Genomic DNA, 122,180 nt, shown 5'->3' with positions numbered 1-122,180 from the left:
TTCATTTTTTCTGCATATTTAAGAGATCCAAAAAAGAGGAAGTCTGAGAGACACCAATTTGAGATGGACAGAGAAAGGTCCAAATTTGAGATAAAGAGCCATATCAGAATAAAAAAAACCTGATTAATGAATTGTCGGAGTTGGAGTTTAAGGTTGGCCTCTTCTTTTTTCTTCTCTCTCTCTCTCTCTCTCTCTCTCGATACAGTGGACAGAAGCACGGTGGTGTTGAAGAGATGACTTGCCATCGAGGCCTTGACCACGGTCACCTCTTAGAGATTTACGAATTTAAGCAAAGCCCCTCCTTATTTAAGTAATATTTGAAAAACCCCTGTATTTTCAAACTAATTATGAGTGCCTTGACTTGGGTATCCTCTAAAAGACCTTTTTAACTATTTCAAAATGCTTTGGTATTGTTTTGGTCTTTGAGAAACATGAAACATTGAGATAAAATAATATTTTAAACCTTACTTGAGATAACACATATTTCTTTGTTATAAAAAATTAGAGTTTGGTCGTACCATAAAAAAGGAAAGATAGTAAAGTTAGAGAGGTATTATAGAAAAAGGGGATACAAATAAAAGATGGTAAAATTATAGGGATATTATTAAAAAAAAGGGAAAGACAATACAGTTGAAGAGGGTAGAGAGAAAAGGCAATAAAGTGCATAGTCTAGATCTCATTCCATTGTAGTTGGATGTGATGTTTATCCCTCAAAAAACTATAATTGGAATGAGATCTATTGTTGTATTTTATCATATAGACTAAAGGATGCTCGTGCTGTAGAGTTCGTCCGTGTCTACGACATAGGCATCTTCTTTGGGGTTAAGGGGGTAAAAGAAAAAAAAAACGAGTTGGAGGGGTGTTATTTGAATTTTGAGATTAAACTGGTAAGAGATAAAAAATAATAAAGTGGTATGAAAAAAAATGCGAGTTTTCTTTCTCTCCAAAAGTGGAGAGAAATAAAGAGAAAATTATAAAATATTTTATAATTCCATCTCTGCCTTAGATCTCTTTTTAAGATATTTTAAAATTTTAAAGTTGTCCCAACTTCTCTCTTGTCAATCCAAACATAGTGGAGAGAAATTGAATTTCTCATTTTCTCTTTCCTTCTCTATGTTTATATTGAGAGAAGTGAGGATAAGAGAAGGGAAGAGAAACTCAATTTTTCTCCACCATGTTTAGATTGACAAGAGAAAACTTGAGACAACTTTAGAATTTTAAAATATTATAAAAGAGATTTAGAGGCAGAGTCGGAATTGTATAATAGTTTATAAGGGCATTTCTCCATTTCTCTCCTCTTCTCTCCATTTTTGGAGAGAAAGAAAATTATCATTTTTTTCTCTCATCTTCTCTTCAATTCTTTTCTCTTCTCTCTCTCACTTTTCAATTCAAATAAAAGAAATGAAGAGAAACTCATTTATTTTGTCTTCTCTTATCTCCATTTCTCTCAATCTAAATACAGCTAATGAGTTTTTCTTCCCTCCCCTTCTCTCAATCCAAACATAGCCTTACTTAATCTCAAACATGCTGATCACTATATATATATATTTATAAAAAAAAGAGTCTCCTAGTATTATTTATTCTTTTAATTAGTAGTTTCTCCCCATTATTAATCCTATAAACCAAGAATAGTTTAAATGAACACTCCCAAACTTTCAATTTAAAGAAAAAAAAAAGGGGAGGTTAGAGATGTTAATAGTACATAAAACAATATGCACATTGGTTTGACATACAAGATCATATTAATTTATATTTTAAATTATGAAATATACTTCAATAAATCTTTTAATACGGTGAAATAATCAATCTATTATGTTAATAAAAATGAATTTTTTACCAAAACATGATTACTTTGGATAAAATTCCGATTCTGAGTCACTATTCATTTTAATTCCGAAAACGTAAACATGCATGATCACAGGTTTTCAAGTGACAATCTCATTGGTGCTTTTTTCCCAAAGTGACAATTTCATTGGTTATAAAAGTGATGACCTCCTAGGTTCGTTACTTTTAAAGAGATCATCACTATATAAACTAGTAAGATTGTCACTTTATTAAAAAATAAAAAACTAACGAGATAGTCACTTTAAACCCGTGAGATCATCACTTGAAAAACCTATAAGTTGACGTTTTGAAAATTAAAATGAACAATTAGTCAGAATTGGAATTTCGTCATATTTGGCTCACATTATGGTAATTTACCCCAATAAAAATAAAATAATATTTTAAGAGAGTTTATATTAACACATCAACTTTTAATTTCAACACACCAATCCTTTCAAAATCAGATAATTGTTGGGATTTTTTCCAAAACGTGTGAAACTTATGTCTAAATTTTGATTTCGGTATACTAGTCATTTTAATTCCCAAAACATGCATTTCGAGAGCTATTAAAAGTGATAAACTCACGAGTTCGTAGGTTACAAAAGTGATGAAGGCATGTTTTGAGAACTAAAATGACCAGTGTACCAAACTTGGAATTTCGTCATATTCAATGCATGAAATGGAGATTCACATGTAACTGTTTGTATATAAATTGGTGTGCCAATATAATCTCTCTATTTTAATCATTCCTTTTTAAAATTCTCTTGCAAAAACTTAGGGGTCTTCTTTGAGGATATATTTAACAACATGATTCATAGCCATTGCAACGTCTCGATTGGGAAAGACAAACGAAGCTATTAAGAACAAAATTTGTGACTACGGACCACCATCAAAGGTATGAAATTGAAATTAAAAAAAAAAAAAGATAAACTTGTCCAACCAAGTCTAACGCACCCGAAGCTCAATCTTACCAATTTGGATGACTTTAGGTTTGGTGGTCGATCCAACTTTTAAAAAAATATTTACTAATATAATGAAAGAAGATGGAGTAAGTGTGGCTGGACACCAAAATTTGGATTTCACAAATGTCCCATCTTTACATTTAAACTTAATTCAATCAAGGTCATTTTGGTAATATAAAAAAACTAATAAAATTATAATTTAATTAATTTTTAAAATTTATAAAAAAATATCACTTTTTTAGAGAGCTGTTATTGCTACACCAAGTTTTGCTTGGTGATTTACATAGGAATTGGTGTGGCAATACCATCTCTCTTGTTCTAAGGGACCAACTAGTTGCACATCACTAGTAGTTGGTTGCACACCAACATTGAAAAATAACCTTTTTTTTTTTGTAACCTTTATTTTAGACTAATTGCACTTCATTATCAGTAACGTTAAGATTTAGGGTTATTTGTCTTCTCCATTTTTGTAAATTGTAAATATGCTTGTTATACAATCAAATATTTCATAAACTATCCAACCAATATTAATTTATGTGAGCATGGTTGAAGAAGAATTACAAAAAAAAGGAATGCAATATTTTTATTTTATTTTGAGTGCAACCATCCAAATAGAGTGCAAAGGGAATTTTTTAAGTGATAGAGTGCAATTGGTTGTGGGTGGTGTGCAACTAATAAGTCTCTTTTTTTCAATATTATCTTCACCATCACTTTGGATTAATATTTTAAATTAAAAAAAAAAAAAAAAACCCTTATAATACATATGCGTTTGAACTTGCCACCTAACCTAGTAGCTGAGTACTTGGTTAACACAGGTGACACAGGTAAACATGTTTTATAATCAAGAGCTTATATTGCCACACCAACTTTTACTAATGCCTCATCAAGATGTTTACTAATTCTGAATTGGGTTGGCGTTAGCAAAAGTTGGTGTGGGAATAGAATCTCTCTTTGTTTAACTGGCTAGAGTATTCCATGTTCTTACATTACTGCATCTACTCCAAGAGTGCGCGTTTTAAACGGGTACGCACTCCGAGCAAGTTAGTGGAGTATAAATACCTCAAACACAACTTGGCGCGCAATTTTACAAAACTTATACAACATTCTTTAACCGTTGAGAAGAAGAAAATGGAAGATGAAGGAGGAGAAAGATCGAGCATTGTGATCGGTCTGATCGAGAACAGAGCGAAGGAGGTATCGTTTTTGATCTCTACTTTTTCTTCCATTCTGATCTAATCGAAATTGAAGATTAGTGAAGTTACGCTTGCTTTGATCTCCTGTTCGTCCAGTGTTAGTAGGTTTTTATAAGATTGTAACATCTAGGGTTTGAATTTCTGTTTCTATCTGCAAGATTTCCTTGAAAGTTCTTTTAGTCAAAGCTTTGCAGATCTCTAATTAATAGTTCTGATAATAAAATTTATATATCATTTGTCAGAGTTTGCAATTAGGTTTAATTCAATTTGTGGAATCTAGTTTGGATGAAAGCAGATCTTGATGATCCGACGTGACGGATTTTCTTTAGTTTTCACATCGAAATCCTTCTAGAAACACTTAATGAGAGAAATCAAAATTCTCGTGTTGTTAGTTTAGTTTGCAATTAGTTTTCACTTGTTTTAATTTATACATTTCCATTTCGTATTTTCTGATTGATTATGCATTCGGTTGTAGTTACGATCCATCAATGCTCCGCAACATATAATTCACGTTGTTGGCATGGTGTAGACACTGTCAATGAGGAGGATGAGACATACATGGAGGGGTATAAGTTGCTTTTGATTGTGTGGGTATTTGGGACTAGATATTTTTAGATCAACTTGATTTTCTGACTTCTGGAAGTTATGTTACACATATCTTAGACGAAATCAGAGCATCTATGATGTGTGAGGACTAGGGCGATTGATTGAGCTAATTGATTATATCAATATTGTGCAATCCGTATTTTACTCACTCCTAGTTTCAGTACACACACACTTTGAAAACTTAACTGAACAATGACATGTGACTCATACCATGCTTGTTATCTAGACCTAGTTATAGGATTCATTCCGATTTCCACCATTGTCTCTCAATACCCTTCACGTTATTAGTAGGATAAGGTCAGGTGTAGTTACGTTAGCTATATGATGTTAAGGTCATGAATGATTAGGCTGGGTTTGAACATATGCTAGGAAAGTGGATAGGTTGATGCTTAGGAAGGGTCCCTTGGAAACACACCATGACTCTGATGCAAATTGCATGTTGTAATCATTCTTAGGCGTGTGTGAGAATGTGATTATCTGTCGGGATGATTATTAATTGTTTAGTTATGATTTACAACTCATTCTTTAATCAATAACTTTTTTTTTCCTTGATAAGTAGTTTTAGAGGTGTAACAAGAGGCTGTGGGCCTGAAGTCCAGCCCAGTTGGATTCAAGGACAGGCCTGGGCTTGGATTTTGGAAGCCCAGCTCAATCCAAGCCCAAGCCTGCCTGAACTTAGCTTGAGCTCAATTGGGCTGATGCCAGCCCACACCCGTCCCTAGTGGTCATTTTTTTTTTTTTTTTTGTGTAAACGTATTTGTAACCCATCCCATACACACCAAAAGATCCCAATGTCCTTACTTTGAATTTTGATTTTTTGTTAGAAATAAAATTAAGTTTTATAAAGATTTGTAGGGATTTAATAAAAGATTTTTAAAATTTTTTATTAGAAAGTCAGTGGTCACAGTCCGAAGCCCGCTACCCTTTAGGGATGGGGGTCTGCTTGGGCTTGAGGATTTAAATCAGCCCTTAGCTTGACTCAATACTATTTGGGCCTGATTTGGCCGAGTCCTCCTGTGGTTACTTCTTTCCTTCCTTTTCATTTAGAGAGTGAAAGTCTTTGTCAGTGCAAGCTCTGAAGGAACCATAATTATTGTTAAGGCCAAACACCATTGTGCAATGAATTGGCATGTTAGACGTGCCTTGGGCACTTGTCAATAGTCAAATAAGGGAAAACTTTAGTTTTCTATTTTATTCATTCCAGCTATTACTATATGCTATTTATGCATTATTAACTTATCATGTATCTGTGTTGTATATTGATATGAACAAGAATACTTCAATAGTGTCTCTAAGCATCAAATGAATTTTTGGCGTTTGCTGGCCATCCGTTTCGTCAGCATCAGTACTTTGGCACCTCATATCTGTAATTGATTTGAATACAATTTCCTATTTCTATTTTTTATTTATTTTTTATTTTTTGTATTAATGAGTATGATGGGAATTACTGATAATTATGTCACCTTCATATTAATTTTAGATAACTACCGAGTTCCATTTTTCCAAATTGATAATGTCAATCTTCTTTAAAGGTTGGAGTGGCTGCATTTGACTTGAGGTCGGCTTCGCTGCATCTTTCTCAATACATTGAAACTAGTAGTTCATATCAAAATACAAAAACTTTGCTGCATTTCTATGATCCTATAGTGATCATTGTCCCCCCAAATAAGCTAGCACCAGATGGTATGGTTGGAGTCTCTGAACTGGTGGATAGATGCTATTCATCAACCAAGAAGGTTCAATATTCTGAAATTTTCAAATATCTATACAAAAAACTTAGGTTTGCATTGTATGATACCTTAACTGAATTGTGCAGGTTATAATGGCTCGTGGTTGCTTTGATGACACCAAGGTCTTGGCACAAAGTTCCCATTCTTTACTTCTTTGTAATGATTTTGGGTGCCTCATATAGTTTTCTTTGCTACCAATGCAATTTGTGTATTTTTTTTTAATGTTTTACAGGGAACTGTGCTGGTTAAAAGTTTGGCAGCCAATGAGCCATCAGTACTTGGTTTGGATTCTTACTACAAGCAATATTATCTTTGCTTAGCTGCCGTTGCTGCTACCATCAAGTGGTACTCCAAAACTTGAACACTTAAAACTCATCGTCCTAGATTTCAACATATTTTCATTTCCTCTAACCAAAATAAAACATTAATACAATAATTACTTCTCCACAGCATAATTTTTATTATAAATTTTTATATTTTCAATAGTAAATAATTATGGATGATTTTTGAAAATTACTAAATTAGAAGTAATTGAAACATGAAATGGGGAATCAATTATAGCTTTATACAATTAGTATCAATGTACTCCAATGGGTATAATATGGTAATTTAAAAAAAAAATGTAAAATAAATGGGACTCATTTGTTGTAGATTCATATGATTGATCTTTTTAGATTGTATTTTTCTTTTATGTACTTCAAATTACATGATTATCTAAATTTTAATTGTAAATTTGACTTTAAAAATTTAGTGAAGGGTAATTGCTAAAACCTGTATATTGGGAAGAAGGAAAATCCCTGCTATACTTTGTTATCATAAAGAAGGAAAAGGTTAATGAGGGCCTCACAAACCATAAAAGCAAGTCTCACCATTTAAATTTTCCCCTGTTGATCAATTGGTAGCCACTTCTGACAGCTCTGTCCTGAACTCCAAAGCCATGCTTGCTTTATTTCGTTTCATATCTTCATTTTATTTTTGAAAGATGTCATTTTATTTCCATGACTAATTTGTATAACTAATGTTCTGCAACGCCTCTTTTGACTGCATCTGCACAGGACGGAGGCAGAGAAAGGGGTCATTGTTACAAACCATTCATTGTCGGTATGGTTTTATTTTATTTTATGCAAGTGTGCTTCTTTTTAGTTAGTAGATGCTCGGCCATAATTAGCCTTCCCCAAATATTTGGGATACGGCTTTGAGGATGAATGAAGTTGATGCTCTTAATAATTAAAATCCAATAAATTTGATTTATTACTTTTTGATTCTATCTTGTATTCCCCAATAGTAGAGTTCATTGTTTATCTTATGGCTGTACTACAAGTGTGTCAGTGACTTCATGATTCCAAGTATACACATTTTCAGGGAGGAAGTTGGTTTCCCAGATATGTGAATGGATCCTAAATATTCAACTGTCTAGTGACATTACAAAGAAGACAAAAATCACCATTTGTGCTTATTATGTAGAGGTGTTATGCTCTTAGATTCCCCCAAATCCTTGGGACAAGGCTTTGTTACAGTTGTTTGCAATATTTCTTGCCAGGTCCCCTGTTGCTAGGAGCAGCAATATCAGATTTTCTCACTCAGGTTGACCATATAAACTTGATAATAGAGTTGCTAAGCCACTTGGATTAGATATATACTATATCAATCAATGTTTAGAAAGGTGTGTAAGGCCATATACCTCGGGGTGAGGCATAAGCAAAAGCCCTCAAAGCATGTCCAAAAAGGTTTATACCCAAGGATGTGCACATCGTATTTATTATTTTATGTAATCTTTTTTTTTTTTTTTTTGCCTATCGTGGGTATCCCCGCCTTTTGGGTGAAACTAATCCCATGGTCACACGCATCGTCCCCTCGGAAAGTCCGACATGCAGCTGGTTGAGTCGAGGATCAACTAGACCCTAGAGGGTGGGCCCAAGGAATTCATTGCTTTGTGGGGTTTCGAACACTTGACCTTCCCTTCCCAAAGAGCTTATGAAGGCTCTGCTTGCCACTAGTCCAACCCTTAGGTTTTTATTTTTTATTTTTTATGTAATCTTATTACAATTCAATTATCGTTTTTTTTTCCTTTTATTAAAAAAATGGTCGGAGGGTGAAAGCCACACACCATGCTTTGAGGCTTAGTCCTAATGCCGTTCATAGTTTTGCTTTGTTTCTTAATCTTTTTTTTTTTTTTTGATAAGTGAAATTTTATTGAAAAAAAGAAAAAAAAAAAAAAGAAGAAAAGAACAAAAGGTGGCTAAGGTGGCCACCAAAGAGATACAAAAGAAGAAAAACAGGAAAGAATAGCCCACATTACAAAATACTCATGCATCACATACAAGATCTCAATAGGAAGTCTTCAAAAAAAGTCCCTCTAAATTCTTGATGTTTTGGTAGAACATATCAGGTTCCGCTGAGACTGAAATGAAATATTGACCTCGAAAAAAACATTCAATGTTTTGGGATTGTTTTGGATTTTCTTAGAATGTTTTAGAGTGTTTTAGTCAAGTTTGTCTCGATTTTTCTCTTGACCGAAACATTGCCTTGAGATGAGATTTCAGACCTACACCTTGCCCCACATCTCTGTCTTTTAAAACACTAATATGATTTAATTGCCTATATAATAGTTTTTGGCAACAATAAAAATGCCATCAAATTTTCCTGAAATCCTGTAATTATAGGTTAAAAGCGCTTATAGATGGACTATTACTTGACACTAACCTAAGGAATGCGGAATTTTTTTCCAAATAACAATTTATAATAATGAAATTGAGGGCATTCTTTTGGAGGGGCTTTATAGGGATATAGTTATATCATCATCAAACTTATGTGCTACAAGAAGAATATAAGCTTGAGAGTGGTAGATATATTTCCTTCTATCTTATCAAGGGCATTCTTTTCTTCTGCATTCTGATTATTTTCTTTTCATTCGCAACCGTCTAGGAATACTTCGTCTTTTCTTAACAATGTAGCCACTTACATAAATAGTCTCATTGAGGTTTGTTTTTTTTTTTCTCCTTTTGCCTCCAATTTACAATCATTTTTTCTTATGATTAAACTTAGTATAGTTTGCTAAAACAATATAAAGTTTGCACTTTTGAAAAAAATGTCTTGATCCTTTGCTCATAGGGTTTGGCATAGACCTCACTTTTGAGATTAATGAATTTACTATGCTGTCTAAGGTTCAACAGGAGGTTTGCAATGATGGAATTTCATAAGTCTTACTGAGGAATTGAATAAAAGTTGGAAACTTTATGTGGCTTCTTCAAAATTTGTGTTATGGGATATTTTTGTGTTTAGATGTTAAAGGTTCTCTCTCTTTTTGATTGGTGGAGGATTTTTGACCCTTATCTGATTGGTATTTCACAAACTTTCCCAGGTTACCTTTAATGGTTCATTTGATCATATGAATATTGATGCTACTAGGTACTTCCCGAATAATCAATTGAGCGCTACTCTTTCTGCATCTGTAACAAGTAATTGTTTGAGATATTTTATTACTTGCAATTGCATTCATAGAACTCTACCAAGATGCAATTGCAAGTTTCGATAGCTGTCTGAATTTTTTGATAGTGAATCTTATAGTTAATTATGCTTGACAGTGTTCAGAACTTGGAAATTGTTGAGCCATTACATTCTTCCCTTTGGGGCACAAGCAACAAAAAGAAAAGTCTATTCCACATGCTTAAGACTACAAGAACTATTGGGGGGTATGTTGATATTTTTGTTAATCTGTTATTACATGATGTTTTGTTAATGCTTTGTGTTCGTCTCAAAATGTTGTTATTATTATTATTATTATTATTATTATTATTAGTATTAGTATTATTGTAAATTCAACTATTTTTCACTTTTAGTTTTAGTTAGTAATTATTTCAATGAGAATAATATAAGAAGAGGTAATTTTTGGGAAAATGGGAAGATAGCCACTTCTTGAAGTTGCTTGAAAGTTAACTTTTGATATGGCCAACATCCTTCCAGGAACCATATCATCACCAAATGTAGTGACGTACCATGCTTCTCCTTAGCGATGGGATCATACTCCCACTTAGCAGGAAAAAAACATAACGTGATCATACTCCCATGAATAAAGAACGATTGTACAAGACATTCTGTTTATCAGAAACCAAAGACATCTTAAAGATTGTTTTCCATAAACCTACAGTATGTGCATGTTTCAACATGCCCAGGTCTCATGGTCATGTCCGGATCTAGGTCTAGGGAGTCCGCTTATAAGGGCTATTTTGTCGGGCTTGGACCACACTTAGGCCCAATATGTTTGGACTCATGTATTGATGTTTCCTTTCGTAAAGACTGTAAAGGATTAGCACCCTCCTTAAGGAATGACAAAGATCAATCAAGCCACCAAGGAGGTGTCTTGTAAAGCTATCGAGTGACCGAGCAGTTGCCTTGATTTATATCAATAGAAGTCTCCTTTCAAGCATTCCCTCATTTGTGTTGCCTTGATTTATTTCCTTTCGGTTACACTTGGGCATCCATGTCAACCCAATATTACACTCTACAACACAATACCAGTACTATATATTACATGATACTTCTAGTATACAATCCTTTGTTAATTATTGGTCAATATCTCAACTTTTGACCAAAGTTTTAAAGTTTGATTTTTGTTTATATTTTGGTCAGCATACAAATGGGAACATTTCGATAAGTGTGGCAATACTATAGGAATTGTTTTTGCATAAATATCAAATTAATTGAAAACATATGGAATGTGCTTCAGAAGTTTTATAACACTGTATTAATGTAGCATAATAACTAATGGCTGAGTTCTTTATGACAATTTCCCTGCACATACACATGTCATGTCATATCTTACAAGGGTATCCTAGTGGTTTGGAGGCTCTAGGTTACATAGATAGTCATGTTATTCACATAGAAATATTCCTGTGTTTAAGTGGATGTTTGTTGATTAAACTTCTGGTCATGCTAGGACGATTTGACACTTGGACATAATTGTTATTGACTGTATTGTAGGAATTCTGATAGCTGATGGGCTTATATCTTAACATTCTCACTCTGCATGTTGAAATTACTTAATCTTCTACTGATGTGTTTGCAATTTGTTTTACCTTAAGTTGCACATCAAAGATATTTATGAGTAACAGCTCTGTGAAACGTCACCACTAAAACCAAATTAAGACCAATAATTTTGTTGGTTTGTACAAGCTCTAAAATTGTATACAATGAACTTGTTTAGTTGATCACGCCACGAGGTTGATTAATAATTGAAAAACTTCTGCGAGAACAGTCACCATTAAGTCCCTTGGAGCCCTTAAGAGCTGTGTTGGTGTCGTACTTAGGAGGATGCCCCCCCCCCCCCCCCCCTCCCCCCCCCAGGTCCACACTGTTGGATGGTTTTTAAATTTGCATCACATGAATCATTAATACCAACCATCGGTGCAGGCTTAGAGCAGTTGTTCACCTCAGGAAGACAACATCATTTGCCAAATATTGATCATGTGGAGATGCCTTTGTATGCCTTATGAGTATTTGTAATTGTGCATGCATGAATTGCAAATTTGAATTTTTTTGTTTCGATAGATGCAAATTTGAAAAATATTGTAATAAATATCTTTACTGTGGCATTAATTTTGGGTTTTTTTTTCTAGGACTAGGCTTCTTCGGGCAAATCTTTTGCAGCCCTTGAAGGACATTGAGACTATCAATGCTCGTCTTGATTGCCTGGTTGGTATAAAATATTTATTTCTCCATCATATTTGAGTTTAGAGCTGTAGCCTTATACATGAAGATGGCCATTACTCTGTAGAGTTTATAAAGTAATTCTTCTAATATTCTTAGTTAGATTTTGGGTAAGGTTAATTTTGTTTTAATGCACATCTATAGTATTTATGCCAGGATTAATGCTTCCTTCCCTGCATGCATATGACTTTCAATGACGCACTCCAGCTCAAGGGTATCAACCTGATCCAGTATAGGGCACGAGCCTTGGGTCAATTGGAACAACTGTCTTCTCCTATTGGGATTCCAAAATTTGCCTTAAACATATCAAATAAAAAATATGGTGACTTGGCTAGGTTTAAGAATACTCCCAGTTGGCTGTGTTTTAATGAGCTTTGGCATGTCCTGGCAACTTGTCCAAATCAATAGGAAATCATTGGCGTCATCACACCTTAAAGGTGTACAACTTAATTAATAAAGAGAAACATAAGATTTTAGCTATTGCTATAAAACCTAGATTAGACGGGATGATTGAATTGTTTGGACATTGAATCAAGCTGGCAGTACACCAGGTCACATGAACCTATAAAGTGAAAAATCACCAAACAGTCGAAAACCAGCTTTAAAAATAAAAAAACTAATCTTTCCTATACAGTCACATGAATTTTCGACTAATCAAAATCCTATGATTTGAGGCCAACTTGCCCAGGTCTATGTAGTTCCATTGTGCAGTTTGATAGCAGTTATTCTAGTCAAAAACATTTAATGGAAGCAGAAAACTTCGAACTTTAAAGTGCACCAATTAAATAGGTTTATAATTTTACAAACGAAAGGCTGAAAAAAGAGAGGGAAATATAAATGCATGGCATGAGAAATGGAGACACTGGGTGGATGAGTGAAGAACAAAACAAAGAAATGGAGGTGAAGAAGAAGACAAAGATGATGTGGTGATCTCATCTTACTTGCTGGGAGAGGTGGCTTCCTGACCACCTTTTCCGGTAGATATCGAAGAGAAAAACATCACCACTATGGCCATGATCTATGATGCCGAAGCAATTGCATGAGGTAGTAACCTCATCTTACTTGCTGGGAGAGAAGTGGCTTCCTGACCCCCTTTTCCAGTAGATACCAAAGAGAAAAACATCACCACTATGGCCATGATCTATGATGCCAAAGCAATTGCATGAGTTAGTGATCTCATCTTACTTGCTGGGAGAGAGGTGGCTTCCTGACCACCTTTTCCAGTAGATACCAAAGAGAAAAACATCACCAATATGGCCATGATCTATGATGCCGAAGCAATTGCATGAAGTGGCAATGATCAATTCAACAGCTTCACCAACTTCAAGAACAAATGGGTGAAGGTCCATTGAGATGGTTTGGTCACATCACATTCAACAAAGGCCGATTACAGCCCCAATTAAAAGGGCCATGCAAATTGGAAAGAGAGGGGGGGGGGGGGGAGTTTGTGAGTGGATATGAATGCACTTGGATTAACAAAAGACATGGCTTTAGATTGAATTAATAGAGGGGCATGGTTCCTTGAGCATAGCCGAAATTTTCGGGATAAGGCTTTTATAATAATGGTGGTGTTGATCGGTGTGGCTGGAGATGTATGAAGGTCCAGACCATAGTTTGTAAATTACGTGATTAATACCTGAACAAAACAAATAGTAGGAAAAAAACCAGTCGTCCAAATCAATGATTCAGATCTATTCACGTACAGTTGAAAGAAATCGAATATATTGCGAATTATTCTGATATATTTGTTATCTATGAGAAACTTGAATTTATCACCACAGTTCGTTAATTTATTTAAATTAAAAAAATCCTTTATACCATTCATTTTCTTCCATGTCTTTCTTCCTCTTCCTCTTCCTCTGCTATCACCTCTCTTTCTTTCTCTATTGTTTGCTTGTTGTTCTGCATACGAAGAAAATTGTCAAATATAAGCAAATTGCTTCATAGAATTAAAAGTAATTTGTTTATAAACTAGATCAAGTTAGTTTATTTTGCTGCAAATGTAATAAGTAGTCTGAAGGATGAATACCTGTATTGGATAGAATGAAAGGAACTTTCAAAGTTTCGAGTATTCATTTAATTTAGCAATACCTACACATATGTCTTCACCTTTTTTATTTATTTATATATATTTAAATAATAATAATTCTAATCAATAGAATGCAATAGTGTTTACCTTATAGAAAACTTGAATGCAAGTTTGGGTTATGGTCTAACTTGAAGGTGCAGGGTGCATCAATCCATGGTTTGAAATTTCGTGCCATTTCAGAATGTTTAGGCAGAGCACTCTGGTTCAGCCAAAACCAGAACAAAACATTGATCCTGAAACATTCAATGTTTCAGGATTGTTTTGGTCGAGGCCATTTCAGCTTTTCTCCTGATTGAAACATTGCCTTGAAATAAGATTTTAAACCTTGCATCAATCTTGTCTAAAAATAGGTGATGCTATTTCAATACAGATGTAATTCTGATATTAGAAAGCATGCCTTCAATATTCTGTTTCAGGATGAGTTGGTGAGCAATGAGGAGCTATTCTTTGGACTCATACAGGTTCTTCGTAAGTTTCCAAAAGAAATTGGTAAGCAGATTTTAATGGCAAATTGTTTTAATGTTGAAGTGTCCTAAAAATTCTTCTTTTCTTATATTATTTAGAAAAGTAATATCTTTTATGCTCCCAATCCAGATAGGGTACTTTGTCACTTTTGCTTCAAGCCAAAAAAGGTTACAAACGAAGTCCTGAAAGTTGACAATGCTAAAAAGAGTCAAGTGTTGATATCAAGCATTATCCTTCTTAAAACTGCTTTGGAGGCCTTGCCTTTACTATCAAAGGTAGATGGTATGATTTGTTTCACATTAGTTTAATTTTCTTGAGACCCTAATATTTTGATAAGGAAATTTTGTACTATTTCAGGTGCTCAAGGATGCTAAAAGTTTTCTTCTCAAAAACATTTACAATTCCATCTGTGAAAATGGAAAATATACTTCCATAAGAAAAAGGTATAAGTTCACTTCAGTTTCTGCATATATGGTTTTATGTATGTATATATTATATACATATACATGTGTGTGAAAATATATTTTTTTTTGATCGGTAAAGATAATTTTATTAGAAAAGCCAAGAAAAAGGGGGGTCGAGGAGACCAACCCAAAACATAGAAAAAGAAAAAACAAAAAAGATACAATTAGTCCCCGGACAAAGAACACACCCTCTCCCACCTTACCACAAAGTCTTCAAAGAAAACCCCTTTAAACTCCTTATACAATTTGCTCCAAGAAAACATGAGTTCCAAAATAGAGATAATAAGACCATCCAAAGTAACCTCTCTCCCCTCGAAGATGCATCGATTACGCCCCTTCCAAATGCCCCAACAAATTGCAAATGGGGCCAAAAACCAGAGAATCCGCTTCGAGGATAAGAAAGCCCCTCCCCATGTCACCCAAGATTCCAAAACCGACTTAAGTGATCTGGGGAGACATCCTATTAAACCAAACAAAGTTAAAAAATGCGACCAAATGTGATGCGCCACCCGGCAATGCATGAGAAGGTGGTCCACCGTTTCCGCCTGAGACTTACACATACAACACTGATTTGGCGCAATAAATCCTCTTTTTATTAACTGATCCATTGTTGCAAGTCTCCCTAGAGTCGCCAGCCAAAGAAACGTCGATATCTTCGGAGGAATCTTACCACCCCAGACAAGAGTGTGAGGAAAAGACATCCCAAAGCTATGCGTTATGCTCTTGTAAAAAGACTTCACTGTAAAGTTGCCATCTACAGACGCCCCCCACACTCTCTGATCTTCCAGTAAGCACTCCCAATTTCTACTCTCTACCAAGGATACTAACCTCCCTACACTATCCACCTCCCAATCATTAAACGGTCTTCTAAAGCCAAAGTCCCAATTAGTTATCCCGTTGTCATTGATTTTGAAACTGGAGATAAACTGGTTATTCTTCATCGACAACGCAAATAACTCTGGAAATTGATCTTTAATGATTCCATCCCCACACCACCAATCCTCCCAAAATCTTACCTTATCCCCCCTCCCCACCTTACATTTCACTCTTTTCTTGAAAATCGGCATTATTTTGGAAATGCCTCTCCACACCCCGCAACCCAGGGCCCCTTTAACCGGACCACTCTCCCACCCATTCTCATTCGCCCCATATTTATCCACAATTACTTTTCTCCACAGACTCTCCCTTTCTACACCAAACCTCCAAAGCCATTTCCCTAGCAAAGCCGAATTCATGGAGCCAAACTTCCGGAAACCCAACCCTCCATTCTTCTTAGTCAAACATAACTTCCTCCAACTCACCCAGTGGTATTTTCTAGCCCCATCTTTTCCATGCCACAAGAAGTTCTGGCAAATTTTCTCTAATTGAATTTCCACACTCCTCGGCAAGGAAAATAGAGAGAAAGTATAAATGGGGATACTAGCCAAAACACTCCTAATAAGAGTAATCTTCCCTCCTTTTGATAGAAGCTTAGACTTCCAGGTGCTTAATTTCTTCCTCATCCTATCAACAACCGGCTCCCAAATTTCCTTACTAGAATAACCCATTCCTAATGGAAGTCCCAAATATGTGGATGGAAGTGTCCCCATTTGAACCCCCAACAAAGCTGCCGCTGCCTCCACCCCTTCACTTTCTCCCACTGCAAACAATTTACTCTTTCTCAGATTGACCGGAATGCCCGATATCACCTCAAAACACCCTATTAAACCGCTCAAGAAGCTCACCTGTCTCGGCGAGTAATCCAAAAAGATTAAAGTATCGTCCGCAAACTGAAGGTGAGAAATGACATGCCCCCCTGTCTTAGTGGAAAAACCAGTCATCTCCCCTTCCATCACCGCTTTTGACATCATTCTACCCAAGGCCTCCATCACTATCACAAACAGAAAAGGGGATAACGGATCCCCTTGACGAAGACCCCTTGAACTTCTGAAATACCCCGTTGGAGATCCGTTAACCAGAACCGAAAAGGTAGAAGTGGATATACATTTCATGACCCATCGAACCCACATCTCCCCAAAACCCATTCTCCTCAGCAAATACTTCACCAAGTTCCAGTTAACATGATCATAAGCTTTCTCTAGATCTACCTTGCAAACCAAACCTGGAATTTTGGCTTTTCTTCTCGAATCAATGCATTCATTGGCTATCAATACCCCATCCAGGATCTGCCTCCCTGCAACAAACGCCCCTTGCGCCGGACCAATTATGCTACTTAGCACTGTTTTCAGCCTAGATGCCAAAACTTTCGAAATGATCTTATACACCGAGCTAACCAGGCTAATAGGTCTAAGGTCTGTGATGTCTTCTGTACCAGATATCTTGGGAATGAGAGCAATGAAAGTGCTATTCGAGCCCAAATCCAGAAATCCATCCCTATAAAACTCTTCTATGGTTGCCATCACATCCTCTTTAACTATCTCCCAACAGGCTTTGAAGAAGCCTAAGGAAAAACCATCCGGCCCCGGAGCTTTATCACTTCCCAGACCACTAACCACTTCCCACACTTCAACTGTATCAAACGGTCTTTCAAGCCACCTTTTCTGATCCAAGGAGATGCTATCAAAGGATAGGGAATCTAATGACGGTCTAGTCACATGTTCCTCTGTGTAAAGATTCTTATAGAACTGAGTCACCCCCTCACAAACCTCTTCCTCGCCCACCTTCCACACACCATTAACTTTGAGCTTCGAAATAAAATTTACCCGACTGTTGAAATTCGCCATCCGATGGAAATAGGAAGTGTTCTTATCCCCCTCCTTCAACCAACGAACTCTCGATTTTTGTTTCCAACAAATTTCCTCCATTGAGGCTAGCCTCTGAAATTCAACCTTAAGATCCACTCGACGCAGTCCTTCTCCAGGACCTAGACACCCTCTTTCCTCTTTTTCCTCAAGATTTTTAAGCTCTACCAGCACAGCCTCTTTCCTTGTATTTACACAACCGAAAGTCTCCTTATTCCAAATTTTTAGCTTTTCCTTAATAGCCTTCAACTTTAATCTCAACACTCTCCCTGCCCTGCCTTCAAACACTAGCTCATTCCACCACCTCTGAATCAACTCCCCAAATTCAGGCTGCTCAAGCCACATATTCTCAAATCTGAAAGGCGTAGGACGATTCCGCGACACCCCTGCCACTAACGAAATAGGACTGTGATCAGACACAGGATTTGGCCATTTCTCCTGAATCAAACTCCCGTAATGCTCTTCCCAATCCAAGGATACCAGAAAGCGATCCAATCTTATAAGGATTGGAGTTTCTTGATTATTAGACCACGTAAATCTTCCCCCACAAAGCGGAAGATCAATGAGCTCGTTATGATCCACAAAATCCGAGAAACGACGCATCTTTCTCGTGCTTCTCGAAACCACATTTTTTTCAAACGGAAATCTAGTGACGTTAAAATCTCCCCCCACCACCCACGGTCTATCCCAGTGACCTCTAACGTCTTCCAGCTCCTCCCAAAATTGCCTCCGCTCACACCCTAAAGTGGGACCATACACCCCGGTCAAAATCCAAGTAAAATCTTCCCCAATCATCCTACATAACACTGACACAGTAAAAGCCCCTATAAGAGTATCCTCCACCACCACTCTCTTTTTATTCCACATTAGAATGATACCACCCGAAGCTCCCCAAGATGGTAGTTCGCACCACCCAACAAACCGAATGCCCCATATCTCCTTAATTATCCCCCCGTCTACCAAACTTAACTTTGATTCTTGCAAGACCACCACGTCTGGCTTCTGCTGATGAAGAAAAGCCTTAATAGCCGCTCTTTTTGAAGCCGCATTCAAGCCCCTTACATTCCAAGAGAAAATCCTAATCGACATTAAGACCTATCGAGCGCCTTCCGGCTCTCTTCCCACTTGTGACTATTAACGGAAATTCCTCGACAGATTTTTTAAGCTCCATGATTTCCTTTTTCAATCTCTTGTTTCTCTCCTTGCCCAGTTTTACATCACCCGACAAAAGCCTTGTGATCCTTAACCTTGCAAATTCGTGCTGAAATCTCTCCTTTGGCGTCATCACCATTGCCCCACTAAAGGAAGGACCACCCCCTGATAATGGCCACTGACCCACCACCTTATGCATACAAACTACCACTCCCTCGCTCGTCTTCAAAGCCACATTAACCAATAGCTGCGCCACATTGCCTTCATTTCTAATCGACATTCCCAACTTCAACCCTGTTTCCAACATATTGGCCAAAACCTGTTCTGTGATGTCCATCAATTTGCCCTGATAATCCGTGGCCCCCCTTTCCATCCTCACCGATGGTACTGTCGCCATAGAATCTTCAATTTGCCTCTCTTGTTGCTGCAGTATCTTCGACCCATTCTTCACCATTCCGACTCTACGCCACCCTCTCTCCTCCACTCTAGCCCCTTTACTTGCTTAGCAACTTGCTGACTGCCCATGACTATGTTCCTCTGTCTCCTCTGCCTTCTATCCAACCAACCTCTGCTTTTACTGTCTCCCTTACTCACTGCTGAACTACGATCCCATGGACTCCTTGGCCCACTCAAGTACACCCTCAAAACAACTTTACATAGATCTACCTCCCCAGATCTTCCTCCCTTGCTGTTTACTAACAACCCAACCTTCCATCCTCCGATATCACTCCATTCCCCCAGAATTTTGAACCCCGATGTATTCGGCAAGCCAAGCATACAACACTGAATTCCAAGCTCCCTATCTTTCATGCTCTCCATTTCACCCCCCACGTGGGTTGTTTGAGCCACCATCACCTGCCGTGACTCACTCACATCTACCATACCCATCTCCAGCTCACCCGGCAGAGATCCCTCGAACACTATTTCCTTCTCTTTATCTATGCTCTGCGCAAGAGTAACTGATATTGCTGTCTCCTCCACTACGGCACCCTCCACGACCTCAGATTCCTCCACTTTCCTCCCTATTCTGTCGAACTCCTCGGCTTTGTCCATTTCCCCTGTCGATCTGATTCTGTTCTTCCTTATAACCTTCTTATACCGCTGGACTATTTCGCAGGCTTTAGTGCGCTTAAGCCCTTTCACCTTAACGGGCCCAGCCAGACCAAAACCTTCTTTTCTCAGGCCCACCTCAGACCCACCCACCTTACGTAGGCCCTTACCATTTGACATTAACTTTTCAGCCCCATCCATTATGTTTTCCTGGCCCAATAAAGATTCCTCATTTAACTCGTTTCCTGGCCCAACATCTCCGAAATATGGGCTTCCCCAGCCAGCCCACCTAGACATTTTTGTTCCACTGGTTCCTCCACTAATGTTGTAGGCCCAAGCCCACCTATATCTGTTTTTAAAGCACTCCACCACCCCATTCTTTCTCAGCCAGCGCATGTATTCTACGTTTCTAGCTGCTGTAGCTAGTAATCCTATCGTACGGGCCTGCTTCTGATTCCAGCGGCGTGGCTTCGAAACATAATTACCACTGCCACGTGTACCACTCCAACGTCGAGTTTTGAAAAGCTTCGACTGCTCAGCCTTCCCACATACGCAATCTCCAGGCAGACTTGATAATCCCCGACCAGCCACACTAATGCCAGGTATTACCGGCTGATCTTCCATCTCCTCCGTCTGCAGCCCAACCTCCACCACCTGTAGTCCAGTTTCAGCCTTGGTATTGAACCTTTTTTCCACCAATTTACCCGAAACTTCCACGCACTCTCGCTCCCCTTCCCCGTCCATACTTATCACTTCAATCCCTAATCTAAATCTAAAACCATCCACCCATAGCAGAAGACCCCTCGGCATTTTCCATGGAGAATAATTCACCTTCAGTTTTGCACTATCCAACTTCGCACGACGAGCCGTGGACTCGTCCACCTCTAGAAGGCCTCCCAACTGAGCTCCTATCCTTCTGAATGCGAAACTTCCCCACAGATGGAAAGGCAAACCGCTGATGCGAACCCATGCTCCTTCTTCCTTCCAAGCTGGTTTAAGACTGTTACAATCCGCAAACCAAGGTCGCAGCTGAAAACTCGACGATCCCACTGATATCTGCCTTCTATCTTTCAGTCTTAAAAATTCCAATCTATCGCCCAACACTAAAACTTTAGTAGATGGTTCCCAATCTAATAATTTAATCGGTAACAAACGGCTTAACCCCTGTTTAATTTCTATTAGGAAAGCTTCCCAATCTGCCTCCGACGTATTCGTCCTGCAAATATAAGCCCACCTCCATTTTCCAAATCCCCTCCCCCTGTTTATACCTGTATTTCCCCCAGAACCAGAGCCTTCCTCCAACTTTGGTTTCGTACCAAACTCTGTCGTAGCTTGAGTTCTGCGAACTGCCTCCACCCACGACTTAACTGGCCCCTCCTCCACCATTGGTGCCTTCATTTTCTCATCTGGACTTAGCAACACTCTCAAGGCAAGACTAACTTCTCCCCATCCGCTGCCTCCAGCACCTTCCGGGAACATAACCCCCCGCGAACGAAAACTCTCCGAGAATCGCTGCAGTTTTAGGAACTTACCGAACTTATTTTGCCCACCTCGTAGCAAAAAAATTCTCCCATCCTTGGAAAATTTTTCTAAGAAAGTGTTCGGAGTGGTTCTCGCTCGATCTAGTCCTTTAGACACCCAGGCTGCCTCTTCTTCCTTCAACTGTAATGACGATTCAAACTTCCTACCCATCTCCTTCACTTCTACCCCTCTTCCATTTCGAATCCAGATTTCCTTAATCTCAAACCTCTTTCTCTCCACCGAAATTAATCTTCTCCGCTCCATCCTAGATACTAAAATCAATTTTCTCCGAGGTTTAAATATATTATCATGTGGAAATAGAAGATATAGAAAGCTGAATCTGGAATAATTTTCTTTTGGAGAACATCGTCCACATCTCAAAGAAATGAACATTATATGATGACAAATGTTGGAGGTTTAATAATATAAAAATCCTATTAATTTGGGGTACTTGTTAAAAAATCGGGTGTGGAGTGCAAATTCTAGAAGACCTACCAAGAACAACCAGAATGACAGAAAGAAGAAAAGGAAACAACCAGAGACCCTGTCCATCCTTACAACGGGAGAGAGAAAATTCATCATTGAAAATAAGAGGAAGAACATTTTGATAACAATGAGCCAGTGCCCTAAACATCCATATGTACAGAACTCAGGAGATTCAGGAGCATATATATGTTATATGTAAGGTATAAATGTCCTTCCAACTTGTAATCCATAAAAGTAGATATATCCTTTAAAGTGCTAATCCTAAGATATCAGCTAAGACAAAATATTTAGTAAGTTGAACCAGAAACACAACCTAAGCGGTGATCCCACATCCAATGGAACTATCATTACACGCTGAAGTAAAACAAATAAGATGTAAACTACTAACCCTATGACCTATCCCCATTTCTGTTATATGTTGTTGCAAAAATAAGCATACAAAAATAATTTGGATGATAAATAGTAGGTTCATTAAGGTTTTATTAAGGCTTTTAGGGGTTTGTTCTTTGATGATTTTTTATTTAGGTGGGATTCTGTTTGTTCTAAGTGTTGTCGGTTTCAGTTGTATCTTTCTGAGGACTTCTTATCCTCCTTTTAATAAAACTTTCACTTAAAAATAATAATAATAATAAAATAGTAGGTTCATGGATAACTTTGGTAGACTATAAATGCTAAACAGAGATAATCTATCTGAGGGTCCGAGGAATAATAATTAATTGATATAATACACCATGCATAGCTGAAGGTGAATGTTCAATTAGACCTGAATAACTTGGCGGAGTTTGAAGTACTTGATTTATTTCTTGAAAAAGCTACGCTTTTCTTTAGAATTGGAGATGTAATTGATGAAGATGTACTACATGCGCGGGTTCCTTTTATTGCTCGCACTCAGCAATGTTTTGCTGTCAAGGCTGGAATAGATGGACTTCTGGATGTTGCACGGAGATCCTTCTGTGATACTAGTGAAGGTGTTACATACCTACTAGTCACCTAGCTCTATTTATTTTGGATATATGATTATGTTTATGGAATGCTAACCGTCATTTGGTTGACAGCTATACATAACCTTGCAAACAAATACCGTGAAGAATTCCAGCTTCCAAATTTGAAAATTCCATTCAACACTAGGCAAGGATTTTACTTTAGCATTCCACACAAAGACATCACTGGAAAGCTTCCTAGCAAATTCATTCAGGTTTTGAAAGATTTCTGTTCTATTACTATCTACATACACATCCTCTGGTATTTCTGGCTAACATTTGCTTGCAAGATGAAATTTAGGTCGTGAAACATGGGAACAACATACATTGCTCAACTCTTGAACTTGCTTCTGTGAGTATTGTGATCTTTTAATTTTTTTTTTGTTTTAATTTCATGTTACTGTTGGATTTTATGGCTCTCTTTGAGCAATTTTCTTAGCTTTCAAGATATGAGGTCCTAGTATCCATGCCTACTAAATTGTTGTAGTTTGAGTACTTCTCCAGCTCAAATTGAAATTTATTTGTATTCCACATGCCAATTTTCTATTACCAGTTACTTTGCTGCTTACTTTCCACTTCTCTAGTTAAAATATTAGAATTGCTTAACCATGCTCATTTTTCTCACATTATGAACAACTCGATTATCTGAGATGCATCTCAGATGATTGGAAGCATTTATTGGTCTTCAGATTATTCTGAAGCATATGTGCATGCTACTATTTGTTATTCTGTCCACTTCATATAATATTGTTATCAAATTTATGAACAGATATGTATAACTTGTATGCCATACCAAATCTTACAACAAAAAACTTGGTAATATTAAAATTTTATTGTATTTTGTCATGGCATAAAAACTAAAATTTGTACATGGTACAGAACATAATGATGGGACATTCATCTCCGTATCTTTGTCCTGAGGGAAATCAAGAGTTATACTCTCGTTTCTTAGATACATAGTTTCTAGCTTTCTATTTTTGTAAGTTTAGATTTGTACTTGATTACCTGTATCATAAAATCTGTTACTTCTATGCATTTGATCTAGGGATTTCTTTTTGATCCATTGCTTAAAATTTTACAGTTGAATGTTAGGAATAAGTCTGCAGCTTCAGAATGTTATATACGAACGGAACTTTGCTTGGAAGGTTGTGCTTAACTCATAAGGCATCTTCATCTTTTATTGCTTCATACATGCATTGTTGCTTATTTTTAAATAATAGTGCATTATAATATTTTGATCTTGACTAACAACAACAAACTCACCATTTAGAAAGTGGTAATTGCGGGGTGGAAACCTAATGACTCCAATATATAAATAGAAGGATTTTGAAAGCATGGTTGAGCTAGTGATCCTAAAATTTAACTTCGCCTAATCTTTGGACTTGTGTCGGTATATCTTTCTTATATTTCTCAAGAGATCCTTCATCCCCATTGCTTCAATGCTGAGCCTCGCAAATTTTGATAATGACATTTCACACACTCTATTAACCTTCTGACGTTAACTAGGCATATCTCAGCTCCTGTCAGCATACTAGAATCATATTGTTTCAGTTTCACAAGGACTACTTAATATTTGTATTGTTCATTATTTGAGTGGTATTTTAGAAGTTTGTGTTTAGTTATTCTCATATAAATGTAAATACAGCTTTCTGCCTTTTGCAGTAATTCTATTATTTCTGTTGATATTACTGAACTTATGTTTTTCTTGTTCTTTTATTGGCTTCTATGCCTTGTTTTAGAATGAAGGAATTGGCCAGACATATTGGAAATTGCGTGGGTCCTAAATATAGGAATCCTGCTCAGTCCAATTTTTAATCAATGGTTTCCAATAGAATGTACTATATGTAATGTTGAGAGATCTAGTTGAGTGATCAATTTCCAACATACCTTTTGTTTCCACTTCTTGTTTATGTTTTTCAGCTCTAATCGATGCCATACGGGAGGATGTCTCTGTGCTTACGCTGCTTGCAGAGGTTTTATGTCTCTTAGACATGATTGTAAATTCATTTGCTCATACAATATCTACTAGGCCTGTTGATCGATACACTAGACCAGAATTCACAGGTAAATGTTTGGTGTCTAGCATGTTTGTTCAGAATTTTGGAAGTGCAGAGAAAATGTTTGATTTTATTATGATGTTTCTGGATAGATAATGGCCCCTTAGCAATTGATGGTGGAAGGCACCCTATCCTAGAAAGCTTGCACAATGACTTCATTGTATGTTCTATTTTTTGGATTCATTAGTTTAGCTTCACTGGTTGAGGGTTATCTTTTCTTTCTTTCTTTCTTGTAGATAGACATTTACAACATTATTTACCCTTTTTATTGGTCACAACATTGCAAGTTATATGGATTAACTTTTATCCTGCAGCCTAACAATATTTTTCTTTCCGAAGCATCTAACATGGCGATTGTTATGGGTCCAAACATGTACGTATTCCTCATGTAAATTTTTTTTTTTTTTAAATCTATCTAAAACAAGAAATTCTTGCTAAAGATGGGTTGGCTCTTTTAATTACTCCTATTAATATATAAAGTTGGTAACTTTAAGCACTAATTGTGCTTGTTGACATTCATTTGCACTTTCTTGTGATCAGGAGTGGAAAAAGTACTTATCTTCAACAAGTATGTCTTGTAGTCATTCTTGCTCAGATTGGTTGCTATGTTCCTGCCCGCTTCTCATCTATTAGGGTTGTCGATCGCATATTTACACGGATGGGAACAGGGGACAATCTCGAATCCAATTCTAGTACGGTGTGGTTTCCAAACTTGAGATTTTCTCCTTTTTGTTTAGTAAATCACCTTAATTATCCCTTGACAATAACAAAAAACTAAGATTTCTTTCGAATTTTTCATGCTTGTTGTATAATTTGATAATGCATGGGATACGAGTGTAACAGCCTTAGTTGCTCAAGGTGGGAATGAGATTAGTAGTGGATTTAGGAGCAAGGGCAGGGAAGCAATGACTCAAAATGTTGGGTAATTTGGAGGGTAGCTAGAAACTTTCTAATATAGTATTAAACAATAACATATGTGTTGTTACTTAGTATATCATTGATAAGTGGCTTTTTTTGGTCATTATGTTATACAAATTTACAATTGTTAAGTAGATTGAAAATACTAAAATGAGTCATCAATGAAAGGTGGTTCTTCAGGGTAAGTAGAACTTGTATTTATTGATAAGATTAAGGAATAGGGCTGGGGTCAGCATAAACCCTCTCATGATTGGCTGAAGGCTGCTACACACATGGTTTAAAATTTCGTCTCGTTTCATATGAAACGTTTCGGAATTTCAACTTGCCAAGACAAAACATGCAATATTCTATTGATCCTTCAATGTTTCGATTTGTTTCGTTTGTATTGAAATGTTTCGTCCGAAACAAACCTAAAAAACCCAAATGAAAAGAAAAAAATAAAAAAATAAAAAAATTGAGAGTGAGAGATCCAAAGAGAGACATATAGAGAGAAACCTAGATCGCCGGAGTTGTGCCGTCGGAGTTCAGGTAAGCTCTTTCCCTCCTCCTCCTCCTCCTCCTTTTTCTGGTTTTCTCTTCTCTGGTTTGATGTTTGAGAAATGAGACTTGAGAGTGAAACCCGTGTTCTCAAGGTTATAAGTTTCCTTGACCTCGGTCTTCTCTTGAAGACTGACTCATTTATACAACTCCCCTTCACATTTTGTAAATTTTAAGATATCCATGTTTTTTTTAAATGAATGGCATGCCCCTTGACTTAGGTATGTTCTGAAAGATCTCTATAAATGCTTAAATGTATGTCTCGGAATGTTTCGTATGTTTTGGAATATTTTGGAAATGTTTCGATTAAAAAAAAAAATCGAGACAACGGAATGAAATGAGATTTTAAACCTTGGTCACACAGTCCTTCTCTAGCCTTTGACACACTTAGGAAGCCAACTTCTGCCCCAAACCTGAGCCTCAATGATTAAGGAGAAACCCAATTCGCTTCTGACCCAAGCCTAATTATTTAATAGAAGTACATATGTAACACCTTCTTCAAGGAAAACAAGTTTGTTTTAGTATTAACATAATGAACTAGAGCAGGCTCAAACTTGTCTCGTGGGTTTAAAGCCCAAGTTCAGCTAAAGGAAGGCCGGACCTGGAAGCCTACTGCACAGCACACCTAGTGGTAGCCGTATTACAGAACCTTCATTTTATGACCCTAGGTATGAGAAGCAGGGTGAAAGGCTGAAAGTCAAAATGAGGGTTTTGGGATGGACTAAATTAAGGGAATATGTACTCAAGTTTCTGAAAATATGATTTCCAAGTTGAAATTAGTATACATGAAAAGTATGATTTGCAACTTGTAACTTGTAAGAAGCATAGGAGTTGGTGTAGAAGAAACCTTCTTTTGTTTATGGATAGTCAATGGTCAATACTACTACAGGTTTGTGGGAATGACACCGTAATAGGAGGATTCATCACCTCTGGAGCAGAAATTGTACCAAAAATAGCCTTCTTATGTTTGCAAGAGATCAATTATGTCAATTTAAGTAAATTTTAGTGGACAGCTAGCTCTAGTATCTACTACTTAGAGAGTCAAACTTTTAATCCAGAACTCCTATTTACACTTTGACTTTCTTGGGATCTAACATAAAGCAATTTTTTTAAAAACTAAAATAAAAGCATTTGCTATAAAATTAACCGAAAATTACTTAATGAACCCTGACAGAGAGATTTCTTTCTAAACACCTCCTAATTTCCACATTTACCTGATGGTATATTTTGTAAACTTTTTTCTTTCTTAATGCCCCCTCACCCCTTTCAATTGGTGAGATCGATGATCAAATTTTCAATACTGATAATTAAATCATTGAGATCAACCTTTCATCCAATTGTCACGATCAACTGTGTACAATCGTCAAGATCAATGATTGTAAATAATCGATCTCAATGTTTGAACATGAATTGTTGAAATCAACGATTCAAATTGCCGCGATCAATGATTTGAATGGTTGATCTCATTTGACGTTTTATCGGGCCGTGAAGCATTAAGAAAGAACGATTTATTAAGTGGGTTGTTAAGATACCCAAAACTCAAGAGTGCATTTAAAAAGACGTCTCTACCGTGTGGTCTATTAAGTTATTTTCCCTAAAATAAAATTAGATCTAGAAAAAGAACATGAGAATCATTTAAATCAGATTACCAGACTCCATCTAAAAAAATCCTAAATTTACCAAAATCCCTAAGACTAACTAAAACTTTTTGTTCAAACTGAAAGAAAGTGAACAAATAGAACTATTAAGTCTGCCATAGACAGCATTTTGTTCATATTTGAGCCATAACGAAATCATGTCCCAATTGTGTCATTGTGGTCACAATTGGTTTATATCCAATGTGTGTTCTTTATATATTTAGGTCAGGATTCGTAGATATCTGAAAATTTGATGTCCAAAATCACAGATGCTCATAAAGCCCATATAAAGATGAGTCAAGGCTACTTTTTGGTGATGATGCTCTCCTCTCCATGGAGATTATGCTTGCCAAAGATGAGCCCATTTTGATATTTTTAGTCTTATAGAAGTTGTTTGCAAGTTGAACAATTACGGAGCATCCATTTTCACTATTAACTTGAACATTTGTTAAAAAAATGGATGATTTTTTTTTCTCTTTTCTTTCGAAGGATGATCTCAATGGTAAGGATATCGAATATCAAAGCTGTCAACTGTGAATGCCATCTTTGCTGGAAATCATAATTTGAATGATTCTCCTTATGATTTCCAGCAATAATGTGAACCACCGCATTAATAAAATAGTTATGAGATTATCTCCACGCAAGGCCTTTAGTTTTTTTCTCATTGCCCATCAATAAAATAGTTTTTTCTCTATTAAGGGTAAAAATCAGTATCAATGGTTGGTAAGCAAATGTATGTCCCACCATGAACATACTATCTGGTTAGTGATATTATTAGTTACTTCTCTTCATGGCGACAGTTTGCTAGCAGCTCCAGTGTAATGCCTTACTGCTTTCTTCATTTTCTATCAGATACAACATGTCGGTCAATTCAGATATTAAAAACTTTCCATAAGGAAACATTGTATAACAAAGCTTCTATTTGATACTAAGTTTTTTTGGGTTCTCAGTTTATGACAGAGATGAAAGAGACAGCTTTTATCATGCAGAACGTCTCCTCAAGGTATACAAACCACATTTATGCTTTGCATTGCTTGGATATTGGAATATTTTTGGTAGTTTTTGTTTTCTATTAATGCTTGATATTGGATATAGGAGTTTGATTGTTATGGATGAACTTGGGAGAGCTACTTCTTCCTCTGATGGATTTGTAATTGCATGGAGCTGTTGTGAGCACCTATTATCACTCAACGCGTAATTTCTTACACCACTAATGTTTTTCCATATATCCAATAATAAGCTATAAATGGATGTTCAAGTTTTGAATTAGTAATATAATTAAGTTATGGTAATAATTTATGATTGTACCATGCAGTTATGATTTATGATTGAATTAGTAATCTCTTTTTCTTTTCTTTTTTTTAATTGAAGTTTGATGTTTTCCAGAGTGTTAAGATTTCAGAACATCAGATTTACAACTTGTCACTTGTTATGTATGTTTTTTGGTGTATATGTTTGCAAGATACTTTTGATAAAGAAGTCGATCGTTTGTTGGTGAGTCTAAAGCTGGAGAGGCTGTGAAGAAACTGCTTGTTCTTGAAAATCTAACTAGAGGATTAGGAAGACTGCTAAAATTTTGCCATCTATTTTGAACTGGTATCTGGTATTCCTCTCTATTGTCATTGATGGAAGAAAATGAAAATCTCATTCTTCTCCATTTTCTAGAGTTGCTAGAAATATCACATTTTGACCACAATATGTGATTTGTTGGGGATTCTAAGTTTAAGAGTTGATATGTCTTCATATGTCAAATATTTACAGACAAAATTACATTTTTTGACATTACAACATTAAATTGAAATTCATCTTCCCCGCTAGTCGCAAGTTGAAATATAAAAGTGATTTTGCATTTACGAATTTTTTTTGTAAGTGATCTTTTGTATCTTTTAATTTGGAAATGGAAAGGAAATGTTTGAAGAATCTGATGAAATTAGATACAATACTTCTAAAATTGGTTCATTCATTGAAACATGAACTATGAATCTATCAAGGGATATACTAAATCAGCAGATATAAGGCATGCCAGATTAAATCATGTAAAGTTTAATGTATAAAGATTTGACCAATTAGACAAACTTAATGACAACTGTATAATTATATTAGTCATATTAGGAGCTAACTAGTTTTAACAAGCGTGTATATTCAGTCATCTGATCTTCATTTAGAACTAAAAATATGTAGAACGACAGACATCTAGTATTCATTGTTGTTTCTGTACCGTTTTGAAGCACATGCCATAAAGGATATGATCCAGGTGTGACAGTGCTGCAGTGATGGATTTATCTTTCGTTTTTCAATTTTTTTTCTGACATTTTTACCAGAACAAAGGCACTAGCTTTTAACTATAAATATGTAGGAATCGAGAACCAATTTGAAGTGACATTTTGTTCTGTAAGACTTTCTATAAGAAATCATATTACACACTAGTCGATAGTGTACACTATTAATAGACGTCAATACTCTGGTTTCCTGTAGTTCCCATATTCATTTTTAATAGCATTTCCGATTGTCCTTTTGTTGAAACTGGACTGACCAACTCGATTGACTAAACTTTATTTGCAGATACTAATAATCTTATTCCCTGGTCTTCAGGTACACTATATTCGCAACTCATATGGAAAACCTATCCGAATTAGCAACCATTTATCCGAACGTGAAGATTCTACATTTTCATGTTGATGTTAAAAACAACCGCTTAGATTTCAAGGTGGTCTTTCTTCATTTTGTTTCGATTAGAAAAGTTCTCATTGTTTGTCGTCTACTACTTAAAGTACAATTCTTTTTCACTAGTTTCAACTCAAGGATGGGCCAAGGAACATGCCACACTATGGCCTCCTATTGGCTGGAGTTGCAGGATTACCAAGCTCAGTTATTGAAACAGCAAGAAGCATCACGTCAAGGATCACAGAAAAGGTAACCTATATTGTGAAACAATCTATCATATTATAATGGTTGACCAATATCGTAAAAAAAATGGTTGAACAAGGGTTAGCTAGGGTGCCCTCTTTGGAACTACGAGCCTCAACAAACCCAATCTTGGTGAGTAGTAGGCAAGGGTTCCTGCATGAGGGGATTGTGTATAAAGAGTTTAGTCTGAGAAAATGAGATTTATTTGGTCACTTGAAACTTAGGGACCTCAAAAAATAAGTAGGAGTTTGTTGATACATTAAAAGGACCAGGAATCAATATAGCATGCCTAATAGATTAAATATGTAGGAGAAAGGGCTTGGTAACTAGATGAGGGGGACTACAAGCTATTATATAAAGGAGATAATAATACTAGAAATGGGTTAGTTACAGTGGTGCAAGAAGATGTGGTAGATAATTTTGTTGTGTGTCAGGGGTGCTACTTGATTGACTTATGTCAATTAAACTAGTGTTGGGAGAAGAGAGAGTTGACATCATCAGAGCTTATGCACCCCAAGTCGGATTAGATGGGAGTGTTAAGAGAAATTTTGGGACGAATATGGATGACCTACTACATGCAATTCTTGATGAGAAAATGATATAATAGGAGGAGCATATGATCTGATATTAGCAAATACATATTCTTAAAAGGGACCATTTAGACCTTTTTCTGCCAAGTAGGATAAGTGTTCAATATGCAATTATTGCAAGGATATCCTGAGTGAGAGTAACTATGTAGCATAGTTATTAGTCAGGGATGTTTGCTTTGGAAGATGGAAGAGAGACCAAAAGTAAATGGGCCCAAGAATTATGTTGTGGAACCTTGAAGGAGTATGTCTTTGGAAAAGATAAATTGATGAAAGAAAATGGAGCTTCAACATAGAAACTATATTGATGGCTACTTCCATTATTTAGGTTTAATTATATATAATGATGGAGAAATTTGTGAGGATGTGCCTTTAAAATTAGTGTTGGGTGGAGAAAGTAGAGAGAGCAACGCTTATGGCGTGTAATGTGATGGAAGTGTACCAATATAACAAATGGAAAATTCTACGTGACAATAGTAAGCTCAGCCATGCTATATTTAGCTAATTGTTTGGCTTTCATGAAACAACATATTCATGGAATGAGCATAGTAGAGAGAAGGATTTGAGATGGATGTCATAACATTAGGTGTCGAGCATTAACCCCAGAAAACACATCAAACCAAAAGGCTATGCAACTAAAATGTAAAGTTTGAGATTGCCTTGTTAGATAATCATTACTTCCACTAAGAAAAGGAATATAGGTTGTTCTATGACCAATCAAAGACGTGGTGGCATGCAGCACATTAGTGTGCTTCCTATTAACATGGAGATGTTAGAAATCATGCACATCAAGCAATTCCCTAACCTTCTAATGACTATTGTATTTTTCAAATTTTAATTAAAAAAACTACTTTTTCTCTCCTTGTATTAAAATTAGGTTTCTTAGTGTGCATGGGTAGCTTACTCATTTTAGAATGGTATGGTTGGAGAAAAATGTAGAGAAGCCAAGAAAATATTGGGTAACTCTTTCTTAAGAATATCATCCATTTTCTCAACTCTGCAAAATGACGTAATGGCCCTTGTCTCATTAAAGCTGTCTGATCCCCATTGAATTTGCCACCTGCTTCAATTCTAACATGAGGCAAGGTTCTTGTTGTAATGCCAAAAATAATGGAACTCTTGTATTTTGTATCAAAATGTTAAGAGTACTTCAGTGGGATCCAGTGTCCACATGTTTGATAGTTCTACTACAGTTCCTTCTCTCTTTTGAAAATTTTGGGTCTCATTGTTTCATAGATTGTTTGGTAATTTGGCTGACCTTTCTATTTTCTGTACTTTGTTTCTTTAATTGTGTAGGAAGTGAAGAAGATGGAAGTAAACTGTATGCAATATCAATCAATTCAAATGGTGTACCATGTTGCTCAAAGGCTAATATGTCTGAAATATTCCAACCAAGATGAGGATTCAATCCGCCATGCATTGCAAAATATTAAGGAGAGCTACTCTGAAGGGAGGCTGTAATTGGTTCAGTGACGATGAAGTTGTCATTAAATTCATTGATTTCTATGTGCTACAGGTGGGCCAACCTGATGACATGAAGGTAAAATATCGTGATCAAATGGTTGCAAAACATAGGGATTTGAATTGACTTATAAGATACAATAATTTTGGATTATGGGTGTAGCAATCGTTTTTTTGGCCTTATCTGGGGTGGCGCTGTTGTTTTTGGCATTCTTTGCCGCATTTCATTTTTTGAAATTTAGAAGGGTGGGGTAGTTTTGAGTCGATATGAAGTTAAATACTTCATCTCCTACTCTGTTATATGCTTTGTTAATTTGTTTAGCATAGTATTCTGATCATAGAATGAAACCCTTCAGCTCAGGTGGTCTGTTTATCTAGGCTCAAGTCTGTTGATACAATAACAGCAAAGCCTTATCCCAGAGATTTAGGGTCAGCTATACGAATCTTCTTCCTTGGTTTCACTCTGTTCACTGTCACGTCTTTTGTTATTGAAAGTGAGTTCATATCTATTTTTGTGGTTTTCATTTTATGTTCTTTTTGGCCTTCCTATTGTTCCTTTAGAACGTTCAACTTGAATATTGTTTTTGTAATTAGGGCTGTAATTTGTCGGTCAAGTCCATTGATGATCCTAGGAATTTTTATTATGAGTCCTGAGGACCATCAAATAATGTAGAGTTTTGGCAAACATTGAAGGTTAGATGTTGAAGAAGAGAAAACCCCTCTACAACCACAACAACAAAAGGGTCCATTTCATCTAATTCTCACATTCAAGCTTGTTGACGTGAACTATCTCTGAGGTTGAAAAATTGAAAGTTGATTCAAGTATTGGAGGAAGCTGAACCATATGAATAGTTCTCACCTTTGGGCCCCTGCCTTTGGATGAGCCATCAACTGAACGATGGGTATGATGTGGAATTGGAAATTGGAAATTGGAGGTTAAATGGGTAAATACTTGACTGCTTGATCCGTAGCATGAACCGTTTGAGTGAATTTTTGAACGTGAGATATTGGAGGAAACTAAACCCTCTTCCTTCCACCGTGAAGGCGTAGGGAAGTTTAGTGTCCTCCAATCCTCACTTTCAATTCCTTGCGTTGAAATGCTTTGTAAACCATTAAATGGGCATGAAGTTGAACTGTTGAATGTGAGATACTGGAGGAAACTAAATCCTCTTCCACCGTGAAGGCAAAGGGAGGTTTAGTGTTCTCCAATCCTCACTTTCAATTCCTCACATTGAAATGCATGGTAGACCATTAGATGGGCAAGAATTTGAACTGTTGAACGTGAGATATTGGAGTGAATTTTTGAATATGAGATATTGGAGGAAACTAAACCCTCTTCTACCACAAAGGCGAAGGGTGGTTTAGTGTCCTCCAATCCTCACCTTCAAATCCTCACATTGAAATGCCTTTGTAAACTGTTAAATGGGCGTGAAGTTGAACTATTGAAGGTGAGATATTGGAGGATACCAAACCCTCTTCTGCCCAATAGAGCCAAAGGATTTGGTTTCATCCAATTCTAACTTTCAAACCCCACGATGAATTGTCAACATTAATTCCATGATACTTGGATGAGCTATTGAAGATGAGACATTGGAGAAAACCAAACCAAACCTTACCACACCACACCACCCAGAGAATGGAAGACTTACGGTTCATCCAATTCTCACATTCAAAACCTAATATAGCTTAGAGAATTATGTGGGGAAGAAGTCATGATTCTCTATTTATGGCACATTTTCAACCATATGCACACGCCAATGTTGTGATATTGGGACAAAAGAGTTGCCTCTTCTGCTTTCACATGGAACTGGTGAAATTCTTGAAAGCATTATGATCACCATCATTTTGCTTTATTGACCCTTTTTACCATCAAGAGAGCTATGAACCGTGAACCGATACTTTATAGGTCTTAACACGGGTGGGATTTGGGCTGGATCTGAATATATACATTTCCAGATCCGAATTTTTTATCTGGTTTCGAATCCAACTCAGATCCTATTAGCTAAAATTATATCCTAACCATTTTTCTTTCACTAAACCTGTATCCAGATCTGACCCCAATCAAATTATTTGATTTGGATTGGTCGGGTCAAATAATTTTGGACCGTTCAATTTTTTATTTTATTTTGTTATATTTCTTTTTTAATAATTTTTATACTATTCTATTTTATCATTATAGTTTGTTTATATATATATATATATAGATATATATATAAATTCATGTTATATTAAAGTAGTAGAAGAAAGATAACTTCAAAAACACAAGAATATAATTTTCAAAGCAATATATCATTCGGATCTAGATGGATATAGGACCGACCCAATTTTTATTCAGATATACTCCAAAGAATCAAATCCTTTAAATTTTGATCACATGGATTTCGAATAAAATCCAACCCATTTTATGCCCTACAACTTTATGCCACGTTTCTGAAACTCTCTAAGACCTTGATGACTCAAGCAAGTCATCCCAGCCTTTGGAGGCAATACTTGAGATCTGTGATTTGACTGGTGTGATATTATTTTGAAAATCTCATAAAGTTTTCTAAGATATTGTGTTTTTTTTTATGATATATAATATTCTCAATTTTTAATGATTCAAATTTTTGTTATTTACATAATAATAAGATTTTATAATAGAACATCTATTACTAATTGCAGGAAGGATAAAATCGAATATCTGGCTCGATGCTAAATTGGTTCAATACATATCTAAGGGAAAAGTATTGTACGTATCCCGAGATCTGCAGCAAACTACAAACCCATCCACCGTGCAGTGTGACGATTAGAAGTCAATTTTATCTGATTCGGAAAAAAATCTTAAAATGGGTAGGTTCCCATTAATTGAATGAATTACCTTATGTTGATTATGTAATTAAAAAATCTCTCAATGATTATTGAATTTACGACGAACACTATAAACAAATTTAGTGGTCATATTTTGTATTTGATATGATTGATTGAAGGATTAATGTTAGCTGGAGGAATCAATCTCACCCATTTTTTCTTCCATAATCACCTATAATAGAATAAAGATTATTATTATTGTTTAAATAAAAATTAAAAATTAAAAAATAAATCTGAACCAATTTTAATTGTTTGACTTGAAAGATTTGAAATATGCAATAGGACTGAGTGGGCCAATTTGTTCTTGAGGGTAGGGTTGGCAATGGATTGGATAATATCCACTTACCCGAGTTATTCATGTATGGGTACAATATTTTTATCCATTTAAGAATTTGGATAAATTTATCCGCAATTATTTTTTTCCTAATATTTTTAGGGTAGAATATGAATATGTGCCCAATCGAATCCGAATATTTGTTTATCCAAGTTCATTACGATAAATTCACAATAAAATACATGCATAACCCAAAATTAAGGTTTTTCCATCATCTTCACAATTATGTATATATATATATGGGTACAAGTCGGATATGGATGTCCTTTTAAAAAGTGGATCAATGATCTTTTATGGATAGATTAGTGATTTATTGTATTAAATTTTATTTTTATTTTTTTCATTAAATAATATTACTTACAATTTATAGAATATTGGCAACCCATAGAACCGAATCGAACCAAACCAACTTTAGTTTGGTTTGATTCCAATGGAATTTGATTCGATTCTAGTTCTTATTTAGTAGAACCGACCTATGTGGGTTTGGTTCTAATTTGACCTCAAATCGAACCAAGTTGCACCCCTAGTATATACTTATGAGGGGTGTAACTTGGTTCGGTTTGAGGCCAAATTGGAATTGAACCGAGCTATGGTTGGTTTGCTTCGGTTCTACAGGTTGCCAATATCTTAAAAACTTAATTGAATCAACACATTTTTAATAAATATTACTAAATATGAACATGAAATTTCTTATAATGAGTCATTAATCTATCCATCAATAATAAAAAAAATCAGTAATGTATTCATTCAAAAAAAAAAAAAGTCAGTAGTTTTTCCATCAATTAAATAAAGTCATTAATCCATCTTTCCAAAAAAAATGTCATTAATCTATCCATAAGAATAATAATCAATTTATTCAAAAAACATGCATATAGTTTATTAAAAAGATTAATAATATTTATCTATAATTGTATTAATATAAGAATTCGGTTCTCGGTTTGGTTTGGTTCTATATTAGGCATGAACCAAATGTTGAAAAATTTTGAAGCGGTAGGTACCCCAGAATGAACAAAATGAAAGTTTGACCGGGGCTTGTGTTGAACACAATGTCCTTAAGACAATTTTGTTCCCGCAACTTGGTGCACACGGATCAATGAACAATTGTCTCCCAGGATACAACGATCACACATGTAGAGGCAGCACTACAATCTACACGTCTAGCGAACCGAACGCTACTGTTTATACTCTCAAAGAGGAAAACAGAATGCTTGCACGTTTAGAAAAGGATAGGTGCATGTGTGTTCTAATGGACGGTGAGGGGTGTGTGTGCCCCACGGATTTTGAGCCCAGCCCAAGCCCAATACGAAATTAGCAAAAGGGCCCGTCGCGCCAAATTGACGGGATTTGCACCCCCCCTGCGCGCGCATCGTGTGCCCGCATACGCATTAAGGATATTTTGGACCAATGGATCAAATCCTTCTTGAGTCCATGGGCCCCTTGTGCGCATGCGTGGGCTTATCCAAGTCTCTCTCTCATATACACTTAAGTGATATAAGAAGTTCTATATAAGAACTAGACAATTTTCTTATTCCTATCCGATGTGGGACTAAAGAGTTTCTCTTATAAACTCAATAATCTTATAAACCACATACAACAAACCATGGCTAATAGGGGTTCTTTGGAGCTGATTTGTCATTCACCCATAATAGATTTTTGACAACTTAAAACATGAAACTATTCTCTTCAATGAGATGAATAAGTTTCCAAGTGGTCCATCCTCAAAAAATTAATGGGACCTATTTGTACCGTAGCTCGAATATCCCTACTTGATCACAAAAATCTGGATTAAACAAAATGCAGATTTTTCCAACACCAAGAACCGAACCAAATTGGTCGTTTCTCTACTTTGTTAACCCAGAACCGAATCGAAGTTCATTATAAACCAAATCAAACTAATTCAAAGCATTCAATTTGGTTCAACTCTCAGTTTGAACCAGACCAAGTTGCACCCCTAATACCTATTGTATGATAGCGTAACACTCGATATGTTATTACCGAATCTTTTTTACAATGTTCGATATGTATTTATAAATAATTCAGTAGGTTACTGTTTGTTTTAAAATAAATCAGTGGGGGTGAAACTAGTAGACAATGTTTTGCTGCATACACCAACAAGTACAGTGGGTGACAGTAGTGAATGGGTTACTCGCCCTTGCCACAATGGCAAGTACCTTGTACCGACATTCCCTCTTCAAATTGAAAGGGACGACTAACCCCATTCTGGTTCTCTACTCTAGATATTCTCCGAGTAGTTAGTAATTCTCCAAAAAATATGCGAATTATACTCTAATTTTTCAAATGATAGAAGAAACGATTACAAATTCCATTCAATTCAATTCCTTATAAAAATTCACGACTTTGACCTTTTTTGAATTATTCACGATTTATTCTTTCTCCGTATTAAACAAATAAAAAATACTTTACGCAAAGAGAAGTAAAAAACACAAATTAGCCTTTTTTTAAAAAAATTATATCTTAATATCACATGATGATGTTTTCATTATTCGCTATTTGCACTTACGGATTCTCCATTAGAGAATCACTAACCATTGTTTATTATCAAATCCTCAGATACTTTGAAAAGGAGTCTCGGTAACTCAATTAAGTAAAACAGAATGTGCTTTGCATTACGAAGATTTGTGTTAATAATATAATTAATCATAAAAAAATATTATGTTCTTAGTTTTAAATTTATTCTATACTATTTTAGAATAAGAATTAAAATATTTAATAAATATGTGTAAAAGCATCCACATGTTAATTAATATGCATAGAAGTATCCAAGTGTTCGTGACTTGTGTTAAGGCTTAAAATTTTTATAAACATCCATAAAAGTGTCAAATTTTCTTAATTTACAAAAGAATTAATTAAAGATGAAGGCTAATTGTGATAAATTTCAAAAATAGGATTAAAAAGATTGATGAGTTCTCTAAATATGTGAATATAAGTACTAGAAAAAATTTAATACGTAGAGAAATTTATGAAAGATTTCTAGTGTTTGTTGACTTCAAATTGTACCTGAACCATTCTTGTATCATATTTTTGTTGTCGTACTTCGAATTGCATTTTTTCAATCGCACATCGAATTGCATACTGTGGCACCAACATTTGACAATAGAAATGGTGATCCAACTTAGGCTGAGAGAAACTAGGGAAAAGTTGACCAAATAAGATTTTCAAGGCCGAAGAGCATTAAATTGCTTAAACTCTAATATTATTTTTTACGTGCTTCGGCATTAATTTGTAGCAGTTCCTAGCATATTTATCTCCTTAGTTCCATACATTCCGTTGAAGGTTGGGGGGGGGGATTAAATTATAGGGTATTTTAGAAGCACCCCTTGTTAAATGGGTGATATCAGGTTTACCCCCTTGAAAAATGTAAGATTAGGTTTATCCCCCTTGACCGTAAGTCAACATTGCTTTTTATTCATGATTTAATAGTGATTTTTTTTTTTTTTTTCTTTTTTCCATAATTCAAAAAGGAAAATAAATGCAGGTCAAGAAGTTATTCGTGACGCTAATAGTTTACTTGAGTCATGACCTGCAAGTATTGGGCATCAATTTTTTTATATTTGTCGAGGAGTCCTGCACAAAACACTAAAGAAATCACAATTAACAGGCCAATTGTTTTAGGTATTAGGGGGCATAGAACTTCAACAATTCATTTTATATGTTCTTATTTTACAGTGTAACAGGTGGTATAAAACAAAAAAAAAGGCCGAATAGATGATGGGTTTTCCTAGATGTCAAACATAAATTACGGAAATTGAGAGGTCGCACATTCTTGAAAAGTATTTTACCTGATTCGACTGTAAATCAGTTTCGTCTGTTTTAAACAACCTTACTGTACAAATCAGAATCCTTAACCTGGAAAGTTGAGCAAAAAAGGCCGCCAATGAAAAATGCAGATCTCAGCCCTCTCTTTTACAACTAATTTATGCTAAGCCCAGTAATGATGGGTAAAGGTTGCCAAGTAACTCCCAACACTCTGAGAAATAGACAACCTTCAACTATAACCAATGCGTCTATGACAAAATCTGAACTTACCGAGCATGGGCACATCACCGATTGGATTTCAAGAGACGGATCAAAAGAATAAAACATCGCCCATAGTTTTCTGCATCTGACGGTCATCATCTTGTCCTCGACTACAATATAGAATATATGTTGAATTTAATCATTGAATTAGGAAACCAAAAATGTGGAAAATAAACTAGGAGTCAAGCACAAGTTCATAAAACCCACCTTTACCTTTTTCTCACTCGTTATGGTCACGGAAACGGATGATTTTATTAATGAAAGGCCTCTCGCGGCTATATCTATTCACATAGAATGCAACAAAGAGTCAATTTTCTGAGTCTATTAGATAGATGCCATAAGAATGATGTAAGATGATAAATACCAATGCAACTGAACACCGTAATATAAATTACTTACATCACAATTGAGGATATGCAGAAGCACGTAAAGCCAATGGAGAGGTGAATGAACAAGGTTGGCCAGAAATTTTCCCGATCAAAGAATATTCTCTCAGAAATGAGCGTGGCGATGCCTGAAAGAAACAGAACCATCCAACCCGAAGGCAAGCAACGGCGGAAAGCAAATGACGTAGAATCCTGTGTAGAGACGAGGAATCCAAATATGAAAAAGAATACAAGTTTGGATAAGATGAGCTTAGCTAGGATGTTATACGGTGGAGCAAATAGAACAAGTAATTGCATACCTGGAAATATCGCTTGATAAATACCACAGAGTAAATAATCCTCAACATCATATCTTTGGTACCAGTCAAGAAAAAATAGGTCAAAGCTTCAAATTTTCAATGAAGTACGGTACAGGGAATTTTTCAAGTAAGATAGAGATTATTCTGTACAATATAAGGAATTATAGCATAGAGAGAAACCCCTCCACCCAACAAACCTACAAATGGATGGCAATCCATAGTGCCCATGCTATAATTCCAAACATTGTTTGATCAACATTATTCTTTCTGTACTTATTAAGTTCTTTATTCTAGTTTTGTTGTTGTAATGCCGCTGCCACAATGAACTCCTCTCATTATTGTTGACATGTGACAGTGAGACTACATAGATATAGACATCTCTGGAAATTTGAGATGATAATCCCCTAATTCCCTCAAATTCAACTGTGAGATCACATAAATACATCTTTTGGATTCTTACCTTACATATCACAAGTTAATTGATTAAAAAACAACGATTCCTGGTATAAAGGTGCTTACAAGTAATAAAAAATTCCAAATGTTCTAGTTAAATAGAGGATACACCAACAATTTGGACACTTGAGTCCCACTTAGGTACACTATGGTAGGACCCATACTGCTTAAATAACCCATTTCTAGACTTTAAAAACAATACACTGCAATGATGGCAAAGCTTATTTGAGTTCTTGCTTTGATAAAAGAGAAATATGGCAGTTAAGACCTTCAGCAGCAAAAAATGATATGGCAAAATTAGAGAAAGGAAAAATGAGTATTTTGAAGGTGGTAGCATTGTTAGGAAATTTTTTTTTGATAATTCAAAGATTAATAGCATGGTCAAGGAGACCATGAAGCAAAGTACAAACAAGGAGAAAAAGAAAGCGAAACCGAGCACAAACTACATATCAATGCCACACCCCCAATCCCACTTGGCTATGATATCTTCAAAGAACACCCCCCCCCCCCCCCTACTGAAAAGATCTTACTCCACAAAAAGACACCCCAAGATAGAAAAAATAATGTTTTGAACTGAGGATTCCTTTCCTTCAAAGAACCTAAGGTTCCTTCCAAATTTCCTAGCAAATTGCGAAGGGAGTAATGCTCCAAAGTTTCCTCTTAAATGCCAAGAAGCCCAACCTTATGGCTAACCATTCATCCACTAGCATTGTAAATTGGAAAAGTCTGTCAGTGGTATTTCAACAGACCTGAGTTCAAACCTATTGGAAATAATTTAGTTAGTTGATATAGTTATTTTCCAGTCTTAATTACTTATTAGTGATAGTCTTTTATTTAATTCTTATTTATAAGGACTTTTCTATAATTTAACCTTTGTAATTAATATAAATACTGGCCAAGTTCTCACAAAGAGACTTGATACAATTATTCTCAAATTCTTCTTGGTATCAAAGCCAAGGAATTTTTCTCCGTCCTCTCTACCTTCTCTTTACCCTAACCTAGAGTAAATCTCATTCGATCTTTTCCCCCGAAGGGTCTTTCAATTTTTTTTCTCGTTTTATCACTTGCTGCAATAATGCGCAGTGTTTTTTTCCCTACGCTAGAATTTGTCTCTTCGTAACAAGGATTCAATAACGAAAAAAAAAAAAAACTAGAGCCTCTGAGTACCTCTACAGCAGAAGTTACTGTTTCCTTTTTTGGTCTTGCAAACGTACCTGGAGGCTCAGATTAACTCTGCGATAGCCCGAAGAACTTCGATTTTGGTCCTACAAGCTTTATTTTCGTCCTACGAACAAACCTAGAGCCTCTGAATAACTCTACAACAGCCTTAACAACTTAGTTTTGGTTCTGCGACGTTGTACCTTCTTCGTTTTGGTTATGCGACAGCAGTGGGTTCTTCGTTTTGGGTCTATGATAGGTCTGTGACCTTCGTTTTGGTTCTACGACAGCATTGGGTTCTTCGTTTTGGGTCTACGATAGGTCTATGACCTTCGTTTTGGTTCTACGACAGCAAGGGGTTCTTCGTTTTGGGTCTACAATAGATCTGTGACCTTCGTTTTGGTTCTGCGACAACAGTGGAAACTTCGTTTTGGTCTTACACTAGGTTTGTTGGACCCTATAGAGGAATACGACAACAGTTAGTCTCTCTGGGAGCCTTGCGAAAGCTTACAATCATCTGCATCAACAGGTGACAGCAGTGGGTGCTTTTTTTGGTCCTACGAAAGGTTTTTTGGATCTTGTAGAGAAGAACGATAGTAGTTAGCCTCTTATTTGAGTTTTACAATTACACAACAACTTGTCATAGAGCTCGACAGCAGGTTGGGACAGAGTTCAACAGTAGCTTGGACAGTGCCCTGCTAATTGGGTTGTTCCGATTTATTGTGTGGGTTACTGATAGTAGTAGAACTATTGTTTGTGCTTTGCGATTGCACCGAGGGTGCTAATTTCTTCTTCAGATCTCCCTTCAAACCAAAGTAATGACTTAGGAACATGGAATTACAACTTCCGCTACAGTTCTTGGGTCTAACTCCTCAGCTCAACGTATTACTACTGCTCTTCTCGATGGTCGAAACTTTCAGTCATGGTCCCGATCTGTGCGTCTCTTTTAGGGAGTAGAGGAAAATCTGGATGGCTCTTTGGAACTGCTACTAAACCACCTGTAACTGATCCTAAATTTGAATCATGGGAGATCGACAACTGCACTATCCTTGGGTGGCTGTTTAACTCCATGGAGCAGCGCATTTATACCATGTTCATGTAGCATGAGACAGTTTCATCTTTATGGTAAGCGCTTACTCGGACATACGCACATTCCAGGAATGACTCGAGAATTTATGAACTTTATCGAGACATTGCCCAGGCTACCCAAGGGACTCAGAGTGTAGCCGATTATTTTGGATACCTTCAGTCACGTTGGGAAGAACTTTCCCACTATGAGTCTATGGTTGAATTGTCTTCAGAGGTAGATGATTATGTTGTCAAGCGGATGGCTCGACATCAAACCTATCAGTTTCTTATGGGTCTACGTCCAGAATTTGAGGCACTCCGAACACCACTCCTTTACCTTCTTTATTTGAGATATTTGCGACCATCGATAGTGATGAGCATCGTCGTCGTATTCCTCCTCCTCAGACTCAGGTCCCGGGCATTCTTTCTGTTCCAACTACAGATCAGATGACCTTAGCTACCAACTCGAGTTTCTCCGACCTCCATACCACTGGATCAAGGAGTCGTGGTAAAGGGAGTGGCCTTACTTGCAATCATTGTCGGAAGACTAATCATGAGAAGGCTCGCTGCTTTCAGCTCTATCCTCATCTGATACCACGATCTTCTTCCACTTCATCTTTGGGACATTCTACTCATCGTGCTGCTAAAGTGGAGTCCTCATTTACTGATCCTCCTTCACTTGGCACGATTGACTTGCAACATCTACAGACTCAGATTGCCACTATTGTCCGAGATCAGATTCAAGCTTATACTAAAACTTCTTCGACTGCGGCCTCAGGTATTACACCTCCAGGTACATCCTCTGCATTCAATGTCACTCAGTCTAGCTCTACTCCTCTGACATGGGTTATTGATTCTGGTGCCTCTGATCACATGACCGGTGAGCCTAGCCATTTTACTTCTTTTTTTTCTTCCACCACTCACAGGGAGGTTCGCCTTACTAATAGATCTCTTACACCTGTCCATAGCAAGGATATCATCCCTTTATCCTCTGGGATTTCTCTAGATTTTGTACATCATGTCCTTCACCTATCTCTTAATCTTTGGTCTGTTAGTAGTATTACTAAATCTCATAATTGCTCAGTTACCTTTTTTTCCTACTCACTGCATTTTTCGGGACCTGACTTCGAAGAGGATTTTTGGCAAGGTGTATGAGAAGGGGTTATACGTGTTTGGATCTTAGCCTATTGCTGCTCCGGCTTCCGTGTTTCCATCATCTGGCAGTCACACTTTTACCTCACAGACTCTAGATTTATGGCATGCTCGCTTAGGACATGCCAATTTTCAACACTTGTGTTCTTTATTTCCTGTTTTAAAAACTGCTTGTAGTGGACATAAACTTCAATGCTCTGTGTGTGAACTTTCTAAACACACACGTACTTCTTATATTCCTCGTATGCATAGGTTTAATGCGAAATTTGATTTAGTCATCGCTATTATATTACATTTATAAATGACTACTCCCGTTGCACTTGGGTTTATTTGATGCGCTCGCATTCTGAAGTGCTTCCAATTTTTGTTAATTTTCTTAAAATGATTCAGACTCAATACAATATTACTATTAAATCCCTTAGGTCTGATAATGGGGGGGGGGGGGGAATATATATCTGATGGTATTCGCACCCATCTTCATGAGAAGGGTATGCTTCACCAATTGACTTGTCCTTATACTCCTAAACAGAACGGGGTGGCAGAACGTAAGAACTGTCACCTCATGAATATTGTGCATTGTCTTCTTCGCGGAATGCATGTTCCAAAGGTTTTTTTGGAATATGGTTGTCTTTACTGCAGCTTTTCTTCTTAATCGGGTTCCAAGTCGCACCCTAGAAGGGCAGGTGCCCCTTCATGTCCTTCAACCTGATAGCATTCTCTTCCCTATTACACCTCGTGTCTTTGGATGCACGTGTTTCGTTCAGGACAAGACTCCCAATCGTACGAAATTGGATGATAAAGCCATTCGCTGCATTTTTTGGGTACTCCTCTATGTCCAAGGGGTATCGGTGTTATGATCCAGTTTCTCACCGTGTCATCCACACTCTTGATGTTACCTTCTTTGAAAATGTTCCATACTATCATGCTACATCTACTTTGCAGGACTCGTCCCCTATAGTTCTACCTTCTCCAGTTTTTCCTCCGTCTCCGCCGCCGCTTCAGGTCTACACTCATCGTACTCACCCCTCTCCACCCTTACCAACCTCCTCATTGGATTCAGGTATACCCTCTTCTACCTCCACACATATACCCGTTCTTACTCCGTCTACTTCTGACTCTCACTTACCTATTGCTCTGCGCAAAGGTAAGCAGCGGTGTGTTACTGATCATCCTATTGCCCAGTTTGTTTCCTATCAAGGTCTTTCTTCCTCTTATCAGGCCTACCTTGCCGCAATTGATTCTATTCGGATTCCTCGGTCTGTCTCAGAGGCATTACAAGACCCTCAGTGGACAAAAGCTATGATTGCTGAAATGGATGCTTTGCAAACCAATCATACTTGGGAACTTGTTCTTCTTCCGTCTGGGGCGAGGACTGTTAGTTGTAAATGGGTCTTCACAGTGAAATATCTCGTAAATGGTACTGTTGATCGATATAAGGCACGACTAGTTGTTAAGGGGTTAACACTGACCCCAGGAAAAGATTTTGGTGCCACGTTCGCTCCTGTCGCCAAACTCTCCACTGTTCACCTTCTTATATCCCTAGCTGCGTGTAATTCCTAGCCACTTCACCAACTTGATGTGAAGAATGCTTTTCTGAATGGTGATTTGACTGAGGTTATTTATATGGACTTTTTTCTAGGGTTTCGTCTTCAGGGGGAGTATTCTGGGAAGGTATGTCGCCTTCTTAAGTCTTTGTATGGCCTGAAACAGTCTCCGCGAGCTTGGTTTCAACGTTTTTCTGAGGTTATTCTTTCTATGGAATTTTCTAGATTTCACTACGATCATACTTGCTTTGTTCGTCGAGGATTGGATGGTCGTTGCACAATTGTTTTGGTCTATGTGGATGATATCATTGTGACTGGAGATGATGCACAGTAGATTGATAAGGTTAAGATGCTATTAGGTCGTGTCTTTGAGGTTAAAGACTTAGGTCCACTCAAGTACTTCTTGGGGATAGAAGTGGCTCGCTCTAATCGTGGTATATCACTATTTCAGCGAAAATACACATTAAATCTTCTTCAGGACACTAGGATGTTTGGTTGTCGTCCTGCTTCCTCTCCTATGGATCAAAATCATCATCTTCAAGCTGATTCTGGTGATCTTTTATCAGAGACTTGCAGGACGTCTGATTTATCTTACTAACACTAAACCGGATTTGTTTTTCACGATCAGTGTGGTCAGCCAGTTCATGCATACTCCACGTACATCTCATCTTGATGCAGTGTATCGCATTCTTCGTTACTTGAAGTTACGTCCTGGACTTGGGCATTTCTACTCTTCCACTGCTCAGCCACATTTGTCTTGTTTTACAGATGCTGATTATGCTGGCTCTCTTACAGATAGAAGATCTACCTCTGATTTTTGTACCTTTCATGGTAATAATCTTATCTCGTGGAAAAGTAAGAAACAAAATGTGGTGTCTCGTTCTTCTGTTGAAGCTGAGTATCGTGTGATGGCCCTTGGTACATGTGAAATAATTTGGCTTCGGTCTTTGTTGACAGAGTTGGGCTTTCCTGTTTCTGGTTCTTCTACTCTACTTTGTGATAACAAGTCTGCTATTATACTTGCTTCTGACTCAGTTCTTCATGAAAGAACTAAACACATTGAGGTTTTCACTTTCTCAGGGAGAAAGTTAGATCTAGTGACCTTCAGACAGTCTTCGTCCCTTCTTCAAATCAACTTGCCGATATGCTTACGAAGTCTGTTGGTCCATCTATCACTAATTCTCACCTTGTCAAGCTGGGTTTAGTTGATATATTCTCCCCAGCTTGAGGGGGAGTATTAGAAATAATTTTGTTAGTTGATATAGTTGTTTTCCAGTCTTAATTACTTATTAGTGATAGTCTTTTATTTAATTATTATTTATAAGGATTTTTCTGTAATTTAACCTTTGTAATTAATATAAATACTGGCCAAGCTCTCACAAAGAGACTTGATACAATTATTCTCAAATTCTTCTAAACCCACTTTCATTACTTGTCTATGTAAAAAAAGGGGGGAGAGGGGAGGGGGGGGGGGGGTAAGGACAAAAGAGAAAACGCCGAAATGTTTTACACAATTCTAGCTTAGAACCTAGCCATGAAAAAGAAAATTTTCTCTACCATTTGGTAATAGTATGTAAGATTTATATAGAAGAAGATTGATCATGTAGATTGAAGTTTCTATACTATTTATTGGTAAAATGGACTTCATTTCGAAATAGAGAAGATGCATTTATAAGTGCAACTTTTTAGCCTACCTTTCAGTGTTGAAAATTATCAACAGACCTTGGTGTCTTTGGTTGACAATGTTAGCTTTGTTTCAAAGTTTGCATTTCAAAGCATGCTCGCACAGGTAAAAAAAAACATTTTGGTCCATAATCCCTTTTGCTATGTGCTAGAGAATTTGGCTGGAGCTTAATATTAAGGCGTTTGAAGGAAATGAGCATTTTCTTCAGCAGGTCCTCTTGCCAATGCCTGGACTTATATTTCATTGGTGCAAAATATCTAACGAATTTAGAGGAGTCTTCTTTGAGGACCCTTTTGTTTAAATGGGATCTAGTTTGTTCATCCTAAGTATGTTGTAGGCTTGTAGCTTTGATTCTGCTTTTCTTTCTTGTTGCTTGTTCTCGTTTGTAGATAGGCCTTCTTTTTATTTTATTACCAAAGCTTATACCTACCAAAAAATCAAATTTATGGGCATTTTTTTTGGGCTGTATGTCATAAATTTTCTAAGCAAAATATCTGATAATCTGCATGGTTAGGATCATTCGATCTGGTGAACTCTTGGACAAGGAGATTTCCTAGGACAAAACCACTAGTGTACTACACAGCTGGGAAGGATGGCTGCCACCCATCCTCAACTCCCTTGTCTAACTAATTCTTGACAAAATGAAGGGAAAAAATAAATTTTGCAATGATATTGTTAGTGGAATTCCAGCTGTTTTTTTTTTTTTTTTTGTGGGGCTCGAACCATAGAAAAATGAACAATTAACACCAAGTAAACAAAATAATCAGAGAATGACTAGAACCTCTTGTGATAAATTTAAAGATAATAACACAAGTGAAAACTACTAGATGAATAGAATCTATACAAATTCTCTCTTTTTTTAAAAACTAAATTGTGTAGGCTGAATCATTAAAAAATCCATTTTTTGACTCAACACTCACTCAAATTGAACCAAGAAATAAATTTCCATACGTTAAAAAGGATACTTAATGAATTAGCAGCAATTAGCCCAACTGCACCGGCTGATCGAATCAGCAGGACATTCAATACAACGTAAATCCCAGAGAATATGAGCAAGGAATCATTTGAGTGCTTGAGTTGGTTCTCATTTGCCACTGCATGTAGAAACGCCTCAGATGTTCCTGAAGCATAATCAAGGAATTAAAAGCTTACAACTTTCTTTAAAGCTATAACATTAAAAAAATACTGATAGGACATCAACAAATTGACATAAGCTTCCAAGCATCCTTGTTTTCCAGTGTTGGGACTTTACAAGTTGTCTATGGGCTAAGCATCCTTGAAGATGCCAACTTGATGAGTTAGTAAAGTATGCGAGTGATAATATAATAGACCAGGGATCAAACCCACACCTTCACCCTCTTATGTCTAAATAAAAACCTAAGGAACAAATTACGATTGCACTAATGTGCATGTGGTAAATGACATGATCATGGTTCCAAGTTTTGTTCCGGATTTTTTACATACTGGAACAAAACATTCAAAGCTTCGAAATGTTTCGTGAAATATTTCAGTACACTAATGTGCATGTGGTAAATGACATGATCATGGGTCCAAGTTTGGTTCCGGATTTTTGACATTCTGGAACGAAACATTGCAAAGCTTCGAAATGTTTTGTGAAATATTTCAGTACACAGGACAAATCTTCTACTAAACTCAGGATATTTCAAAATGTTTTGCAAAGCATATTGAAAACACATCAAATGCAATGTTTCAATATTAAATTAAGCATTAAACAAATTTTGTACCTTATAAGATTCATTTAATTTAATCAAATAAAAAGGACTTTTTCTATTTTAGTAAAAATGACTTTTCAAACAACGTATATGAATCGAATGTGATGTTTCAAGGAACCTATATTTAAGTTGGCAGGTTTCGAATTTCTGTTGTGTATTGATTTGAAAGTGTAATTATTAATTATAACTTCCAATTTAAACACTAAAATACAGTTTTGAATATTTATTTTGAAGAAAAACTATTTTTTTAATAAATTTAGAGACAATATTTCAGAATGTTTTGGTTCCGTTTCAGATTTTGATAAATCTAAACTGAACAGGATTTTAAACCTTCATTGAATTACGTTACATTGGCATCATGTTCATGCAGCTACATTATTCCTTAGGACTCTGGATGCATCACAAATTTACATATATAAGTATAATGTGTGAAGAATTCTACGCATGCTTACACACATAAATACAAACTAAATATTTGAGTGAAAAATGGAAAACAGAAACCAAAGAAAAAGCATAGGAATGTACAAATTAACAAAGTAACTTGTAGCACAAAAAACATGGAGACTAGAAAGGATAGCCAAGTCCAATGCACAACTAGTCGTGTTCAAAATCTTTAGGCAGCACAATAAAACGAAAGGAGAAAGGCTTACTAACCATTCATAGCCAAAACAATGACATAAAAGCAAAAATAACGGAGGGCAGTGGGGGCTTCTCCATCACTCCATTTCCTGCCATACAACACTCTAATGAGAGCATAAGAGTAGCTGGGACCAAATGACATAACCACGAGACCTACATAAAATATAGTTCGAATTAAAAACCAAAAGAAAAAATAAAAATAATGCAGGCAGCTGGAAGAATGGAAGGCAAAGAGAAGAAACTAGTCACTGTCAAAGCCAACCTTTCTTAGGGGGAAATCTAGGAAAACCTCCTGCAAGTGCTGATCCAAGCAATCCCAAAAGTTCACAAAGGAACTAAAAACCCTAAAGGTAACTTCCATTCAGTAATCAAAAAGCACCCTTAAAAATATTCTCATAATATCTATTGTAGGGAAAAAAAAACCTAAAATGTAACTTAAAGCCCTTAGTAACAAATCCCACCCATCAATCTAAAGTAACATAAAAATTATTCCTTGTAATGACAAAATATCCCTCAATTTTGTAACTTCCATTATCCCAAAACATGCAACACAATTTTGACGCCCAAAACATTAGAATCTCCATGTAACTCGTGCAACAGCTATCCTAGATCTAGAACGGGAATTCAAATGCATCTAATGGCATCCCAATCAGATCTTTGAGTTAAATAGTATGTCTTATTAAGAGTTAATTAACTAGACCCGACGGCATTTGAGACCATGGATTCATTTCTCGACATCTATTGTTGTGGCTTCAGATGACTATTAATTTTGACCTTTGGTCGTATGATTTAGAAGGCTTATTGTTTTGGTCCATATCAAAAAACGTATAGGGCTGCTACAGATGGTAAAAGATTGTCTCAGCATCAGGTATTCAAAGAAATTATGCCCCAAGTACACTATCAATTTGCATCCTTGGTAATATGTATGTGGGGGTGTATACATGCATAATATATATATATGTGGGGGTGTATACATATATATATATATATATATAAGTGGTAAAGGCTTGAAGAGAGTTGATCCCATGACCTAGGTTCAAATCCCGTTGAACCATCTACACCCCATTAACCACTAATCTCTTGCTTGCTTAGCGGGAAAAAAAAATATATATATATATATATATATATATATATATATATATATATATATATATATATATATATATATATATATATATATATATCCAATGTGTTTTGTAAACTGCCGTTAGAAGTTTCGGGATGGGCTGCTTTTTGGTGAGGATGATCTCTATGGTGAGGAGATTATCCTCACCAAAAATCAGCCCATTCTGAAACGTCTAACCCCAGTTTACAAAATACGTTGGTTAAATGGACACACAGGTCTTGCACTTCATGCAATACCATTTTTGTATGAATCAGTCTCAAATGTTCAAAAGATGGGGCCAACTCTTGAATGAACAATGGACAAGAGGGAAAACAAACCAGACAATCTAAAATACCCCAGCTGCTGAAAGTATTTGCCTTTTTTTTTTTCTCCCGAGTGCTAAACCAAGTTTTTTGTTTATTTTGGTCTCACAAATTTTAATTCAAATGTGGCTGATGGACTAAATAGTCAAGCCTAATACATCTGTAGAACAAATGTTTAATTATCAGAACATTGTATTATAACAGGTGATTCTTAACCCAATAGAATATAGAAAACTTGTGCATGCAGAATTCAGTCAAATCATATATAGGTGGCAATAAGAAATCTTGAAGTTGGAATACAACTTCCAACCTTGGCTAATAGATCGAAACAGAGTATTCAATAAGCAATCGCCATGCCAGGTGAACCTTGGGGAACAACTCAATGTTACTTCCCGAGGAGAGCCCAAATGAAACTAAGCTAATGAAACGATGTCATACCAAGCATACCACAAACCCAACTTCTAATTGAGTTTCGCAAACCTTCACAACCAGATCCCAAAGAGAGTCTAAACTAGCGGATTATCCTACACTACAACTAACTTGATGGCAGCAGATTTTTGAAAAGGAAAATAAAAAGAATTGAGAGAAAAGGGAGGAATAAGGGAGGAGGATATGATTTTTTTTAAAAAGGGATGAGGGGACCACCCAAATACAAAGCAAATGGCTACAAAAAAAGAAAAACATCAATGCACGTTAAGAAACCTGAACTTCAACTAGGGATCGCTGATGTTAAAAATGCTATCCCATCAAAAAGGAAAATCTTCAAAGAAAATTCCTCTCAAATCTTGCACCAAAAATGAAGAAGGCCCATAATAGAGATGATAATTTCTTGGAGAGTGTCTCATGCCCCTCAAAAACCTAAGTATTACGCTCCTAGCAAATGCCCAAACACACACCAAATTTATTGCTAGGGAAATAAAGTTACGGATTGGGACATGGATGTTTTATTTAAGTTATTTTAAGTCATTGGATCTCCTTATTTTAGTTGGATGTTTGAGATTAGATTTAGGGTTTAGAGAACATTATAAATACTTGTTTTTTGCTGTAATTTTCTTCAATGATAAATAAAATTGAGATTGAAGCTTTGATATTCTCATTAACGGTGTGGTGTGAGTCCATTTTGGAGTGAGTCCAAAGTAACATTTATTTCCTCTATCGATTTCTCAATCAAGGTGGGTATTTATTTTATTTCTTAACATCTTCTTTCTCACTTTCTCTACTTCTTTCTCACTTTCTCTATTAAATTTCCATTTTTAACCTTTAAAACATCCATAAACCCTACCCAATCCACTCTATAAACCAAAACCCCATCGACATCCTCTTCTCCGTTGAAACCTAACCCTAATACCCATAAAAACCAACCCTTCCTTTCTCGAACCACATCATTCCTTACCACCCAAAACCCTAATCACCTTCCATTTTTTTTAGCCTATAATTTCTCCAAATGTTGTTAACTTGCTGCTCCCATAAATCAACACCACTAGTTGGCTATTTTTACACTAAAATTGAGCCTACAAATATGTTTTGAACATCTAACTGAAACCCTAGGCTAGAGGAAGACTTGTCTTTCATTGGAACTTATTGTTAGTACTTGAACAGCTATTATTGTAGGATTGTGAGAACCTTAGGACTATTTTGATTATCGCTTGGATTCTCTTGCATATCCATGAATGTATGAGCCAATGATTTATATTTGCATTGCTTGTGTTAATTCAGTCTGATCTTAGATTTATCATCCTAGAGAAGCATTCACGGTTCTGCATAAAAATGTTTAATTGGCATTGAATATCTTCCTACTTTACAAATGTGTTATCCAATCATGAAACTATAAATCGGTATCATAAAATGCAACCTGGGGCATCAAAGTTATTCAAGCAAATGTCCACTTTAGATTTCTTCCTCTTTTAAAATTCCTAGAAATGCAAGTTATCAAATTTCATAGAATCATATGTTTATACAGATAAAGGAATCTTTGTAGCAGCATAATGACAACTCTACATTATGAAGTGGGGAAAGAAAGAAACGTGACATAATTGAAAACAAATAAATAAATCAATAAAATAATAAACTAAGTGAAAAAGTCGTACCAATTAAAAGAACAAGCTTTAGAGCTTCTGTAAGGGAACTTCCTAACTTCATGTTTTTATGAGGGTATTGTCCTGCCAAAGAAAGACAGATCAGGTATTAACTCCCTAAACAGAATCGATCTTCCATGATATACAAGTCACTACATGCATAAGTGGCACATTTATGTTTGATGACATGAAGCAAAGAATAAGCCTCGAACTTAAAACTGTGGAAGCAGATAACAATGAGAATATATCTTTAGAAACCAATTCGAAGAGAAGGTTTGGGATGGAATAATATATATATCAATAAAGGGTCACAATGTGATTAACTGGACTCAATAACCCCCAAAGAAACAAAAGAACAGTCAATCAATAATTTTGACAAACCATAGGTACCTGAAGTAATTATACTTAATTCTTAGTAAGAAAAAAAAGATAGCTTCTAAGTTCTAAAAGCATACTGAGTAAGTATATTAACAAGAAGCAAGACTCATTTTTTCCTATCATAACTTGTTACCTGTGATATTGATCAAGAAAGATGAAAAGTGAGAAGATCAGAGAAAGAGAGAAAGCATAGTGACATAGTCAGGGTTCAGGAAAAATTCAGTAAGAGAAAGCTTAAAAAAAAGTTGGCAAAAGTCAATAAAGTTGGGAAAACATTGGATAAATATAAATATAAATATTTTTTTTAAATATAAAAATATGTATTTCATATATTAAATAATAAAAAGATCTTTTTTTCTAGGATAAGTATAATAAAAAGATTTTTTGAAGAAAAAATATATGTGATTAAATCGCGATTTTTTCAACAACAAAAAAAAAATTGCAAATTTTGTCACTATGGAGAAGAGGAGTGGGATGACATAAAACTACTTATAAAGTCTAGATTTTGCTACTAATGTAAGAGAAAATAAAAGTTCAGAAAGCTAGGTAAATCCCTCATCTCATTGTAGCATAAAACCACTTTAAATGTCTAGTTCCTACAACTAATATGGAAGAAAATAAAGGTAAAGACAGACCACTAGCTCTTCCCTTTGGTAACATAAAAGCCCCAACAAAGTCCATTTTTTGCAATTATTAACGACACAATACATAAAGAAAGTGCAGAAAATAAGGCAGATCTCTTGTATTAAAGAACCAAACAAGAAAAACTAGAAGAGGGAAGAAGTAAACCTGATGCAAACCTTGCAAAGGTTGCATAGGAACTTTCTTCAAAAGGAAGAAACACCAATCTCACAACTAAACTACCTGAAATGCAATTGAAGATTCATTTAAGCATTATCCAAATATAAAAACTAAGAAATACTAGATGACGATCAATAGGATTCATTCAAATTAATCAAGCAGAATTGTACCAGAAATTTATAACGCAGAATTTTGGACAGATACTTGCCTAATTTGTCTACAAGTCCATATACAGCTTGGTTATAGGGTGTATCCAACCAAACAAGAATCATTTTTTCTCCTTCTTGAAGTACCAACTTTCGGAAGGATTGGCGGGTGAACAACATACACATATGTGAGAGATGCCTATCATAATCCATCACATTCTTCATTCTACAACCAAAAAAAAAATGTCAGTTAATGATACATCACCGATGACAAAAGTCAAATAAAAACACAAGAATTTTTGGCAAATTAGGATGATCTATGACTTGGGGAAGCGAAGTATGTATGCAAAATTACACTGAGTTTTATTCTCCACATCTGAAACTTTCAAAACATTTGTAAATCACTCAAGAAAAATTCTATCCCCAATTTCAACATTTGCTTTCTCTTAGGAGTTTGTTGGGTGAAAAACAATCACATGATTAACGTTAAGGGCTTTCAAATCAAATTTTATAGGTTGAAAGCAAAGTCAATTGCTTCTCAGGTTATGTATTCTAATGGAGTGCTTGTGTTGAATGAATGCATTGATTCTAAGGAAAATCAAGAACTTTGGTAAAAGTATGTAAGATTGGTATAGAAGAAGACTACGATCACATGGATTGAAGTTTCTAGAGTATTTACTTAGTAGAATAAACTTCATTTCAAAATAGAGAAGATGGTTTTAAGAGTGCAACTTTTCAGCCTCCCTTTCAGTGTTGCTAAAAGGTTTGCTAGCAGGAAAAAATAGCAAACAAAGCCGGGAGGTCAAGCTGACCTACACCAAAAGAAAAAAAAAAAAAAGAAGCAAAAGGAAAAAAGAACCCTAAACACCAAGCTACGCCTCTAACAAATTACAAACAAACTCCCAACAAACTAAAAAGCCCTCGAAGAACACTACTTAAAGATCTTGCACCAAAAGAACAAAAGCCCAAGGATCGATATACATAACTATTGAGAAGACTGCTCATTTCCTTCGAAGATTCTAGCATTTCTTTCCTTCCAAACACCCCATGTAATCACGAATGGAGTTAGGCTCCAAATCAACCTTTTAGAATTTCTAGGGGTTTGGGAATGAAGGATCCCTTATCACTGGTTTGTCCATAATGGTGGTGGAAGCTTTTAGGAGGAAGAATTTAGAAGCTATAGTGTTCCTTGTCACCCAATTTCTTGTACACTCTATATATTATGCCTCTTCAATGGAAGAAGCCAACCATGAGTTGTTCTAGCCATTACTTATGAAAGAGTGTGGCTTCAAGGTCAATCTGACCTAGAAGCTACTGCATGATAATTAAGTACATAATCACATTACTTCCAACCCGACATGCTACGATGGTAGTAAGTACATCACAGTTAATTATCATTTTCATCAAGAAGGTGACACCCGATGCAAGTTTATTAAGGATGCATAGAGTTGTCGCTTTTCTTATATTATGTGGTGAGGGCTTATATTATGGGGGACAATTTCCCTTTGACGTACGCTGAGGTATTAGGAAAGAACAAAAAAGAATGGTTTTCAAAGAAAACTATGTCTTCATTGGAGATGCACCACATCAAATATGATGATTTTAGATGTAATTGGAATTCTCTTAGTTTGGGAGGCTTAGCTGGTCCAAATCCATTGGCTCGTCCAATTTTCTCATTGTAGTTCCTCTCTACATGGGATGGCTTTCTTTCTTATTTTATAATTTCAGTTGACCCCAGTTAAATATATTGACATAATTACAGGCATGCACAAAAAAGTCATAGCCAGTGTAAGAACAAATGGTGAAAAGATGAATGACTTCCCAGTTATAATTGGTTTACATCAAGGGTAGACTTTGAGTTCTTACACATTTACTATAGTTATAAATGAAACAACAACTCATATTCAAGAGTAGGTTCCTAGATGTATATTATTTCCAAATGACATACTGTTAGGTAATGCGACTAGAAAAAGTGTCAACACAAACTAAACTATGGAGAGCTAATTGAAGTCCAAGGGCTTTGGAATAAGTTGAACCAACCAAGGCATGTAGGATGCAACTTCAGTAACAACACCCATAGAATGAAATGGTCAAGAAATACCAAGAAGCAATATTTTTTGTTTAACTTGACTTTATTATCTATAAGGATGAGAGATTTAGGAGGACGTTGTCCATAGAATCAGATCTAGATGGTTAAGAAGATGGCAGTAACCATGGTTATGCTTCATGAAGCTAAATGTTGGGCAATCAATAAACATGTACACGATTAAACGTAACAGAAATAAGGCTGTCGAGATGGATGACTGGAAAAACTAAGTGAGATTAAAATTAAAAATGAACGTACTCAAGGACTTATAATGATATAAGAGTAGCCCTAACATGTGATATATACTAAGGGAAAGTCATTTGAGAAGTCAGGTGCTTTGGTTGTAGCAAAGGCCGATTACAGCCCCGATTACAAGGAGTGTACAAGTTGAAGGTTCTAAAAAAAGCAAGTAGAAGAGTACAAAGAACATGGATAAAAGTAGTGAGAGCAGATATGAACACACATGAATTGACAAAAGACATGACTTTAGACATAATTGAATGAAGGAATTTGATTCTTCGGTCGACCCCAAATTTTTGGATGAGGTCATGATGATGATGACATTGCAACATTCAATCAGAATTCACTCTTCTTTGATAGATTGGCCAAAATGAACAGTGATTTTGCAAAACACATGCAAAATGAAATTGTAAGTGATATCTAGTGTTGTTGCTTTGGAAGTGGACACATTTTGGGAAATGATGGAAATATAAAATGATGCTCCAAACATTGGCATTTGATCCTTGACCTATGACTCTAACAAGGGTCTACCAAATCAATAGGCGGAAATATAGAATGATGCTCCCAACATTGGTTCATTCATTTGAACCTTGACCTATGAGTCTAACAAGGGTCTACCAAATCAATAGGCTTACCACATGATTGACTAAATTTCCATTGAACATGAAATGAAGTTTTTTCTGACTATTTACTCAGAGGCAGTGTTGTCTCTAGAAGGAAAACAAGATGAATGATAAAGAATATGCTCAAGTTCTTCATAAACAATGCAACACCTATTGAATATTGAATCTCCTTTTCTGATAAATTGTAGCTTTGAATTTATATATACATACATACATATATTTACATATAACCTAATACTGCTTTTCTCGTATTAAGTTAAATCAATTTTAATTATTAAAAGTCAAAGATACAATAATGGTACGACAATTCACCTGAAAGGGAAAAGGTCAGAACTTCTAACTATTCGAAAGAGAAGAAAATATCCCCAATATCCTAAGAACAGGCAAGCTCCATAAGCAGTCTGTGATAATGCAAATACAGTTTCTCTTTCCTGCCATAATTAGTGATCAGCAGCTATATGTAATACAAGGTCATATAACTATCAAAATGTAGCATAATAAGAAGTTTCACTAAGTCAACATAAAATAGAGATAAGGATGTAGCGACAAGCACCACACAAATATTATGAAATCATAACTGAAGTTAGAGACTAGAGTTTAGGATACAAAAAATACAGGGCAAGAAACTTGAGAGTAATGGACAGAGACCTATTCGGTTTCAGTACAGAAGAAAGTCAACCATTAATATCCATCAAACATGTCCCAAAATCAGAAGAAGCCTATGTAACAAGACACATTACTTTTGGAATTTTTTCCATGTCCGACATGTATTGACATCCAGAAACACACCAAACGTACTCACCCTATCGTTTTCTATTTAAAAAATGACTTTTAAAAGAGGCTTGGTCTAAGAATGTTTCGGTTGAGACTGTCGAGGTTCTATCCTGACTGTAAATTGTACCAAATAAGATTCTAAACCTTGCCAATGAACAGTATCCAACAAGAAACCAAGCAGATTGTAAAAGAGTTGTAGGGATTACAAGCTTCAATCTTAGTTTCTCAATGAAGATATGAATCCATGATATTGTGATATAAATAGATTGACAAACAAGCATATCTGAGCTTTTACCATATTTATTTGCTTGACAATGAGAATGTAGGTTGTTGTGCAACGTAAAAGTGTCGCCGCAGTTTCAACCATCAATCTCAATTTAAGAAGAAGCAAATTTTGAGAAAGAATATATAACGGTTCTGCCAATAGCTCCAATATACATGCAAATCCTGCCATATAAAAATCACTTATTTTAATAACCAAAATTCAGAGGATTATTTAGAAACAAAATCAAATTGGTACAAAAACAAATAAGACTGAAAGACTGCAAAAGTTTGGTCTTCTACTGATGATTCAAGAAGGTGAATCCACTTGTATTGAGTTTAGAGCTGCATTGTTTGTACCAAAATCGGATCAGGAACGGTTACCTCAACATGGAAAAGGAGGCGTAAAATTTTTCCCAAATCGTTGAACGGTGCTTGCAGACACCAATTTTTTTAGCAAAAATCAACCTTATACCCAAAATTATAAGTAGATCTACAAACATTTGACTTCCTTGTAGGGCGCTCTTGAGGCTCGAATGTTATCATTATTTGTTAATTAAAAAACAGTATCAAATAATCACAGTGAAAAGGGAGGTGAAACAACAAATACTCAAAACAAGTAACTAAAAAATTTGAAAACTTGGAAGTGGAAACAATGGAATACCATGAATCAAGATAGCTTGTGCGTATGGATCAGAAATGCTTAGCTTTTGCCACCAAAAGATGAATAAACATGCTGCAAAAGTAATAACTACTCCAATCGGAAAAGTCATCCAGGCTACTTTCACTAGTTTCGCAGCATTTTCTTCTGCTGAAGCACCATCACTGCACAAGACATATCTTACAAATGATATAAATATATCAAATTAACTTGAATCGGAAGATCAAAACGATCCTCGTTGTGGCATTCTTTTGTGCGGTCATGGAAATATTGGAATTGAAGCAAAATGAAAAGCCTTGTTTATCAAATAATATGTGATAAGGTTGATTTTTTAACCTTACAAACTCCAAAGTGAGGAGCCGTCAAACGGTGGTTCATAAGCAATGCCTGTGGCCCACATGTTTTAATTTCTAACTCATTGGATGCATAATTCCTGAAGACACTTGAACTACAGAACTACCAAAGATCCAAATGCAAGCAAAGAACACATGGCCAGACCTTCACTTTCTTCTAAATAATTGTGAAACAGATATAAACTATTTGAAAAATAATACTTAACTATATCTATCAAAACAATAATCATACTTAATTAGTATAAACCAAATCAACACCCCCCCCCGGCACGCACAGTTAAAGGCATCCACATGGAAACCCGGACGGTACACCACCAAGCTGGTTCTGGAGAAGTCTTCTGCACCATGAATTGTTTAATAGTGCTCACATTTGTTGAACACGCATAGCTTCTACAGCCAAGGTGGTAGAAAGTTCGAAGTAAATGCACAACATAATAGACTAAAAATTCACACTTCCTTTTCCAAAAGGGACATGAACCAATAAAACATTATGAACATACCAGATCAATAAGACGTGAGGGGTTCCCACCTTTGAGGTTGGATTCTATCTTTGGTGAATTGCATGATATCTACAAAGGTCAGGTTAGTCCAGTTATCCGAAACCCTAGAGGAACTTGTTAGCTGGCTAATGTTTTTTGCTTATTTGAGTTTTTCGATTGGTGGTTCCTTCTATACAGGCCCATTTTATTCTATTAGTTATAATTTATTTACTTTGCATTTGGTTTATTAAAAGAACAATTTTACTTCTAACTTTGTTTTGAACAAAAACAAAGCAAATGAACCACTACAAAGCAATGGATCAACAACCGACAATATGCACATTTCAACCAAATGGTTGAGAACTGCCAAGAAAACAAAAAAAGAATAAATGGCACAATGGAAGAAATCAAGTAACATTTAATTTTCCTAACACAAGCAAGAAGGAATCACCATCTGATGTCTGCCCGCAAGCATGCTCGTCGAAATCCTTCCCGACTGAGAAACAAGATACATGTGACCAAAAGATGAAATTGCACGGCATAAAGCTGCATGAAAGAGAGAAAATAGAGTGTAAGATCCCATATGAAAATGGGACCAAGAAAAACAACATAACTAACAGTTTTCAAATTATAAGAACAAAATTAGGAAGAAACCAAAAGAAATACATAATGAAAAAAGTCATTGATAAATAGGGAATCCCAAAACATAGTAAGATAACCTCCAACACAATTTACCAATACTTTTTGTCTTCATGTTGCACTTAAAGAAACCTTAAATGAGGCACTCGTGTAGGAGTGTAACCCAGACAAGGAGAAATTATCTGACCTTCTAATCCTATATATTCTAGTTAACAAGCTAATATGGTGGCACTTGTTTCAAACTTTCAATCATTTGGGGTGGGTTTTGGTCCTTCTCTATGGGACATTAAGGAGAATAGCTAAGCATCATGTATGAGAGTGTAACCCTAATCTAGGCCACTCCAAACCAAGGTTAAATTCTCCTACCAAGGCAATAAAATATTAGGACAAAAAATGAGACGGTCTCGACTGAAATATTCCAAATTTCCAATACAATCTAAACATCCCCAAAATATTCAATGTTTCAGGTCAATGTTTTGTTCTAGTCTAGGCCAAAACTAGAATGTCCCATGGAAACATTTTGAAATGGAACAAAACTTTGAACTGTGCTCCTAGCAGATATAACTCTTTTTTATTCCTTTATTTCACATGAAACGGTTGATCAATAAATTTATTCAACATCTTAAAAGTGTTTTACAAGCATTTGTCTTGACAAGTTCATTTTCTTGAAAAATTCACATGCATTTCATTTCGGTAAGAACATGACAATTTCATTTACAATTCATCTGTTACATTTTTTTAGATATTATAATTGGTATGGCACATCATTTTTAACAACTCAATTTCCGTCATTGTACGCTTGTCCGCTGAAAAAAAAACTGCTCAATCCAACAGTGTTTGATTCGCAATGATTCCAGCTCTACTTGAGACTTGGGGTTCAGGAGAAACTTTAATGATTGGGAGCTAACAGAGGTGAAATCTTTCCTTTATCTCTTGCATTAGTTTCTTCTCGACGAAAGTGAACAAGACAAGTGGGAATTGATGAAGGCTAAAGACTTGAGATTCTTTGTCAGTTTTTTCCATAAGTGGCTCAACCCTTATGCAAATCAATCCTTTCTAGGGTCCATTATTTGGTCCAATTCAGTTCCTTCTAAAATCTCCTTCTTTGTTTAGTTGGCTTCCCTTGGGAAGAATCTTATGATGGACAATTTGATTGCTCGGGGTCGGATCACACCCAATGTTTGTCCCCTCTGCTTGAAGGATGGGGAGTATGTCGACCATATTTTAATTCATTGCCCCTTTTCTCATAATATTTGGTTAATTTTCCTTGGTCTTTTTGTATTCATTGGATCTTTCCTCGTAAGTTCTCCTCGTTGCTTGAAAGGTGGGCCAGTAATGCTTTCTCTTCCAAAGAGAGACTTCTTTGGGCTATGCTTCCCTCGGCTATTGCTTAAGGGGTGTGGACCGAAAGAAATAACAGCGTGTTCAACAATAAGATGAGAAGCTCTCATGGTAGCTTTGTGGAGATCTTGGGCCTGATGTATCTTTAGTCGAAACAGAATATAGAGTTCACGGGGACTACTTTTAATGACTTTGTTTTTAGATGGAACTCTTTATGTAACCATTAATGCTTTTGTTTTCCTTTCTTTTGTTGTTTTTATAGAGGCTCCCTCGGCCTCCTTGTACTTTGTTTTCCCTCTTTTCATCAATGTATCATAATTATCAAAAAAAATAACTGATACAGCAATAATAATCCATTACCGCGTAGTCTTTTTCGGTGAGGTGTCTCACTATCCACGAATTGAAGATAAAAGGAATTCCCCTCGACAAGAACTGGGTAGCTGATCTTCACCCAAAAAAATAAATAAATATATATATCAAACATCAAATACATGTTAGTTTATAAAATTGAAAACGAATTATGGAAGAAGAGAAGAGTTGTGATTAATGGAAAACTAACCCATGAGATACTTGAAAGTGCGAGAGAAATTATTAACGTCTCCATCTCCGGTAGCTTGAAATCGAATGGATTCCTTAGACATCTCAAATCCTAATGTTCTAATTGCAGGGGGGAAGTAGAGAGGAAAAGAGATCAACTCGTCAAATCACTTCGTTCTTGGATGCATCCTAGCGAGATGATCCCTGGATTCTTGCTGACCATCATCGTCCAGTTTTAAAAGCAGGAACAATTATGGTTTTTAAACTCGGTTTCCCGTCTCGTTCAACCTCGATACCTAGTTAACTCGGACGAAACGTCTTGTTTCGTTTCGAGTTGTCTCGTTTCATCATTGAGACAATGGTTTTTAATCAATTAAAAATTCAGAAATAATTCTTATTAAAATATGAAGTCAAAAAAACATAAAATTAAAAAAAAAAAAAAAAAAATTCATAATATACCTGTCAAAATAAATAAATTAAATATTTATATTGTTATGTATGTTTCATCTTCTTCATCCGATTTTGTCTTGAATTGGATGAAGAAGATGAAATTTTCTCCTAAAACCTTACTTTTTTTTGTTCAATTGATTGAAAAGATGAAGAAAGAATGATTTAAGTGAAATAATATAGGGTTAAGAATGTTTAACTCATTTGACTCAGACGAGATTTTAAAAATCTCATTCGATACATATCATTTGTCTCGCGATTTTTTCATTATTGTTAGGTATCATTTGTCTCGGATAAGATTTTGCAAAATCTCATCCTAGACGTCTCGCTTATCTCACGATACATGGACGTCTCAAATAGGTTTGTGAGTTGGTTTCGTCCGATCCCGATACCGAATTAACTCGGGCAATATGTCTCGGTCTCGGACAAGTTTTTTATTTCAGGATTTCGTCACACCAAACACAAATACTTGGTTGAATCATCTGAGATTGGGTAACAATTATTTATTAACACTAGTTTTTGTTAAGAGAATCCCAATTCAAATGAAATCACTTAAGATTTAACACACATCTACATCTCGAGGTGCTCGCAGTAAAAGTTGGTGTGGCGATAGAAGCTCTCTATTTTAAAGAATTTTCCCTGAAACGTGCACAACTTTTGATGAAATTCCAATTCCAATACACTCTTCGTATTAATTATGAAAACATGCATGAATCATTTTTAGGGAGTTCGCTTGTAGGTATTTTTAATTTAAAACGACAAACTCGCAAGTAATAAAGTGACGAAGAATTCATTCATGAATTTAAAGTCAAAATATCCTTGATTTTGAAGTGACTGGTATTAAATGACGAATACACTGAAATTAAAGTGGCAAATTCTTAAGTGAATTTAAAGAAAAAAATATCCTTATTTTTTAATGGCGAATTCATTGGTAATTTATGAGTGCGAGTTCGTCACTTTAAATTAAAAATAACTACCAACGAATCTACTGATAAATGATTCATCATATTTTCGGAATTAATATGAATAGTGTATCGGACTCGAAATTTGTCATTTCAACAACACAAAATGGTAATTCATCCATATTTTAATTCAAAGTGTCTTTTATATTTTTAATGAATTGTGGTAATTTGATGCTTCCCTGTAACATACGTCCCATCATAAAATTGTACATCATTTGCTTTAAGATACACAAGAAAAATATTTATGGTCTGAGTATCCCCAGGCAAATGATCTACGGTCTGTAATGTAATGGCTTATAATTTTTTTAGAAGTGATATTGACACCCCAACTTTTACTTATCATACTCCAATTAAAAATATAGAAAATGGGAGAATAGATTAAAGTTGGGGTGACAATAGAAGCTCTTTCATTTTTTTTATATAGATTTCTATTAATGTACTAAATGCAAGGGGAGAAGTAGAAGGGAACATAGATGGTAGAAAGTAAGGTTTTTAAAACTCATAAAATCACTTGTGTCTCGAATGCAATTGCGCGAGATAATAAATCTGAATCCTTCATCACATTAGCTCATCCAAGATTGTAATCATCTTGATCTCCTCCTAATGATTTGTCCCTACACCTATCTTTAGAGGTTTTTGTAAATAATAAATAAATAAAATATTTAAATAAATCAAGGATTGGAGACCAATCTTCAATCAGTAAATTTGTAGTCATCCAACAATTTTAATTTTTATGCTTTGATTAGGATTAGTCTCGTGGAAAGCTTCGTCAATTAATAATCTTTCTGCTAAAAGAAGCGAAGTAGGAAGAATAATTCACCGTAAAACGAGGTTGTATAGATTGACAAGGAATGGTCTTTGTCTTTAAGGGGTTCGGCTATCCGTTCGGACTCATGTTGAAAAATCTAAGCTAAAACCAGGTCACAATGGGCAAGAATTGGGATAAAATGCAGTTGAGAAGGATAGTATGAGTTGGATGGGAAGTATTGGTTTAAGTACTTCTGATTCCTATTTCCAAATGGGGCCTTCTCACCCCCCACATAGATACCTAGTTGAATCGTCCGTTATCTCGTCTTCTAAGATGAACTATTTAACTCGGTTTACAAATATTTATTTAGATATACTTATATGCAAATAACTATGTAAAATTTTATACATAAACTAATAAAATATTATTAGTCATAGCTCACAATATCATTTTTTAGATAAGAAATATTAAAATTATAAATAAATATTTTAATAAAAAAATCAAAATCCAAATACAATCAGGACTCGAACAAAAATTTCAAAATACCAATTGTTACTAAACTATATTGAGTTATCTCAATCTCGAACAATATTTTGAAATCAGGAAGTAGAGTGATCATAGGTTTTAGACTCAAAATAAGTCGAACACGGCCCGTATTAGAGTATGTCCATATTTATAACCATTTTTTCTATTGGGATCTGAATCCGACTTGGATCCTATTAGATAAAATCATATCTGAAACATTTTTTGCTTTTCACTTAATCCAAACACGAATCCTCGACTGAATTGCTTGATTTGAGTTAAATCATATAAATTAAAATTGTTCAATTTTTTTTTTTTTTGCTTTACTTCTTTGCTAATTTTATATTATTTTATTTTTTTTCCATTATAATCTAATTATTTTACGAGATTTCGTTGTAATAAAGTAGTGGAAAGGGATATTTTAAAAATTTTAATTTTAAAAATATAAATTTCAAAGCAATATATCATTCGGATCTAGTCCAATATAGGAATGGATATCATATTAGATCCATATCTCTCTTAGATCAAGGGATACCAAATCGATCCCATTTTTTTTATTCAAATCCACCCCAAGGGTCAAACCCACTAAACTCATATTTCGGATCACTTGGATTCTTAATTGGTTTGACTCATTGATCTGACGTGACTTTTCCAAATCATCTTTGTTTAAGTGGGAGTGGTGCAACAACAATGGATAAAACAAAACAATTAGACACCAAATACCTACAAGGGAAAATTACTTAGGGTGTGTTTGATTACAGATGGTGGTGGGAGTTTCATTTTTCATCTAAAATCGCATTTCTTGTACATTTGATTTGCTATATAATTTCACCCTAATCTAAAAATCCACCAAGTTGAGTTTCATTTTCCCACATAGACTATCATAAAATGAAATCCTCCAAAATCTCTCTCTCTCTCTCTCTTTCATTCTTATTCTTATTCTTAAATGGAGAGGATGTTATGGCGAAGAACAATCGAGGGAAAAAGCAAAAGAAAATGAAGAAATAAAAAAAAAAAAAGATGGATGGAAGAAGAATAAATGGATGTATTTGCGTAGAATCCATCTCCTCCATTTGTCTTGTCCTATGTCTATCCCTCTTGGGTGAAAAAATGACATGCAATGTGAGAAAAACAAAAAAAATTATCCTCACAAACAAATATTTATTTATCATTTTGGAGAATATTTGGGATATGCTCATGTTTTCAAATTGGTGCATGCCCACTTAAATCAATCATCAACAATTTGAACGTCCTCATCTTCCAATAGTAAATAAAAAACATTGATTTTTTCCCTCACAATCAATCATCAATACTTTATTTCTATTTTAAAAAACAGTCATCTTCAACCTAAAAAATTCCATTACTTTAACTTTCAAATCTCAAAGTAAGATATGATTTTTTTGGAAATTATAAAATAATTAAATTTTAGGTAAAAAAAATCAAAGATTTCATAGAAAAATTAAGAGTCGTGCTAGAGTGACCTCAGTAGGAGACACCTTGACGCGGCGGCACATTCATGTCCATAGATGCATTTTACTCATATCTCGAGAAAATGCATCTACTGCCATACATGCACCACCACGTCAAGATGACCCCCACCGAGGTCACTACAGCATTAATCAAAAGTTAAAGTAAGGTTGAATATAATTGATTGAAGATATAATTGCAGGGAAAGAAATTTACCATATCGGTTAAAGAGCATGTAGATCGAAGATTGTGGGAAGATGAGGGTACTTAGGTATTTTGCTCTAGTTTATAAGATAAGACCGAGGTTAAGGGCAGAAATGACATTTTATTCGTCACCACCACCAATATTTTCCCTCCCTCGCAAGTCGCAAGCCAAGCAACTTGAAATAGCAGAGAAACGGTCCAGTTTTACCGCCGTACATCGTATAATTTACATTATACGAAACCGTATAAAGAGATGAACTATGAGCAGAGGCTCAAAGCAGCAGCCGAATACGTTTTCTCTAACGATCGTCTCCTCAACCAGGAAAACGAACCGCCATCGCCGTTAAACCTTTCTGAATTTGGAGTAACGGCGTCACTGAAACCTCATCAGGTCGAAGGAATTTCATGGCTTATACGAAGATATGTTCTCGGTGTCAACGTTATTCTGGGTTAGGGTCTCTTCTTATTCTCGGAATTGGTTGGATTCATGTACGCTGTTTTATTCGTATTTATACGTATTTGGTGTATTTGCAGGGGACGAGGTTGGTTTCCTTACTTTGCTATTTGATTTAGGGTTTCTGAGAGGTTATTTTGACGAACAAGGAAATCTACAAGATTTTTTTTGGGACGCACCTGAAATGCAATGGAAATACGTTTGAATTTGTCTTTGGTTTTATATACGTGTTTTTATTCATTTTGAACGATTCCTTTTAATAACGAAATGTTTATAAATTTAGCAATATTTGTCTCTGTGTGTGTGTTTTTTTTGGTTGTGTGGGATTAGTCATGCTGGGCGGTTCGTGGCTTGTAAGTGAACCTAGTTTTGTAGGGGTAGGTAGAGATAATTGGTTATTTGTTCGCTCAGGTTGACTAGTTTGGTTAACCCATATATAACTAGAGTTTCCCATGCCTACAACACTGTCATCCTTTTTGGGTTAAGGGGGTAAAAGAGGAAAAACAATAAAGTTGCAGGGGTATCATTGGGAAAAGGGTAGAAGGGTAAAGATAATAAAATTGGAGAGTATTATTGAAAAAATGGTAGAATAGAAAAGACAATAAGGTTGGAAGGGTATTATTGAAAATGGGTAAAAGAGAAAAAGTAATAAAATTTAAGGGGTATTCTTTAACAATAAAGTTGGAGGGGTACTATTGGAAATGAGTAAAAGAGAAAAGGCAATAAAGTTGAAGGGGTATTCTTAAAAAAAGGAGGAGAGAAAAGGAATAAAGTTGAAATTGTTCTTCAAGACTCACGCGAGAATGAATCTGAACAACTCTTTATGGGGGATAAAAATTGGGGGAAGATAATTGTCGTGTTTTATTATCTAGATTGAAGCTTGTCAGCAAGTTAGAAGCACAATCATAATGCTAAAAATTCTGTTATACAGAAACAAAATACTTATAATGATCTATATTCTAAATATAAATATAAAATATATAAAAAAAATCATTAGAAAAATAGAAAGAAGCACATAAACAAAGAAGGGAGTTTATTAAGCTACTTCTCTTTTATGGATAAAAAAGAATGGAGATGAAGAGACATTATCAAGTTTCTCAAAAAATTCATTGTTTCTTCACATTTCAGTTATTCTGTATATTGAGTTCGACGAAGTCGAATGGAAAAATTCAGCAAACCGCTATGTTTAGGTTCACAAATCTATTGGGTTGTGGTTCGCTAAACTCCATGGGCCTAGAATTAACCATATTGCGAGCAGGTTCAATTTGTATCACTCTATGCTTTGGTATAGGAATGAATTCAGTAACTTAGATCCAGACCGTTCTATCAGTCGGCACATTCACAATCTTCTTCTTTTGAATCTAGAATGTTCTATTAGTACACATTTGAGTGATTTTCAAGTCTAAAAATGATATAAACGCTCCAAACTAGCTAACTTCATTGCATGTGAATGTCGTATTGTACACTTTTTCCACCTATTTCTTCTTCCATTTTCCTAAATGTTTATCACTTTTTTCTTGTTTCCTGTATCACATGGTTGTATCATCTCAATTTCTCTTATTGTTTTTCGCACTCTTTTCCTATTTGGTAACTATCATATGGACTATTGAGTTTTGTGAGCCCATAAGTCAAACTTAATATTAGCAATCTTGGTTATTCAACCATTAATATTCTCAGAAAATGCTCATGTGAGGGGTCATTGAGTGTTCATGACCCCATTGTCCAAAAATGACATGTGAAACATCTTTCAAGCCTATTGACTCATCAAGGACTTTAAATGAAATTTAGAATTCTTTACCCATGCACTTGATGCATCTTCTCTATTTTGTTTTATATCTTATTAAGAAGATAATTTGTTTATCTTAGATAAACTTATTTATGATATCATATGATGCCACAAACAGGATGACCGGTGGTTGAACTAAGGTTGACTAAGCTTAGCCACTTCTCCAATTCATTTACCAGTCGTTGAATTGGGGTTGACTAAGCTTAGACACTTCTCCAAAATCCAAATCATTGGCCACTCTATGAGTAGTTTACGTTCAATAAATGGCATGACATATTATTCGCCTCTTCTTATTTAACATTTGGATACGGGATTGATTATTGATGTGCTTTAGTTTTGAAACTCCCTTCAATTTGTACCTTATCTTGAATGTTGAGGTAAGCAACATGAATCCTATTTGCTATTCAATGCTAGTTTGAGCCGTTCCCCCTGTCAAGGCACTCATCTTCTACATTTCTCGCACCATCTCAAACGATATTCCTATATTTTCTTTTACTGTGGTATTCCTACATTCCGTCAGATATACTCATCCTTGACTTCCATCTCATCATCATTGCCTTTGTTACACTCATTCTATAAACATGTTGGTTCTTGGTTGCACAGCTTTTTTTTTTCTTTTCCATAAAGCATTGGTAGTCTTATGTCTTTCCTGTAAAATTGTTCCTTTCATTTGATTTGTACTCAAAACTCTTGTGCTTACTCTGGTTCTTGGTTCTGGGCACTAAATTAACTGTCCAACTTTTTATTTATTTCATAAAGCATTACTAGTCTTATTGCTAAACTTTCACTCTCATTTGATCTGTACCATGTCAATTGCACAATTGAAACTCTTGCACCTACTCTAGTTACTGTCTGCTTCTTGGCACTAAGATCTGATACAGCAGCCAATCTGAGTCCCCTATCTGTTAATGCCCCTTGATCACATGCTGCATGATTTGAAAATCATTATAATTGTTTAGATATAAAAAGAATTGAAGGTTTCATGATTGGGAATACTATTGATGACTTGAGTCTTACAATTTTCTTTTTTGATTAGTGAAAATTCTATTAGACGGTGGTCGAGACGACCGCAAAGGATACAACAATCGAGAGAAGGTTACTCAATCGAGAGATTATAGATTGTACCCATGTATACAAAAAAAATCTTCAAAGAAAATGCCTCTAAATTCCTTAAAGACCTTGCTCCAAAAGAAAAGAAAGCCCAAAATGGAGATAATAATACTATGAATTGGTTGTTCTCTATTCTCGAAAACCTGGGAGTTCCTTTCCTTCCAAATTCCCAACTAATGGCAATTGGCGTGATGCTCCATAAGATTTTCTTTGAGGCCAAGTAAGGGAAGTTGAGATGAGACCACTCATCGGGCATGTCCGCGATAGATTTGGGAAGGCAACCCACAAAGCCAAACAAAGACAGGAAAAAGCTCCAGATCTCAGAGGCCCCTCTACAATGCAAAATAATGTGATTGACCAATTCAACATCTTGCCTAAAAACTTGGGTCTTAGAATTGTGTGCATCTTAGCTGCATATTAAGCTCAAAATTACCTTAGTATATCTGCTTGGGCTAGTTCTGGTGGCCAAGTCCCCACAATTTATTGTACACCTTATGCTTGGCCTCACTAAGTATTTTCTCATCTTTCTTTTAAACAGTTTTAGGTGAAAGAAAAATAGAAGTAAAGATAATCTGTATGTGGTTATCATGTGATCTGTTTTATGTGACTATTGCATTGTTACTAATTTCAGCCAACCTACTGTATTTGAAGCGAAATGAATTTTTGGCAGATGGGTCTTGGGAAGACTTTGCAAGCTATATCTTTCTTGAGTTATTTGAAATTTCATTGGATGTCACCTGGGCCATTTTGTGAGTTAAACCCCTTATGTTTTGTGCATCTTTACTTGAGAAAGTATTGATTTGGGAGAGTGGGTTTTCCTATTTCTTTCCATGTGCTTATTTTTATATCATCTCTGCAGTGGTATTATGTCCTCTAAGTGTGACTGATGGTTGGGTATCAGAGATAGCCAAATTTTGCCCTCAGCTAGGGGTTCTTAGATATGTTGGTGACAAAGAATTGCGACGTGGTTTACGCAGGACAGTATATGAGTATGTAAAGAAACATTCCTCATCGTCTGATGTAAGTCTTAGATCCTCCATTCTGGTCTCTTAAGATTTTGTTATGGACTTCAATTCGCAACCTTACTTCGATTTTCCATTTATGGGTGTTTATTTGGATGCATTACAGGCACAATTAGCTTTTCCTTTTGATGTCCTTTTGACGACATATGACATAGCATTGATGGATCAAGATTTTCTTTCTCAAATTCCATGGAACTACACTGTAATTGATGAGGCTCAACGGCTTAAAAATCCTTCCAGTGTATGTTTACTAAAAATCTCATAAATGATTTATTCTGAAATATTCAAGAACCTTGCTTTTTTGATATCATGCTCATTTCAATATTGGTAACTAGCATTGTTATGTAACCCGCTGGCTGGTAAGTTCAAAATCTATGGATTATTCTTTTTTGTCTCTCAATTGTTTGGAGTTGGCAACGCAAATCCTGGTGTACCATTAAATTCTCTTTAGAGGTAAATATGTTATTAGTGCTTGTGTCTAAATATATTTTACTAAATATAGCATTCCTCTCTCCCATTTAGAGCCTTCAACCTGCACCAAATTCCTTCTTCTCAATGGTGCCATGTATAAACCAATGTACAAGAAGAATTGTCAAATTCTCATAATGAGAGCTTGATAGATGTATATATATATTAATAAACGAGTGAATAGACGTAAACGTCCTTACATAAAAATAATAGAAGATAAAAAAGATAAAAAATAGAAAAACATAAACGTAAACATTATTTCCAATACCCCCCCTCAAGGTAGGGTAAATATATCAACTTAGCCCAGCTTGACAAGATGAGAGTTATAGTGACAGAAGGACCAACAGACTTCGTAAGCTTATTGGCAAGTTGATATGAATAAGTTACAAAGACCGTCTGAAGAGCACAAATTCAAATTTTCTCCTTGAGAAATGAATATCAACCTCTATATATTTGGTATTTTCATGAAGAACTGAGTCAAAGACAAGCATGATGGCAGATTTGTTAGCACAAAATAAAGTGAAAGAGCCAGATATAGGAAATACCAACTTTGTCAGTAAAGATCTAAGCCAAATAAGCTCACAAGTGCCAATGGCCATAGCCCGATACTCAGCTTCAACAGAAGAATGAGATACTACACTCTGTTTCTTACTTTTTCATGAGATCAAGTTACTACCATAGAAAGTATATAAACCAGAGGTAGATCTTCTATCTGTAAGAGAATTAGCATAATCAGCATCAGTGAAACATGATAACTATGGCTGGGCAATAGACAAGTATAAAAGTCCAAGACTAGGACGAGACTTCAAGTAGCGAAGAATACGATAAAAGACATCAAGATGAGAGGAGTGCGGAGTATACATGAACTGACTAACTGCACTAACCGCAAAGGTCAAATCCGGTCTAGTGTTGGTAAGATAAATCAATTGGCCTATGTGTTTTTGATAAGAAGAATGATTAGATAAAAGATCACCAGATTTTGGCATGAAGACGATGATTTGATCTATAGGGGAGGAGGTAGGAAGATAACCAAGTATCCCAGTGTCTTAAAGAAAATCCAAAGTGTATTTGTGTTGAGATAGTGAAATACTATGGCGTGAGCGGGCCACTTCTATTCCCAAGAAGTACTTAAGCGGACCCAAATCTCTAACCTCAAGCCTATTTACGTTGTCAATTTATTGTATATCATCTCCAGTCACAGTAATGTCATTCACATAAAATAAAACAATGGTGCAGCGATCATTCACTCCTTAGCGAATAAAGCAAGTATGATCTGAGTGGCATCTGGAGAATTCTAGAGATAAAATAACCTCAGAGAAACGTTGAAATCAGGCTTGTCGGGACTGCTTAAAGAAATTTGAGAAGGCAACAGACCGTCCCCGAATACTCCCCTTGAAGGCGAAACCCAGGAGGGGGGTTCATGTAAATAACCTCAGTCAGGTCACCATTTAGAAATGTATTCTTCACATCGAATTGGTGAAGGGGCCATGAGTGACATGCAGTGAAAGAGATTAGGAGGTAAACAATGGAGAGTGGATATAGGAACAAATATAGCATCAAAATCTTTTTTTGGAGTCTGCGTAAAACCCTTAGCAATGAGACGTGCCTTTTACCGGTCAATAGTGTCATCCGAGAGATATTTAACATTGAAAACCCATTTACAACCAACAGTTCGTTCCCCAAAGGGAAAATGAACAAGCTCTCATGTGTGATTTTTCTGTAGAGCATCCATTTTAGTAATCATGGCTCAACTCCACCTAGGATCTCGCAGCGCTTTTGATACAGACCGAGGAACTCGAATAGAATCAGTGTCAACAAGGTAGGCTTGGTAAGAGGGAGAAAGTTCCTGATAAGAAACAAACTATGCAATTGGATGATCAGTAACACATCCCCGCTTACCTTTGTGACGTGCAATAGGCAAGTGAGAATCATAAATAGAAGGAATAGGAGTAAGAGTAAAAGAGGATATATCTGAGTCCAAAAGGAGGTTGGCAAGGTTGGAGAGGGGGGAGGGCGACGAGAGTAAACCTTCAGCGTTGACGAAGATGAAGATGAAGAGAAAACTGGAGATGGTAGTACTATAGGAGAGGGATTCTGCAAAGGAAAAGAGTCCTATAAAGAAGATGTAGTACGAAAGTAGGGAACATTTTTAAAAAGGTGACATCCAAAGAGTGAATTACACGATGAGAAATATGATCATAACGATACCCTTTTGACATAAATGAGTAACCCAATAAAACACACCAAATGACTTTGTCATCTAATTTTGTGCGATAAGGGGTCTTGTCCTAAACAAAACAAGTGCACCCAAAGACTCTAGGAGTAATGTGGAAGAAAATGTTATAAGGTCGAAGAATACGAAAATGCACCACTCCCCCTAAGGTGCGACTTAAAACGCGGTTAAGGAGAAAAACCATAGTGAGAACTGCCATATTCCAATATAACTTGGGAACATACATCCCTCGAAGAAGACAACGGACAATGTTCATGAGGAGGTGATTCTTGCGTTTGCCACCCCGTTCTGTTCAAGAGTATAGGGCAAGTCAACTGATGAAGCATACCGTGCTCATGGAGATGTGATCGAATTCCAGCAGAAATATATTTCCCCCCTCCCCTTATCAGACCTTAGAGATTTAACAATGACGTTGTACCGAGTCTAAATCATTTTAAGAAAATTAACAAAAATAGGAAGCACCTCAGAACAAGAATGCATCAAATAAATCCAAATACAACGAGAATAGTCGTCAATAAATGTAACATAATATCTATGACTATTAAAAGTAGTAACAGGGGAAGGTCCCCCACACATCAGAATGAACTAAATTAAATATTGCATTAAATCGATGCATGCGAGTAATATAAGAAGTACATGTGTTTAGAAAGTTCACATACAGAGCATTGAAATTTGTTTCTACTACAAGATGTTTTTAAAACAGGAAATAAAGAACATAAATGCTGAAAATTAACATATCCTAAGCGAGTATGCCATAAATCTATGGTTCTCAGGGAGTGGAGGTACAAAAGCCGGACCAACTGTAGGTTGAGATCCAAACAGATACAGCCCATCTTTCTCATACCCCTTGTCAAAAATCCTCCTCAAAGGCAGGTCTTGAAAAATACAGTGAGTAGGAAAAAAAGTTACGGAACAATTTAGAGATTTGGTAATACTACTCACAGACAAAAAGTTTAGAGATAGGTTCGAAACATGAAGAACAAATTCAGGAGAAAAGTCAGAGGATAAGGGGATGGTACCCTTGTTGTGGATAGGAATAAGGGACCCACAGCAAGGTGAACCTCCTTATTCAAGTAAAATGACTAGACTCACTAGTCATGTGATCAGAGACACTAGAATCAATTATCCAAGTAAGAGGAGTAGAACTAGATTAAGTGGTATGAAATGCAGAGAGTATGAGCATGGATCTGATCCTGTACAATAACGACAATCTGAGTCTGAAGTTGTTACAAATCAATAGTGCCAAGAGAAGACGGAGGATCAGTGAGAAGAACTGGTGATGACTCCTCAGTGGTAGCACGAGGAGCAGAATACCCCAAAGTAGGAGTGGCAGGAGATCGCAGCAGATGGGGATATAGCTGAAAACATCGGCCTTTTCATGGCTAGTCTTCCCACAATGACTACAAGTAGGACCACTTCCTTTAGCACAATCACGGCCTTCATGGCCATGACTCCCAAATCCCTGGGCACGAAAGTCAGAGAAACCTGAATTGGTTGCTAAAGCCATCTGATTTGTAGCTAGTGCATAAAGAATACCAAGGGCCTGAGTCTGAGATGGTACTACACGACGACGACGACGCTCATCACTATCAATAGTTGCAAAGGCTTCAAATAAGGAAGGCAAATGAGAGGTGTTAAGGATCTGGGTCCGTAGTGCCTCAAACTCAGATCATTGGCCCATAAGAAACTGGTATGTCTGATGTCGAGAAATCCTCTTAATCACATACCTGGCTGCCTCTGTAGAATATTCAATTATAGACTCATAATGAGAGGGCTCCTCTCAACGAAACTGAAGAAAACCAAAATAATCAGCTATACTCTGAGTACCTTGAATAGTTTGTGTAATGTCATGATATAACTCATAGATCCTTGAATCATTCCGAGCATGCGCATATGTCTAAGTGAGAGCGGACCACAAAGAGGAGACCATCTCATGATAAATAAACATGGTGTAGATGCGTTGCTCCATGAAATTAAACAACCACTCAAGAAGGGTGCAGTTGTCGATCTCCCATTGTTCAAATTTGGGATTGGTGATGAGTGGCTTAGTGATGGTGCCCAAAAGCCATCCCGATTTACCTCGACTCCCTAAATAGAGTCTCACAGACCGAGACCATGACTGAAAATTCCGACCATCTAATAAGGCATTGGTAATACATTGGGACGAGGAATTTGCCCCAAGAATAATATTAAATTCCTTGATCTCTTGGTTCAATGTCATATTGTACGAAGAACAAGAGGAGTTTCAAGAGTAGGGCAATAAGATGGACATTTTTGGTTTGAAGGGAGTTCTCTTGCAACCTCAAACCAATGTGCGATCAAAAAAACAATAACCAAAGAAGGTAGGGGTGGTGAACCTCTGTCACACAGCCTAGCCACACCAAAAAACAGCAATAGCAAGAGAAGATGGGGGTGGTGAACCTCTATCACGCAGCCTAGCTAAAAACAAGAAAACTATCGGAGGGCTTTAAACCTTATCGTAGGGCAGCAAGGAGGCACAAGATACACAAAAAGTCCATCGCAGGGCAGTAGGGCACCCACACAACATGTGTAAATCTACAGTGATTCAACTAGCAACCCCACAAAACAACCTCACATAGCTGCAACCTTACACAACAACAGCCTCAACTATATCGCAGATCAACCAACATGTGTAAATCTGAAGTGATGCACCTAGCAGCCCCACAAAATAACCTCACACAATAGCAACAAACCCTAATCGCAGGGCAATCCAATCAGCAACATGGATCAAATTGAACAAGGAACTGCACTAGTGCAGTCTATCTCATGGTGCGATTAAGGTAAAAGAGGGAGACCCTTCAACGAAGACTCCTTGCTTAGGTTTGGTCCTTAAGAGTCAGATGGGTTGTTGGGAAGTTAGTAAAAGAGAGGGGAGGTGTCAATTGTGTAACTCCAAGAGGTCTAGGAGTCAAAGGAGAAACAATCGATGGATTCCCTATAGGCTCTGATACTAAGAAGAATTGGAGAATAATTGTCAATTCTCATAATGAAAGTATATATTAATAAACGAGTGAATAACAAATATATATATTAAAAAAAACTAATTTTTTCCTCCTGCTGTTTCCTTTTACCCATCTTAATTGCTCCCTTATTTTAACTAACTGAATGGAGATATGGGAATTGTTAATGGGTACTCCCTCCCATTAGTCCTTTTTTTTTTTTTCCTTTTGGAAGTTCCTTCAATCTTCACATGTACCTCATTCCTTTTGTGTACCTTTACTAAATTTGCACTTCATGGCTTTATGTTGTTCCTATTATTTTTGTTGTTAGATTCTAGTATTCTTATTGGGCTTCAAAAAGCAAAACAATATCAAGGGGGACCTTTTTGGAGGCGGAGTGTGCTCAACCCGATTGAGCCCATACTCAGGGGTAGTGCCCCTGAGACGATTTTTTTTGGGTATATATATATGTATTTTTGGGTAGGGTTTCTTTACGTTTTTTGCTCTGTGAGGTTCCTTGTGGCAGAAGACAGAGTCTGTAATCTTTATTATTGATAGTGGATTTTTTCTCCATCTCCTCCATGGACGTAGACAATTTGCCGACCACGTAAATCTTGTGTGTTCGTTTTTCTTTATTTTTACTTGTGACGCTTCTGCACAACAATTTTGAAACACTTGAATTCCATGATTTCCCTCCATGGTTCTTGTTTTGCATTTAGCAACCAATTCCTTTGTTATCTGTTAATAACATACACTAACGGGTATTCCATTTTACATATCAAAATTCATACTTTCAATATTGTGGTTGTCATAAATTAGTATGCTATTGATGCAATGTGTCAAATGATATTTGGTCATTTCGATGCCGTGTTTAGTTCACTAAATGGTATTCCTCCACCATCTCTGTTATTTCCTTCTAGGAAAGTCTAATTCAATACCCATTAAAAAATATTTTAGATTTGTCAACATTAAGTTGAGAAAGTTGTTTTACCTTATTGAGATCATGTAAAAAATATGTCGCTAATGGATTGCAATAACCGACTCTTATTGCAAACACTAGCATTTGATTCAAATCCATACAAACCCTCAAAGCAAAGATGAGTTTTATATTTTGTTCTCCCTACCCACCAAGGGCAAGTGGGGGCGTGGGGCTGACAACTCTAGTACTTGAGATGGGAAAGTACCTTTCCAAGGAAAAACCAGATTAAATATGAATAAGAGACAAACCACATAATTTATTTAACTTTTATTCGTAATACCCATTGCAGATTACTAATTGTTCAACATTTGCAGGTTTTGTACAAGGTGCTAGAACAACGGTTCATCATGCCAAGACGTTTATTGATGACAGGGACCCCTATCCAAAACAATCTTTCTGAACTCTGGGCACTAATGCATTTTTGTATGCCTAAGGTCTTTGGGACATTGGAGCAGTTTCTTTCCACATTTAAGGAAGCCGGAGATCCTTCAAAAGGTTTGTTTTATACCTATTTAATGTCAGTGCTATTGGTTTTTGGCTTCATTCTAGAATTGGCAAGATACACTGCTAGATCTTATGAATTCCTTGAATGTAACAATTGTTCCTGTTGTCTTAAGTTTTTCATGGATTTCTTTAGAGAGTTGCTATTGGCACCCAACTTTTACTTATTACACCCCAATTAAAAATATGAAAAATAAATGAATGTTTGAGAATAAGTAAAAGTTTGGGTACCATTAGAAGCTCTCTCATTTTTTAGATTTCTATTTTTAGGTTTTGGATTTTTTATGAGCCTAATCATAATTGTAAACAACTACTGAAATTGTTTGAATGAGTGTTATAATGGTTTGTAATGTTGAGATACTAACTTGACCTAAACCTTTGTAATGTTTGAATAGTGTGTTTTAATCTTTAATTGGGGTGTGATAAATAATTTAAGAAATTGGGGTGTAATAAGTAAAAGTTGGGTGCCAATAGAAGCTCTCTTTCTTTATCTTTCCTTGTCATTCATATAGGCAGGTTTAATAGAATGTGTAGAAGCCTGTATGTTGTGCTACCCCGATATAGGAGGGATACAGGTTGATATATCATGGAAAAAGAGATATTTTGGACATTAGTTCAATGTTCGTTTTGATATATTTGGATTACATGGTTTGCAGTTTATTTGAGGTGACAGTTCTTTTACATATCTAATTTAGTTTAGCTTGATGCTCCCTTATCAAAGAAGAAAAGTAATAGAGAAAAACATGTATGATTCAGGAGCAATTTATCAAAATTCTTTGCATTTTTTATCATATGTTGAAGGTGATCAATTTTGCAATTGTTTGCAATACATCTAGCTTAGAAGTAATCATGGGGACCAACTGAACCTTGATACCTAGGTGACTCTTTATTGAAAAACTTTAAGGCTTATCCCAAAAATTTGCGGTCAGCTTTACAAATCTTGTTCCACCATTCTATTTTGTTTAAAGCCATGTTGTTTGTTAATTCTTATTTAAATGTGCTCGCACCCTTTTTCACCAACTCAACCCACTTATTTGTTTTTCCTTTCGTCCTTTAGCATCTTGGAAGATGCAAATGATTCTTGTTAGTACTAAATAAATGTTGGTGTCCGGAATTCGATGGGTATAATTGAGGGCTTTTCCCACCTAATCCATGAGTAAATTAATTGGACAATTGTAACTTAGTTGGGTTGCATCAATTCGGTCCTTATTCCAATCTTGGATTTGGGGGGGCTTAGCCTTCTTAGTGTCTTAAGAGGATTTGGTGGAGTTTGACTTGTAAGTGGGGCTTATGGAAGGGGAGGGATAGCTATTTATTTGAAGGGAACATGCACTCTTTGCAAGATATTTTCATTCTAATAATGGGTCTTGTGGATTTTTGGAGTAAAGTATTTAAGGAGTTTATAGGTGTGTTCTTTAAACCGGGGAGATGGGAAAAGTCGGCAAAAGTTTCCTAGAGTAGTGCTTGTTGTTTGGTCTTTGTTCTTCTGGTTTGTCATCTTGAGTCTCGACTGTTGTCTAGTCGTATTAATGAAATTTTACTTACAAAAAAAGATTGTCTATATCAAAAGAAGCCACTCCTACTAGAAAGCCAAGAAGGTGGAGGGAAATGGAGGAATCGTCATGTTCTCATCTATTTCCTTGTTTACTAACTTAAGAAAAGCAAGAGTATCACTACTACCACTTATAACTACTTTGGTGCTAGAAGATTAACAATAACAGTAATATCTAATGTACCTCTATTACAAATACTAGTAATATAAATTGAACTACTAACTATCTTAGCTCGGTAACAATCTGTTAAATACCAACTATGGTTAGTACCCATTTAATCTGTTGGCTAACGAATTTGGTGATTGACATATGAAGTACTAGAACCTCTTTTTAACAGATCTTCACTAGAACAAAGTGTCCATGAACTTTAATGTCCTTTCCTGCTCATGGAAAACTATGTTAGGCACTCAGTTTAACCTTAGTCTTAAATTCTTTGAAATAATGTTTTTAAATACTAACGTGTGAAGCGAGACGTTTCTTTATCCAATGCCTAGAGGTTTAAGCCTAATAAGCATGCATATCTTTATTCGATAAATTATTTAATATTTGGATAAATAAATTGAGAAATTCCAATAAAAGAGAAAATATAAAAAAATGACCATTCATAAATTCACATTCCAAAAATTAATGTTGATGGGGACATTAGAGGTCGTGGGCCTAACCTATTTGGATCATGTTTTAGTTTTAAGATTATATTATATTTTAAATATTGGGCTTTAATTATAGTCCTATTTCATTTTTCTAGTCTTATTTATTCTAGAAGTTTATTATGGGCCTACTTCATTTTCCTAGTCTTATTTATTCTAGAGGTTTACTATTAGGTTAGTTTAGGAATTTGATTTAAGTCTAAGTACTATTTACGTTACTTATTTAGGCCTTATTTTGAGTGGTCAAAACTTATCTTATTAAGTTGATTTTAATGTCGTTTGAAAGGTTATTCAGTTTCACATCCAATAAGTCCAAGATTTTGTGATTCCAATGAGTTTTGAGAAAGTTATGGTCAAAATACTAGTAAGTTATTAAATTCTATATGGGATTTGCATCTCAAGGTCAAAAGTGTCATTTTTTTTAAATATTATTTTAGAATTAGGACTTTGAGTCTAGCCTATATATATGACTATTGTAATTGATTTCAGATAATTGATGAATGGAATGATTTTTTATATATTATGGTTTGGATGTTGGTGCATTCAACATGATTGATGTCATAGAAATTATTGGAGTGAATCCAAAGTAAATATCAATTTTTTTTTAATCTTCTTCAATCCATATTTTTTACATTTTTTTTTTGTTTATTTGTGAGGGATCAAGAGACCATTAAGAATTCTCTAATTCTTTCAAAAAACCAACCCATGAACTCTATTTTCTTAATTTTTTTCAAGAATTCTTGATTTTTGATTTCTTGAATGAGTCATGCTACTAGCGCCCACTATATATGCTCTTTGCGTCTATTTAAGTTTTTTTAAAGAAAATTATATTTTTACCCTTTTCCATACACCCACCATCTTCTCTATCCATTCTCTCATTCTTCTCCACCATCTACCTCTTTCTCTCTCTCCCTCAATGTTCTTGTTCTTCTTTTTCATATTCACCTCCTTTTGAGTTTTGTGAGAGGTAGAATTAATGGAGATTAGGTTTTAGGGTTTTTTTTTTTCAAAATCTTATTTTATTCTACTTTTTTTTTTTTTTGAATTTAATCATCAAAGAAGATGAAAAAACCACTATTAAAACCTTCAAAACGACGATTTTGAATTGAAGAACTCCGTTTTTTGACAGATTTTCTTCGGTAGGTTCAGATTGAACTTGTTTTAGCCAATTCAGTAAGTATCCTACTGATCATAACTTCTTACCAAACATTACATAATTGATTCGGTGGGCACCTACTGAACAAAACTTTTCTCGTGTAACCCTAACATCCATTCATGTCTACCGAATCTATTTTGTATGTTCAGTAGGTACCTATCAAATCGAATTTGTAATGTTCAATAGAAAGTTACATCCGGTAGGATACTTACTGAATCTTCTAAAACAAGTTCGGCCCGAATCTACTGAACAATATCTATCAAAAAATCTGAGTGCTTCGGTAGGATTCCACTGAATCGGTTTTGTAATGTTCAGGAGAATACTTACCGAATCGACTAAAACAATTTCGGTCTGAATATACTAAACGATATCTGTCAAAAAACTCCAAGTTCTTTGATTTGAAATCATTGTTTTGAAGCTTTTAACAATGGTTTTCTATCTATTTGGATGATTTAATGCAAACAAGAGTTAAAGAAGAATCAAAGAAATAAGATTCTTGAAAGAAAAACCTATAAAACCTTATCTCCATCGATTCAACCTCTCACAAAACTCAAAAGGAGATGAATATGAAAAAGAAGATTGAGAGAGAGAGGTAGATGGTGGAGAAGAAGGAGAGGATGGATAGAGAAGATGGTTGGAATTTTCATTTAGTAGATGGAGAAGATGATAGGTGTGTAGAGTAATTCAATGAGGGTATTGGTGTAATTTCCTTTTTTGTTATGTTTTTGTTTTTTTAACTTCAGTGGCATGGAGAGCGTATATGGTGGGTGCCAGTAGCATGACTCTTCTTGAATCTTGATTTGTTGAAATTCATTTTCCTCAACCCTTAATCCTTTCTCCATTCTCTTAAACCTTTAATCTTTACCCTATCAATCTTAACCTTTTCCCTTTTTTTTAACCCTTATCCAATCTCAATCAAAATATCGTAATTTACAAAACTTTGCATTTTACATCTCAATAGCCAATTGGGATTTTGAAAACCTTTTCCTATTGTCACCAAAATCCTTAACCCAATTCCAAATCCCAAATCAGATTTTCCTAACCCCATTTTTTTAAATCCTTGCTCAAAATCCTAAACCAAATTCCCCAACCCCTTTTTTTTCCTCTTCTTCCCCGATTATCCTGCATCAAATATCCAAATCAATATTCTGAATTCATCAAAATCAAATTAAAACAAAATCACATTCACTTTCATACTTGCAACCTTCCAAGTTTAATCCCTCAAACAAGAAGTAGCAGTTAAGAGAGTCACAAACTCGCAATCACTCCTACTAAAATGCATAATACCACTCCAAGACTAGACAAAAAAGTGGTGGAGCTGGTTCAATATAAAGAGAAAAGTAGAAGTATGGAAGAGATAGAACAATTATGGAAAGAAGAGCTAGACATTGCTGGAGTTACGTAGTTGAGGACTTCTATGTAAATTAAATTAAGTGCTATAACAGGGAACACCTCTTTGAATAAAGTCTACGAGGGAAAAGGACCATTTGTTAATGTTTCAAAGCCTTTTTTGTGAGTTTAACCCTGAGGTGAGCCTCATCGCTTAGGCCTACGCCTTAGAAAACATTACTTTGAAATGTATACATATATTTTGAAACTTTTTAATGTAAGTAATGCTTCTTTATTACTTTTTCATTCTTAAAATGCAGACCCAATACTCCCCCACTTCATTCTTGAATCCTCTTCCACTAGCATTTAGACTTCCATTTTCTGCAAGTATTATTGTTGTGATTCATCCATTGGAGCAGAACACTGCTAATGCTAATGCTTTGTTGTTTATAATTACCTTCTGGTTGTTGTATTTCCATCATTATTTTGAGTATGAAGAAAGAGATGATTTTATATTTTTTTATTTTGTATGAGACGATGTTATCCATGTCACACATTACTTTGGAGATGGGTTGCCATGCATTGATGTATTTTTCATTTTGTTGGAACATTTATGTATGCTGTATCACTGTGGATGTTTAGGATCATTTTCACAAATTCCTCACTTTTATGTCTCGTATTAAGCATTGGAGTTTCCTCAAATATGGGTGAATAAAGCATCATCCTGAAATATCATGTGCATTTGCCAAGCAGGTCATGATCCAGCCAAAGTTAAGGAACAATTCAAAATTTTGAAATACCTATTGGGAGCATTTATGCTTCGGCGAACAAAATCCATGCTTATTGAGTCTGGAACTCTTGTGCTACCACCTCTTACTGAGATTACTGTGTTAGATTCTCGACTCTGGTTTTAAATTGCTAGATTGTGTTATATTCCCTTTAATCCTTTCTTTGTTTCTCCTGTGGTCGAGTTTTGGAAATCTTCTTTGGCTTGTTTGCATGGAATAATCCTTGCAAAATTTATCTTGATAGGATGGCACCGCTGGTAACCCTGCAAAAGAAGGTCTACGTATCAATACTGAGAAGGGAGCTTCCTAAACTTCTTGCATTCTCTTCCAGAACTTCTAACCACCAGTCCTTACAGAATATTGTAATACTGATGTCTTAACTTATCATCTTGAACATCTTTGTCCGTCATCTTTTTCTTGTATATGCTGTGGAACTGAAAACTTTAGGGGCTGTTGTTAATTTTTTTCAATTAATATGGTTTGGTTACACTACAGTTGGTGCCACTTTAATGGGTGACCACTGAAATTTGAGTGTTTTTCTTTTGTCTACAAAAGGCTTCTTTTTGGGATGGGAGGTTCATCCAAGTCCCTCAGCAATTTGATGACATGTTTGATCCAAAGGTCTTAACATGCCCTATGGAGCATCCACCTTCACATAATTCTAGGACTACTTAACATTCTAGTTTTGAAGGTTGTTGAAAGAGTAAAAAGTGTTTGGGATGTTGTTTTCAATTGTAGAGCATAAGCTACTTTCCACCATGATCATCTGTCTAATTCTGCTTTTTATTTAATGTATATTAATTTAATTAGACTTTGAAAGAATTATATTTTAACTCATTTTTTTTCCTTGTAGCTGTTACCTGCTAACTATGCCCCTTCATTTCAGGTGATACAACTTAGAAAAGCTTGTAGTCATCCTTATCTCTTCCCTGGTATTGAGCCTGAACCATATGAAGAGGGTGAACACCTGGTTCAGGTAATCATGACATATATATATTTTTTAACATAATTGAACAAGGTTCTCCGAACACCTGCCAAAGCAACCTCCCTCCCCTTTGAGAAAAAAAAGGGTGAAAAAAAAGTAAGTAATTAGAAAGGAAAGCAAAAAAGAGAAGAAAAGAAGAGAAAAGACAACGTTCATGTAGTTACTCTTGCCCTTCTGAATGGCGAATTATCTGCCGTGCTGCATAATATTGACAACATTGAATTTCTAGATTTTCTGTTTGTTCCTCATATCATATTTCATGCCAAACATATGTAATTCCTTCTTTTTTTGCACATCATATTGGTCAGGCTAGCGGTAAACTTATTATTTTGGACCAACTTCTTCAGAAGCTACATGCTGCTGGACACCGAGTTCTACTATTCGCTCAGATGACTCATACACTTGATATTCTTCAGGTTTGTTGTCAGAAACAATGAGTTGTGAACGTATAATTAAGCTCTATTACAATTAGGATTTGTGTACCTATATCTGTATTTTTTTTCTTTTTTGCATTTTATGTAATATCAAGGATTTCTTGGAGTTGCGGAAATATACATATGAACGGCTTGATGGTTCTATTCGTGCCGAGGAGCGCTTTGCCGCTATAAGAAGCTTCAGTGATCAACCGGTTAAGGGTGTTTTGAATTCCTCTACTGATCGAGATGGTGCATTTGTCTTTATGATATCGACTAGAGCAGGAGGAGTTGGCCTGAATCTTGTTGCTGCTGATACTGTGAGTTATTGGAAAATTCTTGACAGATTGTTTCCAAGATATTTATACCTATTATGGAAGCCATAATTTAGTTTAATTTGTTTTTTGTTCATATGTGTTGGTATGTGTCTGTAGCAAATTGTCAGAAAGGTTGCTTTGTTCATAATTCATAATTCATGTGCTGCAATAGGTTGTTACGTCTATGTTTTGGGATTTCTAGATATGCATAATTGGACCTGAAATAGAAAACAAACATAAGAAATGGATTGTGAGAGAAAAAAAACTACTACCATTTTATGGAAAGAAGATCACTTAAGTATAGTGATTGCTGACTAACTTAATTGACAAGAATCCAAGCTTCGGTTACATTAAGTGATTGGAGTGAAGAACATTGGCTCTGAGGTGAGTGAAGAATGACACCTTAGAGGCTAAATAATATTGTCTGGGCCACATTCTCGAGGATAGCTACTGTGGCATGATCGGTTGACATTTTCTTGAATTAGAGAATGGGAGCAGAACTACGATCTTTGGTTGTCATACATTGGGTGGGATCTTTGAAGATATTGTGGAACTTCAAGGATAGCCTTTTGGGTGAAGGGGTGGGGTGTGTGGGGTGCATGATTGTAGTATGGCAATCTAGAACTTCCGTAGATACAGAGAACACAGAGTGCAAGAGAGAAAGTGTCAATGGGGCTAGTTAAATCCTGTTTGATTGGTAATTTAGATTTAATTTTCAAAGGGGTTAAGTCCAGGTATGGGATAACTATGTGTGGACAGTTCTGGTTTAGATTATATATATACTTTATTAGAAAGAGAAACATGTTGGCGACCATTTACCTCAAAAGATTGATCTGATGGGGAAGGTGTTACTATGAATATAAGAGGGTCACGGGTTGAACTGGGGCACAATACGTGAGCATATGACACTTGGGAGCGGAGGCGGATAATACAACACTCAACACTCCTCCTCACCCATAAGGGTGGAAAATTCCTTCGAGAAGACTCAAACCTGTGACCTAAACGAACCTAGTGCTTTGATACCATGTTGACAAACCATTTACCCAAAAAGACCGATCTGATGGGGAAGGCGTCATGGTTTAAAATCTCGGTATGTTTCATATGAAACATTTCGGTTTTTCGAAATCGAGAGATGACACTTAAGTGAAACCGAAAATACGCAATGTTTCGGTAGTTTTTTTGAAAAAACAGAGGAGAAGAAGGAAAGGGGGGTAGAGAGAGAGAGAGACCTGGGTGAGGTCACCGATTTGCCGGAGTCACACTTACATCATCGAATACGTGGTAAAAATCCCCAGCCATCTTCTTCTTCGTCTTCTTCAGGGGTTTTTCCCCCCTTTTTTTTTCCTGAAATTAACGTAGGCTATACAAGCAGCAACTATGTTTTCATCGATGAAATGCCCTTTACTTTAGTCTTTTTTGGAAGACTCAGGTTATTTAGATAAAAGACCTTATATTTCTGTAAATATTTGAGAAGTCTCGTGCTTTGAAACTTATGATATGCCCCTTGACCACGGTCGAGTATGAAAGAATTTTTTAAAAAGTCAATGTAATGTTTTGATTGTTTCGGGAATGTTTTAGTTTTCTAAAAAATCGAAATGACATTTTAAACCATGGAAGGCGTAACTATGAATATAAGAGGGTCATGGGTCGAACTGGGGCACAATATGTGAGCACGTGACACCCGGGAGCGGAGGCGGATTACACAACACTCAGCAAGAGAAAGATTGAGCAGACCTACCAAATGAAAGAAAAAGACAGGAACAAAACAACCAAAAAAAGTAAAAAACGGAAGCCGAACAATGATCACTAGGCTCCTTACAAAGAACTCCCTCTTGAGATTGATTATGTTTAAGTTGTTATCACAAGGGTCGTAGATTAATTTAAGCATCTTTTTGTTAATTTTTTTCTTTCCAACTAGGCTCTTAACACAAAATCTCAATTGTTTATATCTCTTTTGTTTTGCACAAGGTTCTTATGCATCTTGTCACTCTTTACAAATTTTAATAGCACCTTGTAGGTTATTTTTTATGAGCAAGATTGGAATCCTCAAGTGGACAAGCAGGCTCTGCAGCGTGCGCACCGCATTGGTCAGATGAACCACGTATTAGCTATAAACCTAGTAACAGGACACACCGTGGAAGAGGTGAGACGTAAATCCTGGTACACAATGGGGAAAATCAAAACTGTTGAATTGAAAGTTGTATTTATTTTGGGCTTTGGCGACATCTATATAGGTAATTATGCGAAGAGCAGAGAGAAAATTGAAGCTCAGCCATAATGTGGTCGGGGAAGATTATGTTGACCAAGAAGGGAATGAAATGGGAGCCGATGCTGGTGATTTGCGATCTGTCATTTTTGGGTTGCGCATGTTTGATCCTACATCTATCAATACTGAAAATTCCAGTGAAGAAAATATGGTGGAATTGAATGCTATGGCTGAAAAGGTGATTGAATTGCGCTGTGAACCAACCGACAAGGATGGTAAGAAGTTTAGGTTAATCCAACGGATCTGTTGAAGGATGGTGACATTTCCATGAAACAAAGCTCTGCTTCTATGAGTTTTTTCCCTGGACTTGATGAGGCTTCATATCTCTCATGGGTTGAAAAGTTCATGGAGGCATCACAATCAAAGGACAGCTCTGTGGAGCTAGGAACAAGAAGAAACTTACCTGAAGAGAAGCATCTAAAACTTGAAGCTGCGAGGAGGAAGGCTGAGGAAAAGAAGTTGTCTAAGTGGGAAGCTCTTAATTACAAATCATTGGCTGTGAAAGACCCTATTTGCAATATGGAGGATCACGATATGTTAGATTCCGGTTCTGTTCAATATGTTTATGGAGATTGTACGCATCCTTCAAAAGTTTGCCCGTCAGAGCCTACTGTAATATTTAGGTAACCTCTCTCTCTCTCTCTCTTCTCTCACTCTTGCTTATATAATTTGAATGGAATGTATTCGGTTCATCACATATAATACCCTTTTTCCAAGGGCACTTTTACCTTTTGGAATGCATACATTTTTGTGACAAATCATATGAAACTTATGAATGTTGTCCCGATCCTTTGAGAAAAATCTCTACTCGACCTTTTTTACCTTTTTAACCACAGGTAGAAATTGATAACAAAGATGAAACATGTGCTATAATACTTGAGAATGTACTCTTGATCAGCATCAAAATGTAGCCAATCTTTTATTCATTATCTCAATAATCAAATCTCAAATTAGATAAGAAGGATACTAAACCAATGGAAAATAGCCAATGTCTTGCCCCAAAACATTTGCTTGGGATTCTAACTTGGGAACCTGTCTCCACTCCAAACAGTTTGTTTTTCGCAAGATTGATATTCAGACCAGGAACCTCCTCAAAGAAATATAGAAGACCTTTTAGAAGTTTGCATGTAGGAAGGCTTCCATATAAGAAGTAAATTAAAGATGTGAGATTCCAAAACCATCATTATTAACCTAAAGCCTCTCATGTTGACCCTATTTACTGTCCTTTTTATATTCTTCTTAAGGATTAAAGACCAATTTTGCGGTAGATTAAGAGGCAACAGAGTTGCATCGTCCTACATCAACATCAAACGATCAAGGGGATAAGAGATCCTTTTCTTAAACCTCTCGTGCTCCTGAAGTAACTTGAGGCATTCGTTAATAAGAATAGAGGAAGATGTCGTCAAAATGCACTTAAAGATCCACTCTCTCCCTTTCCTACCAAAACACTTCCTTCCCAAAATATATTCTAAAAATCACCATTTCAAGTGATCATAAGCTTTCTCCAAATTGATTTTGTAGATAATGCCAAGGCTACCTAACCTGTCTCTAGAATCTTTGCGTTAATCAGCTATCAAATCACCGGTAAAGATATGTATACCTACAACAAAATCCATTTGTTATCTTGAAATTTCCTAGGGAAGAATGTCTTTCGTTCTTAGAGCCATCCCTTTTGTGGTATGTTGGGGATTTGGAAAGACAGAAATTTGAAATCCTTTGATGGGGACCTTCTATCCACTCGCTTTTCGAATCTTGGTTGTACTGGGGGATCTCATTTGCCATTTGTTGAGGTCTTTGGAAGAAATGCAATAGATGCATCTTTGAAGATAAAGAATTGGACTTGCAAGATCTAATTCTCTACATTTTATCGTTTATTTTCTTCTAGGGGAAGTTGTTCAACGTCTTCAAGGGGACCTTTTTTGAAGATTTTGTTGTTAGATGGGATCGAGTTTGTAATCTAGTTGTTGTATAGTCTTTGCTGCTTTTTTTTTCTTCTTTCTTTCGTGGTGTTCATTCTCGAACACTCACTACATTCTTTTCTCTCTCTAATAAAATCTTTTGATGGGAAGGCTTATAGGCGAAAGATTTATAAAAAAAGAAGAAAGAATTTACAAGGTGTTTGAGTAGGAACACCTAAAAACAGCAAAGAAAAGAAAACTAATCCTGGGTAAGGCTACAAAAGTGACCCCATCTAACTAACAAATCTTCGAAAAAGATCCCTCTAAAAACCTTGAATATTTTTCCCCAAAAGAAAATGCTAGAAAGAATGGAGAAAATTAAATCTTGGAAGTCTAGTTCTTTATCTTCGAAGATGCAACTATTCTGTTCCTTCCATAAGCCCCAACAAATAGCAAAAGGAGTTAAGCTCCATAAGATCCTCTTCGCTTCTCCAAAAGAGATGCCCCAATACGTCCACGACTCAAACAGAGATTTGAGGTTACTTGGGAAGCACCCCTCCAAGTCGAACGACCCTATAAAATACTCCCAGATCTGTTTTAGCGACAATGCAATGCAATAACACGTGATTGTTGCCCCCCGTCCTGTTTGCATAAACAACAAAAATTTGGAAGAACCCTCTCCGAAGTTGATCTACGGTGTGGAGCCTTTCCAATACCGCTAACCAAACAAAAGAAGAAATTTTCGTTGGCACTTTCGGACCCCGAATATCTTTAGCGGGGAAGATGGTTCGGTTAGGAACAATTAAAGAGTGATAAAACGAGCTAACAATAAAGTTTCCGTTCTTGCTACCTAACCAAAACCTTGTATCTTCAGCATCGAGTACAAAGGAGACGCCCTCTAAGTAGCTCAACAACTCTCCAAGCTCTTCTCCTTCCCAATCATTGAAACCTCTTTTAAAGCCAAAATCCCACGCAAGGTATCTCCCATTTCCATTTATGAAGGAAGCTAAAACGACCCCCTTTTTTTTAAGGAAAGACCATAAAGAGAAGTGATTTTTTCCGCCAAAGTAGTGTCTTCCCACCAAAGTTCCTCCCAAAACCGAACCCTCAGACCACCACCGAACTTGTAATTAGCTTTTTTCAGAAAACTTGTCAATTCTTTAAGAATACCTCTCCATAGACCACACTCAAACGGATCCTTTGCTTCTCCGCTCTCCCACTCAAGTTCTTTCACCCCAAATTTACTAGCTACAAGTTCCATCCATAGCCATTCCTTTCCTTGCCGAACCTCCACAACTACTTCCCAAGAAGCACTGTGTTCATCCACCTAAATCTCGTCAGCCCTAAAGCCCTTTGGTTCTTTGGTCTGCACATATTCCCCCTACTCACCATATGCAACTTTCTCGAACCTTCTTTATCATTCGATGAAGAGATTGTTATTATCATAGTGGGTTTCCTATTTTATTGGTCAAAATTGTTTTCGGATTTTAGTTGTGTTATCTTTGAGGGTTTCCTATTTAGATGGGAAAGACTTTGTAATTCTTGAGGTTGTTTTTGTTTGTTCTTGTTTATTGGTAAGCCTCTCGTCCTCCTTCGTTTTCCTTTTTGTTACTAAAATTCTTGGTCTATCCAAAAAAATCTGGACGACTGATGTTCTAGCCAGCCTTAAAGAGAAATGGAAAAACCATTTGGATTCAGGTCCTTATAACCATCAAGACTTTTAATGGTAGCCGCTACCTCCTCAACAAAGGTTCTTTTCAGCCAAGCTCGTGAAAGTTTCCATTGAACTGAATATCATCCAAGAGAGGTGATAAGATAGTGTCTTTGAGTGGAGATTTTTTTGATGATCTAGCTTTTGCATTTTTTTTTAATGGTAGCTTCCTTTTGCATTATTGCTTTGGCACTTCCGGTCTTGGTCCTTTTTCCATTCACACTCCACTTTGCATATGTAAGGGCTCCGTTTCTGATTCAGATTGTTATCAACTTGTCATGTTACTGTTTGCACCTTTTTCCTCATATCGACCTCAGTAATTTTAGTTATGATCCAAGTATTTTTAGATCTTCTGTGTTGTTCACAATTGACACTTGATGGATACCTTCAATATTTTTTTATTTTTTCTGGTGATAAATTGAAGGCGGGATCTTGGTCCCAGTTCCATGGTATTATTAATTATTGCTGATGGAAGTTAATAAATCCACTTTTACTGTTCCTACATAGTAACTGACTTTTATTTATGAGTGGTTGGTTGCTTTTTGTAGTTTTAATTTGTATAGTTAATTTGACAGTTGTGTTGATAACTCTGGAAATTGGGGGCACGGAGGAATGTTGGATGCATTGGCCAAACTTTCGGGGAGTATCCCAGATGCTTATCAACGAGCTTTTGAATTTGAGGACCTTCATCTGGGCGATCTCCATCTTATAAAAATCAGTGGTCAGCTCTTGTATCACTTCTATTTTCTTTCTTTCTTCTGGATTGCTTGATGTTCTATAACTGGCATCATCATATTATATGTTCAATATGGTTACATTATACACACATACGCAGTTATTATAATTAGATAGTAAATAATTTGTTCTTCTGATCTTTCCTGGTATAAGTAGACTCCGTCTCTTACTTATATGTCGTTTGGATTGAGTAGAGCCATAGACATGTTGGATTCACACTGTAGTTGCAAGTGTAATGCTTACAGAAGCAGAATTGATTATGATCCTTGTTGATTTTAATAAACATGCCTTCTTGATACTTGGCTGCGTTTATTGCTCTAGAACAGCCTTTACAAACTACATGTTCAATATGGTAGTCAAATATTTTGTATAACTTCATTACTTGCCATAGATTTTGACACTATCTTTTTTTGTGTGTGTTTTTTGTTTTTTTTTTAACTTTTTTTTGATGGGTACGCTAGACTTGAGCCCATGACCTCAAAGTTATTTTGCAATCTGTCAAACCAACTGAGCTATGGGTCCAAGCCCATTTTGGCAATATCCTTACTATTATAATGAGAGGTGGAGTAGAGGGTTGTTGAAACTAAAATGTTCCTCCAAAAATGCCCCCACAATACATTTAAACTTATTAATAATAGGATCTTTTTGGTTAAAACGAATAAAATTTCAAACGCACGACTCATAACCACCTTAGTTAATTTGTTGAAATTATAATGAGGCAAGGGTCTGATGCAAAGTTAATTTGTTGAAATTACAAAAGTACCCTTTAATCTTCAATATTATAATAAGATAAAGGTCTGATGCAAATTCAAAATCGACCTAATTAATATTTCAAATTTCAATAATATCCTTACAGTGTATTAAATTATGAACAATGATAAAAAATTAGACTATCTATTTAAAATTCTAAAATAATTATAAAAAATTGTAATCTTATTTATATCCTAATTTTTGTGATATGTGTGCTTTTGTAGATGCCACCTACTAGTAGTTTTTTATTCAAGGGAATTCAATTTCAGATTTATTTCATGTTTGATATCTCATTGTCAACAGTTCCTTTGGTAGGTAACTTATTTGAATGTTGTTTTTTAATAGCATGGTACTTTTGTCACTAGTAAGGTCTTTACTCTCACAAGAAAAAGTTTTATGATATTTGCCCCAGGAATTTTCCCCTTTTATTAATATAACTATCGTCTTTACTTGTGAAAAAAATATTAGAACTTTCACGTGTAGTTATGTTGTGATAATTTTTCCATTATGGTCAATGGTTATATTTTATGTAGAAGGAACTAAAGAGACAACACCTGATCTACAGTAGTTGAGCACATTACCTCCATAAACCGATTCTCCTTTGAGGGAATTTTAGGTATTTGGAGGATGAACTAGTACCTGAATCATCCAACCCTCTACACAAGACCTCATGGACCGTTGTTGGTGGATCACATCTATGGTCTCCTGATTACCTTAATGATCCTGACATTCAGAACTTCTACATGTTCTATATCTGTGCTAACATCTTATTTACGTGTTCTTCACAGAGGACCATGATGGAAATACTCCTCAGTGGGTAGTTTTGGCTGTTGTGCAATCATATAATCCTAGGCGTAAAGTCCCTCGCAGTAATATTTCTATACCTGACTTGGAGCAGTGCTTGTCAAAGGCATCTTTTGCAGCTTCTCAGAACTCCGGTACCTCTCACATCCTTGCATCTCTAGTTGTTTATGAAGTCCTTTTGCTATGTTTGTCCTTTTGATACATTTCAAATGCAAAATCAATTATGCGATCTCTCAAGATACTAGAGGCACAAACTAGATTACATATGAATTAGTACATATTCACTTAACATTTAATTCCTTATTTGTCAATTAGATTTAATCCTATTAAATGTATTTGATGGTATGGTAAGTTGGGGAAGACCATACAAATGGTTGAAGTATATAACAAGGACAATAATGCATGTGTCGGTGTCCAACACTTCTATTGATGTTTTCCTTGCACTTTGAGTACTTTCAGTTCCTTGTACCATGTCTGTCCTTTTGATACATTCAAAATGCAGATATCAATTATGTGATCCATCAAGTTATTATAAGAAAATAGATTTCTACGTTCATATTTGTGTATTAGATTTGGTTCTACTAAATGTATGTAAGGTCATGTTGCTTGTACTAACATCTTCATGTTTTTTATGGTCGCTAAGAAATGAGAAGTTGGGAAAATTTTAGTTCCTATTGGGAAGACTGTACAAATGGTTGACCTATATCACAAGGACACAACTGATATATAACTTCAGACATGCTGTACACCGTAAAGCTGATGTGGCAGCATGTCTGTACAGTTTTTTTTTTTTTTTTTCTTTCCATTTGGTGAGATATATACTTATTAAAAATACTACAATTCATGTTAAATAGGACTATCGTAATGATGTATTTAAATAAGTTGATATACATGAAATCATATAAACAATTAAATACTTGTTGAAAACAAAATAATTCAATAAATTTAGATTTGTTTTAAAAAAGGTGCATTGGCATGTGTCTGACACAAGAAGTTCTTACGAAATGGATGGTCCTTGTTACATAAGGCTCAACTGATTGGTGTAGATATTATAAGATACAGGCAGAAGAGTGGGATACACTATCAACAAGTTCCAACTCGGAATCTCTTATGAGAGAAATTGAGTTGATCGGGTGTTTGGTTCATAGACTTTCTTTTGGTCCATTTGCCAATTGAGAGAAATTTAAGTTCATGTCAGTTAAGACTCTACACATGGTTGACCTATGTAACTAGGAAATGGACACGTTTGTTCGTGTCCAACATTGTTCACCCTATAAAAACGATCGTACATGTCACAGTTTATTCCATTAGTTGATATATTTTGTTGTAATATTATAATCCATGTTAACTATGCAATGTCATGACATAAGAATGCATTTTGGTGAGTTGATGTACATTAAAATCATATGAACTATAAATACTATATGAAAACAATAATTAAATGAATCAATATTTATATGAAAAAGTGTGTTGGTGCATGTGAGACAGCAAATTCTTAGAAGATGGTCTATCCTTGATACATTGTGGTCTATGGTGTATACAGTCATATACAAGTAGAAGAGTGTCATCCACCATAGAAAATTCCACCTTGGAATCTCAGGGAGTGAGAAATTAAGTTGATTGGGTGTTCAACCTATATACTCCATCTAGTCCATCTGTCGCGTTCTCTAGAGGAATGTGATGGATATGAACATACAATCCGGTCAATTTTTGTCTTAGGAAATTTCGTGTGTGAGAAACATTAGATGGTGTAGGATACACCTTGGGATGAGCACTGTATGTGTGACCATGCTCTTTGATCATTTTCTGGTAATGGAGCAAAAAATAAAGTTTGTTGAATGACATCACTAATATTTTTTTGGATTGATAAAGTTGAAAATAGGAGAACAGTCAAAAAGTGCTTTATTACTAAGCCCTAATTAGGCTTTTAAAGGAGATTACATGGTCTAATAAGTGAAAAGACTAAAAAGGACAAATAATCTGTAAAATAATAAAATAAGAGTTATTCAACACTCCACCTCATGTTGGTGCGTGGATATCGGCAATGCCTAACTTGGACAAGACACCTTCAAAGACGGCTTTGTTGACACCTTTAGTAAGAATATCAGTAAGTTGTTGCGATGTAGGAACAAAGGGAATACAAATCTGCCCGGAAACAATCTTCTCTTTAATGAAATGTCGATCAACTTCAATATGTTTCGTTCTATCGTGCTAAACCGGATTTGCCGCTATGTTAATAGCTGACTTATTATCACAATATAGTGAAAAAGGGGCTGTCACTGGAAGACACAAATCAGCTAGTAAGGTCTTGAGCCACAATAACTCACATACTTCAAGTGCCATAGCTCGGTATTCTGACTCAGTATTGGATCGAGAAACCACATCCTACTTCTTACTACGTCAAGTTATCAAGTTGCCACCAACCTTAGTACAATACCCAGAAGTAGAACGCCTATCAGTCACTGAACTAGCATAATCTGCATCTGTCCATGCCTCAACATGAAAATGACCATGATTACTGAACAAAATACCTTGACCAGGATATCCCTTAAGGTATCTAAAAATACGATAGACTGCAGTAAGATAAGATGTTCGAAGCGAATGCATAAACTGACTTACAACACTAACAGCATAAGTAATGTCTGAGCGAGTCATAGACAAATAGATCAATTTACCCACAAGGCGCTGATACTGCCCAATATCCGACACACTCCCCCTCAGAATCAGTCAACTTGTGATTCTGCTCAATAAGAGTATCAGCGGGATGAGAACCAAGCTGCCCTGAGTCACTGAGTAAATCAATGACATACTTTCGCTGAGAAATAAATATACCAGACTGGGACCGCGCATCCTCAATACCTAGAAAATAACGAAGATGCCCAAGGTCCTTAATCTCAAATTGACGGCCTAAGTAATTTTTGACCTCAGAAATGCCATGATCATCATCTCCAGTAATAACAATATCATCAACATAAACAATCAGAGCGACAGTTTTACCCTGGGAGTGACGTAAGAAGAGGGTGTGATCAGCAGAACTCTGATGGAAACCAAACTGATGCATGGCCTTAGTAAAGCGCTCAGACCATGCGCGAGGAGACTGCTTCAAGCCATAAAGAGAACGACGAAGACGACAGACATGTGTAAAAGCAGAGGTAAGAAACTCAGGAGCTTGGACCATATAAACCTCTTCCTGAAGATCACCATTGAGAAATGCATTCTTGATATCTAACTGGTAGAGAGGCCAGCCTCTGATAGCGGCAATAGAAAGAAGAACTCGAATGGTGTTTGCTGAAAAATCTCCAAGGCTTATTTTAGGAAAATAGGACATTCTTGATTATTCTTGATCTCTCTTAACTTTCTAGAATATTCTTGTAATCTTCTACAATAGGATAGTTTTCTAGAATATTCTTGTATATTCTTATAATCTTCTACAATAGGATAGTTTCTAGAATATTCTTGTAATCTTCTATAATAAGATAGTTTTCTAGAATATTCTTGTAGTAGGATAGTTGGTCTATAAATACCCTATTAGGGCATTTGTAATGGTAATCCAAGAATTCTCAATAAATTCAGTTTCCTTCATGGTATCAGAGCCTTAGGTTCATATCCTAGGAATCAATTTTTTTTTTTTTTGCCATCTTGTTCGTTGTTCATCTGTTTTTACCCTCCCTTTATTTTTCCTTGTAATCTTTGCTAAATTCACGATGTCAGAAGAGTCAGGAGCCACCAATCAGTCTGTCATGGTGACACTTCATGGGAGACCACAAAACTTTTCTGGTAGAAATGGGGGAGGATCAAGAAACTGGCAACAGAATTGGCAACAAAAGTTACATGCTAATCTGGCACAAACCGGCAGTGATGGCTCGGGTGCTCAAGAGAATTCTAATAGCAAGGAGCTCAACAAAAAAGACATTGAATGGCTAAGATCACTTCTCAACTCCTTGGAGAAACCATCGGGTATGTGTTCATTTGCACATTCAGGTATGGTTTTTTCTTCTCATGCCTTTAGTGTCTCGGATAGTAACTATTTCGACTCTTGGATCATTGATTCAGGAGCAACTGACCATATGACTCATTGCTCCTTTATATTCTCCACATATAGTCCATGTTCTAGTAACAGAAAAATTACATTGGCCAATGGGTCACTTGCTACTGTAGCAAGTCAAGGAGATATTCACATTAGTCCTTCATTAATTCTGAAAAATGTTTTGCACGTTCCAAAACTTACAATAAATCTAGTCTCTGTCCAAAATCTTACAAAGGATTTGAATTGTACCTTGACCTTTTCATCCACCTCTTGTATTTTTCAAGACTGAGCTACGGGGATGACGATTGGGCATGCTAAGGAAAGCAGTGGCCTCTATTACCTTGATGTGCAGAATAAAAATAAGAGTTGTAGGATTGACAATCCATCTTCCTTGTTGTCAGATACAAGATCTCCAATAAAAGACCAGATTTGGCTTTATCACCTTCAGTTTGGACATCCTTCCTTTAGGACTTTGAGTGTCATGTTTCCTTTCTTATTTAAGAATGTTGATATTCGTGAATTTTATTGTGACGTTTGGGAGTTTGCCAAACACAAACGAGTTTCTTTTCCTTTGAGTAATAAAAAATTCTCATTTCCTTTTCAAATAATCCATAGTGACATTTGGAGACCGTCAAGAATTTCAAATATTTCAGGGGCTAAAAGGTTTGTCATGTTTATTGACAACTGTACTCGTGTCACATGGGTTTTTTTGCTAAAACAAAAATCTGATGTCTGCACGGTCTTCCCTATCTTTCATGACATGGTCAAAAATCAGTTTGGGGTTAAAATAAAAAAAATAAGATCTGACAATGCAAGAGAATATTTTAATCAAGTTTTATCTCCATATTTTCAAAAAAGAGGGGATAATACATGAATCCTCTTGCATAGATACACCCCAACAGAATGGAGTGGCAGAAAGGAAGAATGGCCATCTCTTGTCAACAACTCGTGCATTGTTATTCCAACGGAATGTCCCCAAATACTTATGGGGTGAAGCAGTTCTCACATCAGCCCATTTAATAAACCGTATTCCATCTCGAGTTCTTGATTTTAAAAGTCCCTGGGAGGTTTTTTCCAAATTTTTTTTCTGATTTTACATCTCACAATCAATTGTCACCTCGAGTTTTTGGATGTGTCTCATTTGTTCATATTCATTCTCATGGTCGTAGTAAACTTGATCCTCGAGTTCTTAGGTGTGTCTTCATGGGGTATTCCTCAACTCAAAAGGGTTATAAATGTTATCATCCACCATCTCGCAAAATCTTTGTGTCCGCCGATGTAACTTTTGTTGAAAGTGAAAGTTTTTTCCAACCTTCTCTTCAGGGGGAGACATTTACTAGTGAAGATAAGGACCAAGGGGATCATGGCTTTCTAATGGACTTTCCTGCTCAAGCTAGCCAACCACCAACCCAAAACACTCCACCATTTCCCTTGCCTGAAACTGAACCACCAAACAACTTGAACAAGAAGAAGTTGAGCCATCAAAACAACCCGAAGCTGAACAGCTTGAACCTATAACCCCAAGACATACTTGTATTGAATCAGTTGTCATGAAACCATTGCAAGTTTACTCAAGGAAGAGAGGTTCCACTGCTAAGCCGAAGCTAACTCAAGCGTCCGAACCAGCTCTCGGAAATGAGGTAAATACTGATATCCCTGTCATCAACTTGTCTTCTGAAGTTTTTGAAAAAAATGATCTTGACTTACCCATTGCAGTTAGAAAAGGTACCCGAAATTGTACAAAATATCCATTGTCTCATTTTGTGTCATTCGAAAAAGTGTCACCATCACACAAAAGCTTTCTCACCCATCTAAACTCCACAACCATACCACAAACACTATCCGAGGCCCTAAGCAAAGAAGAATGGAGACATGCTATGAAAGTGGAAATGGATGCACTCACGAAGAACAAAACCTGGGAGTTGGTAGAGCTGTCCAAAGGAAAGAAACCTGTTGGATGCAAATGGGTGTTTTCTTTGAAGTATAAAGCTGATGGATCACTTGAACGATACAAGGCCAGGTTAGTTGCAAAGGGTTATACACAGACCTTTGGAGTGGACTATGAAGAAACATTTGCACCGGTGGCTAAGATGAACACAGTAAGGATTTTGTTGTCATTGGCAGTCAACTTAGATTGGAGTTTACACCAATTCGACGTGAAAAACGCCTTTCTTCACGGAGACCTAGAGGAAGAAATTTATATGGTGAGGCCTCCAGGATTTGATGACAATTCAGGAGATAAGAAGGTATGCAGGTTGAAGAAAGCATTGTATGGGTTGAAACAATCTCCACGAGCATGGTTTGGAAGGTTTACAAAGACAATGTTAGGAATGGGCTAAAAACAAAGTCAAGGTGATCACACTCTATTCGTAAAACACTCAGCCTTTGGGGGAGTAACTGCATTACTGGTATATGTGGACGATATTATTGCCACTGGTAATGATGCGAAGGAAGGAGCACTCAAGAAACGTCTTGCAGAAGAGTTTGAAATAAAGGATCTAGGCAAGTTGAAGTATTTCCTAGGTATAGAGGTTGCTCGTTCAAAGGAAGAAATATTTGTCTCACAACAGAAGTATGTGCTAGATCTTCTCAAGGAAACTGGAAAAATAGGTTGCAGGCCCATGGAGACACCGATAGAAGCAAATCATAGGCTAAGTGAAGCTCCAGAAGATGAGATTGTAGACAAAGGGATGTATCAACGATTGGTTGGAAGACTGATTTATCTCTCTCATACTAGGCCTGACATACCATATTCTGTTAGTGTGGTTAGCCAATTCATGCACAATCCTAAGAGTATACACTTGCAAGCCGTATACCGCATCCTCCAATACTTAAAAGGTAGTCCAGGTAAGGGAATTTTATTTAAAAAGGGAGCAAACTTGCGTTTGGAAGCATACACAGACTCAGATTATGCAGGGTCCGTGGTGGATAGAAGATCGACGTCCGGTTATTGTACATTTCTAGGAGGAAATCTAGTTACATGGAGAAGTAAAAAGCAACCAGTTATAGCAAGATCAAGTGCAGAGGCAGAGTTTCGGGCAATGGCACAAGGAATTTGTGAACTTCTGTGGATCAAAATAATTCTGGAAGATCTTAGAATCACCTGGGACAGTCCAATGAGGTTGTATTGTGATAACAAGTCAGCTATCAATATTGCTCATAATCCAGTGCAACATGATCGTACAAAACATGTGGAAGTGGATCAATATTTCATAAAGGAAAAACTAGACAGTGGTTTAATTTGCACCCCATACGTTTCAACAGAAGGGCAGTTTGCAGATGTTCTAACGAAAGGATTACCTGGAACCACATTTCAAAAGGTCATTGGCAAGCTGGGAATGGAAAGCATATATTCACCAGCTTGAGGGGGAGTGCTGAAAAATCTCCAAGGCTTATTTTAGGAAAATAGGACATTCTTGATTATTCTTGATCTCTCTTAACTTTCTAGAATATTCTTGTAATCTTCTACAATAGGATAGTTTTCTAGAATATTCTTGTATATTTTTATAATCTTCTACAATAGGATAGTTTCTAGAATATTCTTGTAATCTTCTATAATAAGATAGTTTTCTAGAATATTCTTGTAGTAGGATAGTTGGTTTATAAATACCCTATTAGGGCATTTGTAATGGTAATCCAAGAATTCTCAATAAATTCAGTTTCCTTCAGTGTTCATTTTGGCAATCGGAGCAAAAGTCTCCTGATAATCAATCCCATAAGTTTGAGCATAACCTTTGGCCACCAAACGGGCCTTATACTGAGCAATAGAACCATCCGGATTATGCTTAAGTGTGAAAAGCTAGCGACATCCCACAGCTTTCCTTCCAGGCGGGAGAGGAACAATTTCCCAAGTCTGAGTCTTTTTAAGAGCATTCAACTCATCAATCATAGTTGTGCGCCACGCAGGATGGGCAATAGCATCTGTAACAGTGGGAGGAAGAGAAACAGCGGAAACAGAGCCAACAAAATTCCAATAGGAGGGTGAAAGTGCAGAATCAGATACAAAATTAGAAATAGGATAAGTACAAGTACGATTACCCTCACGAGTAGCAATAGGACGATCATCACAGGGAATAGAAGGAAGCGGATCTGAAGGCAAGGAGGCGAGCTGGTCTGACAGAGAAGTGATGGAAGTATCGCGTGGACGCCGTGAGTAAACCTGTAGAGGAGGGGGTGACAAACTGACAGAAGGTGGAGAGGGAGGAACTGGTAAAGGAAGAGGAAAGGAATTAGGGAGGGGATCATTTGGGGAGTCTAGGGGAAACCATTCAGAGTGAGTGCCAACGGACCCATTACAATATGGGGTATGCTTAAATAAGGAAACATCTCGAAAAATGAAACGCCGTTGAGAGGGAGGATGGTAACACCGGTAGCCTTTCTGGTTAGAGGAATAACCCAAAAAAATACATTTTACAGCCTTAGGATCAAGTTTAGTACGGGTTTGGTCAAGAATTTGAACAAAACATACGCACCTAAACACACGCGGAGAAAGGGGAAACATGGGACGATCCTGACAGAGTTGAGAAAGGGGCGTGGCAAACTGAAGAACCCGGGAGGGAGTTCGATTAATAAGATAAACAGCAGTAAGAACTGCATCGGCCCAATAAGACGGTGGCACGTTCATACCAATAGAGATATCACGAACTAACTCTAGAATATGACGATTTTTCCTTTCTGAACGACCATTCTGTTGAGGGGTCTTAACATTGGACATTTGATGCTCAATGCCAGAATCTAAACAAATTTTTAAGACCCCACTATAGGTGTACTCAGTACAATGATCAGAACGAAAGGTCTTGATGGTACGACCAAACTGCGTATGAACCATAGCAAAAAACTGTTTAAAAATCTCAAAAACTTCACTCTTGTGTTTTGTAAGATAGACCCAAGTGGTACGACTATGGTCACCAATGAATAAGACAAAATAACGAAAATCAAGAGTGGATGTGACCGGGGAAGGTCCCCACACATCAGAATGAACTAGGTCAAATATATCAGGTGCAGTAGTATTCATACTAATAGGATAAGAAGAACGCACATGTTTAGCTAATTGACAAATTTCACAAGAAAAATCAAGTAAATTGTTATTATTAAATAAAGTAGGGAACATGTGTTTCAAATATCCAAAAGAAATGTGGCCTAAACGTAAGTGCCAACGCATTACAAGAGCCTTATTAGATTGACTACTACTACTAATCTGGGAAGCAGAATGAGTGCTAGGTAAATCGGGTACATCCAAAAGATACAGTCCATTCAATTCACGTCCAGTGCCAATCGTCCTGCTCGACCCTAGATCCTAAAAGACACAATGAGAGGGATAAAAGTTACACTGCAATTCAAAGTTTTGGTAATGCTACTAACAGATATAAGATTAGTAGTGAGTTTAGGAACATGCAGTGTATTAATCAAGGATAAAGAAGATGTAACAAGAACATGACCTTGACCAACTATAGAAGATAAAGAACCATCAGCAAGGCGAACCTTGCGATGACCAGAACTAACACTATAAGTATTAAATAGGGAGGATGTACCGGTTATGTTATCGGAGGCACCAGAATCAATGATCCATGGTGAGGAAGTGGTGGAAACACTATGTGCAGATGCAACAGTACCTGAGTGAACGAATGTAGAGACCGATTGAGATGAGGTCTCCATCTGATTCAAGAATTTCCTAAACTTGTCAAGCTCAGCCTGGGAAAGAGATACCAAGTTGGATGAGGATGTACTAGCTGAGGGAGTGCCATATCAGTAGTCGACTGAGAAACTGCATGAGCTGAAGGTCGTTGAGACTGTTGACGTTGCTGATTCGGACGACCATGAGTACATAACATCGAGCCTTCACATGACCCAACTTTTCACAATGATTACACTTATGTCGCTGACGGGTAGGCATACACCCACTGGAGGATTGCGGTGAAGATAGACGAGTAAGCATAGCCGAGTGATCCCCAGAAGAATGAGGTAGGACAGCAGCGCGACGACTCTCATCAGCCAAGACATACGAATATGCGGTCTGTAGGGACGGAAAGGGATCCATACCCAATAAATGAACTCTCGCATACTCAAACTCATCCCGGAGACTAGCTAGAAATTGAAAAACCCGATTCTTATTTAGAATTAACGAATATAATGTCTCATCAAGAGATTCCTTCCAGGCATAGGACGAGGAATAGAAGGTCAGCTCTTCCCACCGAGTACGTAGCTGTGATATGTAGGTGGTAACTGAAGAGTCTCCTTGTGAAAGACGAGAAATCTCACGCTCCAAGTTAAAAATTCTGACGTTATGACGTTGCGAGTAAATGCTCTTTGCGGAATCCTATATCTGTTTTGCTGTCGAGAAAAACATAAAACCAGCCGTAATGTGTGGTTGCATAGAAGTGACCAGCCAAGAACGGACCATAGAATCATTAGCAAACCAATGTGATTAAGAACTATCCGTTTTGTTTTCCACTCCTGTGAGGTAACTAATTTTCCCTTTTCCACCAATGAACATGTCAACTGACCGTGCTCAAAGGAGATAATTCGGACCATCTAATTTTATTGTAGTAATTTGAATACCTGGAAAGTCGGTCGAGTGAGAAGGAGGACCACTCGATCCATTACTAGTACCAGTGATCGAGGAAGAGGAAGTCTCAGATGTCATTAAAGAGTCTGTGTACTTTGGTTTGAAGGGAGTTCGAAGAGGACAAGGGAACGACTTTCAATAATTTTTTTTTTTTTGCAACCCCCCAAAAAATATGCTGTGAATATAGGCTCCAAACAACCCCTGTGTTGTGAGTACAGTCTTCAAACAGCCCCTATACGACTGTAGCCTTCAAGCAAACCTGTGCTAGGATCACAACAACCCATGTGCTGTGAAACCAGGCTTCAAATAGCCTCTATGCTGGTCGCAACTTGCAAACAAACACTCCTGTGGTGATCGTAGATACCAAATAACATCACTATGTTGGTCGCAGACTCTAAATAACACCCTTGTGGTGATCGCAGAGACCAAACAGTAGCTTTATGCTGATCGCAGAGACCAAAACAACAACCCTATGTTGATCGCAGACCAAAAACAACAACTCTATGCTGATCGCAGATACCAAACAGCAGTCCTGCTGTGGTGATAAATTCCATACGATGCCAACAACAGGTGTGGGTTCCAAATAAGACCCCTGCCTTGTTATAGTCGTAGGTTCCAAAAAATATATATATATATATATATATATATATATATATATATATATATATATATATATATATATATATATATATAGCAGCCCTGCTGCAAGTTTCTGTTGCAAACGACTTAAAAAACTGTTGCCGCAAGTCCCTAGACCATCGATTGGTCTAAGAACAGCAACCTTATTGTTGCTGTAAAGCTTCAATGAGGTTTAATGACCCTATCGCATGTTGCGATTAGGGATAGAGTAAAACAACCCCTGTAGGGGTGATGATTTAGACTAGACCGAGAGGTTGTGAGGTGGATTTAAGAGAGGGGTTGTGCGATGGGGTTGTAACAAGAAGAAAGGAGAGGAGATGGAGGTAGGCTCTGATACCAAGTTGAAAATAGGAGAATAGTCAAAAAGTGCTTTATTACTAAGTCCTAATTAGGCTTTTAAAGGAGATTACATGGTCTAATAAGTGAAAAGACTAAAAAGGACAAATAATCTATAAAATAATAAAATAAGAGTTATTCAACAGATAACTATCCCTAAATATTGTTCTATCAAAGAAGCAATAGCATGCTTCAACATCCTTGTGAACTTGTATATCAGAAGTGTAGTAGAAATTTGGAAATGGTCAATGACACTAGTTTATAGCATTGAAATCAATAACAAATAAATGCCAAAGTTTACGAGCCGTCAGCACTTCATTATAAATAATATATTTCCGTAATGGAAGATTACCGCATTATAATGTATTTTTCTTTTCTGAAAAAGCTTCCAAAAAGGCTAACATCTTTGTCCGCTTTTATGTCTGAATGCATCCAAAACAACTTGCTTTCTAGATGATCCCTCTAGAAGAGGGGAATTATAACAATTCCTTCTAGTTATTTCGTTCTCTATTTCGACTTTTCCGAATCTCGAGGAAAAGAATTGAGTTTCCACCAAGGTGAAACAAAATGTCGATGGCTTTAGTAAACCAAAGTCATCATTTAATAGCTATTTCGCTTCAATCTCACCCTTACAAACAAAAAATCAAAGATCTAGTTACGATTAGAAATAATTTTTTGTATCTTTATCCATGGATCCTTTACTCATACTCATTCAATTGGAAGGTCTTGATCCAACTAAAAAACAAGATGCCTAATATTTACAACGCTTTGGTAGTTAAAGGTCGAGATACTGTTGACCAGCAAATTAATGTGACTTGTGAGGTACAGCAATTATTAGGAAATAATCGAGTTAGAGCTGTAGCTATGAGTGCTACAGATGGTCTGATGAGAGGAATGAAAGTGATTGACACGGGAGCTCCACTAAGTGTTCCAGTCGGTGGAGCGACTCTTGGACGAATTTTCAATGTTCTTGGAGAGCCTGTTGATAATTTAGGTCCTGTAGATACTCGCACAACATCTCCTTTTCAAACATTTCGTTTTTGGGCAGAAGAGCCATTTTCAAGTAGTGTTCGATCGATTACATAGTAATCAATATTCGATTGATTAGTCTGAGGTTATCAACAAACAAGATTTGTCTAAGTCACTTCTTTTCTTCTTGTCCAAGTCACTTCTCTTTTTGTCCAAGTCACTTATTTTTTCTTTGTGAGTATTCGAAGCGGATCCTTATTCTATTTCTAGATTCAAATCCAATGAATAACCAATTAATTACAAATGAAAAAAGTCCGATCATTTGTAAGAACTATCCCTAATAACGAACTTGCAAAATGGATCTGTTTATCATAAAGAGATTCGTTGTTCCTGACACTGCTTCACCTTAATTGTTATTTGACCAAAAAGATCACAATAAACTTTTGGTAAAAGTTATGTCTTGGTCTGAGTAGGGATAGCATTTCTCTTTTGCATGTCCATGTCCCGAGGGATAGAGGAAGCTAGGTTAACCAAAAGATGGTTATTGGTTCAAGGGCGCAAGGTGACCTTGCTTTTTCAAGGCAAGAAGGGCTCTTTAGAGAAAAAATGGTGATTCAAACAGGCCCTAAAACATAATCAAATATATGAGAGATGCGTTCCCCTTGATGAAAGTCGCAGGGCTTATATAATTAGATAAACTTCTAGTACATTTGTGTTTTCACAGGTGTATAAATTAAGGTTATTTTACTAGTCGAATTCTTATTACTGGCCAGTGGATTATCCTTGTGGATAAGATAGAATGGCATATATGATATAATTTCAACGACTGTCCTCCCCTGATCGCTAGATCATTACGTGGATGGTTAATTAATACTAATTATAGTGACAACTTTGTTATTTTTCTTCTATCCTTGTAAATTTTCATCCACCTAACGTATTACCATCTTAATTTCTTCAAAAGCATCAATCCATATGCCACGTATTGGGTATCAAGATGGATCCAATCGTTCAGAATGGTACACGGTGGAACGGCTTCTGCGGAAATATACATCCATATATGGTATAAAGATTTTCGTGTAAGTACCCCCCCCCCCCTTCACACGCAGGCTCACACACAAACACTTAATAATTCACATTTTATTGTCTTCTTTACATGACTTAATTTTTTTGACTAGTACTTGCTTTCAATATTTTGTAGGTATTACTTTCGTCGCTCATCTTAATTGTGGCGAAATGGTTAAAGAGTAGCCACACCATGGGAAATATTCCATGTAATGGTCATAGATAAAAAAAATGGTAATGTGATGTATAAAAATTGTGTTATTTCTAGTTTCGGTGTTCTTTCTTGTGTTATCAGATTTTGTGTTAGCGATGTACAAAAGTTTTTTGATCTCAATGCTATAACATATAAATTGTCTACATGATGATTACCCTTGACTAAGACTGGTATGATATGCTTGTATGGCAATAGCTGAGAAATTATTCGATGATTGAAAAGAAGGCACTTGAGCCAGTAGAGATTAATGGCTAGGAAAATGCCTATGGTTGATGGGGGTTGTCAATGGTATGTTTGTTTGATCGACCTATTACGCATCCAAGAGGTCACCCTCCGTTAATTTGTCTGCATTGAAAAGACATAGATATGAAAGATCTCGCACTGTTCCAATTTTTTGATGTGTAGTCGGGTCCTTTTTCTTCAGATGATCAAAGTCGGTCTACAGGTCAATAGAAAGGAGGTTGGTCTTGTGATGGGTTCTTACTCTCTCCATAGAGTGGTTAGGATTGGTTCTAAAGAATTTCAATTTAGGAGGAAGGCTTTACTAAATAGTGCTGGATTTGTAGTTTTTGAACATGCACCATCCTGGGTAGGCTCGATGTATTGGAAATAATCTAGTTGTTATTTTAGTCATAACTGTTTTTAGCAATAACTTTTATTTATATGTTTTTTATATGTAAGAGAAATTTTGTCTTTTGACTTTTTTATTAATATAAATTTTTGCCAAGCTCTCACATTGAGGTGATCTACGACAACAACAAAGGGTTCTTTGAGGGCTTACGACAATAGTTACTGCTGTGTTGGTGAGCTATGATTTTTTTTGTGGGTGGTTGGTGACCTATGTTGGTAATAAAAGGCTTTTTGGGGGCCTACAACAACAACTTTTGTTGTGTTGGTGATCTGTGATAGTGTGTTGGTGAGATGCCATAGTTTTTTTTTTTGGCTAGCGATGGTATTTTGTGGCTGGTTGGTGCCTTACGATTGGTTGTTGGGGCTATTACGACATCAACATGGGTGTTGTTGGGAGGTGTTCTACTTGTGGTAAGACGTGTTTTTTGGTCCTGCGACCTTCTTTTTTAGACCACCATTCAAATCAAAGCAATGACTTTGGAACAAACAATTATGACTTTCGTTACAATCCTTGGGTCTAATTCTTTAGTCCAACGTATTACTACTGTTCTTCTCGTTGGTCGGAACTTTCAGGCATGGTCTCGATCTGTACGACTTTATCTAGGTAGTAGAGGTAAATCTAGATGCTTCTCTAGGACTGTTACGAAACCATCTCTTATTGATATTAAATTTGAAGCATGTGAGCTCAACAACTGTATTATCCTTGAGTGATTATTCAACTTCATAGAGTAGCGTATCTATGCCATGTTCATGTACCATGAGATTGTCTCATCTTTGTGATAAGCACTTACTCAGACATATGCACATGTTAAGAATGACTCTTATGAACTTTATCGAGACATTTCCTAGGCTACCTAAGGGATTTAAAGTGTAACAGATTACTTTGGATTCCTTTAGTTACGTTGGGAGGAACTTTCTTATTATGAGATTATGGCTGATTTGTCTTCAGATGCTGCTAATGATGTGGTTAAAATGATTGTTTGATATCAAACCTATCAGTTTCTTATAGGTCTACGCCTCGAGTTTGAGACACTTCGAACACAGATCCTCAATACCAATTCTTTACTCTCTTTATTTGAGATATTTGTGATCATTGACAATGATAAGCGTCATCGTATCGTTCATTCTCATACTCGGGTTCCTGACATTTTTTCTGTTCCAACTACAGATTAGATGGCCTTAATTGCCAACTTGAGTTTCTTCGACTCTCGTACCCTTATATTAGGGAATCGTAGTTGTGGTAACCGTGGTCGTGGTAAAGGAAGTGGTCTTACTTGCAGTCATTGTGGGAATATTGGTCATGTGAAGACCCACTATTTTCAGCTCTATCCTCATCTGATACCACGATCTCTCTCTATTCCATCTTTGGGAAAATCTGCTCCTCGTGCCGCTATAGTGGAGTCATCATCCATTTCTTTAACTAATCCTCCTTCACTTGGCACAATTGACTTGCAACAGTTATAGACTCAGATTGTCACTATTGTTTGGGATTAGATTCATACTCACTCACTCCTATTCTACTGTGGCCTTGGTTACTAAGCCCCCAGGTACATCCTTGTTTTTCATGTCACTCAGTATGGTTCTACTTCTCTGACATGGATTTTTTATTCTAATGCCTCTAATCACATAACTGGTGAGTCTAGCCATTTTACTTCCTCCACTTTTCTTACCACTCATAGGGAAATTTGTCTTGTTGATGGATCTCTTACACTTATCCACAATAAGGGTATCATCCCTTTATCCTCTGGGATTTCACTAGATTTTATGTTTGATGTCACTTACTTCTTAATCTTTTGTTTGTAAGTAGTCTTACTAAATCTTTAAATTGTCCAATTACATTTTTTCCTATTCATTGTATCTTGTATGACCTGACTTCGAGGAGGATTTTTGGCAAGGGGTATGATAGGAGTGGGCTATACTTGTTTGGATCTTAGCCTATTGTTTTCGATTTCTATGCTTTCTTTGCGAGTCACACGTTTTCATCTCAAATTTTAGACTAATGACATGCTCACTTAGGACATGTCAATTTTCAACACTTATATTTTTTATTTTTTGCTTTAAAAATTGCTTGTAGTGGATATAAATTCCAATGTTCTGTGTGAATTTTTAAACATACGTACTTCTTATATTGCTCATATACATCGATTTAATGTAATGTTTGGTTTAGTTCATTCTGATGTGTGAGAACCTTCCCCCGTTACTGTTTTCAATGGTCATAGATATTATATTACGTTTATTGATGACTATTCTCGGTGTACTTGGGTTTATTTGATGCGTTCTCGTATTGAGGTGCTTTCTATTTTTGTTAATTTTCTTAAAATGATTCGGCCTCAATACAATATTATAATTAAAACTCTTAGGTCTGATAATGAGTGAGGGGGGGAGGGGGGGAGGGGGGATATATATCCGATGGGATTCGTTCCCATCTTTATAAGTATGGTATGTTTTACTAGTTACCTTGTCTTTATACTCCTGAGCAGAATGGTATAGCAGAGCGTAAGAATCGCCACCTCATGAATATTGTTCGATGTTTTCTTTGAGGAATGTATGTTCCTAAGACATATTGGAATATGGTAATCCTTAATGCGGCTTTTCTTATTAACTGTTCCCGAGTCGCACCTTAGAGGAACAAGTGCCTTTCCACGTCCTTCAACTTGATTGTATACTTTTCCTCCATTACACCTTGAGTCTTTAGGTGCACGTGTTTTGTTCAGTACATAATCCCAAATCGCACAAAATTGGATGACAAAACTATTCAGTGCGTTTTCTTGGGTTAGTCCTCCATGTCAAAAGAATATCGGTGTTATGATCCAATTTTCACCATATTATACACTATCTTTATGTTATTTTTTTTTGATGTTTTCGTATCGTATCTACTTTATATGACTATTCTATCTTATAGGAACTGTCTCCTATAGTGTTGTCTTTTCTAGTCTTTTCTCCATCATTGCCGATGCTTTAAGGTCTACACTCGTCGTCTTCGACCTTCTCCACCTTGGCCAATCTCCTCATTGGATTTAGGTATATCCTCTCCTACCTTTGCACATATACCTGCCCTTATCCCTTCTATTTAAGACTCTCACTTGTCTATTGCCATTTGCAATATTAAGCGGAATTGTATGACTGATCATTTTATTGCCCAATTTATTTCCTATCAAGATCTTTCTTCCTCTTATCAGGTCTACCTTGCAGTCACTGATTCTATTCGCATTCATCGATATATATCAAAGGCTTTACGAGACCCTTAGTGAACTATAGTTATGACTGTTAAGATGGATGCCTTGCTGAAAAACAATACCTGGGAGCTTGTTACCTTTTCATCTGGGGAGCGGAATCGTTGGTTGTAAATGGGTCTTCACTGTGAAATATCTTGTCGATGGGACTGTTGATTGATATAAGGCCTGCTTTGTTGCTAAGGGATTTATACAGATTCTTAAAAAAGATTTTGGTGCAATGTTTGCTTCGATTGTCAAACTCTTAAATTTTAGTCCCATTATTTTTGCAAATAGGGCTAATGGTTCTGGGTGGAAGTCCTTCTACAAAGGTCTTCAAGAGATCTTGGAGCCTGTGATGCTTGTGTCTAATTCCACTGATAATGTGGGTGTCTTTGTTGGATGCTTAGATGGTGATGTTGAAGGAAATGGAAACTTTTTGTTGATGGTCTCGGTTCATGTTTTTGGCTCATGGCCCAGGAGCATTATTTTGTGAACAAATTGGCTTAGAGTTACAGGAAGAAATGAAAAAGAACCTTAATCTAAGGTACGATTTGGTTACAATGGGGGATGGTCGTTGAATTCTGTCGACTAATTTGAAATAACACTTTAATTGGTTCTTGTCCACTGGATCGGTTACTCCATTTTTGAGTGTGGGGTTTTCCCTAGTATTAGTTCTGACTAGGACTAGTCAGATCAAGATCCCTCACCTCCTAGATCTAGTGTGGATCTATCGTCGGTTTCTAATGAATCTTTTGTGCCAAATTCTCCTCTAGGTTCTTTATAGATGGTGAGTGAAAGTTTTGAGGCTGATAATTCTTGCAAGGAACCTGTTGTGGTAACATGTGGGGATGAGCAAAAGAAGGTGGGGGCACATGGTTTTAAAACTCATCTGAGATCGAAACGTATCGTCCGAGTTAACTCGATATCAGAGCTGAACGAGACCAATTCACAAGTCACTTTTTTTTATTGAGATATAATACCTCGCATTTAATTTTCTTTTTATTTTTTGAACAAAATGTCTCAAACGTATCGAAAAACTTGTCCAAGACTACTCCGTATCGAAACCCAGTTTTAAAACCATGTGGGGGCATGCCATGTTAGTGAACTGGATTTTGTAAAGCCTGTGAGCTCAGACAGGTGTTTCTCCATACGCAGGGTTAAGGTGTCCAACACGTGTTGTAAATATGTGGCTTTGAGTCTAGCTAGGCCTTCCAACTTTAAGCCCGCCAGCAACAGCCCAATTCAGCTTACCAACGGCTTAACAAAGCCTACCAACAACTTAGTTAAGCCCACCGCCAGTAGCTTAATTAAGGCCAGCAGTAGAACAGTTGGGCCGAATAAGATCGTGGGCCCTATTAGTAACGTGGATCTCGACATTTGTCGAGCTGACTGGTCCATAGGCCATGTTATTATTCATTTTAGCTTTGCTAAGGCCCAGGGTGTAGAGGTCAGCCTTACTATTTTGAGGCTGAGGATGAGTTTAGTATTTTTGGGCCAAATATGTTTTATTCAGATCGGGCCATCAATTTAGTTTCCGAGGCCCAAGTGAAGGAAGCCTGTGCCTCTTTCGGCCAGGTCATTTCGGGGCAAGCAGATCATTTATCATAAAAAGGATGAGCTTATGCAATATGATTCTACAAGATCTATTTTCGCTCAAGTAAATGATTCTAGCCAATTGAAAGGATTTTCTGATTTATCCAGAGATCATTTCGATTCCATTAGTAATCAAAAAGAGATTTTATGACATTTCTGATTAGCTGTCTTGTGGTTCTAGTAAGTTGTTTACTAGTTGGCATATTGAATTGTATACAGAATGTGCTGGTTTAAATTGATCCTAACTGAAAAATTATGACTTGAATTATTTTCATTTACAATTTATGTTATATTATATTATAATAATATAATATAATATAATAATATTTATATACAACTGTATTCGTTTATATATTATAATATAAAATATTATATTATTATAAAGTAAAAAACAAACTGATGTTCATTATACCCGTGAGATTGAAATCCAAACAGAGACGAGTGAGTTTGAAAGTGGGTTTGCACACGTTGAGTTCAATCAAGATTTAAACGCGTTTATGATGTGAATTAAGATTTGGCACTGAAGAAGAAAATATCTACAATTTCGAGATCTACTTAGTCACCGAATTATTTGATCGAATCGTCGAGAAAATTAGCTAGATAAATCATTTTAATGTCGTACGAACGCGTAAAATCCAATTGCAAAGGTAGAAAACTTATAATTTCAATTTCGTAATATAGTTTTCAATGAAATTTGTTTTATTTCAATTTTGATAATTAGTTTCAAATTTATTATGATTTAAATTCAAAATCTATGCATCGAATTGTAGAATAATTTGTTTTATATCTTTTTTTTTATATATTTAAATATTATGAAATAAAAATAAATGAATTTGGGTGAGTGTAATCGAAAAATCAATTTGTTTAACAAATTGATTTTCATAGTAATTTTCGTAGAGTGTTCGTTTTAAAAACTATTAAAATCACCCCATTCTCGATTTGAAAATGCATTTTCATTGCGTGATTATCTAAAAAATGAAATGTTTAAGTTCAAATTTGAAATTGAGAATAAAAGTCTTGATTGTTTATAATCGAAAATGGGATTCTCGACTGTTTGTGTTGAGGAATTTTCAGGTTTAAAGTGTTTTTTAACATTGTGTAATAGAGCATGGGATGTTAGGATGGTAACCGTGGAATGGTGTACCTTTATGTTTATTGCTTTCGATATATTATTTCATATTTATAATTTTAGAATACTTAGGAAAATCTAGATCATAAATCGGGAGTGTGACAGATAGGCTTCTTGTGAATACCGGTTGGGAAGACTTGTTTGGTTTTATCATTCGATCGACAATTCCTAGGCTAGTGTCTGATCACTCACTTGTCTTGTTGGAGGCTAGGGTTAATCTTAGGCGTCAAATACCTTTTCACTTGGAAAATATATGGTTGGATCACGAAGGTTTTCTGGAGTTGGTTAGTTTTTGGCAGAATAGTTTCAAAGTGGTGGGGAAACCAGAGGCAATTTTTTGGGGTAAGTTGAAGGAATTAAAGGATAGGTTGAAAATTTGGAATGAATAGTGATAAGGTCCCAATAATTTGATTTTGGGATCGTAAATACACGAAGATTATCAACGTTTAAATGTTAGTCCTTGTTAATAATTACAAAATTAAATTGTTTATCTAATTAATGAAGCTAATGAGTTATTATTGCTAAAATGCAGATAAATAAAGCGCACTTGGAAGTTACCAAATAACGTAACAAAGTCGGTAACAATGTGCGAGCAAAAGGAGAAACTTCACTGAAAATGAGCAGCAAAAGTTGCCACATCACCGCTCCGTGGTGGCTCCCTAGTGCTCCTGGTAATCTAGAGCCATCTTACCTCGAGATTCGCACAGGATGTTCTAGATACTTCGGTCATTGTAACTGAATGATTCTTTCGAATCAAATCATCCTAAAAGTTGACCCAATAACCTGATTACAAATGTTATAAATTAGATGATTGATTTCAAAGAAGGGGTCCCTCTTGACCCTCTTTTTCTCCCTAATTTCTCTGCATTTTTCCTGATTTTGCTTTTAGAGAGAGTTTTTGTAGTAGTGAGATGATCAATTGTTTCTTTAGTTTTTCTTTTTTAGCTCCTTTTGTAATTCTTTAGAGAACCATTTAAAGAAGGAATCAAAAGTGAAACTTCATTTTACATCATCTTCTTAATTTTGTTATTGTTGCAATTATGAACCTTCTTATGAGTGGCTAGACTCTCCTTAGAGAGATTAAGGATGCCGGAGCAAGTTCATCCTATCAATGTTGTTTTAATTTTTATTTCTGTTTTATATGTTAATTCTGTGAATCTCTTTATGATAAGATCATCTAACTCATACTTCTAATTCAAGCTTTGATGAGTGTTACTTAGATAAGTTCAAGAACACTCATGCTCTGTGATGAATGGAAGCATAAGTCGGATAATCTTGTCTAAGTCAGAGATCTTCATGGATATTCTTGGGTTACAATCAATGGTTACATCGAATCATCTTCCGATCTACGAGCAATAAATTGCTACGTGGATTGAGTCATAATTAGAACGATTCAGCATTATGGATGACTTGTAATGGTAGACTTGAACTTTTTAAGTCCTTTTTCACTAGTTTCAATCTCTCTTTTCTATTGATAATTTCCATTTTCTATTTTGCTACAATTCTGTTTTGTTTTTAAAATCAATCTGTTTTCAACTTTGTTTTAGTTCTCAATTCGAATGAACATTTGAATCCCAACTGTCCATGTGGAACGAATTCGACTTACCCAAATTTTATTTTAAATATTTGTTCATCTGCAATCTACATCAAGTTTATACATCGATCAAATAGTGTTTTGATAGAATAGAGGTTAGGAAGAAAGCTTTGTTGGACGGTATCTCTACTTTGGATAGAGAGGAAGAGAATGTGCTAGTGATTGACGAGGAGAAAAGAGTGAGCTACCTCAATTTGAAAATGGAGTTTCAAACAGTTGTTTTGTTGGAAGAAATTTGTTGTAAGCAAAAATAAAAAATGAGGTGGTTAAAGGAAGGTGATCATAACTAAATTTTTTCATCGTATTGCAAATGCCCATATTAGAAGGAATTACATTGGTAAGATTTGGGTTGAGGGTGGAGATTTCTTGAGGACGAAGAAAGTATTAGGGAATCTATTGTAGACATTTACCATGATTAATACTTGGAGGATTATGAGGAAAGACCCCTTTTGAATAATTTGGATTTTGACTCGATTTCTGAAAGCGATAAGGATTGGCTAGAAAGACCTTTTGGAGAAGATGAGGTCTTCCAAGCCATTGATAGCATGCGCAATGACAAGGCACCCAGTCAGGATGGTTTTACAATGGGATTCTACTAGTTGTGTTGTAAGGTGGTTAAGGAGGACTTGATGTTGGCCATTAGGGATTTACATGAGGATTGTTTTTTGGATAATGGTTCTAACACAACATTCATCACGCTAATTCTCAAGAAAAAAGAGTTGAGGGATTTCATGTTGATTTGTTTGGTGAATTCTATGTATAAGGTTTTGGCGAAAATCTTTGCTTTGAGGATTAAAGTGATAATCCCCAAGATCATTGGGAATGAATAAGGGGTTTTTATCAAAAGGAGGTAAATCTTAAATGGTGTTCTGGTGGTTAATGAGTACATTGATTCTATAAAAGATTAGGGAAAATTCGTTTGATGTGTAAAGTGGATATTAGGAAATACTTATGATCATGTTAACTAGAACTTTATTTTGTATCTCTTCTCTATTTTGGTGAATGGAAGCCCGATTGACTTTTTTAGAAGTTCTAGAGGGTTAAAACAAGGTGACCCCCTTTCGCCTTTCCTTTTCAATATCGTAGTGGAAGCTTTGGGTAGGATGATTTGTACAGTTACCTTGTTGGGTGCCTTGTCTGGGTTCGGTATTTCTGAGTAAAGGCCTAAAATTACTCATCTTTAGTTCATCAACGACATTTTAGTTTTTTTGGATGCCGACCCTAGTCAGGTGTGCTTTTTCATGGACCTGTTATGTTCATTCGAGGCGGTGTCTGGTTTACCAATTAATTTGAGGAAATGTAAGATTTATGCAATTGGGGATGCTCTTGATATTGTGGCTTGGGCAGATTTTATGGGGTGCCAAATTAGTTCTCTACCTTGTTCGTACTTGGGTCTCCCATTAGGAGCAGCCTTCAAATTGTGCTTGGTTTGGGAGACGATTGTGAAGAGGTTTAAGAAGAAACTTGGCTCATGGAAAACCAAATATGTTTCTAAAGGTGGGAAGTTGACGTTGATTAGGAGCATTTTGTCCATTATTCCGACTTACTTTTTATCGTTAGCCGCTCTGCGAGCAAGATCGAGTCCCAGTTGGAAAAATTGGTGAGAAATCTTTCATGGAATGATAGAGGAGGTAGCTGTAAGTTCCATCTTGTTAATTGGAGGCTAGTGTGTCGTCCTAAAAAGCCAGGGGTCTAGGGATTAGAAGATTTATGTCAGTGAACAAAGCTTTATTAGGGAAGTGGCTTTGGCGTTTTGGGATTGAAGATGAGGAACTTTTGAGGAAACTGGTAGCCGCTAAGTTTGGAAAAGATAATTTTGGTTGGAGATGTTTGCCGAGTAGACTTTTGTTTGGGTGCAGTGTTTGGAAAGGTATCTTAATTGTGGGAGTTTCTCTAGGTGAGCATATCCGGTTTGAGGTGGGTAAAGGAGATCATATCCGTTTCTAGAAAGGCCGATGATGTAGTGATACCCCTTTACAATTTTTGTTCCCCCGCCAGTACTCACTTTCCATCAGAAAAAGAATGCATGTCTTTGCCTTCTTGATTCCTAATGAGAGGGGAGAGTCTTGAGATCTTGGTCTTAGAAGAAGATTGAATGATTGGGAGATCAAGGATGCAATCTCTATTGTCGATTTGTTAGCCTCTACGGGTCCTTCACTAGAGAGGAAATATTGTCAGGTTTGAAAAGGAAGTGGCAATGGTAGCTTCTCAGCAAATTCTTTTTACTCTTTGCTCGAAAGTAATCAAGAAATGTATTTTCCATCTTTTATTTTGGCTTCTAAGGTTCCTACTAAAGTTTCTTTTTTTATGTGGTTGACGATTTTGAACAAGCTTTCCCACGGTCAATCTCCTTAACCGTAAGGGCCTCATTTTGGCTGATTATTTTTGTATGTGCAAAGTGAGTAGTGAGTCTATGGAACTTATTCTTATTCATTGAGGTGGCCTTTTTAATTTGGCCTTACTTCCTCTCCTTGTTTAAGGTCCCTTGGTGTCATATTTGTTCGTTTGTTTCTCTACTCTTCGGTTGGAAATCCCTACTCTTTTTAGGCAGGTTGAAGATTTTGTGGAAGTTAATGCCTTTTGCGATATGTTGGACTTGTGGAAAGAAATAAATGTGCGCACATTCAATGGGAAGGAGAGAAATATGCAAGAGTTTATTTTCAATATCTTTGGGTTGTTATTTTTGTAGTGTAAGCAATTTATGGAATTTAAGGATATGTGTTTTGAAGATTTTATGATTCTTGTATGTGTCCTTCTTTGAGGACTCTTTGTCCTCTTTCAATAAAATTTTATTTGTCAAAAAAATGTTTACATCAGTGAATAGGCATAGCATTGAGAACTGAAAACTCTAGGTACAAATGCAAACCATTCTTCTATCTTTTTATTGAACAGTGATTAGGTTTTGTAGTACCTCAAAAATTGCATTTCTACTTGTTGAAGGTCGTTACCAGTCGGCTATGTGTGCTCCACTAACAACTATTAGGGGTGCACATTGGATTGGGTAAATCCGAGAACTAAACCAATCCGAGCCTTTTGGATTAGATTGGTTCGAATTGAACATGGTTTGGTTCGAGTGCGGATTCTTACAAAAAAATCTGATTGATTTGGTTCGGTTCAGGATTAGAGGTATAATAGAACCGAACCAATTTTTATATTTATTCTAATATATATATATATATATATATTATTTATTTATTTAAAAATAAAATCCTTTCATAGTTTCATTCTTCTATTCTCTTTTTCTCTCTCTCTCAACTGTGTTAGTGTGTTAGAGGTAACTCTTCAAAGTCTTCAACTTCATCTTCTCAGTTTTTTTCTAACAAAAACTTGTAAAAAATGTGCCCCTTTACTTTTAATCACAATACAACAAGCAACATTTGATTTTGACTTTGAACAAATAACAAACAACATTTGATTTTAAGAATGACTTTAATTTTCAATCATCCCTTACAAGGTAAGTGTTAAATGATTTTTAATTTTAATGTGTAATACGTGATGCTTTATTTATGTTGAAATAATATGTTGATGCTTTGTTTAATATTTATTTTGCTTAGTTTTAAATTTTAACTATTTTAATTTTACTATTGAAAATAATAAGTATGAGAACCGAGAACTGATCCAAACCAATCCGATCCAAGGTTGGTTTAGTTTGGATTGGTTCGGTTCTATAGGATAATTGGATTGGTTCGGTTCCAAATTTGTAGAACCGATCATGTTTGGTTCGGTTCCTATTTTGTTGAAATCCGAACCATGTGCACGCCTAACAACTATAGTAAAGGACTTGTAGGTGGGTCCCGGACCCTTAGTTAATCAAGTTGCTGACATTTATCTTCATTGTAAGGGTGGGATTGTCATTTTTCGGTTATTATGTATTTGTGTCTTTTATTCTTTTTAAGGGTATTTTACAATAAGAGAATCCTTGGAATTATGTTAATTAACTCATGATCTCTTGTTCCATCCATTTCTCTCCTCCCCTTCTTTTTCTCTCTTTCCATTTATATATAAATATATGTAGCACTCCTTCTCCCCCATCCAATCAAATCTTTTCCAGGACCCTTGTTTCAGGATTCCTATCTTAAGTGTTGTTTTGGATTAGCTACATCGAACAATGGTGTTGGTCTTTGAATCTTGGACGCATCCCTAGGTTGGGACTACGTGGAGTGGGAGTGTGAACGAGTGTTCAAAAAAGTGGGATTTTGAGTGGTCTAATATCTTTGTAAGGCATCTGGTTTGAAAATGTATAGTAGATGTTTCTACAAGGTTTCCACTACTGAGCGTTTCCTCTGGTCTTTCTGAGTACACATTTCAAGAACAATACTTGTGTTTGGTGATCAGCTGATGATTATCATGTGTTAGATTGTGTGTTTAAGTTTGATCAGAACAGTGTTGAAAATTGGGGTGTTTTGATTTTGCTTTGTTTTTTCTAAAATCCTTGTTCAATCAAAGTTCTTGGCCTTAGATGTTGTTTAGTGTGAATCAGTCCCAATTGTGATTGTTTCAGTTTTGTGTGGGTAATAGTCGGTTGCATTATTCATGGGTGAATTATATGTAGAAATAAGTCTGGAGTATGTAAGATTATGTGTCTAGTTGTACATTTGTAGTTTTGATTCTAAAGATAGTATTGCTTGTATGTTTTAGGGTATTTAATGAAATATATGCTTAAACACTTTTCCTACATATTATTTTATTTTTAATACTTATTAAATCAAGATATTTTTTGAACACCATTATTGTGTTGAATATTGTGTGTGGGATGATTTCGATTTACCGTTTAAGATCATTAGTTCAAGACTTAGTTCACTAAGAATCTTGACAAACTTTAAATTATTTCCATTAAGTGAAGGTTCAAGTCTTCCAGACACCTTCATCTATGCATGATATTTATTTTAAACTTTGATCATTTAAATTTTAAAATAGTTGGATAATCATTTTTTGAAAAAATGACACTTTAGTCTTTTTATTTAAAGAGTGAAAATAGTGTTTGTGATTTTGACCGAATGGTCTTCTTTAAAAATAATGATATTTTAAAAATAAATAAATTATTATATATTGTGACTTTTGTTTTTATCATAAAGATTGTGTTTAGCAACTATTGACATTTGATATTATTACTCAAATGGTGTGTTTGACACTCATTCATTATCTATATATGAGCCTATTTTTTCCTCATTAAATGTTTTTTTGTTTTTTCAATTGCATAAAATTCAATTGAAAAATCTGTTATCTAAATCATTTCCCACAAGTGTTATCAATCTGATCAAAGTGTTTTTGAAATATTGGTATTCGAAGGAGCGCAATTAGATTTGACAAGTCAATGACAAGAATTTAGATTCGATTCGTTGTATCTTGGAATCAATTTTGTTAGCAACTTATTGTCGATCACGTTTCACATAGTGGGGGCAAATATTGGTTTAAAGATAATAATATTTCTTGTGCCTCAAATCGATTTTCTAAATTTTCTCATCTCTTTGATGGCCAAATTTTTCCAACACATCTCTAAAAAAATTGAGTTTTTATTTATTTTTTAAATATATACATCAGTGGGTCTAGTGGTTAGGATCATTCGATTAAATTGGATTCTCGTTATTTTTGTTATTGATGGAATCTATCATGCTCTATTTACAATCTTGCATGTGCACCACTTGCCCTGCATATCTTCAACTTATATAGTGTCACGTGGCTCATTGTGATTTGTGAGTACAAGAATGGCATACGTGCACAGTTCTAGACCTACCATTTGATGGTCCCACTTAATTACAGCT

At 36.1% G+C, this 122,180-nt stretch overlaps 3 protein-coding genes and 1 long non-coding RNA gene across 12 annotated transcripts; 2 read left to right on the top strand and 2 right to left on the bottom strand.

Moving 5' to 3' along the window:
• Positions 1–3,791: 3,791 nt before the first annotated feature.
• On the top strand, positions 3,792–36,065 carry MSH4 (MUTS-like protein 4). 4 transcript variants are annotated; one of them, XM_086457190.1, is made up of 26 exons: positions 3,792–3,980; positions 6,118–6,321; positions 6,402–6,437; positions 6,548–6,660; positions 7,371–7,416; positions 9,677–9,723; positions 9,900–10,007; positions 11,931–12,006; positions 14,527–14,599; positions 14,705–14,850; positions 14,933–15,018; positions 22,818–22,957; positions 23,045–23,184; positions 23,271–23,321; positions 24,051–24,114; positions 24,890–25,033; positions 25,119–25,186; positions 25,341–25,399; positions 25,567–25,723; positions 29,069–29,121; positions 29,214–29,312; positions 30,711–30,825; positions 30,909–31,031; positions 32,909–33,567; positions 33,767–34,017; positions 35,735–36,062. In XM_086457190.1, the coding sequence occupies exons 1-24, from the start codon at positions 3,915–3,917 to the stop codon at positions 33,071–33,073; spliced, it is 2,379 nt and encodes a 792-aa protein (XP_086313316.1). In that variant the 5' UTR covers positions 3,792–3,914; the 3' UTR covers positions 33,074–33,567; positions 33,767–34,017; positions 35,735–36,062. The 4 variants fall into 4 exon arrangements, with proteins under 4 accessions (XP_086313316.1, XP_086313315.1, XP_086313317.1 ...); XM_086457189.1 differs by having other exon boundaries at positions 32,909–34,017; positions 35,735–36,065; XM_086457191.1 differs by lacking the exon at positions 33,767–34,017 and having other exon boundaries at positions 32,909–33,152; positions 35,735–36,052.
• LOC147393385 (uncharacterized) lies at positions 12,353–26,568 on the bottom strand. The gene is made up of 3 exons (XR_015182457.1): positions 26,440–26,568; positions 13,840–13,923; positions 12,353–13,657 (listed from the first exon to the last, which is right to left on the bottom strand). It is a non-coding gene; the product is annotated as an uncharacterized LOC147393385 (long non-coding RNA).
• Positions 36,066–39,866: 3,801 nt separating the features above from the next.
• On the bottom strand, positions 39,867–63,480 carry LOC147393383 (lipid transporter). 6 transcript variants are annotated; one of them, XR_015181955.1, is made up of 16 exons: positions 63,253–63,480; positions 63,054–63,133; positions 61,165–61,259; positions 59,885–60,045; positions 59,255–59,406; positions 58,498–58,616; positions 55,295–55,462; positions 55,079–55,149; positions 53,924–53,995; positions 50,424–50,561; positions 49,002–49,157; positions 40,978–41,030; positions 40,692–40,870; positions 40,500–40,573; positions 40,302–40,402; positions 39,867–40,121 (listed from the first exon to the last, which is right to left on the bottom strand). XR_015181955.1 is itself a non-coding variant. In XM_086455151.1 (15 exons), exons 1-14 carry the CDS (start codon positions 63,332–63,334, stop codon positions 40,513–40,515), a joined length of 1,587 nt encoding a protein of 528 aa, XP_086311277.1. In that variant the 5' UTR covers positions 63,335–63,480; the 3' UTR covers positions 39,867–40,402; positions 40,500–40,512. The 6 variants fall into 6 exon arrangements, 4 of the variants coding, with proteins under 4 accessions (XP_086311277.1, XP_086311278.1, XP_086311280.1 ...); XR_015181956.1 differs by having other exon boundaries at positions 40,506–40,573; XM_086455151.1 differs by having other exon boundaries at positions 39,867–40,402.
• Positions 63,481–67,723: 4,243 nt separating this feature from the next.
• On the top strand, positions 67,724–108,061 carry ASG3 (SNF2 domain-containing protein / helicase domain-containing protein). Its single transcript, XM_086455178.1, is given in 17 exon segments — positions 67,724–68,029; positions 68,115–68,122; positions 71,601–71,679; positions 71,790–71,950; positions 72,059–72,193; positions 78,907–79,087; positions 84,532–84,667; positions 84,811–84,928; positions 85,453–85,542; positions 85,860–85,967; positions 86,081–86,284; positions 88,299–88,424; positions 88,516–88,783; positions 88,786–89,170; positions 92,732–92,877; positions 94,430–94,579; positions 107,943–108,061. Coding segments are annotated over 17 exon segments (2,610 nt in total). The 5' UTR covers positions 67,724–67,833.
• The last annotated feature ends 14,119 nt before the right edge of the window (positions 108,062–122,180 follow it).

This window comes from Akebia trifoliata, chromosome 10 (genome assembly GCF_017979445.1).
Source record: "Akebia trifoliata isolate Shusen 1 chromosome 10, ASM1797944v1, whole genome shotgun sequence".
Classification (NCBI taxonomy): Eukaryota; Viridiplantae; Streptophyta; class Magnoliopsida; order Ranunculales; family Lardizabalaceae; genus Akebia; species Akebia trifoliata.
The sequence above is the reverse complement of the archived record's forward strand: the minus strand, read 5'-3'. Positions and strand labels throughout refer to the sequence as shown.

What these genes read in the sequence shown, in the direction of transcription:
- MSH4 (XM_086457189.1), top strand. Translation starts at nt 3,915, where the DNA reads ATGGAAGATGAAGGAGGAGAAAGATCGAGCATTGTGATCGGTCTGATC. An exon ending in TTACAAACCATTCATTGTCG is followed by an intron (nt 7,417 to 9,676) that starts GTATGGTTTTAT and finishes AAACTTTCCCAG; the next exon opens with GTTACCTTTAATGGTTCATT. An exon ending in ACTACAAGAACTATTGGGGG is followed by an intron (nt 10,008 to 11,930) that starts GTATGTTGATAT and finishes TTTTTTTTCTAG; the next exon opens with GACTAGGCTTCTTCGGGCAA.
- LOC147393383 (XM_086455151.1), bottom strand. Translation starts at nt 63,334, where the DNA reads ATGTCTAAGGAATCCATTCGATTTCAAGCTACCGGAGATGGAGACGTT. An exon ending in TCACCGAAAAAGACTACGCG is followed by an intron (nt 61,260 to 63,053) that starts GTAATGGATTAT and finishes TCTTTCATGCAG; the next exon opens with CTTTATGCCGTGCAATTTCA. An exon ending in AATTGCTGCTAATTCATTAA is followed by an intron (nt 41,031 to 49,001) that starts GTATCCTTTTTA and finishes CTGGTACCAAAG; the next exon opens with ATATGATGTTGAGGATTATT.